Raw genomic sequence first — 144,179 nt, forward strand, 5'->3', positions numbered from 1 at the left:
AAGAGTGGCAAGTGCTCTTAAACACTGAGCCAACTCTCCAGTCCAAGCCTGTTTCTTTCTTAGTCAGGGGGAGGGGGGTGAAAGGGCAGAAAGAGTTGCTTTTTTAATTTTAACTTTTGAGAATCCTGTTATGTGAGTACTGTATTTGCATCGTTTCCACTAGTCTCTCTCCATTCCAGTTCCTCCTGTGCCCCCCTAATTCCCTCTCAAATTATTCACGTCTTCAATCATTATTGTTATATATGTATATATAATGTATACATGCATGCTATATATGTATATGCATATATAATGTACAATATACATTATATGGATATATACATAATATGCACATACATGTTATATATGTACAATACATATACAATGTACACCTACATGTTATATATGTATATATAACATACAAATACATGTTATTCTAAGTACATGTGCATGTTATATATGTATATAACACAATCTACATGTTATTACATGTATACCTGCATATTATATATGTATATATACATATAATGTACACATACATATTATGTGTATATACATGTATAATGAACACATACATACATATACATACACACATACATACATACATACATATAAACACAACCTCCTGAGTCCATTTACTGTTACTAATTTGGATATGTGTTTAGGGCTGATCATATTTGATTAAATAACCTACCAGGATTTCGTCATGCTATATGACAGATTCTCAATTCCCACTCTCCCAGTAGTCACTAATTGCTTATAGCTCTTCAACTAGGAGTAGGGTTTCCCCACCGTGTTGGGATGTACATCGGTGTTGTCATTGTATTGGTCTCACTTAGCTGACTATATTGTTGAGATTTCATGAATGCAGCATTTCTGCTGTGTCTAGAGGACACGGTCTGGGAACAGGTGTCCTGGTCCACTGAATCTTATCATTGTTCTGCCTGTCTTCTGTCATGTTCTCTTGGGTACAGGGCTAGTACTGAAGATGTATTGACCAGACGTTCGAACACCTCACTGTTGGCTGTTCTCAGCATTCTGACTGAGGCCTTCAATTTTGTTTCCTTTCACACTTACTATTTCCTGGCTTTTGGTTGGTTGGTTTGTTTGCTTGCTTGAACTGTCTGTAGCCCAAGCTAGCCTCCAGCCATCTATGTAGCAAGGAATGAATGTGAATTCACTGATGGTCCAACCTCAACCTTGAGTGCTGGGGTAAAGGCATGCACCACCATGTCCTGTTTTAAGCTTTGTCGGGAACCACACCCAGGGTTTTAGACATGCTGGACAAGCACTCTGTCAGCTCAGCTACATGCTCACTCTTTCTGACACTGTGTTATTGACATGTTCAGTGCCTCTCTCTTCCCTGGAATAAACACCCTTTCTTGGAAAGAGCTTGTTAAGAAAGTCAATTATGGTGAAAATTTCATAGTGTAGATGTGCTAAACTTCCTACCTTAAATGTTTGAAAATGACCGAGGTTAAGAACATTGGAATGTGAAGCCCATAGAACCCAAATATATGAAAAGGTTGTAAAACAAACAAACAAACTAACTAACAAAAAACAAAGGGGGTGGAGGAAGAGGGGAGGGAAGAATATATACACATGAATGCATTTTTTTTTGACAAGAGGGATTATAAATTCTCAAATGAAGAGTAACTTCAAAACAGATAAGAAGATATTTCCAAACTTTCTACAAATATTTGAAGAGGTATTCGTAGATAGTTCCATATCTGAAGGACCTTCTCTTCAGCTGCTGTGAGGGTCAAAAGCTTTTCCAGCATTGTTCTGAACAACAGCCAAGTTTCAACAAGATCAGCTGTTCTGCAAGGAGTCCTCAGTCAACCGTGCTCAGAGCTGATCAGTCTGAAAAGACAGCGACACCTGCTGGCAGCTTTCAAGTATTGCATAAGATTCATTTCCTTGCTGAAAATGTCAGAACTGCCTCATCACCCCACTCAAAAGCATATGCTTAGAATCACAAACCACCTTCCCTTTTAGGACTGGACGCAGACAGGCATGGCACGGAAACACACACACACACACACACACACACACACACACACACACACAAACCTCTCTACAAAACCTTTCGTCTACTTCTCCTTGCTTTTTATTTCAAATTAACGCCCTCTGCTTTCATTAATGTATATATGTATATGCCCATACATGTGTACTCTAAAGTATAACTTGTTTAATCTATGTAATATTACTTGAATGCATGTTTTCAAACATGACCGTTTGGTTTTAGATAGCCAAATCAGTGTGCTCCTCCCTGGGGAAGACGATTTCCCCCACTCTCAGCGTTCCTTAGTCGCCTGTATTTTGTAGTTTTCTATACAGGGTTGACTCCATGTGGTCTCTTCCCTTCTACCTCAGCGTGTCTGCTGTTGTTGGTCTTGGTTGGCTCATGTTTAGGCAGTCATGCTGGTGAGACTTTATGGTTGAAGCTTTTGATTTTACTAGAAGACAGTTTTTTTTTTTTTTAATAGTAAATGTCTTGAGAGAAGACAGAATCCTTTTCTACCTTTTTCCTTTATGTTTTTGAAGGTTGTTCTCTAAATAAACCATTAGTTCTAAAATGTCCATCATTTGATTCAGCTATATCTTGAAGCCTGTTTGGTTATTTTTTGTGTGTGTGTGTCAGGTGAGATGGTGTGAGAGTGAGATTCTATTTTTAAGACTGTAGAAGTTAGGACTGGTTCTTCTTCACATCCCCATGCTCCCAGAAAAAAAACTCAGACTCAAAATGTATTTACAAACACCTTGGTCATTTAGCTAGGCTCTTCTCTATCTAGACCATAACTTAAAGAACCCATTTATTTTAGTCTATATTCTGCCATGTAGGATACCATGGGGCCATCCTGTCATATGTTCCTGGGCGAATCTCCCTCACTAGGACCTATTCCAGAATTCTTTCTGCCTCCCAGATGTCCCACCTTCTATTCTATCATGTTTTTTTAATTGCAGGTGACACATCCATATAATATACAAGACAATTCTCCTTACAAAAAAGTAGTTTAAGGTGGATGAGATAGGAAAGAAAAAGGGTGGCTTAAAACAGGGAATTAAGCTCTGTCCAATACAAATCCAAGTAGATGGGCCCAGGTGATGGGGAGCTTTGGGGAGCAAAAGATGAAGTTCAAATACTATGTGTTCCAGAACCTCATGAAAGAGGAGAGCACTGAAGTTTCAAGCAGATTTTGGGACAAAACGGTGATAAAGGGGTGCAAAGGTCCTGACATGTGGGGGTGACTCCTGAAGCTGCCCTATGGTATTTACTCCTTTCCCATCAGCCTTCACTGACACATAGCCACCAATAGTTCTAGAGCAGAAAGAAGGTCAAATAGATTTCACAGGACTGGTTTACAGTTTGTGCCATGGAGTACCCATCGGACCTCTGTGATGCACCCTTCCTGCCACACATTGATGGTGTATTTGCCCCTCCTCAAGACTCAGTTTCTTTCTGCAGTCTTCAAAGTCCAAGATGCCTAAAAACATATCCCCTCGCCAGAAAAATAAAATCTATTAATAGTAATGTAGAAATGAAAATAACGTTACCTGCCCAACACTGTTAATGGTGAAGGTGGAGGGCTAGGATTACAACTCAGAGTGAAACAAGACAGAAAGGGCACGGCATTGCAATGGCTTGAGTAGGAGTGGCTCTGTGTGCTCATGTGCTGCAATGCTTTTCACCAGGGAGTGGCACTATTTTGAAGATTAGAAGGGTTAGAAGGCATCGTCAGAGGAAGTGTCACTAGAGGTAGGCTTTGAGGTTTCAAAAACCAATGACGACAACCACCACCACTCCCCCTCCCCTCCCCCACCCACCTACCCCTGTCTCAAGATCAGGATGGAGCTCTTAGCTACTATTCCAGAGCCACGCGTGCTGCCATGATGATAATGGGCAAACCTCTGAAACTGTAAACAAACTCCCAATTAAATCCTTTCTAATAGTTGTTTTGGTCATGTTGTCTCTTCACAGCAATAGAAAGTGATTAAGAAAACATCAGTGGTCAATCCTCTGCTAGGGTGCAGGAGGGAAGGAATGTTCTACAGCGCACCAGGATTTAAGCTTGACAGTTAATAGGATATTTCAAAACAGATGGCAGGAAAGAATTTAAATGTTCCTAAGAGCAGAAAAATGATTTTCAAAGTGTTAGACATGTCTGTTACCTTCGTTTGATCACAGCATATATACATACATGTATTGACATATATGCCAAGTACATACAGTTGGTACATGTCAGTTAAAACAAAGTCACCCTACTCTGGCAACGGAGTTCTTTGGTTAGTTCCATGGAGCAGCTATGCTCTGGGAAGGACTTGTTCACTGTTCCTGGAGAGTTCTTCATTATAATCCTGGCTACTGTCAGCTCTCAGATTTCAAAATTCACTGTAGTTTGTATGATCACACATGACAGTTTCCCAACACAGTTCCTATTTATTTATTTACTTATTTATTTTGCTAATTCAAGACAATTGTTAAAAGCTTTTCCCTCTTAAATATATTTTGTAATTGGGTAATAAAGTTTGAGAGTCACATTCAATATCCAAGGGACTGAATCTTGACAACGGTCACATGAGCTTGTAGGAGGACTCCAAGTCTCAGATGAGAATGTAGCCCCCAGATTTCAACCTAGAAACACCACCACAAAAGTGGGGATCCTGCTGGCACCACCACACCTGGATCCATGGGAGTGTTAATAAATTTGTGCCAGGTTACTAACATTGTAATCATTTGTTACACAGCAACAGACAACAGACACTGAGCCAGTGCATAGTCCATTCAGTATTATGTGCTTTGATGGTCCTAAGTTACGAGTAAAGGGATGGCACACTCCTAACAGCCAGGTTCATCCTTTGGGGACACGTCTACATCAGTAATTGGCTGGTATATGGCAATCCTTAATCCTTTGTGATTTCACACATTAAACTGAGCTTAGATGTTTCTTTGAACATTCCAGAGGTGCAAGTGGTCTAGAGATGACTTTCTATCTGCACTGGGACTAACAGGTGTTATGCATAACAGACTGTATTGTACCCAAGCGCTCACAGACACAGCTTTTAGCCCATGCCATGCTTTCTTGTCTACCAGACCCCACTTCTGGTACTAAGTTCTTCACAGAATGAAAGGCAGAAGTCATCTAAAAATAAACCAGCCCTATATAGCAATGGTTTAAGCAAGAAGTGTTTATTTCACCATAAAGTTCAATTAGCTGAAGACTTGTAAGATTCTCCAGGTAAAAGATTCAGGTGTCAGAGAAATGTCAATGTTGTGTTACAGGGTTTTGTCTGTATTAGGGAAAGTAGCCATCTGCTACTAAGTTGCAAATGTTTTCTTCTGTGGCTAATTTATCGTTTGACTTTATTAAGCCATAGAAGAAACTTTGATTTTTATGAAACCAAAATACATTTTTTTAATTATACGGATTCTGAACTTTACCTAATAAAACTACTTTAAGTGATTTGAAACAAACGCTAATTTTAAATCCTTGACACCACCTTAACTTGGTATATAGTATAAAGTATGAGTCCAATTAAACTTCTTCCCTCTGACTATGCTATTGCTGCAACACTTCGTCTGAGAGGCCACCAGGACTGGCACTAAGTTTTACTATATGCCAATGGCATTGATGAAAGATCATGTTTTCCCTACCTAAAATGCTAATTCAATATGCTACTTTGATAGATTACCTAACAAAGAACACTAGTTATATTCCAGAAACAATGTCGTAGTAACCTTGGGTTAGTAGTTTATTAAAAGCAGTTTGCTTTTAGCCTACTGGGAGATTTCACCATTTTTTTGTTGTTGTTGGATTTTTTTCTTTTGGTGTTGTTACACTTAAGTTTATACTTTAACATAATAATTCCTGTAACTACATGGTATGTACTCATTGATAAGTGGCTATTAGCCCAAATGCTTGAATTACCCTAGATGCCTAGAACAAATGAAACTCAAGACAGATGATCAAAATGTGAATGCAGATCGCTCCTGAGAGACACAGCCAGAATACAGCAAATACAGAGGCGTATGCCAGCAGGAAACCACTGAACTGAGAACAGGACCCCTGTTGAAGGAATCAGAGAAAGAACTGGAAGAGCTTGAAGGAGCTCGAGACCCCATATGTACAGCAATGCCAACCAACCAGAGCTTCCAGAGACTAAGCCACTACCCAAAGACTATACATGGACTGAACCTGGACTCTGACCTCGTAGGTTGCAATGAATATCCTAGTAAGAGCACCAGTGGAAGGGGAAGCCCTGGGTCCTGCTAAGACTGAACCCCTAGTGAACTAGACTGTTGGGGAGAGGGCAGCAATGGGGGGAGGGTTGGGAGGGGAACACCCATAAAGAAGGGGAGGGGGGAGGGGGATGTTTGCCCGGAAACCGGGAAAGGGAATAATACTCGAAATGTATATAAGAAATACTCAAGTAATAATAATGAAAAAAAAATAAAATAATTCCTGTAACAGAAAATTTCATCTAATATGAAAAGCTTCTTTGAAAAGCTATTAGTAACTTAAAAAGAAACTGGGTGTATGCATCCCTGGCTGGACTGGAAGTCGGTATGTACTGGTCAGGCTGCCATCTCAGATCCACCTGCCTAGGCTTCCCCAGTGCGAGGATTAAACATGTGCACTATGTCTCATTATTTTCCCTTCCGACACAAGGTCTTATGTAGTCCATCTAGGCTGTCTTCATACTTGCTATGTAGTTAAGGCTGGTCTAAAACTCCTGATCATCCTGCCACCACTCCCCAGGTGCTCTGATCAGACCAATGTCACCATAACCAGTTCAGTATCAGTGAACTTTCCATTGAGTTCACTCTATGGCATATTCATAACTAGTCTGGAATAGTTTTTATACATATTTCCATCCATGTGGTTTCAAAGACGCATCATGTTCTGCAGTTTTGAGTGAAAAATAAAAGGTGTAAGATGTACCAAACTTAGTATGCCGTAACGAGCAGTTGGCCAATACTCCAGTTTGTTTCTCTGTCTCAGGTAGCCCACACCAGCCCAACTCTCTTGTAGCTAAGAGGGCTGGAATTTCTCTCCCTCCTGCCTCAACTGCCCCAGTCCTGTGATTATGGGCATGTGCCACACACTCAGCTTTCTGAAGAGAATGTATTTTTTTCCAATACATTTCATTTTTCTTATATAAAGTGAGAGGAAAGTGAGTGCACATAGGCAGGAATGTCTTTTCCCCTTGTGATATAATAACCACTTATATGTTGTAGTATATTTGTAAAAAACATGTCTTCCACTAGAGCTAATTATTACCTAAGAGGACTGGGGCTGCTGGGTAGTTGGGGAAACAGGAGTCAAGTCCTCATACTCAGGTAGAAGGCCCAGATGTTAGAACTGGGCGTTCTCTTGTGTGTTCACATTCAGCAAGAGGATAGCAGGTTAGCCCAAGTTAAGTCAAAGAGGAAGGTTTTGATGGCTCATGCTATCTGGTCATAAAGACTTTTAGGGGTATTCATACGAATTTGTTTAGTTTAAGAACTGGATGTTTCAGTTAATTTCCCAAGAATTCATCATTTTAAGACATCAACTGTTTGAGCATTATTCTTCTATTCACTGAAGTGCTCTAACTGCCCATGGTCTCAGTCTAGTGAGTGGACATGCACCACAGGATAAGGTTTCAAAGTGTGTTTTCAAATTCAGTGTGTGTGTGTGTGTGTGTGTGTGTGTGTGTGTGTGTGTGTGTGTGTGTGTGGGGGTTTCTTAGTTACACTTCAAAACAAAGTTGAGGATAAAACAACTAGCTTGTTTTTTGTTAGCTCTTACCCAAACTAAGGCTCAAAGTATCTTAATGTCTTATAGGACATGTTCTAGTTCTTGCGGACACTTACTCTTGGTTGATTTAATTAATTTCACATGGTGCTAGAACTGAACTATGAAATGGGTGCTTTTTATTCATAAGATTTCTATACTAGAAGCCTGCTACCTGTACTTTGATGCTTCAGAGATTGCAGACTATTCCCTACCAGTTACACACACAGACACACACACAGACACAGACACAGACACAGACACAGACACACACACACACACACACACACACACACACACACACGTACGAAGCCTGAAACCACGAGCTGACCAGAGGCTGATATTTCCTATCACTTTCCACTAAGACAGGGTATCTCACCGAATCTGCACTTTGTTCACTCCGCTAATCTGACTAGCTTGGCCAACTGCGGTCCTGTTTCTGCTTCCCAAGCACTAGGACTGCAGGAGGTTGCCATAACTGCCCAGATTTTTATGCGGCTCCTCACATTTCTGCAGCAAGCACATTGTGCAGTCATCTCTCCAGCCCTACTTTAGAGAGGTCCCTGCCTCAACATAGAGCTCCCTGATACAGTGGCTGCCCAGAAAGCCCCACGGATCCTTGTTTCCTCAACAGGGCCAGGCTCACCTTTACTACTATTGTAAGCATGTGCCCATTTCTCTTTGATTGATTAGGATCTCAACCAGGTCCTCAATTCTTTTTTTTTGAGGGAGCCACTTCCCTCACTTGAGCCCATAATCACTATCTGCACATCTTTCTAAAATGAGTTCCAAGGTGATTAATTGAATCAGGTAGAACCACCATCCCAGCAGTGTGCCTTATTAATAGCAGCATTTTAAAATATGCTTTAGTGTGCAGAGGCCATAAAACACTGCTGTGACTCAGTGACCTTAAGACTATGTCATGTGTGCCTAACTCTGTAATAGCCATACATACTGACTAATCTTGAATAATTTGACACTTCTTTCTCCATCTTCATCCTCTGACATTAATTTCCTTAAGTCTAACTGGCCATTTTATTTGGTAAATTTTCATTCTTTAAAAGGTAGCACTCACTCCTGGCTGGTACTACATGTTTCTACGCAATGCTTAAAACACTAAATTTTGAGATACCCATCCATCTTGAAAGACTCTGTCCTGAAAAAGACACTATTTCAAAATGCCAGTCATAAGCAGGTATATTCCTTTTAGTCCAGCACTTGGGAGGCAAAGGCAGGCAGATCGAAGCCAGCCTGGTCTACAAAGTGAGTTCCAGGACAGCCAGAGCCACAGAGAAAGCTTGTCTCAAACAAAACTCCCTTCTATTTCAAGCTCCCAAACAGGTTGGTCCGAGAGTAGTGGTGTTTACAACTAATTGATCAAGCCCCCACATATATAGACTCAAGATTACAAAATATACTGTGATTCTGTAACCCATCTTAGAGATGTGAGAGAACATCCTTAAAATACGTATTTTCACTGGAGTATTTGCACATGAACATAAGACAAAACCACCGGGTATTCTTTGCTAAATGTCCTGATAACATCCAGTGGTTGGCAAGAGCACAAAAAACAAAACAAAACAACAAAAAAGTCAGCATGTAAAACCTTTTGAAAGTGTCTTTCATTACTTCAAAACTTGCACTGTGGGGGTAGGGGATTTAGCTCAGTGGTAGAGCGCTTGCCTAGAAAGAGAAAGGCCCTGGGTTCGGACCCAAACCTGAAAAAAAAGAAAAAGGAAAAAAAAAAAAAAAAAAAACAAAAACTTGCACTGTGGTTATTAACAACTATTTTAAACACAAAAATAATTATTTAGATCCTGTACAGCTTATCTTTAGGTGTTCTTGATTAATTTTACTGGACAATTCCAAACATAATAAACCAGAACTTTTTAAAGCTCTTGTTTCTATTTCCGGAATCTAAAACACAAGTCTCATAAATATATGCTATCCCGTGTGGACGTGTGAAGATGTAGCAGAAATACCTCTGTAAATCAGAAAGCATCTGTACAATCTGTGAATAGTGCCTGTTCCGCACCCCTGACAGAAGTCCTGTTTTCCATACCCACAAGCTACTCCTCCACCCTCAGGTTCATGGCTGACTGTGTCCCCGGCTGTACTCCCTCAACTGTTACTCACTGCTTTAATCTCTATGCCTTCTGCACCTCCGTTTTAAGCATACTATACTAACCACAACTTACTGAGAGTTAACCCCTTCCAGTCCAGTTCTTAACCGTCCTAATGCGGTGACTCTTTACACGGTTCATGCAGCGGTGACTCCAACCATAAAGTCATTTTTGCTGCTACTTTTATTATGAAGAATTGCAGTGTAAATAGTTTTGGAGAAAAGTTTGCCAAAGGGGTCAGGATCACAGGTTGAGAACCACTGTGGTAGTCCTTCACACCAAACACCATTTTCCATACACTGACTCTCGGGTCATTTCCTTGTTTACCTAGTTTAAATTCCAGACCATCAGTGCAACCTTGCTCCTCTGGTGAAGTGAGTCATGCAACCTTGGCAAAGCAGGCCCCGGGTTAAACTCTGCTCATGTGCTCTACACCTCCACCACGTGCTCCTTCCCACTGATCACTACTACCCCAGGAATGTCATCTTGTCGGCTCCCTGCCAGGCTCTTTCCCATTCTTCTAATGCATGGTGTTTCTTCACCTCCTGGTTCCTTTCTCTAACTGCCAACCACTTCCTATGAAATCTAAAACCAAATTCTTCTAGCCATTCTCCTGCTCCCAAACACCCACTTGCCTGTTCCTTTCAATGTATGCCCAATTCCTCAAGCTCAAAGTACCTTCATCTCCTCTCAGACCCTGAGCCACCAACCAGGCAGCACACACCAGCTGATATGAGGTCCCCACACACATACAGCAGAGGACGGACGGCCTGGTCTGGCCTCAGTGAGGGAAGATGAACCTAACCCTTCAGAGACTTGAGACCTCGGGGACTGGAAAGGTCTGGTGGGTTGGAGACGGGGGGTGGAGGGTGGGGGCGAATGAAGGGTTGAGGAACTGTCGGTCTGTTGGTGGGTGGGCTGGGATAACGACTGGACTGTAAAAAGATTAAATAGTAATAATAATAGAAAAATATCTTCATCTCATGTTTCACAACCAAGCTCTCAGCAGATCTCACTAAACTTAGCTCCTACTATATACCTGCCTCTAAAGCTACCACTCATGTCCAAGCCAGCATTTTCTTCCACCTAGACTACTGCAGTAGCCTCCCAAGTTCACTCTTATTCTCCGGGCTCCTGGATGTCATCTTACTCAGCCTGCACTAGACCAGCCACTATAGTTCCTATTAAAACTACCCCTGAGCTTTAGGTATTCCATAGTTTCATTCTTCTCTCATAGAAACAAAATATTAAGACTCTAAAATTGTACAATCACTGTTTTGGCATGACTGAATTAGTGGAATAATTTCATTTTTCACATGCCAATTTAAAAAGCTGCAGACATTTTGAAAAGTATATCTAGACTCTAGAAAATTAAGAGCTAAAATAATTGGCTGCCATGGATATAAACCCATGCTAGCTAGCCCAACGCATACGACTTAGCCAATAGGTTCTTTATCTAGTATTTACTTCAGAATCATCAAAATTAAAGTACGTGTTTTAAAAATCTAGACAGAGAATTAATGTTATCAGTTCATTTTCCTTAGAAATCTTAATGCCAAGACTTAAAAACTAAAGAGAAAATTAGCCAAAACTGTCACAATGTCATATATTTGCAATGCTTTCAAAGCCCAACAGTGATTTTAAAAAGAAATTAAACAACATGCTCTCATTGAATTTTTAAAAATCTATACAATTCAAGCTAATGAAATATTTTATTATACATAGTAAAAGTGGTGTTTAAAAAAAAATTCCAGGCCCAGATGTCTGCAGGAGTATGTGAGAAATGGATTCCACTCGAGCATAAGCAGCAAAACTACTGAATGAAACCACAAATCCACCAACTCCTTTATAGTAAATGCCGACGTTCACCGAGGCTCGAATTCCTGTGGTGTCAGGAGATATATTTAACGTATTACACACATGCTTATGATGCATAGGAAAATGGAAAACAAAAGATGCAGTTGCATACCACTGGACTCCCAAATTTTCTAATTTACAACCTGTTAAGAATGACAATATACAAAGAAAGTATTTTAAAATAGTGTATGATTCACTGATGATTTTTTTTACTCAAATAAATACCAAATTTTGCCATTTTAATGTCACAATAAAATTCAGTTTTCAATCCAAGGGGAGGGAGAATCAGCTGAGACATGTTCATGAGTTCAGGATTATATATATATTACAATCTGCCTTATAATACACTTGTGGCTTTGTGATAAAAATAACTCAGGAACATATGGAATTCAAGCTAATTTGCATAACTGTCACAAGAAAAAAGCATTAAATGCATTTCTGAAATAAGTATTCTCATTTAATTTCAGAATCTCAAAACAGCAACAGACCTTGGCCTTGTTTTAAAAAAGTTTAGTTAGACACTAAGCTAGCTAAATAACCTTACTGAGAAGGTTTAAACGTGACTGGTATAGAAAATGCTCTCCCTCTAATCTCCATCTCGCACGCCAGAAGAGGTGAAAGGAAAAGGTAGACAATTTCTTTAGCAGCATGTATGGCTAAGTCCATCAACCACCTTAACTAGAGTGTCCACTACTGACTCCACTAAAAATACCTGCGGTCACATCAGAAGTTGCCCTTTTTACAGGCCAGAGACAATTTCAGGGTTACAGTAAATAAGATACTTTTGAGATATTTAAAATCTTTAGACAGAACCCAGAGGGATCACCTCTTCACTGTAGGAAAAGGAACAGAGAGAGAGAGTGAGAGAGAGAAAGAGAGATACTTGGAAAGGAGGAACAGAGTAAGATACTGGTCTAAACTCATGTCCAACCCTCTGAACAAAGGAAATGGAACAAGGTTATTAGCTAAGCTCTGTGCTCTAACCACACTACTTAATTACAGTGATCTTAGATGCAACAGCCCACCTCACCGGGCAGCTGACAGCTCAGAATACTTTTGCAATAATTTTTGTAACGCGAAGACACTAAAACAATCTGCTCATGCAATTTTCATTTATGCATTCTGCATCTCTTTGCCAATCTTGTAGCTAAGGATCTTGTTCCAGTCGATCTTAGTACGTGTCACTGGCAACTGTCGACGTAAGGCTTTGAAGGTAGTGTCCGACATTGTCTGATAGTTCTCACTGATGGCAGTCTAAAAAAAAAAGTGGTTAGACATTTAAAGTAAATCAAGGAAACAACTGCTTACAATGCAGGATAGTTTCAGAATATTCTTTAAGCAGCCCATTTCACTGTCAAAAATGGACTTAAAAGCTGTTTCAAAATAGCTACCAAAATTAAGAATCAGCCCCCACTGAACACAGGTACTTTAGAAAACCATACCTGGTATTCATTTTCTGCAGCTTCTACAATCTTTATAAATTCTTTTGCTGTTTGCACCTCATTCTGAAATAAAAGTAAAAAAAAAAAAAAAAAAAATTAAATCTCTATATTTTTAATTATTTTTTTCTCCAGTGCTGGGACTGAACTAAGAGACTTGTACATGTTAAGAAAAGCATTTTACTACCACAAACCCACTATTTTTAAAGGCATTTTTAAAATTTAATAAATTGTACTGATTAAAAAGTGTATTAAGCAAAGAAGACGACTGTGTGCTGGAGAGACAGCTCGAAGCTTACGTGTTCTTACTGCAGCTAGCCTAGGCGTGGTGATGCATGCCTTTGATCCTAGCACTTGGGGCGCTGAGGCAAAGACAGATGGATCTCTGAGTTCGAGGTCACCTTGATCTACATAGTGAGTTCCAAGACAGCCAAAGCTACGTAAGGAGACCTGTCCTGAAAATAAATCCTAGGAATTAAGTCACAAACACCATTAATTCTAGCTCTGAGGTAGCTAAAACCTTCTTTGGGTATCCACACCCATGTATACCTTCATGCAGACGCAGGCACACACAAACACATGCACACTTTAAAAAGAAAATTATAAGATTGATTATATTCTGTGTCCAAAGAACCAGGCAAAAATATTTTTAAAAGTCCACAGAACAAGCTTAGTCTCAGCATTTATTTTATTAAGTGAGATTTTTAATAATATACAGAGAAAAATCCAATTATAATATGTTATATATAGATTCCCAGTTCATCAGACCTTTGCCAATATAATATTAAACATTTACTGCATAATACTTAGCATGATGACTTTTAAAACCCAAACAATTAGGAAGAGCACATTTTAAACATGATGTAAATTTACTGTAAACATTTTTAAAACAAATGGTCAAACTTGTTTTGCTAACAGTGATATAAAGTGGGACACTGAAGAAAATGAGGATGGCCACTCCCTCAGTTGTCCATCCATTCTTACCTCCCCAAGGTATGCCCCAGGTCAGTCTCTTTCCCTAGAGAGCCCTCTTCCACTTCACTCGGTGGAGTACACTACCCTGTCTGTCATCAGAATTCTTTCAAATGAGCTCATAAGGACTGGGGAGCTGATGGGAGCCCAAGAAAAAAATCCAGATAATCAGGGATCAATAGATATATATGTTTTAAAATAAAATATTACTGTAAAATTCTCTAAGCATGTTCAATCACTATGACTAATTTAACACTAGCCTGAGTTTTTGCACAAACCCCTTACAATCAAGTTTTTCCATAATAGCAAATTCCCCAATGATGTGTCTTTGTTATAGTATTAATATAACAAGTAATAATTGAAAATGGTGCTTAACTTCAGGGACGTAACAGCACTTAGAAGTACAGATAAGTTGCTGTGACTAGCAAATTTGGGAGAATATCGTGTGACATTAAAAGTAGAAATTACTTAATAATGAAAATAATGAAAGTGTTTTTTTAAAAAAGGAGGTAACCATGCCCACAACCCCAGTGTAGGGGAGGCTAAGACAGGAGTTAGAGGATCACAAGAACCCATGACAAAAAGGTGTCATTTTCCTCCTTTGGTGGTAGCAAATATTTTTTAAAGCCAATGCCTCTGTAAAACTAGTATTTACAATATACTAGTACTTTTGTATACAAGTACAAATGTCTATAGGGAAATGTCACTGCTAATTACACTGTTAGTATATTTGGAGTAAAAAAAAATCGACAAGAAAATAAATGCAAATACAATTTAAAGAATATTGAAAGAAATTTAAGGAAGAAATAAAATTCAAATACAAAATTATCTGAATTTGAAGAACTTTAAAATATATAGTATTGTTTAAAAGTTAGGTACAAAGTCATGGACTTATCTTCATGACCTTGTTGTTTTAGGCATTGGTTTCTATCTATTTCAATAATAAAAAGCACACATTGAAGAAATAAATGAATACAGTGGCTTTGTTCTGCAACTGACTCCATGAGAAAGTTAGAAAGACATCACACAGAAAGGTGAAAACAGAGCCAGATATAATGGCACCTGCCTTTAATCCCAGCACTTGGGAGACAAAGGCAGATAGGTCTCTGTGAGTTCAAGGTCAACCTGGTCTACAAAGCGAGTTCCAGGACAGCCAGGGAGGTTATACAGAGAAACTCTGTCTCGAAAAACAAAAAGAAAATTAAAAAAAAAAAGAAAAAAAGAAGTGATTCATAAATTACATGATCCCAGACACACATCTAGAATATAGTAAAAGAACAAATAAGCAGTTAAGAATTTGGCAATAGGGCCGGGAGAGATGGCTCTGCTTGGCTACCCAGAGGATGTGGGTTCTAGTCCCAGCACACATACAGTAGCTCAACAACCATTTGTAGCTCCAGTTCCAGGGGATCCAAGGCCCCCTTCTGGCCTCTATGGGCACAATGTACACATGTTGTACATACCAGCAAAACAAAAACAAAAATAAAAGTAACTAAATTTACAAAAAAAAAAAAAAAAGAAAGAAAAAAGAAAAAGGCAATGAATTTGAACATACATTAACCCCCTAAACCCTAAAAAGAAAACGGCCAATAAGAACACTACAAGGATCAACCTATGTATCAGAGAGATGGAAAAACAGACGTGATACGACACGACTAGGGTCAATTGGGAAGAGGGAACTCAACTGAGAACTGCGTCTATCGCGTCAGCCCCTGAACATGTCTCTGGGGCATTTTCTTGAGTATCTAGACTAATGTGGGAGGGACCTGTCCATTGTGTGCAGTACCCTGGGCACGTGTTTCTGAGCTAAATAAAAAAAAAAAAAAAAAAAAGCTGGGGAAGCCATGGAAGCAAGTAAGGAGGAGGCACTCCATGGTCTCTGCTTCAGTTCCAATTATGGCTTTAAATTCCTGCCTTGGATTCTCTAAATGATGGTGTGGTGGTTTTAATAAGAATGGCCCTCACAGGCTCATATTTGAGTACTTGGTCCCTAATTGGAGGTTGTTTGGAGAAGATTAGGAGGTATGTTCTTGCTGGAAGAAGTGTATCAGTGGGAGTGGGTCTGAGGTCTCCCTATTGGTGCATGAATGTGTCCTCTCAGCTGCTGTTCCAGGGCCATCCCTACCATGCCTGCTGCCTTCTGTCATGAGGGATGGAATCCTATCCCTCTGCAACTGTAAACCCCAAGTAAACTCTTCCATCAGTTGCCTAGGTCATGGTGTTTTATCACGGCCACAGAAAAGTAACTAAGATGGAAAGACTGTAACATATGAGACAAAATAAACTCTTTCCTCTCCAGGTTGCTTTTTGGTCTGGTGTTTTATCACTGGAGCAGACAAACTACAGACAAAGGGCAGCAAACAAACGCCAGCTTTTAGTAAGGATATAGATAATATAGAGCCTTCATTTCCTCTATTAAAACTCTAAAATAGTAGACACTTTGGGAAACAAGATGACAGTAATTCAAAATACTAAACATACCACATAAATCATTCCTATATATAACAACAATTCTTATGTACAACAACAAAAAATTAAAAGGTCTACACAAAAATAGTACATGAATGTTCAAAACAATCTAGAGAACGAAATAGCTATGGTAACTGTTAGGTGGATGAAGGTATATAACCACAAAATGGAATATTACTGGGCAAAAAAAGGAACTAAAACCATTAGCAGAAGACAGTGATCAAAACTATTAAATAGAAAAGCTAGTACCAACAAACTAGTAAATGGTTAGTCATCTGAAATGTCTAGACTAGACAAATCCATCATGTCAGAAAAGAGTGGTAACGCCTGCTGCAAAACCACAGTACTCTCAAGGTTTACAGTTTAGAAGAATGAATTGAATGTGAATTACCACTTTTTATTTTGACACTTTTTATGCTTTACTGAATATGTTTTAATTTAAATTTCTAATATTATCTCCTTTCCTGGTTTCTCCTCCAGAAACACCCTATCTCCCCCTGCTTCTATGAGGGTGCCCCCCCCCCCAACAAATCCCACCCATCTCACCACCCTGTCATTCCCCTATGCTGGGGCATCGAACCTTCACAAGACCAAGGGCCTCGCCTCCCATTGATGCCCAACAAGACCATCTTTTGCTACATATGCAGCTGGAGCCATAGGTCCTTCCATGTATACTCTTGGTATGGTAGTTTAGTCCCTGGGAGCTCTGGGGGGGATCTGGTTGGTTAATACTGCTGTTCTTATTCAGTTACAAACCACTTCAGCTCCTTCAGTCTTTTATCTAACTCCTCCATTGGAGACGCCATGCTCAGTTCAATGGGTGGCTGAGAGCCAACTCTGTATTTGTCAGGCTCTGGCACAGCCTCTCAGGAAACAGCTATATAAGGCTCCTGTCAGCATGCACTTCTTGACATCCACATAATTGTCTGGGTTTGGTGATTTTATTTGGGATGAATCCCCAAGTGGGGAAGTCTCTGGATGGCCTTTCCTTCACTCTCTGCTCTATACTTTGTCCCCATATTTTCTTATGTGAGTATTTTAACCCTTCCAAGAGGACTGAAGCAACCACACTTTGTCTTCCTTCTTCTTGAGCTTCATGTGGTTTGTGAATTGTATCTAGGGTATTCTGGGTTTTGGGGCTAGTATCCACTTATCATGAGTGCATACCATGTGTGTTCTTTTGTGATTGGGTTACCTACTTCAGGATGATACTTTCTAGTTCCATCCATTTGCCTAAGAATTTCATGAAGTCGTTGTTTTTGATAGCTGAGTAGTACACCACTGTGTAAATTTACCACATTTTCTATATCCATTCCTTTGTTGAAGGACATCTGGGTTTTTCAGATTCTGGCTATTTTAAGGCTGCTATGAACACAGTGGATCATGTGTCCTTGTTATATGTTGGAGCATCTTTTGGGTATATGCCCAGAAGTGGTATATCTGGGTCCTCAGGTAGTGCTATGTCCAATTTTCTGAGGAACGTCAAGAATGATTTCCAGAGTGGTTGTATCAGCTTGCAATCCCACCAGCAAGAGAGTTCCACTTTCTCCACATCCTCGCCTGCATCTGCTGTTACCTGAGTTTTTGATCTTAGCCATTCTGACTGGTGTGATATGGAATCTCAGGGTTGTTTTGATTTGCATTTCCCTGATGACTAAGGATGTTGAACATTTCCTTAGGTACTTCTTGGCCATTCAATATTCCTCAACTGAGAATTCTTTGTTTAGATCTGTACCACATTTTTTAATAGGGTTATTTGATTGTCTGGAGTCTAATTTCTTGAGTTCTTTGTATATATTGGATATTAGCCCTCTATCAGATGTAGGATTGGTAAAGATCTTTTCCCAATCTGTTGGTTGCTGTTTTGTCCTAATGCCAGTGTCCTTTGCCTTAGAGAAGCTTTGCAATTTTATGAGGTCCCATTTGTTGTTTCTTGATCTTAGAACATAAGCCATTGGTGTTCTACTCAGGAAATTTTCACCTGTGCCCATGGCTCTTCCCCACATTCTTTCTATTAGTTTGAGTGTATCTGGTTTGATGTGGAGGTCCCTGATCCACTTGGACTTTGTACAAGGCAAAAAGAATGAACTGATTTGCATTCTTCTACATGCTGACCTCCAGCACCATTTGTTGAAAATGCTGTCTTTTTTCCACTGGATGGTTTCAGATCCTTTGTCAAAGTTTAGGTATAGGCCTATGTTTAGGTATGGGCCTTGAATTCCTGATCTTTCCAAGATTTTTACCATGAAGGGGTGTTGAATTTTGTCAAATGCTTTCTCAGCATCTAATGAGATGAGATAATCATGTGTGAGTTTGTTTTTTTTGAGTTTGTTTATATAGTGGATTATGTTGATGAATTTCCATATATTGAACCATCCCTGCATCCCTAGGATGAAGCCTACTTGATCATGATGGATGACTGGTTTGGTGTGTTCCTGGATTCACACACCAGTTTGGGAGAATTTTATTGATTATTTTTGCATCAATATTCCTAAGGGAAATGGTCTGAAGTTCTCTTTCTTTGTTGGGTCTTTGCATGGTTTAGGTATAAGCATAATTGTGGCTTCATAGAACGAATTTGGTAGTGTTCCTTCTGTTTCTATTTTGTGGAATAGTTTGAAGAGTACTTGTATTAGATCTTCTACATTAAACACATCTGGTCCTGAATTTTTTTGTTTGGGAGACTTAATGTCTGCTTCTACTTCTTTAGGGGTTATGGGACTGTTTAGATGGTTTATCTGATCCTGACTTAACCTTGGTACCTGGTATTTGTCTAGAAAATTGTCCATTTCACGCAGATTTTCCAGTTTTGTTGAGTATAGGCTTTTGTAGTAGTATCTGATGATTTTTTGAATTTCTTCGGTTTCTGTTGTTATGTCTCCTTTTTCATTTTTGATTGTGTTAATTTGGATACTGTCTCTGTGCCCTCTGGTTAGTCTAGCTAAGGGTTTATCTATCTTGTTGATTTTTTTCAAAGAACTAGCTCCTGGTTTTTTTGATTCTTTGTATAGTCCTTTTTGTTTCTACTTGGTCGATTTCAGCCCTGATTTTGACTATTTCCTGCTGTCTACTCTACTTAGGTGAATTTTCTTCTTCTTTTAGAGCTTTTATGTGTGTTGTCAAGCTGCTAGTGTATGCTCTCTCTAGTTTCTTTTTGGAGGCACTCAGAGCTATGAGTTTTCCTCTTAGCACTGCTTTCATTGTGGTCCATAAGTTTGGATATGTTGTGCCTTCATTTTCATTAAATTCTAAAGTTTTTCATTTCTTTATTCCTTCCTTGACCAACTTATTTTTGAGTAGAGTGTTACTCAGCTTCCATGTGTAAGTGGGCTTCCTAATGTTTTTGTTGTTATTGAAGAAGTCTTAGTTCATAATGATCTGATAGGATTCATGGGATTATTTCCATCTTTATCTGTTGAAGCCTGTTTTGTGACCGATTAGGTGGTCAATTTTGGAGAAGGTACCATGATGTGCTGAGAAGAAGGTATATTCTTGTTTTAGGATGAAATGTTCTATAAATATGTGATGGGAGGAATTTCTTTTCTGTTCCAATCTATTTGGAGTTCTGGAATTATGGGCATCATTTTCTTTAGGTTAGGGAAGTTTTCTTCTGTAATTTTGTTGAAGATATTTACTGGCGCTTTAAGGTGGGAATCTTCTCTCTCTTCTATACCTATTATTCTTAGGTTTGATCTTCTCATTGTGTCCTGAGTTTCCTGGATGTTTTGTGTTAGGAGCTTTTTGCATTTTCTTTGAAGGTTGTGTCAAATGTTTTCTATGGTATCTTCTGCCTCTGAGATTCTCTCTTCATTTCTTGTATTCTGTTGGTGATGCTTGCATCTATGACTCTTGATCTCTTTCCTAGGTTTTCTATCTCCAGGGTGGTCTTCCCTTTGGGATTTCTTTATTCTTTTTATTTACAGTTTTAGATTCTAGATAGTTTTGCTCAATTCCTTCACCTGTTTGGTTGTGTTTTCCTAGAATTCTTTAAGGGACTTTTGTGTTTTCTCTTTAAGGGCGTCTTCCTATTTACCTGTGTTGTCCTGTATTTCTTACAGGGAGTTTATTTATATCCTTCTTAAATTTATCTGACATCATCATGATATGTGACTTTAAATCTGAATCTTGCTTTTCTGGTGTTTTGTGGAATCCAGGACTTACTGTGGTGGGAGAACTGGGTTCTGATGATGTCAAATGACCTTGGTTTCTGTTGCTTAGGTTGTTATATTTGCCTCTCGCTATCTGATTATCTCTAGTGTTAGCTGATCTTGCTGTCTATGCCAGTGGCTTCACCCTTCTATAAGTCTGTGTCAGCACTCCTAGGAGACCAGCTCTCTCCTGGCAGGATTCAGGTACAGAGAACTGTGGCACTGGGTCAACTCAGGAAGCTGATGGAAACTAGAAGGATCCTGTCCCAGACTGCTCCTCAGTTCCTGTGTTCTGAGGAATCTAGACAGGTCCCTCTGAGAAGAAGTGGTGATTTCACCTGTGCTCTCATGTGTGTCTGCTCTCTCTCAGTAGGATCTGGGTAGAGAGCCATGGCATAGGGTCACCTCAGGGAGCAGACAGAAACTGAAGAGTGAACTACCAATTAAAGCTGCCCAAATGCACAGAATTGCAATTTCTTACCTACTTGAAAACTCTTCAATCAGAAGGAAAAATGTCACTAAAAGTCAATTGTAAAGTTCCTGTTTTACAAAAATATTATTACTTTATGTTCATTGAGGAACTAATTACTTACAGATACTGTGAGAGAATCTTGTATATCTTTATGACTCACTAGCTGAACATTACCATCTTCATAATAATGAACCTGTTAGAGAAAGAAAATAAAACAAGGACATTCCAGGAATGTTTCCAGGGTACCATCTCTTACACCAACAAACATTACTAATTTCATCTTGAGCTCAGACTTTTCTGGTAAGCTCTAGGCCTTCTAGACCTTTGGGACTTTAGCAGCCTAAGTCTAGAGTTCCTATAGATGCCTGCACTGTATCTTCAGACACAGCAATTGTCGCTGTTAGATATTTTACCTCATAGTCGTTCTACTGATGTCCAAACCTGAGTTGTCCAAAACTGATCTAATATTCTCCTCCCAACATTGCTTCTTTGTACATTTCCACTATTTCCCCAAAACTTAGAAATGAATTTACTGAACAAATATTAAGTGACTCATTACTATAAATATTACACTGATATATATATATATGTATATATATGTATCTATATATAATATTATAGATACAAACTTTTAAAAAGACGTGAAGGACTGTGATATTTATAGCTGCACTGCATAGATAGCAGGAAGAATGAAATAGTTGCAGAAATAAATACATAGGTATTCTTGGGCCTTGCATGTCATGCAAATATTTCTGGTTTGGACCACAAAATGATGTTAAACTTGAAAGTGACAAATTCAGATTTAAAATTTTAAATTATCTATGGTAAAGGCAATGTGAAAAATATACTATGGAACACAGTGGTGGCTTGGATAGAACAGTCTTAATAGTACAATATATTTGAACGCCTAGACCCTAGTTGGTGAAACTTTTTGGGAAAGATTAAGAGGTGTGGCCTTGTTGGAAGAACTGTGTCACTAGGGAGATCCTTTGAAGTTTTAATAGCCTTCAGCATTCCTAGTTAGCGCCTGTGCTAATGAATTAGGATGTAAGCTTGTATATACTAGCCTCATGACTGCCTGCTTGCTGCTATGTTTGTCCACGATGGCCAACCCTTGGAAACTATAAGCCCAGATAAACATTTTCATCTATAATCTGCCTTCCTTGGTCATGAGCTCTTTACACAGCAACAGAAAAGCGAGGGAATAAACTAGTTTGACAAATTCAAGTTGCAAAAGTGCTAGGCCCCTAAGGTAGAACCAGGACAAAGTGGTCTAAGCAGGGGCACCATTTTAGAAAGTGATGTAACTGTGCAGATCAATGCTACTGAGGCCAGACTAAAGGGGAAGACATTAACAACACACGGCTATCATTCACTGAATCCTCTGGGTCTTGCTGTAACTATTCTACTCATGAAGTAATTCTCAAATAATCTAAAATATTTTCAACAGTTTTACAAATAATAGATAAAGAAATAAGCAGGAGATCAAACTTCCTGAAATCACACAAACAATAACTGGCTAGAATTCAAACCCATGAAACCTGATTTCAAACTCCATGCTCTCAACTTCTAGTCTTGCGTTCCTAAATGAGCAGGTAATAGAATATAAAAGTAGAAAGTATACCAAAGCCAGATGACATAGCTTCAGCACTGGTTCACTTTTAATCCTTTAGAGCTTTTAGCACACAATAATTTTTACAATGGGTGATTCTGTAATGAGTGAACCCAAAGATTAGCCAGTACTCTCCTTCGACTAATGTAGTATATTAGGATTCAAACAAGCACTTACTTAAATCAAATGTTCTCTGTAAATATTGGAATTTACATTAAAAAGAACCAAAGAGTTCAATTCTAGTGCATTTCATTCATATAAGGAGTTATTTAAAAGCCACATGTAATATAGCTAAGATGTGTATATAATTGTTTCACTCAGATCAGAGAACAGCACATTCAACTCAAATGCTTAGTTGAACAAACTGTATGAAGAAGAGACCAAATGGCAGCATCTAATTTTAGCTCTGTTTTAGAAACTAAACTGTCAGCTATTCTCGTGGACTTTTAAAGACTAGGGAATGAAGTGTCAGGTTATTAAAAGACTTAAAAAGAGCACTAATTGTTTTTCCCATTGCCCTAAAAGAAAATCTAGAAAGGTCATGATGTACTATGAAAGTATAAGCTGCTTAATTATGTGTTAGTCCAGAACCATCTAGAGATCAGTAAATAGCATCTTCTTCATACCTGAATTTTCAAAATGCCAACCACCTGGGTGGTGGAAGGAGTGACTGTAAACTTCCACTCTGACCTCCAACGACCATTCCTTAAAAATAAAAACAGCAGCTGTAAATAAGGGTAGGGAAAATAATTTGAATCAATATTGTTTCAGGTTTAAATTTAATGCTGCAGTGTAAAAGAGGACAGAAGAAAGATGTTGGGCACAGATTTTATAACCACTGAAATATTTAAGAGATTCAAAGTTTAGTTGTAAGACACATTAAAATTTTACCCAAGTAAAACATACATAATGAATATAATTCTTAGAACACAAGCCAAAACTAAGTAATATAAGAATTGTCTTAATAATTACTTATGTATGTATTTATATTTGTGTGTATGTGTGTGTATCCGCATGCCATCTCATGCATGTGGAGGTCAGAGGACAACCTGTAAGAGTTGCTTTTCTATTATGTGGGTTCCAAAAAACCCATGCAGAGCATCAGACTAAGCAAGCAGGTGGCTTTACCTGCTGAATCATCATCTCACTGGCCCTAAAGCACTTTCCCATCACATACACCTGAGACAGGGTCTGGCTATCCGGGAACTATGTGACTAGGTTAGCCTCAAACTCACAGAAATTCCCCTGCCTCTGACCCTCAAGTTGTTGGCTTAACGGTGTATGCCGTACATCTGGAGGCTCTAGCTACTTCTTTTTGTATGGTTGAGTAGGGAGGGCAAACATGTATTCAAGGGATAAGAGGTCAACTTCAGGCGTTGAACCTAGGAGGCATCCACCCTGTTTTTTGAGACACTGTGTCTCACTGACTCAGAGTTCACCAAGTATTCTGAGGGTCCACCACCAGTATCCACATCCCCAGCTCTGAGAGTGCACCAAGGCCCTCTGGTGGAAAACAAACTTTTGTATAATGACAAAATCCTCATACCTATAGTCAACACGCATCACTTGAAAACTATTAAGGAAATACAAGATAATTTGATGAATAACATGTCTTTGAATTCACAGAAGCTTGGCTGGAAAAGTAATCTAAATCTCATCTTTTTTCTTTTACATTTCCAAAAAAAAAAAAGTATTCTTTTACCTAGGCATTACACCAAGAAAATACTGAGTCCTAAATACATGCATTACTCTGAGAATACACACACACACACACACACACACACACACACATACATACATATATATACACATATACACATATGCATTGCCATTGACTATAAAGAAAAAATAAATTCCAACTCACATAATGGTACCTCAAGTTGAGAGGTTCAAAACGTTCTTCAAAACGGCATTACTATACTGAGAAAATACACCCTTCGCTCAATAGAGTAAATGATCAATATGTTCTAGTGTTCATGGATATTCTATATCTCTCTCATATTAATTCTGTAATTGCAAATATGTTTCTTCAACTAATATTTAATAAGCTCCTAACAGTGCCAGACATGAAGAACTAGAAGTGATGGTTTAAAGTGAAGTGTAAGAAATGCTTGAGACTAGCCTTCTCTTCTGTTTTTATTTTATCCTGTTTGTCTTTGAGCTGTGGGAGGCTGCAATCTTGCAATCCTTCTACTTGGCCTCCTGAGTGCTGGGATTATAGTTGTCCACTACCAAGCCCAGCCTAAAACTTATTTGTTTTTACAAAATGAAAAACATTTTGAGCTCCAAATATATAGCATCCACAGTGGTGGCTTACAAAAGGAGTATGTAAAGTGAAGTGAGAATAGAAAACTCAAGAGATTTAATTCATTTAATATGCAGTAAAACTCCAGGGAGTTTTATTTTTGAAAGCTAGTAATAAGTCTCCCCAAAGATTTGTAAGTAAAACTTAGTAAAATTTTCTCTTTAATAGGTCAAGCTCAACTGTTGATTTATTATTATTTCCTGGCACAAATACATAAATAATTTCCAAAGATTTCTTGGTTTAGGATTACACAGATAAGATAAGGAAACTAACCTGTGAGGTCACTATCTTTAAGAAGCTGCAGTCTGTCATTTAGGCCTATGTTTAGATATGGATGATGGATCTGCATTCCGCCAAATATTTTTGGTTAGCCTTTTGTATAACCTGGCATTGATTTCTGACATGACAAAGTAGTGAACAGCCTTGGTTAGAGCCTAAACTGGTCTAACTGGGGTTACTGACACTAGTAACTTTACTCTCAAGAGTACCGCAAACAACTTAATGAGTCAAAACATTAAATCTAAACATTTTCATCATTTTTACTGATATCCATCATGTGTGAAAGTTGGTGGCCCAAACTTTCAGTTTAAACTAATAAACATCTTAGAGAACCTCCGAATTTTATGATATACAAATTCAGAATAAAGTTCAGCAATGTTCTAAACACCTGATATATCACCATGGGGAAGGCAGATTTTTGTACAAATAACTATTATATATGCAGTTACAAAGCATGACTGCAATTCTACCTTCTCACACTGTCCAAAAGAACAATATCTAGAAAAAAATCCACTAACCTAAAGTTCCCAAATTTAAAGAAGACTCCTGGTTCTTAGTTGTCTTTTTTTTAAACTGCTTCTGTCCCCCTCTCTTGAGTAAGACACGAGAACACCCCGTTTTCAGCATGAGCAGATGGGGTGCTGCCTGGTCTGTCTGCAAGCACACTCGCGCTTAAGCTGCTGCCAGTTTCCTTCCCAATCACTCTGCTCTCCTACGCTCTCTGGTGAGTGTCAAAGGGTTTACTGCACTCTAATGACTCAGAGCATCATTATGAAGCAAGTATCTTTCAAATTCTCAAAGGACAGCAGTTTTATTTATCAAGTTTATATTGCTCTTAGTCACAAAGTCACACAGAAGGTACAGTCTTAAGTTATATGGACTATAAACATTGTTAAAATTAAGTGAACAAAAACTTTAACTTACCAAAAGTTTTTTGCTTGAAACTGATGGCTTTCGATGCATGCAATAATGGTTTGCTGCCCATCTACTTTTTTGCCATACACCTTATTGGCAAAGAAAACAAGAACAACAGTGAGTTTAGTTAAGGCCAAACAATGTCCCCCTTTAAGTATCTATAAGATACCACAGAAAGTGGGCATAACTATGATGTATGGTAATTTTAGGTTGGACAGGTAAACAGAACCAAGGCCACATGGCTTCACAAATCTCTCAGACACCTGGATTCTACCCTAACTAAGCCTCTGAAAGATTCCAAGCAGAGACTTTTTCAGATCTCATGGGCATTTCGAAAGCTCACTATGGCTCTGGAGAAGACCAAACTCAGATGCTGAAGAGCCTGTTTGGTTACAATCTTAGGAAAATTAAAAAACAAACCCATTTAGTTATACTATTATATTTCATTCTGAAAAAAAAAAGTTAAATCAATGAACAAATAACATTAAAACAACAGGAAATTAAGGTATAAACTGAAATGATTCTCTTAAGATTTCTATAACTAAATAAAAGTTAATTTAAGCTGAACATGGGACGATGACTAAAGAGAGCACCATCATATCCTTTAATCCAGTGTCTATCTGAATTTAACTTAACATATAATTAGTTTACCGTTTGGGGCTATCATAATAAATTTTTTTTAGAAAGATAAACATTCTTGAAAGAAAAAAGTTAGAAGCTATAAGCTGTTAGTTCTATATATTTCTATTATTTCAAGGAATTCTATAAACTGGCACATCTGTATAAGAAACAACAGGGAAGAACAGCCCACTGACGACTCACAGTGCAGACCCCATTGGGATAATGCTCTTTTACATAAGCTCGCAGTGCAGTTTCTACTGAAGTTCTCCAGGATTCAATGGCATTTTCTGCTTCATAGGGCCTTGGATCAGTTGCTTCTTTTCTTAAATGATCAAATTTGAAACAGATTCTGTTTTTTGGATCCAAAAATTTTCCATTTCCCAAGTCTCCATGTTCTGTTATCAAGACCTTCAATTTTCAAATAAATTTAGGAAAAAATATTAACATGAACACACAGTAATAAATATTTGCTTTAAGACCCTTCCTGAAACTGTACAATTACACTGAAACAATTGCTTACATTATACTGTGAAAATATATTTGAAAAGAGTAGGCACAGGGTTGGGGATTTAGCTCAGTGGTAGAGCGCTTGCCTGGCAAGCACAAGGCCCTGGGTTTGGTCCTCAGCTCTGGGGGTGGGGGGGGAAGAGAAGGCACAAGGATACTGAGGGTATTCTCTCTTAGTATACATTAGCATATCTTTCCAAACAATTTTTGGATACTGAGTGGGGAAAGTGTTGGAGATGACCTCCATTTATCTATCTACCTACCCACTCAAAGAGGCAGTTTAATATTTCTGATGGTAGCCAAGAATCCTTAAGAACCGAGGCCTTATCAATCTGATGGTTTAATCCTTAAAACTGGAGGCCTTATCAATCTGATAGTTTAATCAGTGAGGCAGCCTTTTAGTCATGACCTGTGTGGCGCTCAGTCTTTCTGTTCCCCAAATGTGCTCATTTCTTAAAAACTAATCACTACTACTAACTTCCAAAAATTTAAAACATAACTTATGTATTTATATACATTTAATATATGAATAAGGCTTTTATTTTGTATCTTACTTAAAAACAAAAACCCTTTTCTCCTGTAGCTGTCCTAGCTAGTAAATGCTGACCTATAAGACTTTCCCATCCTTCTGATATAAATCATGCTGACAACATAGCAATTAACTTTGTAAAAATGTTTTGGTAATAAAATGCCACATTAGATAAATATGCACACCTATCTATTTATCCTCACACATACATGGTTTGTGGGTCATTGTTTTCAAAAATGATAAAATTATACAAATATACACATCTTTATGAATTCTGCTGGGTTGGCCCAGAGCTTTGGCCCAACATGTAATCATGTAAGGCACCAAGATGGACAACAATGTGTGACCCCACCTCATTGGGGAAATGGAAGTTGAACGTTCTCTACTACTTGGAAGTCCACTAACCTCTTATCTTAACAGACCTTGACTATAGCCTTCTGCTATCCTAACAGCCAGAGGACCCCTGACCACGACCCCAGGCAAACTATATGCAGCTCTTTCTCCTTAATGCTCTCTTGCCACTCTGCCCAACTAAAAGCACCCTATAAGACCCCAAGCTCCTTTGTGGCAGTGCTACATCTCCTTCACTTGAGGACAAACCAGCAGTTTGTACCCTGAAGAAAGCTTTGCCTTTTGGCTAAAGCAGGCTCTGCTCTCTTCTTAATTGACACATACTTGACATTTTCTATATATAAACATCTATGGAAACCCTCTACTAGCTATCTCTCACTATTTTCTTTACTAGTTGCATAATATCCCGGGATGTTAATAGTATAATTTAATCCACAAATCTATTACTGGTATGTCATCTCTTTATTTACAAGTGTTTATAAGTGTTTTCTGGAGGAGAAAGCACCATTAAAAATGGTGAAGTTTTGTTGTAAATCCTTATCATTGTTTTTATTTACAACAGATAACTTTAAAAATTTACTTTAGACATAGCCAATGGTATCAGAGGACAGCTTCTCAGAGTCAGGTTACTTGTTCTACTGTGGGTTCCAGGGATCAAAATCAGGTCACGGGTTTGCACGGCAAGCGCCTTTACTGAGGAGCCAGCCCACTGGCTCTTCTTACCATCTTCAGCTTTTAAACATACGCTCATGTGTAAAGTTAGTGTACACCACTCTCTCAGGAAGTTTTTTGGTTTTAAGTATTAACTAAGTTTTTAAGCTAATTTGTTAAAATAACTTTAGCAGTCATTAAACATTTTTAAAAGATGTTTTCATTAATGCAGCAAATTTTCTTCTAAGGATTTAGCTAAAGAAAACCATTGTCAGTGTTACCAGGAATACAAAGACATTTGATATAATACTGTTTGCAATGGTAACCTATTCAATCTCTGGAGAAATGGAACAATAACAAGTGTGCAATTATGTGTATGTATGAGTACCCCTGCCTGTTCATGTGAATGCGGCGGCCCATGGAGGCCAAAAGAGGTCATTAGAACCAGTACACCTGCTTAGGACTAAAACTGACTTTCTGATAATACTACTTCCAAAAATAAAAATGACCATTTTAATTATTTTGCCATTAAATGCCTTCAATTAAAATGAGTAATGTTACACCATCTCACAATTCTTCCAGGATAAGTTTTTATAAACAAAACAAAGAGCAGTGTGATTTGGTGTTTTATGAAACATACCTGATCTTCATAGCCTTCAATTTTTACTGGTGTAAACTGGTCCAGGTTATACTGTGCAAATGCACTAAAAAAGAAAAAGGCCAATTACTTAAAACTGTAGTAATGCTTTAAATGATCACCTGCCAGTTAATCTATACTGTATATGTTGTAGTTGATAAAACTGCAATTAATTTACCTATCTTTTATTAACTATAGTTAGAATACAGATATGGCTGTTTAAAAACCAAGTAGTGATATGCAGCTTTTAACTTGGCAAAATAAAACATAACCAGTAAATATATGGCCTCTTATAGAAGAACCTGAAAGCAGTGATTATAAGTATATAATGTATATATACAATTATTCAAGAAATTAGTAAACAACCAGGTACTGGGATACTCAAGCAGTTCCTATTGCCAAAGGTCTTTTAGTTGAATACATGAGAATACCTAAAGAGAGCATCAAGTAGTAGCAAAAAAATAGAAAATAAGATCTAAGAATTACTAACACATTTTCGAGGAATTATACTATTCAGGCAAAAGAAAAAAAGAAAACTCTAGAATAATTTCATGAATGTGATGCTAAGAAATTAAGTAGGCTTGGTCTTCTAGAAAGTGGGAGATGGTTCAGGAAGATGGCCTAATGGGTAAATGTTTACTGCACATGCATGAAGACCTACATTCAGGTCTCTAGGAACTTAGTAAAAGACAGAGCATTTCTGTAATCCCAATGCTAAGGACAGAAATGGGCTAACCCAGGGGTTAAGCGGGCAGCAAGTCTAACAAAAGAGTGAGCTTCAAAACATAAGCTCAAACATAAGCTAGAGAGCAAGAGAGACAAAGAACCCATGCCAATCTCAGGCTTCCTCACATGCACATATTTAAATACATACATCAACACACATTCAGAAGAGAGAGGATTGGGAGGGGAGCAGGATAATGGGGTAAAAAGAATGTTTTAATTAGAAGGACCATAGAAGTGGTCCAAAGTCACAGGAAAAACCAAGGAGTTGCTCATCGGTATTTACTGAGTTGCACTAGATTTTTAAAATTGTTTATTTATTATCATTGTGCTTGTGTGTGATGATGAGGAGAGGTTTGTTAGGCTGTATGTGTGGGGGTCAGAGGACAACTTCATGGAGCTGGTCTCTCCTTCCACCTGTACGCAGGTTCAGGAGACTGAACTCTCAAGTCATTAGGCGTGCATTGCTGGCGAGCAAGCACCACTACCTACTAAGCCATCTCACCAAACCCCGAATGGTCTTGAAGACAGAACAACTATTTAGAGAGGCTAAGCAGTTATAGAAATGCCTCTAAAGATTAATATGGCAGTAGTATATACAATGAATATGCTGATGATTAAAAACCAAAAGTGGCAAGACTATCATCATAAAAGCCCACAGCAGAAACTCAGCTAATAGTGACGAGACAGACTCAGGACCTCTCTAGTCTAATAAGTGATGAATAATATATCTACGAGGTAATTATGTAATATGTGTGTAGCAAAGACCCAAGGTATGACAAATACACAGAACCAAATTGTGTTCTATTAAATTGATACCATTCTATGATATCTAGAAAATGGTTTCCACTTAACAGGATAGAGTTTTACACTTTAAGACTATAACTATTACAAGAATAATAATAATAAGTATAAAGACACCAATGTAAAATCAAATCACCACCTCTCGAAATTCCCAGCATAGCATTTTCAAAATGGATGTTTATGGACAGAGACACAGACAGGAAGGCAGAATAGAAATTACTTGCAACACATCAAGTAATTTTCCTAAGAATAACCTCAATGTGGTTATTCTGTCAGAAATTTGTATTTGCATTGCCCACAAAAAAGTCACGTTCCACATCTGGTGTGGCTACTGTGAGAGGCTGTGGAAGTCTGAGGAAGTGAGGTCTGCTGGTGAAAGGAGGTCACTGGGGCATGGCTTTCAAAGTTATACTCATCTCTGGCCTCTGGTCTTGCTTCCTGATTCTCACAACTTGGGCCACTTGCTCTTGCCGCCGTTATTTTCTCACCATTCTTATTAGAACTCTCCAAAACCATGAGCTAAACTAAATCTTTTCCCCCTTAAGTTGCTTATATTGGGTATTTTATCACAGCAATGCAAAAGTAACTAATACACTCACCCTTAAATTATTTACTTCAAAGGTTTTATTCATAAATTGAAATGAATAGTATTCATTTTTTCTAGTAAAAGCTGCAATTAAAAAATGTAAATACTTAAAAATAGCAATCTAGGTGGACCCAAGCCATTATTGCTCATAGCATCAACCCTCATTTATCTTTAAACAGTGCAAAACATACTCAATAATGGAGCAACCAGAATACGGTGAGTTTTGCTCCAATCCTATCATTTACCTTATAAAACCAAGTTTGCATTAAATGGCTTCCAAAGTCCCTTCTAAGAGAAGTATTTAAGAATCAGCCAGAGGGGTTGGTTAGCGAGATGGTTCAGTGTTTATGAGCACACACTGCACTTGCAATGGATCCAAGTTCAGGTTAAAACACCCATGTTGGATAGCTTACGACCACCATTTCCAGAAGATTCAATACCCTCTCCTGCCTTCTGTAAATACCAGCACTCACAAGCACATACCCAAATGCAAACAAACACACATACACAATAAAAGAAAATAAACCTCATTTTTGTTTCAAAATAGAAATTAAAGTGTTCTGTCTTTGGATTCTGAAGACCTTTCATATGTCTCTGGTATTCTATTTTGTATCATGTGGCTTAATACTGGACATGTCTGAATCAGATGAAAAAAAAAATTCTAAGAGGGTTACTGATTTCCTAACTGATTTCTTTTCGCTGCTGACTAAGAGAGGATTTGGAGATATTTTAGTGTTCTAGATTCTATACTACAGGCTCTTAAGTGAGTCTGACTTGACTTTGAATCATACTGAAGTTTTGGCTTTTAGTAAAGATTCATCAATTCAATCCATTCTAAAGAACAATGACAGTCCTTTTTCCAGGGAAAGAGAGATGTTAGAAAAGATGCAGCCACAGTCTAAGGGTGAAACAAAGGAGGAAAGGTACACATCTAGGAAAGAGGTAGAAATTCATCACAGAAACTCAGTATGAAAAGCAACTGAAGAGGACCCATATTAATGGTTATCCATTTATTCTGGAGAACTGGTAATGGGGACTCCGTTTTTTGCAATGCCTCCTAAACATAGGCTATCCAAGCTGTGGACAGCTTTATTACAGCGAGTGACAATCATTTATTTTGAGGGAAAATTCAAGTTGAGATGTGAAAACATGTGTGATGTGTGATATGTGTGTGTGTGTGTGTGTATACACACACACATACATACTTCTGTATGTGAGTGATATGCAGAGGTCAGATTACAACTGGAGGTGCCAGTCTTTGCTCTTTATCTGATTCAGGTAGGGTTTTTGACCAGAGCTGAGTAAAGCACACTACCTGGCCTGAAAGCTTCTGGGACTTACCGTCTCCACCTCCTATTTTTCACTAGAGGAGCACTAGGATTACAGCTGTGTGTTGCAGCATCTGGCTGCAATTTGGGTTCAGGATCTGAACTCTGATCCTCACGCTCATGTGGTACATGCTTTATTCACTGAGCCAGTACACGAGTTGGAACATTTTAAACAATTCAAAGCAAAGGAGAAGAAAAATTGATCTCAATTTTTTTTGTTCAAAAGAATTTGAAAAGACACCAAACCAGATTAATTCTAAGGCCAATCACTGGTTTAAAGTATCTCTCTGCATTTCAGATGCCTTGACATGAGTTCCAATGGTATGAAATGAACATTTAGTTTTGAGAAACTATACAAAGAATATGAGTGATGTAAGACAGTAAGTATGTAAGACAGTGGCAACTGTAAAAGAGCATTTCATCTCACACTTGTCCCTAACTACCCCTGTGATTTCTCATATATATAGTTACACAAACTTTAAGTGTATTTCAGAAACTCTTATGTCAAGGATTAGTGTTTCACTATCACCTTTACACATCTTTTCTCTCCCAGTAACTTTAGCTATGAAAACATAGAATACTCACTGTGCTGCTCCTTCCCTGAGAAGATTATCATTATTAAGCAATAATCGAACATCTGCAAAACAATATTATTTTATATATTATTATTTTTCTGTTTAAATACTGTAAGGAACATAGTTTGTTTTAGTTAGAAATTAATACCTTCCATACAAGCATGATCAAATTTTCTAGTGACCAAACTGTCCATAAATATGCATCACGAAGACTGTAGTTAAGAGCACTGACTGCTCTTCTAGAGGTCCTGAGTTCAATTCCAGCAACCACATGGTGGCTCACTGTTGTGGATTTAGTTTATTGTTTGTATAATGTTATTTGGGAATTTTGTAAGACTCCACGTATGAGAAATTGAAGGTCCCTGCCCCCGGCTGGATCTGGTTGGTAAATAAAGTTGCCGGTGGCCAATGGCTGGGTAGGGAGACAGAGGCAGGACTTCAGGATTCATAGGCAAGGAGGAACTGAAGAAGAAGCAGAATTGCCATTGCTGGGAAGAGAAGATGCAGGCTTGAGATCTGTTAAGACTGAGTATCAATCATGTAAGAGCCAGGGAAGAGTGACCCAAGGTCACCATTGGGTCTATGGTAGCAAAACCGGAATAAAGATCTTAATAAGTAATAACTCAGATTCAGAAGTATTGAAGGGGAGGCATTAACAACATGGAAGTTTGGGAGTAGCCCAACCATTGCACTGTTTAAGCCACATTAAATGTAAGGCTCTGTGTGTGTGTGCACGTGTGCGAGCATGCCTTTCATTAGAGAATCCAGAACAGCAACAGCTCGCAACCATCTGTGATGGGATTCGATGGCATTTTCTGTCTGGTGTGTCTGAACACAGCCACAGTGTACTCGTAAAAAAATACCGGCCACAGTATTTTTAAAAAAGGTTTTGGTCAGGTAACAAAAGAGGGAACTAAGGTGAAAAAAAGGTCAGTTTAAACAGCTGCTGCAGGCAGATATAAGTTCTCTAAAGAACTAAGGATAATCTGCACCATAAAAATGGTCTGATATAACTTCCAGAAAACACTTAGGACTATGCTTCTAGTTTAATAATACATTCATTGATTTCAAATGAATTTGCTCCATAGAAAACATAATTAAACAGGTAACAGTTTGTGACAAAGGGGCAGGAACATTTTCTGTCCTACATTCTTGCAAGGAACAGATAAATATTACCACTTTTACTAACTTTTGGTACTTTTCATTTACTTAAAAATAAATAAAACAAGATGGTTCTTAAGAGAAAGGATTAATACATCAAGTCTTAGTGCTATGAATTAAACACATCATGGGAGCTCAAGAGGGCTCAGATGTAAAGGTACTTGGCCGGGATAGCCTGACAATTTGAGTTGGATCCTCAGAATTCATGGTGGAAGGTGAAAACCAACTCATGCAAAGTTATCCTTTGACCTTTACACAAACATCATGGCACACATGTCCACAAAAATAAATAAATAAATGAATGGTTTTAAAGGTAGTTTAAAGACTTACCATTAAAAACCTCATTAAATTCTCCAGGAGGGGCATGAATGATGAATTTTGCTGCTATACGTACCTAAGACAGAAATGAAGACATAAATATCACACTACACATTCTGCTAAAATGACAAAAACCCAGTCAATATTTCGTTAATTTCAAAGTTCTACAGAAAATGATTTTAAAGTATTTAACATTTCTACACTCAAACACGTTGGCTATTACTGTTTTAATCATTTTAATATACTTACACTATACAGACTAAATGAAAATAAAACTTAAGATTAAGATTAACTTATTAATACAATCAAGAATTTAAAACTGTCTACACGTAAACACTTTCTCACAAGTTTACTTCTTTTTTAAACTAAAGAAATTCATAAAGGCTATATATGAGAAAAGATGCAATTAAATAGTTATATGATGGTAGCTGATTGACTCAAAACCGGGTACAGTGCATGCAAACATTCCAAAATACACAAGATCCTGAGCTTCTGGTCCCAAATACTTTATCCAAATACAAAACTTTACCAGCAAACCCATTTAAAACTACCAAAAGTACTCTGAAGACTTAACAGAGAAAAAAAAAAAAAACCAACAAAAACAGCTGAGCAAACTATGTGAATGGATACTTCATACTTCACCAAATACTGCAAGCACAAGACATATACATATGCAAAAATGTACGCTCAGTATTCTTCATCAGAATATTGACAGAGAAATCAGGAAATACCACTCAGTGCAAAACAGAAAGGCTAAGATAAGAAAATTGTTGGTCCAAGCTCATGACAAGTGCAGCACCCTACAATACTTGTACGAGTGTGAAGCTGTACAATGTTCAACCAACGTGGAAAACATTTAGCACTTCTTATAAGTTAGGCAAATGCCTTAAAATACAATAACATCATTCCAAACATACACACACACACACACACACACACACACACACACACACACACACACACACACACCCTTTACTTCCACACCAAAACTTATTCAAAACTGGAAATAATTTACAACCCAAACTTCCACAAACAGGCCACTGGAAAAATAAACTGTGATTCAGCTATATAATGTAATTACTTAGCAATAAAAAGGAACTACTGATACATGAAACAACCTGAATTAATTGTAAAGTACTGTACTGGAAAGAAAAGAGAAACTCAAAAAGTTAGTGATATTCTTTAAGACTTTTTGCATACAACATTTCAACCATAGTACATATGATTTTTAACTAATATTAGGGTTGAACATCCAATAAACCCATTTTTAGTTAAGACATTGCTAAATCAAAAGTATTTCATTTATTTTATCTATGAAGCTCCAACACTTGCCACACGCAATACATGCACTAGTGTCCAGTGTTCAGCTTAATGTCTCCATGGTTAATTGGAAGGTAGGATCACAGTCTCAAAAGCCTAGCACACCGTATATTCCTAGCCCAGGATAAGAACTAAATTCAAAATCTGAAAAAGGGTTTTCACTAACTAAAAGGGTGTGACTACCTTTGCACCATCATAAAGGTAAATACTGTGAATGGTCCTGTCTCAAGGGAGGAGACTTGGTAACAAAGGAGAGGAGTTCTGGAATGGGTAGGAAAGGGAATGACTAGAGAAAAACAAGGAAAAGAAAGAAAATAAGGGAGTGTGAGGGTGATGCAACTATAGCATGTCCAGATTTGGTAGTGAGTTCATTACTTTATACATGTTAAAAGTCTGTACATTTATTGTATGCCCATTTTGAAAAGAAAACTAGGTTTCTTCAAAAATGTTTAAGAATACTATTAAAAGGCATATTATATAAGAAGGATGTGTCGGTGAAATTTCCTTCTAAATAGTTATACCCATCAATCAATTCTGCTATCAGTTTTGGTCAGAAAAGCTTCATTTTTATATTCTGGTTTTGCCGTTGGTGTTTTTTACTTCAGAGATTCATAAATATCCAAAAGTGCTGAGAGTTACTGTTGAATGCACATCTAAAAGGAACATCTGCATCATTCCCTCCGAGGCTCAAAGAACACTGAGGAAGGGAAGATGTAAGAACCAGGAGTGGAATGCTGTGGACCACTGTCCTCTAGCACTTTGTCACTATACTTTTGTATGGTTGTGGACCACTGTCCTCTAGCACATCACTATACTTTTGAAGTCCCAAGTAGCTGTGTTACCTGCCAAGAACTACATAAAACTGGGTCCACAAACATTCCATCATAGAGAGAGACGTTAAGGAGGCCTCAGCATTTGGGCATCTGAGGGATAGAAATTACTTGATTACGGGTAAAGTTGCTTATCTTTGTGGGACCCAATTCACTGAAGTAATAGGGACAACATGTATCCCAAGGAGGGTGGATGAGGAGGTAATGACCACTTTCAAAAGGAAGATAGGAGAAGGGAAGGAGAATGCAAGCAGAGAGAGAGAGAGAGAGAGAGAGAGAGAGAGAGAGAGAGAGAGAGAGAGAGAGAGAGAGAGAGAATGAATGAATATGAGAATACTAACTAGTCTGAGTTACAGGACCAAAGAATTGGTGCTGACTCTTACCTTTTCTGCTTGTCTGAGACCTAGCTGAGGGTCCTCCTACTGAAGCACCCCCTTTTCAAGCAGCATTGCCTAAATCCTTCTCTACTCTATCTCTGTGCCTTGTTCATTCCTCTTTGCCTTACATGCAGAATTGTTTTAAGACCTGTTTTTACTATGAAATCTGTTTTGGGCTCAGCCTCTAGGATCATACTCGGTTCAGTAAATAGTCCATAAATACTGTCTACTTAGATGGATTATATTTCAAAACAATTAATAGAACCTAACATTTATTGAACACTTGAAATTTATAATGGATGCTGGTTCCTAAGTCTTCAATTTAGCAACACCTAAGGAATGCCAGTAACTGTTTGCTGGGGTTTTCTAAGGAAGCACAGCCAAAAGGACACAGAGATACATTGGAATTGGCTCTTAAGGCTATGGAGGCTTAAAAGTCCCACATTCTTACTAATTGGGAATACAGGGAACCAGATCTTTGGGGAAGAGGACAGCATGGAGAAGGGTAGTGGGGACAGGGAATGAATGACAACAGAGTATAACCACACAGATGTATAAAGAACTCCTTGGTAGAATCCATTATTTGAATACTGTGGTGGTCTGAAGCATGTCTCCCATAGGATCATGTACTTGAATACTTGATCCCTATTTGGTGGCACAGGTTAGGGGGTTATAGAACCTTTAGGAGGTGAGACCTTGAGGGAGGGAAGTACATCACTGCGGACAGGCTTTGAGAACTTATAACCTCACCCTGCTTCCTGTAATGACCTGTCAGGATGGTCTCTAAGCCTCTGAAATCATAAGCCAAAAGAAACTCTTCCTTATTCTTTTGGTCATAGTGTTTATCACAGCAACATAAAGTAATAAATGTATATGTTAACCTAAAAATTAAAAGGGGTGGGGGGAGGAAACCGTATACTTTTAAGGCAAAGGCAATGGATCTAACTATTAGGTTCACTTGCTAAGCCTACAGTTCCATCTATTATGATTATGTAAACTGTCTTAACTGCCTCCTCCCAGGTAAAGAGCTGTTAGAAAGCATTAAAACAAAAGTCATAGTCATGACCATGCTAACAATGGAAAACTGCATGTTCAAAAAATAAACTTTTATTGTATAAGCTTAAGACTCGAAGTAGTTTTTAACATTCTTGTATGACACATGCTGCATACAGACCTGTCAAAACTAAAATACTACTATATATATAAGTATATATATATGATACAAATTAGTGCTTACGTTCAAAATGTTTAGCTGTTTCTAAAGAAAAGGTACACACCTCAGAATTTGTCAGTTTTAATTTTAGTGTAAAAGCAAATGTGATTTATATTTTTTGTTCTATGGATGGATTATTATTGCACTATGTGACCAAAAGTCAGCAAGAGCTTTCTCTTATATCCAAACTGAATGGCAGAACTAAAACAGTGCCACTTAGGACTTTGTGAAATTTCAGAAGAACTTTACTTTGTATTTCTGAAGTAACAAAAATGTGTCTGTTACAATGACAAAAAGTGCCATCTTGCTAAGATACTGAGGTAGTCACAGATATGCAAGCAAAACACTTGTACAAATAAAATTAAAAAAAAAAAACATTTACTGTAGCAGTAAAAGGGTAAAGGCCTTTGCCCAATTGCTTTCCAATTCTATTTGAGGTTAACTCCACAGAAGAGCACTAGCACTAGATGACTAGCACTGTAAATCCAGTCAAAACCCCATGGCTAAGAAGGTATGAAGTCCTAGTGGAAACTTACACTATTGTACAGCTAAAGTGACATAACCCCAAATGCCTTTTAAATATATGTTTATACTCAAAGCCAGACAAACACTACTCTCAGACTTAATCAAAGAAGTCTCACTTTGCAGTAAATGGAAACAAATGTAGAGTCTCATGCCTGCACAAGATACTGAGAATAAAGGAGGGCTGTGGAAGTGGGGAGGAAGCAATCTAAGAGCTGCAAGATAGGAAAAGGGCTTAAAATGCTGTCTTCTAAACACAAGAAAGCCCTGGCAATTATCAACTCAAGCAGCTTCAGATGGAGAGGTGGCTCGTGGGTCCCTACCACCTACTACTTACCAAACTGCTGGAAACTTAACAGATTCTGAAAGAGGGAAGCATACTACTCAATTGTGTACTCACCGGTGAGCATACCAGGCTATAATACAAAGTTCTAAACCCAAGGTTATGCAGATGGCTCTAGTTAAACTCTGTGGGACACGGGACAACAAAGAAGTCTCGAAAATAGGAAATGGTATCTGTAAAGAGGAAGAGGAATTGGCAGCAACAGGAGGGAAATAAAAACAAACTGGGGTGGGGATAACAAGAACACTATGCATGTATGGAACTGCACACAACACAATTGATATAAGCAACAATAACAAAAACTGCTAAGTTTCCACACCCTTTTCTAAAATCCTCAATAATCTATTTCTGGGGTTGGGGATTTAGCTCAGTGGTAGAGCACTTGCCTAGCGAGCACAAGGCCCTGGGTTCGGTCCCCAGCTCCGGAAAAAAAAAAAAAAAATCTATTTCCGATTTAGCTGTGAATCAAAGAAAACAAGACGAAGATTTTGTCTGTGCACCTCCTTATCTGGCTACTTTTGAATGGTGCCTGGCAAACAGCAAACCCTTTGATATTTGTTGACTAATACCACACAAATAAAAGTTACCAATGCCCCATACTTGACATTTAGTAGTTACTTTGTATTGGAAAAAAAATCTAGAAGTACTACTAATGAACTATCATTTAGTTAGAATGGCCAGATATTGTGGTATATGAAATGCTCCTCCCCTCTCCCCAGCTCACATACTAGGACCCAGTTGCTCTCTGAGGGCTATGGAGAAGTGACTGGATTCTCTTTAATCGGTGGATTAATCCCCTGATGGATACAGGGTTTAATGGCATTACTGGGAAGTAGGGGTGGGAGCCTAGCTGGAAGATCTCTTAGAAGAGTGTACATGAGGATTCTACTTTGCCCTGGTCCCTTCTGCATTTCCTTTTCTGTGCTTCCTGTCTACAATGAGGGAAATGAGCGCCTCTGCCACATGACAGCTTCCTAGCAGCTTCACCCATGCTGAAGTAGAACTACTTGGTGCTACAGCTGTAAGCAACACCAACTATAATAACCAATGAACTAACAGATATACCAACCTACATTTGAGTGCAATCGATTCGTTGGTCTGTTATCTGAGTCTAATCTGCATTGCACAGACATTTGATTATGTTCTTCCCAAGAAAAGTCATGAAACAATATATGTTAGTATACTAGCCTTAGTATAATAGTATTGTATTAGTATTTTTTTAAACATTTATTTACTCTGTGCATGTGTGTGTGGTGTGTATGCACACACCATGAAGCATATATGGGGTCAAAGAGTTAAGCGTTCATCCCTCCCACTATTCATTCATTCACCTGTGAGAGAGTTCATTCCTTCCACTGTAGACTCTGGAAGTAGAGCACTGGCTATGAGTTGGCAACAAGTGCCTTTACCTGCTGAGCCGTCTCACCAGCCCCAGGACCAGAATTCTTAAAAACAACACTATATTACAAACATCTTCCCACTCTATGATAGATTGTGTCCTACAGAGCTACAAAAATCATTTACATCTTCTGGCATTTGTAGTGCATTCATTTTTCCATACATCAACACTCCTCACTTTACCAGTGACTGTTTAAACATCAAGTGACAGAACACAAAAAAGTTAGGATCCCATTCAACTTCATGGTATCCATGTGCAGTTGGCTTTTTATCAACATCAACACAAACTCTAGAAAAGCATTTTTTTAAACTCCCATAAACCTAAGTTTAATTTATTAAATTTATTTTTGGTGCTGGCAATTGAACTCAAGGCCTTATTATGACAAGCAAGTATTTTGTTAAAAATTTCCCAGTCTATAAACTTCAATTTTTAAAAAGTGAAGCTTGAGATATTTTTCAACTTTTATAAAAACCAAGCCATTAGATAATGATTTTGTTATTCTGCTATTTCTGGACCTGTGATTTTTACACTGAAATGCTAAGTTCTATTCTTTATGAAAAATGACTCTCAAATGTCCTGAAATAGTTATAAAAATTTCTCATTGAATGAAGTCTAAGAAATTCTATTTATATTTTAGCTGATATGAAATTCTTGCTTACAGTAGATATTGGTTCAACAGAATTCATCCACAAGATTAAATTAGGAATGAGCATTTTCCAAAAGAGCTTACTAGTCAAGCCTACTTTTTGTTAAGGCGCTATTAACTATACATTAAGGTGAAATCTAGCAGTTCAAAATTATTTGCATAACAAGATTTCTTAAGTCAGTTATATTATAGGAGGGGAAAATATTTAGACTCAAGTCTAAAAACCAATGGCAAAATTTAGGAAAAAAAAATTAAGATAGCTAGATTTCCATAGAAAAATCTGACATTATATGCTTTTACTCTTCATGACACAGATTTTCTTTCAACTCTGTGAACTATAGGCTATTCATTTATTTACCCACTGAACCATTTTACTAGTTGCATGCAGGGTACTGGCAGGTGCTATGGATGACATCACTTCTGTACTTATAGAACAGGGAAGAAAAGTAAACCAGAGAGTATTAAAAAAAAAAATTGTACTTAGTACCAATGATGATTTATTAAGTTCAAGAGAGATTAAATGAGCCAATAATCTGAACTAAAGTGGGTGCTGGGAATTGAACACAAGTCCTCTGAAAAGCCAATTACTACTCATATTTACAAATATATTCACAAAGTTCAGCAGAACCTAAGGCCAAGAGATAAACCTACTCAAGATGTTAGAAAAGGACCAGAGCATGATTAAACAGCATATATGAAAAGTGTCACAATTTTCCAAGTAGAAAGGAATACAAAGCCACTAGTTTGGGATGGCTCCAATCTCCCTGAGTGTGGGGGTTGGAGAGGTGCATCATCATGCCAAGCATTAGGCACTGGTATTTTTTGAGACTATAGAAAAGAATAGTTTGAATATAAGTAGCCAGAGGGATTAATCTACAAACGTCCCCCCAACACACACGGACACACACACACACAACTTGCCCATAGCGAATGCAACAGAAAGGAAAAAACAGATCTGACACAATTTCTAGGTCTCTTACCTTTAATTTTTATTTCTTTCTTAAATGCTACTATTGACCTAACTGTACTATTTGATTGGTGAAATTCTGTTACAACCTGATAATATTGTCAACCCAGAGATTATGAACTCAATACTAACATAATTATTTTTTACAAACAAGAAACAAATTATTTGTGTAAGACATTTTTGATCATGATCATGAAGATGACAAAATTTTGCTCTAAGGTACAGGTCAAGCAGAAAAGAATTTAACAAAGCAAACTTGAAATATAGGACCTACGCGACTACAGCAATGAGAACAGGGATGTATAGAAATGGAGGGGGCCAGAGATAAAGCTTAGTCGGAAGGAGGCTTGACAAAGTCCAGGCTTCATCCCCAGCCTTAAACTCAGCAAGACAGAGTGCATGGTACAAGTAGGAGGACCAAAAGTTCAAGGTCATCCTCACACTCGATAGACTGTTCCAGGCTCACTAATGCTGCACTACCAAGAGCAGCCACCATAGAAGTGTGCACACTGGGGAAGATGGGAGGTCCAGGGAGAAAACTCTCTCTCAACTATTACTGTCCTCCTTCAGCAGAGTTTGAGAATGGTTCTCTTTGAGCTCTATATAACAATTTCATACAGTGTCAAATTCACGAAAAGGCTTTATTATACAATTCAAATGACCTAAGAAAGAATAAGAAAGAAAAACATAAAACTCTTTCTGGCTTGGAGTTTCTATAACTATGTAAAATTTACAGAGTCACACTATGACAAATTAATGCCTTTAAGGAACTTCATAGTTTCTTCAGCTAAATTTACTTCCTTATTAACACTGTGGCCAAAAGAAATTAAGCCATAAAAATCACAGTACATTCAGCCTAGTGTCCTAGATACTTTCCCCCTTCTGTTTGTTTGTTTGTTTGTTTGGTTTTTTTTTGTTTGTTTGTTTGTTTTTGAGAGAGAGTTTCCCTGTGTAGCTCTGACTGCCTCGTAACTCAGAAAATCAAGCTAAACTTGGTCCGACTGAAACTTTTTCCTCCTGATCAGCCTTCAGGGTAGTGGGATTACAGGTATGCCTATAACGCCCAGTCAATCTCTTTCTGTTGTTGCTTTCTATAGGCTGGCCTCAGACCTAGAGATCCTCCAGCCCCAGTTTCCTCAGTACTTAGATTACAAATCTGCTCTGCCACACCCAACTACGAATTTCTAAAATGTCTCATCTCACAGACCAGTAAGAAACTATAAAGCAGTAGCACACAATGTTCACATTACATAAAAATAAACTTCTGTTAAAAGTGATGAAAACAGAAGTTTACCAGTTAACATTTTCACTAAGTATAAAACATAAATTTAGAACCTACAAAGAACCACTGCTTCCTTTTTAAAAATAAACAAATTGAAAACCAAGATATAAAACCAGGATAGTTCTACAATCAACTTCACGGGAACATAATGTCATTAAGTATGCAAGCAAACCTGAATTCTGACAAACTTAGGTTTAAAGTTCACCTCTACCATTTCCCTCCTATATAAGGCTTTTAAAATCTTAATTTACTTACAGGTAAAGGTACTTCAAACTTAAAAAAGAAAACGCAACCTATTTTTCTTATGTGATAAGCACATACAAACTACAGTATTATACATCATAGTACCTCCCCTTCTTCAGACCTAAAATCTAAACAAAAACTCAAGTGTAAAAAGTATTTAAAACTTACTCCTGAAAATCACAAGCAAGGAAATAACAATAGAGAAGCATGATTTAAGAACTGGTCTTAAATATTACAATTAAATCCATTTCTGATCCATATGGAACACCCTCCTTCTAAAACAGTACAAGTCTACTGGGTAATAAAAGTGACAAGAATATTGTTTTCAATTTACTGGGTTATTTAAATTTCACTAGAAAGTTAAGCCACTGATTTCTTCAATTTAGAAAATACTGTTATAAAATCTGAATGTGAATCCCACCCTAAGAATTCTCTTCTCACTATCTTCCAAGTCAATTGAGCGCCTAAAAATTACATGAAAGAAAACAAAACATGAAAAAAAATCCCTCCAAGAACTTTCAAACATTATTTTTCTTGTAGTGTGCACTGGTATATTTTCAATTAACAGCTTAACACTATTCAATGTTACTGTACAGCAACTTTTATGGACTTAGAGTCTAACTCTGTGAATTAAAGTATGTTTGCCCCCATTTTGTTAGGTTATCTACCCTTAGTGGTTCTCTAACACCCAACTAAAACTGAGTATGTTTCCCACACCGGTGTACTTCATCTGGAACTTAAAAACTAAGCTAAGGTCAGACATTTCCAAAGTGCACCACACTCATGTCAGTCAAGTCTTAAGTTTCAAAAAACGTCTCGGTCTTTTCCAGAAAATATTCAAAATGTATAGAGTTCCCCTCACACTACTCGCCCCTAGGTATGAGGTCGCCCTCAGTCGCCAAAGAAAATGGGCAAGAGTCTCAGTTCAATCATCAGATTTCGTATCACAAATGTGAGAACTTGAGTCGTGCATTTGGTCCCAGTGCTGTCACAGCATTTAACACACAGTAAAAGGAGTTGCACCCGCTCGCCCTCTTCGGAGTTGGTCCTATCAGGAAGATGGGATGTCACCAAATCTGCCCCAAGGGGGGGAAGCGGCCAAGTTGGACAGAAAACAACTATTGGGGGGAGGTGTCTTTGTGAACAATACTGCCTTCCGGGGAACATGGGAGCAGCAATTCAAAAAAAGAAGAAAAAGGTAATGACAATATTAATAAAAGAAATGGATGGCAGGGGGTTGGGGGGAAAGGGGGCGGGATGTAGAAACTGCGACCTCCAGAGGGAAGGAAACACCCTGGAGAACCAGGAAGCACTTCGCGTTGGGGAGGAGAAACTGCAGGAAAAAGTGAGGGTCGGCTAAGCCGTTTCCCCCGCCCGCCCGCCTCACGGCGAAAGCCCCAGGCCAGGCGGCGCCGCTCCGCTGTCGGCCGCTCCCCAGCCCGGACCCCTAGGGCCCGGTCCCGCCGCCCCCGCTCCCGCCCGCGGCCGCCCGGCTCCGCTTCCTATTTTCGGAGCACACACCCTACAAGGAGCGGAGGGGCCCGGCCTCGGGGAGCCGAGGCAGCACCCCGCTCGAGAGGCGCAGGCGTGCGGCCCACCACCAGAGCCCGCCCGGGGTCAGACTCCAGCCCTCGCGCCTCAGCTCTCGGTCCCGCCCGCCCTGCTCCTCACCGCCGCGGCGCCTACCTTCTCCTCATCGGACAACTGCTCCTCCAGATCCGCCATCTTCCTTCTGGCGACAAACCGTGGCGCTGGTGGCAGCAGCGGCCACCTGACTTCCCCCTTTCCGTGCGGTCTTCCGCGCCGCGCGCCCCCGCCAAGGGAGGGGCCCGCCGCCCAGGCCGCCGCGCACGCGCCCCGGAGCTCCGCCTCCCGGATCCAAGCCACTGCGCACACGCCCGGGAGCTCCGCCTTCCTCAAGCCGCCGCGCACGCGCCCCAGAGCTCCGCCTCCCTCCTCTGATCGCAGGCCTGAGCGCCACTGTGCGCGTGCGCAGCGCCTCCAAAGTCGGATTGCTATGGTATCTTCTGTCATCCTGCTCTGGTGCCTTCTCTACCCAATGATGACCATATGGACCAGGTTGGCGATGAGTACATTCTGAGCCCATGACTTTGTTCCCACCAAGTCCTGAACGCTGCCAACAAAAAATGTGAAAAGCTGTACCAATTTAAAACATTTTTAAGTATTAGGAAAAACACTGTTTTAATTAAAATAGGCACACACAATCCAGTCCATAATTGAAAGATTACTTTTGATATATTCATTTATTCATCCAAAACTATTTATTGGTCTTTTATGATAGGAAGGCCCTGGTGCTAGTTCTTAGGAATAAGAAAAGGAGGGAAAAAAACCCAGACAAACCTAAATCCCAGAGAAACTGCTCTTAAGCTCACCTCTATTAATTAGACATTGAGTTAGGGAAGGCATTGTACTCTTGGAAGGAAATAAAATGTTAAGTTAGCCTTGGATGTGTACCCTCATGAACTGGCTATCCAGAATACTTACAGGTCATTCACTAGAAATTTCAATTTCATGGAACCAATTTTTAGGTAAATATCCTATGAAGGATTTGAAACATTCTAAAAACATTATTTATTGTTTTCAAATTTTACTGGCTGTCTCTTATTTTTATTTGCTAAATCTGGCAGCTCTACTACTGAAGCTTCAAGTATTAAAGAAAAAAAAAGTTAAGGATGAAGTCAAAGCTGACACAAGAAGCAGCCAGAAACATTGTTAAAATTGAGTTGCTAGTTCAGTAAACCTGAGTGAACCAGAGAATCTATATTTCTTACAGGCTCCCTAGCACGAGGAGTGCTATTCATCTGAAAACTACCCTTTGTTTGTGGAGGACTTAGAATTTAGCTAGGAGGTAAGACTTTAATAATTAGAAAGTGAGAAGCCATTGAAGGCATTCGGACAGTGTCACGACATGAACGGAACATGCTTGGCAGTGTCAGTCTGACAGCTGTGTGTAAATAACAGGTAAGAGTGCCCTTAAGAGTTCAAATAGCTATTTGGGTCCAAGAACACTATCATTAAGTGACTTACTAAAGTGTTTCGTTTGCAGAACAGAAGAGGAAGCTGACACGCGAGGGAGCCGAAAGTGTCCAGTTGAAGATAAACCCATGGAGACAGTATGCAAGTTAATAAAGTACAGTGTCTGGCCAAAGCTGTCAGGAGCGACAAATCAATATCAATTTCCTCTTTTATAGTTTCTAAACCCTCGCTTTATTTATTGCTCCCAGCAATTGTGCGTGCTTAAGTATTACTGTACCTCCAAACCAAAGTTCAGTAATTTAACCAACGCTGCATGCTCCCACATGACTGAATCCTAGGCATTTTTTCAACATCCCATATTCTTTCCACTACCAGAACTTTCTCCACAGAATAAAACTTAATGGAGGTACCCTCTCTGGCATGCCAGCAATCCAGTTCACAGCACCTGCTTCATCAACAATATCTCTGGAACTCAGGGTTTTCCCTCCAATGTTGTTCCTGTTGACTTAGCATTTTATATTCTGTGCGGTGGGTACTCAGTAAATGTTGCATAGTAACTTACGGGCGGCACTGCTCTTTACAAGCCTCGCCAAAAATCTCATACGGTTTTGCAATAATCTGAGTCAGAGTATGTTTCTAGCTGTGTCTTTGGTCATATTCTACATATGGTTCCCATAGTAATTCAAAGAGCAGTTAATTACCTATAATGTTGAATAGTCCCTATTGTAATCTCTTAATACTACCTTCTTGATACAGCTAAAGAGAATTGCCGAATTTAAGTGACATGTATTTGGAAGGGATTTCAGTAGGTATGAATAAGAACTGATTGTTACACGACTGCATGAAGAAACGTGCTGGTACCCTTGCCTCTGGTGCTTCATAATCAAGAGGTAAGCAAAAGTTTCCTTACACAGTTCTACCCACATGAGAACTTCCACCCCCTTTCTCTCTAAGATAAGTCTTATTTACTCCTTGAGAATATTAGAGAATATATTTTGATCTTATCGAATCCCTTCCCCCTCCCCAACTTCACCCACATCCTCTCATGATCTTTCTATTTAATTTTCAAACTCAATACTCTTTTGCTTTCTGGTGGTTGGGCCTGTCTTTTTAAGATTGCTTTAAAAAAAAAAGATTCTTTTAAAATGTGTGTTGGTGGTTTGCCTGCATTTATGTCTGTGTGAGGGTGCCAGATCCCCTGGAACTGGGGTTATAGACAGTTGTGTGTGACCACGTGGGTACTGGGAATTAGCAGCCAGTGTTCTTAACCACTGAACCATCTCTTCAGAACTGCCTTCTTTTCCTTCAATCTCCTGTAGATATGCTCAAAGTCTGTAGCTATATTTTAAATTTACCATGAAGGTTGGTGGGATGGCTCAGCAGATAAAGGTGTTTGCCAACAAGCCCGATAATCTGAGTTCGATCACGGATCTCCAGAACCCACACAGTAACATGAGTGAACCAACTTCTCTAAGTTGCCTTCCAACATACACACATACTGTGGCATGCACCTCCCACAAACTAACTGTGGACAGAGGTTACCTGATTTCATAGACACAAAATCTTGGGATCCATTACTGTGGAGCGGTTTCCTTGGAGATTAAAATTCTTTGTCCCAAGTCTAGTTGAGTTAACTAGTGGGTTGAATGGAGTTATTTACAGGAGTATGGTGGCTCCATTGGGAGGGTAGCCATACCAGCCTGGGCTCATAAGAGTAGCCCTCTGAGAGGTGTCTGTGTGATCTGCAGACACTGAGTCTCCTTTCTCCACTGATGGATAACTGCTCAGATAATGTGTAAAGCGCAAGAACAAGACTTGTGACTTTTGTTTAGTTCTCGAGCCTTGTAAATTTCATTACTTCCTGACGCTTCCTATGACTCCTCCTGGAAAGGAGTGTTTTGATTCTGAGAATATAGCTACAAAAACCCTCATTGAATCTTGCAATGTCTTTTTTTGTCCTCCCAGACTCCTATGTAAAGTTTTCCATTGATTTTTTTGTCATATACCCTAGTGCAAAGACATTCATATTTTATACTTATTAACATCTAGGTTCTGCTTTTTTTTTTTAAGCTCCAGTTAGCCTTGGGAAACTTACTCTGACTGTTCCCATTTATTTTCATTTGCAGTTGGAGATATTACTGGTACCTCTCTTACAGGGCTGTTCTATGGACTTAGTGAGATCCCAGGCAGTGTGCTTAGCATTCGGGCCAGCATTAATATAAGTCTTAATGATGTTAGTTATTGTCATCACAGTACCATCTGCTCTTCAAGACCATGGCCTATGTCTTTATTAGCTTCTGGCATATCTAGTGTGTGGAGCATAAGCATTTGAAGAGAAATGTTGTTGGAATGCATATCCAGTGATTCATTTCACATACCTGAATGGGAATTTTAAAATTGTGCTAGTAGTCAGGTGGTGGTTTCAAGTGTCCTAAAACGAAGTTTGGGGATTCCAGAACATGGCAGCAAACAATTCTCTTAGAGAGTCCCAAGTTATTCAATTTCCACTTAACTAACTCTGTAATTGATTTTTTAACTCTTTAATTTCCCTGTCACTGTAAATTTAAGTCTTCAGTGTTGTTATATGTTCCAAATGAATCACAGATGATGGGTAAGCCCTAATGTGATCCGTTAGGGCAAATCAAGAAAGTATTAAATTTTATATTATCACCTATTACTAACGTACAATAGTTTAGGCATACAAACAAAACAAAACATAGTTTACTTCTTCCCTATCCCTTTCTCTCTCCTTTCCCCAGAAATAACCACTAACTTGAGTCGCATGCTTGTTATTTCTACACATTCTTCTTTCTTTCCATTCAGTTTTTCTGTCTGATAACCATATAATGGAGTCTTAAAATACATTTATACAATGAATTATTATCATTTTGATAGTTTTATAAATACCATGGGTAGAGAACATTAGACCAATCACTGATAAAAGCATAAAACAAACAAGATAAAACAAAAACAACATTAAAACCACCCACCTTTACCTCCATGACAATGGAACTTTTGAAGCATGAGGGAAATCTTACTGGATTCTTTTTTTATTTTTTCAACCTGGAGGGACAAAGCAACCTAGTACACCGATATGAAAAGATAGGTCAAATATCTTTAAATGTGTATTGGTAAAGCACCATTAATGACAATGATTTTTTTCTTGGCTGTCTGTGAGGAGGGCATGGGGAAGGGGAATGTATATGAATGTGCTCAACTGGGCAAGTGCATATGGGAGCCAGAGGTTGATGGGATGTCCCCAGTTGCTTCTCTGCCTTAGTTTAGTTGGGGACTGTCACTGAACCTGGAGCTGACCAACAAGCTGTGCAGATCCACTGTCTCCAGAATCTAGCACTAGGATTACAGTCGTGGTGCTATACCTAGTTTGTGTGTGTGTGTGTTTGTTTGTTTGTATGATTATTTTTTCTTTTAACATGATTTAGGGATCCAAATCCAGTTCTTCGTGCTTGTACAACAACCATTTAACCCCCTGAGCCATCTCTCCAGCCTGGGATTGGAAACTTAAAACTTTTGCTTGACTTATTAGTAGCAACATAGCAAAAAACAAGATTGTCTCTCCCCAAAACCACTGCTATCACCCAGAGGACCAGTTCAAGGAATTGCAGTAGTGTCTGCCGAGACCCCTTCCTCTTGATTCTTTCCGAGTACCACAGTGACTCAAGTCAACTGAAAAATGTTTCCATGGCTGACATTCTCTTTACAAGTGACCTTAATCACTACTGCAGATAATCTCTCACAGGAGCCTTCCACTGTAGATCTGATGCTTTGCTAGAATGTAGGGCTATGTGCTCGGGTCACTTCCTGTGCTGCTTGTAACACGTTTTGATCCACGGTGGGTAGATGCTGAGCTATTCACACATACTGTTGGGGGCTAGAGGGTAGAGTATCGCGTCTCGTAATAGTTTCTTTTGTGAGTTGCTTTTGATGACAACAACTATGAAGGACACTCTAAATGCTCTCAGTAGATAACCTCAGAACACTTTTTATGATTTTCTTACTTCAGGCTTTCCTCCTTTACCTCACAGTATCTGTGATTTTTGGAAAGATTGAACTTGTGCTAGTGGACTGCTAAGCACAGGACTGGAATTTGGCTCCATGGATCCTCTGGGTTAGTTCCTCACCAATAACTGTCAGAACACACACACACACACACACACACACACACACACACACACACACACACCACCCTCAAAATCAAACAAAAACCAGTTACCTTGCTTCAGAACAGTACAACTCAGAAATAAAATTCACACCATTGTAATACTAGGCAAAAGATGTGAACTCGCAAATTCATCTGTTTAAATGTATTTCTTAGTCTGCAACATTACATAGCTCATGACTAAATGCAAACTTTATTTTTGTAATTCTTTTTTATTTTGAGCTTTGAAGTTATAGGTTTCCTCATGGTATTTTTATATCTTCTTAGTTTGGGTTGGTTCTCACTCCATTTTAAATATTATTCTTTTTTTAAGATTTTTTTTATTAATTTTTATTTGTATGAGCACACTGTAGCTGTCTTCAGACACACCAGAAGAGGGCATCAGATTTCATTACAGATGGTTGTGAGCCACCATATGGTTGCTGGGAATTGAACTCAGGACCTCTGGAAGAGCAATCAGTGCTCTTAACCACTGAGCCACCTCTCCAGCTCTAAATATTATTCTTAATCAGACAAACAAAATATAAAGATATGCTCATGTGATAATTTCCATGACATTTTGTTCCGACGACTTTTAGGTGAGCTGACTTATTTTAGGAAACGGTTGATTTATTAAGTCAGCATACAAAGTAATGGGTTTGACTATGGCATTTCATACATGTATATCACTTTGTTCTTATTTATCTCTCTCCCATTGTCTTACCCTATCCATCCTTTAAAAATATCCCTACCTTTTAAGAAATGTGTTGTTCTTTGACAACTTCATGTATGTCTATATTTCAACTGCTCCCCCATTATCCTTTCTTATCCCCCTTCTGACTCCAACCAAGCCTCTTCTCAACAAGTGACCTCCTGCTTCCATTTTGTTGTTTGTTGTTGTTTAACAACTGTTACCTGCATAAGCAGCAGTGAGGGGTTATTCACCAGATCATAGTCAACTTGTCTTTTTGGTTGTGAGCCTTAGCCTTTAAAGGCTGAGCCACCTCTCCTCCACTTAGCCAGAGAGAGCATGAACAACTTAACAACTGATCTACATTTTGGAGGCAGAAGCAGGGTGGAGTCCCATTGCTTTAGTAACCATTAATCTCCAGTAACTCCATAGGGAGGGTGGAACCTCATGAGCCTCTCCCAATTCTATGATAGAGTGTTGATGGTTCCAAGCTGGTGAATGTTTTGTGCACATAACAGCAGCCTTAGCTTTCACATGCCTGTCACTTGCATATTTTCTTTTGGAATATGTCTTTGAATACCTTTTCATCTGGCTTGCATTCTTACTGGTTGAATTTAAGGTCTACTTTTCAAACTCTAGTCCTAGCAACTTTTTGTTTCCTAGTGTGATTCTATGAGGTGATTCTCCTGATTAAACCAGCCACTGCAAGGCATGCTTTAGTCAAATTTCTCCTGTCTCTGCTCATCTCTTCCTTGGCACTAGAGAAAACTCTTAGGTTTTACTTTCACTTCTCTCACAAGAAGACAATGAGAGTGAAAGAAAAAGGGAAAGGGACTTGCATATTCATGAAATTTAAGACATGTATCAGGGTGGGGGAAACAAAAAGACATGTATCACTTACGGTATTCCAATCTCCCATGTACACAAAATGCTAAATGTATTTTGTGTTCATTGTAGTGAAGAAAAAAAACCCTGAAAGTTATGAAGTGCATGGGATTGGCCACAATAAATGTCTCAAAGTAAGGCAAGAGCTCCAGAGAACTGAATTATCTTGTAGTTGTGGGTATAATGGAAGCTGTTCTGGAAAGTAAAACAGTGGTTAACCCAGAGTAACTCAGGAGAATTCACTGTAGCTCAGATTTGTATGCTAAGCAAGCAGTGAGCTCTAGCAGATCTGAGAGGAGAACAAAAGACTGATGTTCAAGTCTCAGAGGCGGCTACATTTCATAAAAAATGATCCCTCATTTGCCTGTGCTTATTTTCCCATGGAAAGTCCTAGTGTCAGCTAAACAGGGAGTTTTGGGGAAACTGTGTCTTTAGAATCGACATGCATATTTTTATTGCCAATTCAGAATTGTTTTCACCGTTATCAGGAGCCGACTGGGAGATGGGAAAGGCCTTCCAAGGGAGCGAGGCTTTCTTTGGCTGGGTTGGAGAGGAGTAGTGCAGGCGGAAAGTGAGCAGAAAAGGGAAGTGTCCTGTTTCCCTCCCTGCTCTGGAGCTCACAGAAAAGGGAAGCTGGAAGTTCCCAGGCTGAGCAAGTGAAACTACACGCAAGACTTAGGGTTCCAGCACGGCCTTGCACTAGTTTAGATAGAATTTTGAGCATCAAGAAATCTTTAACCCTAGTTCATGCAAATCCTAGGGACCTGCAAATTCATCCCCAAATAGGGAAAGGTGTGTTGAAAGCTATATCCAAGATGAAGCAGAATGAAGATGGTGAGACATTCAGAACATGGTAACTAAAATGAGAGTTCGCTTGAGCATCTGAGAGAGATTATTTATATCCTCAGTCATGTTTTGGCATAGTTTTTAAAAGAGTTTTCTCTGGAGATGGTTGTAGCTCAGTGGAAGGGGGTGCGCTTGGCACTCATGAAGTGAACTGAGTTCAACTTCAGAAGTAAATAGGGAATAAGACACAGCTCTGGAAAGGCTACGGAAATAAAGCATTTCTGGAGACTAGCATTACTAGTTAAGTAGTAGAATCAACTAGACTTGAGGCCTGACAAATAATTGAATCAGCTGATTGATTGATGTGGCCTGGGGCATGAGGATGTAAAGAAATGTAAAGGAAAGAAATATGTTCTGACTTATAACTGAAGAGCATTAAATTGGCTATGCTATGTTCCCTCATAGTTTCCTGTTTAAGTGGAAAGGTGAAGTTGTAGAATAGTGGTCCTATAGGCATTAGTGGCTCAGCATTCATAAGCTGAGGCAAAGGAGTTGTGTTGAGTTTGAGGCTGGCCTCGACTACATAGGAAGCACCAGGGCTTCATAGTAAGATCCTGTCTTAAAACAACAACAGAGCGTTACATTCTGGAGAAATGAGTACAGTTCAGTTTACATACCAAAACATGCAATAATGTCATATGTGACTGTCTGCAGCAATATACAGTGCTCTTTTATGTCCCATTTTGCTTGACTTTGTGAATGGAAGTTACTGGGAAGAACCCCATCTTACATTGAACCTTCTGTTTAATTTCAATGATGTTGGGGAAGTTGTAATGTTAAAAATCCAGAAGCTATCTCCAGCTATCAGTAGACCCTTTAGTAGCCATTTCTTGCTCTCTCTGTGTCTAACTCATCTTTGTGACCATTAGGTAAATCCTTCTAAACATATAAATAGAAAATTAGCTTCCACCAATCAAAGGGCTAATAGTGTAGTTCACAACACCAGAGGCCTATATCTGAGATCCTCTTAATTTGAGGAACCTGCCCACCTAATGTTTCCACTGATGTGTTTTAAAAGTCCATTGGTCTGTGTCTTAGTTAGGGTTTTACTGTTGTGAACAGACACTATGACCTAGGCTCTTATAAGGACTTATAAGGTCTTATAAGGACTCTTAGAAGGACAACATTTAATTGGGGCTGGCTTACAGGTTCAGAAGTTCAGTCCATTTTCATCAAGGTGGGAGCATGGCAGGCATGGTACATGAGGAGCTGAGAATTCTACATCTTCATCTGGAGGCTTCTAGGAAAATATTGACTTCTAGGCAGCTAGGACATTGGTATTAAATCCCATACCCACAGTGACACACCTACAGCCAACAAGCCTACACTTCCTAATAGTGCCACTCCTTGGACCAAGCATATACAAACCATCACATTCCACTTCCTGGACCCATAGACTTGTTTAAACACATGAGTCTGTGGGGCCATACCTACACATAGCATAATAAAAAGTATGTTTTGTCCAACTTCCAAAACCCCCATAGTCTATAGCAGTTTCAACAATGTTAAAAGTCCAAAGTTGAAGGTCTCATCCGAGATTCATCCAATCACTTAACTGTATTCCCCAAGGCAAGACAGGAAACCAGATGGACAAACTCCAAACTCTGCATCTCCATGTCTGATGTCAAAGCGATCTTCAGATTTCCAACTCCCTTTTCATCTTTGTTGACTACAATAAACTTTTTTCTCAGGGGCTCATTCTGTTCCCTGTTAGCAGCTTTCCTCAGCCGACAGCCCACAACTCTGGCATCTCGAACATCTTGGGGTCTCCAAGACAACTTCAGTGTTACAGCTTCTTGTTTCAATGTATGGGATCCACACATGATCTTCTGGGCTCCTCTAAAGGGCTGACATTGCTTCTCCAGCTCTGTCCTCTATAACACTCTAAGCTCAGGTTGATCTACTCCACTACCACAGTTGTTCTTGGTGATCATCCCACAGTACTGGCATCTCCAGTACTCTGGAGTCTTCTGCTGCAACTAGACTTCACCAATCACCTCTCATAGGCTCGATTCATAGTGCCTAGCCTCAAATCCCTTGCATGGCCCCTTCAGTCCTGGGTCATCAACTGCAACTGAGACTGCACTTTCACCAATGGCCTTCCATGGCTTCTCACAGAGCCAAGCCTCAGCTGCTCTTCGTGACCCCTTCAGGCCTTCAAAACCGCACCAGCTGGGTGACTCTTACACATTTCTAGTACAGCTGCAGCAGGAGGTACAACCTTGACTATCTCTGTAATACAGCTTCTTTGTGCTCTCAGAAAACACTTCCCAGAAGATATCACCTTAGTGATGCTGGAATCTTCTTAATCACCACTAATTTCTTAGCTCCAGTTAACCAGCATCAATTGTCCCAGTAGTCTCATTCTCCTCTTGACTATAAAGCCAGCAACACATGGCTGAAGCTGCAAAAGTTCTGCTGTATGCTGGAGCTGGAACACGCCCCCTTGATCTATTACATCATCATGAGCTTTCTGTTTTCTAAATCCTGCACACTGTATAATTTGGCTGTCCCGGGACTTGCTTTGTAGATTGACCTTGATCTCAGAGATCTGCATGGCTCTGCTTCTTAGCATTAAAAGCATGTTCTACCGTGCTTGCACCTAAATTTAGCTGGGTGGGATCCTGCCCCAAGGTCACCACTTCCTTAATTCAATTTAATATCTTTGAACACAGGATTCAGTTTCATTTCACTTCCTGGTTCCCCATTAATACTCAAACCATATATTTTATATTTTTCCTTTCTAAGCTTGCTATGCTTACTCAAAATGCCCTTCATGAGACTTAACCAGAGAACAAAGTAGGATCTGTTTTGAACAAGACCCTACTTTGATAGGCATTTCTGAGACTTCCTCTGTCAATGCAATTAATCTGAGTCTCTTCACCTTAGCCTTAGGCAAATTCTTCAGTCAAGGGCAAAAAGCAGCTAAGTTCATTGCCAAAATACTATAAAAATTGTCTCTAGGCCACATACTGAAGTCTTCTCTGCTGAAACCAGGTCTGCACAGTTCAAATCACAGCAACAACATTTTCTATATTCCTACTAGGATGGCTCATTAATCCCCACTTAAAACATTCCATGGCCTTCCAGACCTAAAGTCCCCGAATCCACATTCTTCCAAACAGATGATCAGGCCTATCACAGCAATACCTCACTCCTGGTACTAATTTCTATCTTAGTAGGGTTTTACTGCTGTGAACAGACACTATGGCCAAACCAACTCTTACAAGGACAACATTTAATTGAGGCTGGCTTACAGGTTCAGAGGTTCAGTCCATTTTCATCAAGGCAGGAATATGGCATTATCTAGGCAGGCATGGACCTGGAGGAGCTAAGAGTTCTATATCTTTATCTGGAGGCTGCTAGGAAAATACTTACTTCCAAGCAGCTAGGACATGGGTATTAAATCCCACACCCACAGTGACACACCTACAGCCAACAAGGCTACACTTCCTAATAGTGCCACTCTCTGGGACCCCCTGAATCTGTGTTTCCAGGCTATGGTCACTCTATGTGACTCCAGGACAAATTAACTTTTACCTTCTTTGAAGTAGAAATTGTACTTTTCGCATCAGCACCATCTGGCAAGCATGGTTTGGACAAGTTTCTTCCTTCCTCCAAATACATTTTGCCATTTAGCTTTCTGTAATAAGGACCAGTAGCTGATAGAGGCCTGCAGCTTCTAAATGGGACTCAGAATTACATATGTGGGTAGGGTCTTGTTCAAAACAGAATCCTTTGGTGCCTGGTGGGGAGCAGGCACCTGACATCTGAAGCTCTCCATAGTATTCCTATGTGTGGCTTTAGCATCGTTATCATCGTCAGTAAACCTCTAATGATCCAGCAAATCATTGGCAGCAGGAGATAGTATCACTACTCTAGGAATAAAGGAGCCATTGATCATTAAATAAGATATGATCTCAGAGTCTCTTCTTGCAGTTCACTAGTAACCCTGAGACATGAAAGACGCTTACATGTACTGAAGAGAATATATTTCCTCTAACAGCAAAACTCTTTTCTTTTTTTTTTTTCACTAAGTGTTTAACAGAATCATTTGTGATAGGAAAATGCTTTTCTTAAATTTCCCTAAAAGGATTGTTTTCTAAAAATGGTAGCATGAGAAGCATTAACCTAGAAAAAATAAGATATATCCATTTAGGTACTGTTAAAATATACTCACATTGACTCATATAGATTCTGTTAAATGTAATGACTAGGCAAGATGCATCTTCACTAAGAAGGTCCTAGAAAAGGCCTCTAGTCTTCCTTGCAGGTAAAGGTAGATTAGCCCTATGGCTGGTCCTGAACCCCCTCTCCATCCTAGCTGTTCCCCTCTATCTCAAATGTCTGTGGTGTCTCTTAAATTTATAGCACTAGGATGAGTGACTATATTTCTAGCTGGTTCTACACATTTCTGTGTGGATCGCTTAGGCTTCATTTTAGAAAAGAAAATGCAATTCCTGTTTCCTTGCAGATTCTGGGTTTTGCTTGCTTGTTTGCTTATTTTTGTTTTGTTTTGTGTTTTTCTTGACTTTCCCTGCTACAGTCCTGATGTTTTTGTTTTTTAATCAGAGATTCAAATGCTGTTGACAAACAGTTTTTCCTTCCTTTGTTTTGAGACATAGTCTTACTTTATAGCTCAGGCTACCCTGAATTCACCATGTAGCCCAGGTTCCTGCAATCCTCTTGCTTCAGCCACCCAAGGGCACTGATTACCACAACACCTGGATCTGTGTCTACTGTCAATGTCCACAGTGTTCCCCTTCTTAGGTGAAAATGATCTCTGGTCCTCAGTGGAATTTCTCCTTCATGGAGTCTCCCTTCCCCCATCTTAACTTTCTTTTCTGTCAGGTTGTTAAGAATCTATAGTTTTGGGCTGGGGATTTAGCTCAGTGGGAGAGCGCTTACCTAGGAAGCGCAAGGCCCTGGGTTCGGTCCCCAGCTCCGAAAAAAAGAAAAAAGAAAAAAAAAAAAAAGAATCTATAGTTTTGTCAGGCAGTGATGGCACATCCCTTTAATTCCAGTATTCAGGAGGAAGATCAGGTGTATCTATGAGATCAAGGCCAGCCTGGTTGACAGAGGAAGTTCTAAGACAGCCAGAGGCAGAGCTACAGAAAGAAACCCTGTCTTGACTCCCTTTGCCCCTCAAAAAAAATGAATAGTTTTCCTATGATGTATTGAACTAAGAGAGGAAAATGTTTCCTAGGCTCTACTACTAACCAATATCATTCTCTAAACAAACTTCTCCTTACCTTTCCCCATACTGCACTCTGTGATCATGTTAGAGCTAACATGCTTTGTGACATTGTTAAGTGTTCTACCATTTCTTTCCCATGTCTTCTAGGTCTCTGATGAAGCCTACTTAGCCAGTTATTCTCTCTGTCTCTCTGTCTGTCTGTCTGTCTATCTGTCTGTCTCTCTCTCTCTGTGTGCATGTGTTTGTGTATGTGTGTAATGTGTGTGAATGTGTGTATGCATGTTGAATGTCTGAAGTTGAAGATGGGCATCTTATTTGATTGCTTTCTACCTTATTAATCAAAGCAGGGTCTCTCAGGTGAGCTCAGAGCTTACATGAGCTTACATAAGAGTTCCTATGTCTCTTACTCGACGTGACTGGAATTAAAAACAGGCCACCGTGCCCATTAGCATTTATGTGGCTTTGGGGATCCAAGCTTTGATCCTCATATTTGTACATCATGCACTTTAAACAGTTAACTGTCTCTTCAGGCCAGAGTCATCCTTTTACATTCCCCATGCAACTGGAGCACAGATTGAATAACAAAAGACTAAAACATCTCAAGTCCCGAAGAAAGACTAATTATGCATCTCTCATCCAAATCACTAAAAAAAGATATCTATAGCCATAAATAAGCTTCTCTTCAAACATTTACTACTCAAAGCATTCAGTGTGTTCTCTTGTCTCTGCCTTCTCTCAGCAGTAAAATGTGGAATTCATATATCCTGTGTGTAAATGGCCTTTATTGTTGTATAATATTTTTTAATACAATAAATATAATCATCCTATTGAGGGACATGTATATTGTTTCTACTAGTAGATATATGCATTGCTAACACCTTCACTCAGTCTGCGGATTGTTTTTTTTTTTTATTTTGAAGGCAGTATCATTTTATAATTAGAACATATTAATTTTAATTAAGACCAAGTTGCCCATCGCTCTTCTCGTTTATCTTCTCTCCACCCACTGTTTGAACGTTTTAGTGACACTTGATTTGAAGGTTTTCCCAACAACATTCTCTTTCTCAGATTTTCTTTGTTTCTTCATTGTTGCAAGCATTTTCATCTTCTCTTCTCAAGTATTTGGGAAGCTACCCAACAAAAAATATTTTCTGAGGGTGCTTATTTTTGCTTCTTCCTGTTTCTAGGAGGAGATTCAGTTCTAGTCTCTAGAAAGACCAGTGTCTTTCTAGTTTGGGATGCTATAACATAGACTAGATTGTTTATAAACAACAGGATTCTATCCTTTATCAGTCTAGATGCTAAAACATTCTAGATCAAGATGCAGACAGGTTCAAGTATCTGGCAAAGTTTTCCTAGCTATTATCTTTACCTGGTGCAAGGGGCAATCTAGCTTTCTGTTTTCTTTTGTTTTTTAATAAAGGCCCTGGCAACGAGGGCTCTACCTTCATTACTTTGTCTCAGTCTAAATCCACTCTATATCTAAACAGCATTACCACAGGTGTTAGGATTTCAGCATATGACCAGAGAATATACGCTACAAAACACCTTTAGAATGCCACCTCTTCTTTGTATCCCTCTTTTGTCTTTTCTTCCACACTTCAATTCCTTTGAAGTGATTAGTATGCTGCCCCCTATACTATGGAAACCAACAATTGTCCTACACTCTTTTTATTCCCAACCTTCAGTAGCTATGAGGAAGAAGACAGGGCCCATCTGTGGCATCTTATTTTATGTTGTTACTCTATTTATTTAGCTAATTAAATTACAGGTTTGACAATGTACATGCTCAGATTCCTAGATTCAGGCCACAGAAGGTCCATAAAGCCATTATTCAGTATGAAGAACAAAAATGACAAAAGTTGAGTTGACTACTCACGGTAGTACAAGTGGCCCAACTTGTCTGAGCAGAGGATCAATGGATACGGGGTTTGGAGGAAGCATGGAGTTCAGGGATTCTTGGAGTTACCGAAGCTCAAGAATCTTGATATCATCTATGAAAGTGTGGTTACATATGTATAGATATTGACTGATTGTCACCGTAGCATGTGTATTAGCGTGAGTATATGACTGCCTAGCTTCCTTAGGAGACTGATATTGGGCCTGGACAGATGGTTTAGCAGTTAAGAGCATTTGCTGCTCTTGCAGAGGACCTGGGATTGGGTCCAGCATCCACATGGCAGCTAACACCCAGCTGTAACTCCAGTCCCAGAGGATCCAATGTTCTCCTCTGGCCTTCCTGGGCATTGCACACATATGATTCACATAAATACATGCAGGCAAAATACCCATACACATAAAATTAAGAAAAAAAACCTTTCTTTTAAAAATGAGGATGCTACTGATTGGTCAATTTATAAAGATGATCATGGATGTGTCCTATTGATGACATAATTGGACTCCATGCTGATTCTGAGTGTCATTTACAGTTATGACGTAGGACAATTTGGTCCGTACTAGAAGGTGTGGGAGTTTTTATTTGGGGTGTTGTATGACCTGAGCAGATGTGAACAAATGTCTGTCTATTTCAGAGTGGGGTATTTATAAGAGACCAAAGAAATGATTCCACCAGAGTGAGCTATTTACTTACAGGACCGTGGGTGACTCAGACGCAACTGTACCACTGAAAAGCTTAAGGCAACATGGATAATGACTCATGAAAGGTACATCCTGGAACTCCCTGCATGACTTGCCACATGTATGAACCACAACTGGCTGGAGATTCTCTTTTCTCTAGCTGTTATTACTATTTGTATAACCTTGGAAGGAGCCTCGAGAGTCTTGTTGAGAAACCCGTGGGTTTTATTTACTTCCTGGGCCTTGTAAAGGTTTTATTTGCTTCCTGAGCCTTGAGGAGTCTTCTTCCATTAAGGAATGGTTCCACCTAGTTACTTACCAGGGCTCACCAGTAATAAGGCTGACAATACCCTTTCACTACTGACAGGTTCTTTGGTAGGATTAGAGGAGAAATAAGTAATATTATAGCAGGAAGGAAGCTAATGTATTCAGTCTAGTGGATTTTAATGTTTAATAAACAACTTCAGCACTGCTTTAAGAAAATGTAATCTAATAGTTAGTGCCACTTCCTTTTTATCTAGGGGCGAGAGATACAGGTGCTTGGGCTGATGACAACACCTGGAAGTTCTTTATTGTCCTAGATGTTGCCTGATTCCGGCTCCACAGTACATACCATCTCACTTTACCGTTGGTTGCCTCTTTGAAGTCCTGTACATGGGCTTCATCACAGTACAGCCTCTTGCCATGAGCCTAGGGAGGGTAGAAGGCTGTGACCACTGATTCTGCCACACTGTTCCTTCAACCTTTGTACCATGGTAACCAGTGAAACAGAACACAGGCAGGAGTACAGCCCTTCCCAAGTCCACTGCGAAGAACACCATGGAGAGAAGCACCATGGAGAGTAAGGCTTTCCAGAGGGTTCTCTACAATTCCATCCTTGGCTCCTTTCTCCATCCCCAGAGCTCAGCATCTCTATCTCTGTTGTCCTCTTAAGGACCAGTCACCCATAGGCACTGCTCTAGCCCTGAGAGCTTTCTGCTTTAATCTGTGCCCCTGGATTTTTTTTTATATCTGGATCATTTTGCTCACTTCTGCACTTGACACATTTTAATGAGCAATCATGTACGTGGAGGTTGTGTTTAAAAAACAAACACAAAACAAAAAAACCAAAACCAGATTCTGACTCAGCTGGTGTAAAGTGAAACTTGAAATCCTGCCTTTCCACCCAGAGTGCAATTGAGACCTGTCTTGTGGGTCTGCTACCACAGTCTGAAGAGAAAGGCTTTGTAACATTATTAACCAAGGAATTCACCAGGAAAAATTGGAAAGTCTGCTGACATGATTAACTTGATTATTCAATATGGGATTTTGGCGACAGAGTCTGGGATGGACCTGGAGTCTGCACATCTGGTCCCAATCGTGACCTTTCTATACCGTTTGTTTCAGCCATTTGAGCTATATTGTGTTATTAAGATGTTACTGTGGACTCCTTCCTCCTCAGATAATTATTTAACAATGTATAGTAGTTCAGTTGGTAGAGTACTGGCCTAGTATATTCGAAGTCCTGTGTGTGTGTGTGTGTGTGTGTGTATACATATATATGTATATGTATATATATATATAAGACATATGAAAAGATTTAATTTAAAAATATTATATATATAAAATTTGAGATAGGGATGCATGAAGCTATCATTATAAAATATATTATTACATTTAGTGTTCTTATTTTTGATGAAAAAAGCTGATATATTTTCATGGGCTCCTGAAGATGTCATGAACTCTGGGCACCTTGCCTCATAGAGAAATTATCATGGTTAGCTGCATTGGGCCTGCCTGTTGGACACAAAACACACCTCTTCAGTTTCAAAGTACTTCTCTGAAATGGTGCTATTTAAATTCCTGAGGGATAAAATATTTCCCTAACCCCCTGGACTATTACAGAGCATCTCTCTTTCTGTGACACTGCATTAATATTCAGCACAGGAATTAATTCAATTTGCTCATTCTCCTTCCTGCTGCCCTCCAAATTGTGCTTGCTTGGATTTCCCGTGAATAAAAGAAAGAGGTATAATATTTGAAAGGCTGTGCCCTTCATTACAAAAAGAGGAGCTGTGAGACTCTCTGCTTGGAAGAAATTGATTGCACTTCGGGTCCGTGGCCTGTGGTTATGCTTCTTCTGGATCAACAGGTATGATATTTTAATAACTGCAACAATAGCCAAATGGATGCTAGTGGAGCAGCTCTGAAGAAAGTGGGCCCTGGGATACCGTGCACAAGGCGTTCTCTCCATGCCTCCCAGGAGGCCTCAGACATCTTTGAGGAAGGCCAGTGTTCTATGTAACTCAATTTGTGTACCAACAATTGAATTCTTACCCCTACCGCACGTTATCAATAGTAATTAGTGGGCCAGGGAATGTGGTCCTATTTTCTGTATACGTATAAGCTATTTATTGAGACAAAGTCTCCTATGGTCTTGGCTGGCCTCAGACTCAGTAGCTGAAGAATGGCTTTCAACTCTTGGTCCTTCTACCTGTACCATCCCTTCTGTTTTAGAAATGAGAGTGTTTGGTGTGTTTCCAGTACATCTGCATAGTAACTTAGAAACTCTCCTAACTTCTGAGCAGAATGGTGACTCACGTCGTCATTATCAATGATTTTTGATCCCAGAACCGCACCTTGATTTCCTGAAGATAAAAAAAGGACCAGAAGGGAATTGTCAAGGGCAACAATGACCCATGAAGAAACACTAGCACATAGGTTTCTAAGGCAGCTGGAGTCCCTTGAGGTCAAGGTGCTCGCCTCAGTGAGTTCTCTATTTCATTGTGCTACAGAGATAGGTGCCGTCCTTTCTGGCCTAAGGCAGTGTTTCGGCAGTTTGTTCAGAATCACTGGCTGCTCATTGTGGACTCAGGTCATAGGCCTACTGAGTCTTGGATGATCTACCTTGGAACCAGTTTTTTATGGCATAGCTCAAAAACCTACCATCCCAATATTCACATCATCTACTGCAGAGAGGACATTCCTTCTTTCCTTTAGGTTACACTTAGGTCTTGATGTCTTTTCAAGCAACTCAGAGGTCTTCCACTTCGTTGTCTAGTGACACCACTCACCTCATGATTGGAATCCACAAGAGCATCATGTCATGACCCTAACTGAACTCTATTTTGTGCTATTGGAGTCCGTCAAGAAGTGGAGCTGTCATGAAGATTCAGAGCAAAGCTCCTGGGGACTGCTATGGATTCAGAGCCAACGCCTAGCAAGGGCTGCCTCTCTCCTAAATATCCTCTCCTTGGGTGGATATCCTATGTGCATCTCAGCACGGAGCCCACCCACCCAACTTGGCCAATAAATGGAACTACGCTTTTGTGCAGACAGTTTCTGCTACTACTGACCTTGATGTCTGTGGGAGGAACTTGGGTGCTCAGACAAAAATTGTCTGACTCCTTTAGATACAATATTAATCTAATGTACAAAAATTGAGCAAGAAATTTAATTCACCCATGCAATCATGTCATTTGTAGTAAAATAAAAAATCATTATAGTACCTGTGTTACTTGACTACAATACAGCAGGAATAAGACCATGCATAAAAAGCCTTTTAATAGTGTCTGATGTACAGTGAAGCATTGATAAAACAGTAACTTTTATTATTATGAGATGGTTGGCAGAAGGAGTGCATACAAAGTGATCCCCCCAGTATGTTTTGAGGACATTGTAAGATTAGAATTCTTGAGATGCCTTTCGATGCCTTAACAGGCCCCTTTCTATTTGTATCATCGAAAACATAAAAAATAAAACAAAAATAAAAACCAAACCAAAACACCCCCTCCAAAAACTCCACCCCTCAGATCTTCCAGACTGAAGATAAAAGACTAAATATGGCACCTACAGTTCATTGGGTACAAAGAAATGACCCAACTAACAACAGTGATTTCCTGGGAGCTTCATAATAACTCACCCTTGATACACCCGGTGCTGAGTCCACTGTATCTGTGAATACTAGCCTGACTCACACTGCCAAATCAGGTCTGCTTTACTGCTTTCCACGTCACCAGCAGAAAACATGCATGACACTCTGAACAGACACACCTCATCCTGGGCTTTGTTTATTCCTCACTCGTGAGCCCTACTTTCCTCCTGCTTGTCTGAGAGTCTATTCTTCTAAATAATGCATTTTGTAGCTTGTACTCTCTGCCTTACAAATTTTCTCAAAATTTAAACCAATGTTTATGAAAAAATAGCAGATGTAAACTAGTCCTTCAATAGGCTTGCCCCATCCCTTTAGTAGTGAAGAACTTTTTTTTGGAGTTGGGAAGTCGCTTAGCCGGTAATGCATTCACTGGACAGGCAAGATGACCTTAATTAGAGCCCTAGAAACCTTATAAAAAATCTGCATGTGGTGTTGCTCACTTGTAATCTCAGCTCTGGAAAGGGAAAGAGAAGTGAATCCCTGACAATCATTGGTCAGTCACCCTGCCCTATTCTGGGAGTTCCAGGCTATTTTTAAAAACAAAAATGGCTGGCCATGATAGCTCACTCCTTTGATCTTAGCACTCAAGAGATAGAGGTAGGTGGATCTCTGTGAGTCCAAGACCATGTGAGTCTACGAAGCCAGTTGCAAGCCAGCCAGAGCTACACAATAAGACACTGTCTCTCAAACAAAACAGAACAAACACCAAACTGTGCCCAGTGTCAAGTCAGGTGCCTTGTGTCTAATGACTGATCAATGTGGGTATAAAGACTCATCCCAGTGAACAAGTCAGGAAAGCTCAAAGGGACGATGCAACCTCAGAACTTCCTTTACGGCTGGCTGAGACCTCCATTTGGATGATACCAAAGCACAACAGCTTCCTCTCCTCAATTCTGCTTCCTCAAATTTCTTCTCCGAGTTGCTGATTCTAAACGCTCCTAAATAAATCTCTCAAACAGTAGTCGCCATCTCACAATTAGCCTTGTGGTGATCCCAAACTGTGACCTGTGTAAAGAGTCTGCTTTTTAAAAGAATAGTAAACTTATCTTTTACATCTGCTTAAAGACAGAATGCATTTTCCTGACTACTTTCTAAGATCGATTTTTGCTAGCACAAACAACGGGTTTCACTGGGACTCTTTCCCAGCTTGCTGAGTATACTTCAGATGTTTTCACTTCCTGTTTGTTGTCCTCTCTCTCCCACACACTTCTTTTCCAGTTTACTTCCTGCCTTCATGACACACACACACACACACACACACACACACACACACACACACACACAGATCTCGATTCAATACGTGAGAGAAAACATGTCATTTATCTTTTTGAATGTGACTTACTTTTTAAAAAAAAAATGTAACGATTTCAAGTTCCATACACTGATGTCATACTTCCATTCTGTTTTTTTTTTTTTTTTTTTAAAGGGAGGAAATCCCATTGCATCTATACATTACATTTTCTTTCTTTCTTTGTCTCCTTTTCTCTTTATTTCTTTGTTTTTTTCCTTTTCTTTTATTATTTGGGAGGAGGGCTTTCAAGACAGGATTTCTCTGTGTAGACCTGGCAGTCCTGTTTCACTCTGTAGACCAGGCTAGCTGTAGATGAACTCAGGCATCTTCCTGCCTTTGATTCTAAATGCTGGGAATAAAGGCAGGCACATCACCACCACCACCACCACCACCACCACCACCACCACCACCACCACCACCACCACCACCACCACCAGGCTTGTATCACAGTTTTTCAACAATTCATCTATTAATGGACAACATATTGGTTGGTTTCTGACCTTGGTTATTATGACTAGTGATTCAATAGATATGGGTAGGTGAACATCTCTGTGATAGGCTCACTTTGGATATTTACCAAGAAGTGGTCATCTGACATTTTTATTTGTGTTTTTTTTTTGTTTTGTTGTTTTGTTTTTTGTTTTGAGGAAACTCTCACTTTCATTGTGGATTAATACTTTACATTCCTATTAGGAATGTGTAAGAGTTCATCTTTCCCTACATCCTTGATGGCATCGATGGTTTATTTCGATGACAGCCATTGCGATTAGGGTGCATTGGAATGTTGGTGCAGTTTTACTTTGTTATTTTCTTGATAATTAAAGAGGTTGAATCCTCCTTCAAATGCTATTGGTCATTTGTGCTCCTTCTTTTGAGAACTATCTGCTTAATCCATTAGCTCACTTATTAATGGCATGATTTGATATTATTTGTGTTATAGTTTTGAAGTCTATTATACATTCTAGAGATTAATCTGTTGTCACAAATTTAGTTGGTAAAGGCCTCCCTTTCTTTAGCCTGCCTTTTCACACTGCCAATTATTTCCTTGATGTAATAAAATGTGCCTCTGTGTGTGTGTGTGTGTGTGTGTGTGTGTGTGTGTGTGTGCATGCTTTAGTTAGGGTTATTGTTGCTGTGATAGAATACCATGACCAAAAGCAGCCTGAGGAAGAAAGGGTTTACTTTATCTGATGCATCTAGATAACGTCCATATAGAGGAAAGTCAGGGTAGGATTTCAAAATAGGACTTAGAGGCAGGAAGTGAATCAGAAGCCATGGAGATACATTGCTTACTGGCTTGCTCCTTTATAGCTTGCTTGGCCTGCTTTCTTATACAGCCCAGTTTCCCCTAACATGTATGGTACTGATAACAGTGAGTTGTACCCTCTCACATCAAGCATTAATCAAACAAAACCCCACAACTTGTTATAGTCTGATCAATGGGGGCATTTTCTTAATATTCACTTGTCCCAGGTATATCTAGGTTTGTGTCAATTCAACAAAAGCAAATCAGCACACTGTGACCGTACATGCCAATGTGGAGGCCAGACATTAGTAGCAAGTTTCTCCCTAGGACCTAAGGCCTGCTTGGCTATGAACATTTTCAATACAATATGAGTCATGAATACTGTGGGGAGGGACTCAAATCTCAGTACGGAGCAGTTGGTTACACCTCTAACAGTCTTGCCACTACTACAGTCATCGGCCCATCTTCCCTCATAGGTTGTTATTGTAGTTTGCATCATTCCTGCTGTTTAATATATTGGTTCCTTTCTTCCCCTAGAAGGCAGCATAGCACCTTACTGTGAAAAAACTGGTGAGAAGCTTCTGGCTAGTTCTAGCTTGATTCTTTATATCTTGCAACAAAAGTGTGTAGAGTCTTCAATAACAAGACAGTATAGCAAGCTAGTTCTATGAGGAATGAGACATCTGTGAGGAATGGCAAAAACCTATATTTTTTTTAGGGGACGAGGGACTTGGGGCTTTCCTGACCAACAATTAATAGGAAAGTATCACTGGAAGACTTATTATTGATTAAATCACCTTGATTGTTATAGCTCTATTGAAGTTGTATACGGTCTCTTGTTTAATTGTGGCAGGGCCATACTTGTCTAAGAATTCATTCATTTCTTCTAGATTTTCCAGTTTGGAGGAGATGCAAGTTTTCAAATTCCATGTTGCACTTCTAGATTCTACAAGAATTTGTTATAAAATCCTAATCTCTAATTTTAAGTTGGGTTTTGCAGTGGTGTGAATATGCTTGGCCCAGGGAATGTCACTATTGGTGGGTGTGGCCTTGTTGGAGTAGGCGTGGCCTTGTTGGAGGAAGTGTGTCGATGTGGGGGTGGGCTTTGAGACCCTCCTCCTAGCTGTTTAGAAGCCAGTTTTCTCTGTGGGTCTGCTTTTCACCTCTCTGCTAGGGTGTCAGGATGCTGCTTGAGGAGGTGAAATACAGAGGGCACCTTGCTGTCATGGGGTTCCAGTCGGTGTTTCTCTGAAATGAGGCTGTGGTTCTCAAACTCCCGGGTACCCAGACACTGCTGGGAATCACCAAGAGTTGAGAGTGGGCCCCAGGGCCTGAGATGAGCTGGGATTGCAGTGGGGGAATCCATTTTAACTCAGGGGTGAGTGTCAGGGTTGTGGAGGGGCCTTTTGTGGGAGACTTAGGAAAGGTTCTGTATGAAAAAGGCTTCCCTCCACAGCGGTCCTTGAAGGAAGGAGATAGTCTTTGCTTGACCAAACTGTAAGTCATGATGGAAAATAGATGCATACAACTTGCTCAGGGTGAATCAGAGATTAAATACCCTTTGCAGGAAGGAATGTCTTGGAAGGGAACTTTATTGACTAAACCTTCCGGGCCCATCTAGATAACTCATGAGCATGGAGAAATCTGGGCCCTATGCTATGTGACCAGTCCTCTTAGTGGGGTCTCATGGTCACGTGTCCCAGGACAGGCATCTGGTTTGAAGCTACTAAACTTATTCTTGGTTAAGAGTTTGGGGTTCTGAACTTTTGCTACTGCCAGTTCTTCTCTCTGGTGGCACAGTCCACTGCCCCCATATTCTCCTGTCTGCTTTCGGATCAAGATGTAGAACCTTCAGCTCCTCCAACACCACGTCTGCCTGGATGCTGCCATGCTTCCGGTCATGAGGACAATGGGTTGAACCTGTGAACCCGTGAGCCAACCCCGATTAAATATTATCCTTTATAAGAGTTGCCTTGGTCATGGTGTCTCCTCACAGCAATGAAACACTAAGACAGATTTCAATCTTTCATTAGTTTGAGTATGGTTTCATTGATTTTGTTAATCTTTTCAAAGAATCAGTTCCTTGACCAGTTCTGTGTATTGGCCTTTTGGTTCCCAGTATACAAGTTTCTGCCCTGATTTTTATTAACCCTTATTGTCTACTGCTTTTGGGTTTGGCTTGTTCCTGTTTTTCTAAAAACTCAAGGTGCATCATTATATTTGCAATATATATTTGAGATAACTGAAAGGGTTTTATTTATTTTTATTATAAGCTTTTATAGCCATAAACTTTCTCTTCAGAGCTACTTTACATGGATCTCAAAGCTTTTGTTAAGTTTTATCTTCGTTTTAATTTTATTCTAAGAATTAAAAAAATTTCCTCTTAATTTATTTTTTTTATTTTTCTTGTGTTGTATATTCATACATGTATGTGACAATGCACATGGGTGTGTGTGCATGCCGGACATTGACATTAGGAAACTTTTTCAATCACTGTTTCCCTTATTCATTGAGGTGGGGTCTCTAGATTGAACCTAAAACTTTCTATGAATCAGCAGCATAGATAAGAAGCTTACTCCCAGGCTCTCCCATTTGATCAATGGATGCCTATCTCTACCTTTTGGTCAATGGATGCCTATCTCTACCTTTTGGTCAATGGAATTACAGGCAGATGACCATAACAACCGTGAATTTATGTGAATTCGGGATCTACATACACCAGTGTTCAGGTTTTCACAGTAATCACTTTATTCATTGAGATATCTCTGCAGCCTTCTCATTGACCGTAGGTCCTTCAAAGTGTGTTTGTGGAGCTCCTGCAGTTTTTTCCCTATTGATTTCTAGTTTTATCCTACTATGATCTAATAATATACAATAGATCATTTTTAGCACTTTGCCATTTATTACGGCTTGATTTTGGCCTGTAATAGAGGAATATATGTTGCACATCTGTAGGATAAATATTGCATATGAATAACAAGTATATATTTTTATGTTTATGGTATGTAGAGCTGGCCTTGGATGTGGCGATTGCCAGTGAGCCACACCTAGAGGGTGAGCTTCTTGTCCATTATGCAGTGATGTTGGAAAGGGAGTGATCCCCTCCCCTCTCCTTTTGCCCTCACCACCTGCTGTGGGTGGGAGTGCTGACCACCACCCCCCGCCCCCACCACAAGGTCATGAGAGCAGGTCCTGACCCTTACTTGCTATAGCACTTGGGAGAACAGGCTCTGTACCTCACCAGGGCAGCACAGTAGAGTTGGCAGGGACATGGTGAGCTGGACCCACAACTTGTCTGCCCTTTGGCAGAGGGTAAAGAAGAGATGTCCTCCTCCACCATTGCCCCTTGCCACCTTCAGCAGGTGGGAGAGATGATCCTGGGGTTATGAGAACAGGGGAACTGGCTCAGCCCCTCATCTGCTGCAGCACTCAGAAGAGCTGGCCCTTCACCTTGCCTGGGCAGCACAGTAGAGCTGGCCCTAGATGTAAGGGTCGCTGGTAAGCCTGCAGGAGGACATGAATGCAGAACAGGTCTGCTGTGCAGTGGGTACAGACAAGGGAAATATGCCCTCCACTCTTCCCTTGTCCCTGGCCAACTTTGGCAGGCAGGAGAGCTGGCCCTGCTGTCTCATGAGAGTGGGAGAACTGGCCATGTTCCTTACCAGCTGCAACACTTGGGAGAGAGTGGGCCCGGCACCTCACCTGGGGGTTGGGATAATGTTATTGTGCACTGTGTAAAGATTGTGTGTATAACATTCAAATGCTAATTATATGCCCAGCATAGAGTTGAATACAGACTGGACTTTGGAGTTGCTATTCATATGGCTACAGCATATTTTGGAAATGTTCCCTCTGTCACTTTCTGATTGGTTTTAATAAAACTCTGATGGCCGATAGCTAAGCAGGAGAGGAGAGGCAGGACTTTCAGGGGAGAGATAGAACTCTGATAAAGACGTCAGGTGAGGAAGATTTCACCAGCCAGATGTGAAGGAAGAAGTAGGCAGGGACTAAGAAGGAAAGCTGTACACAGAACTTAAAATACAACAAATGGGTAAATAAGTTACAAGCCAGTTGGGAACAAGACTAGCTATAAGGCCTAGGCATTTAAAATAATTATAAGTCTCTGTGTTGTTATTCAGGAGCTGGTGGTCCCAAAGAAAGTCCTGTAACACCCGGGCAGGAAGATAGACCCGGCTCTGGTTGTGGGAGTTGTTGGCGAGCCATCCCCAAGGGTGTGAGAGCAGGAGAGCCATCAGGCTGACAGCTCAGATATCTCACAGGCCCATATCCAAGGATTTGGACTGGCCCACCACAACATCTGCCTCCAGGATGAACTGCTGGAGTACATGATGGGGTCAGTCCTACAGATACAAAACTATAGGATTCCTATGACACAGGGCAGCAATGGGATATCTGAGGAGTCACAGTAAGGTTCCAGTATTGAGAGCAGCAGAAGCCAGAGGTCTTGAACCAAACCAACGAGTTATTGTAAGGAAAATTTTCTAACAAAGAGGTGTGAACAAAAGGGTATATTGTGGGGGCACACTGTGACACACTGCAGCTTCAACAAAGAGGTTTTTTTTTTCCTGTTGTGGGAAGTGACAAGGGTAGAAGGCAGGTATGAAAGGATAGAGAGATGAGTGGGATCGGGATGCATGATGTGAAATTCACAAAGAACCAATACAAAGCTGAAAATAAAAAAGACGAAAGAGAAGTATTGAAAGTGCCTGGTATCATTGTGTCAGGGTCTACCTACCCTTTCATACTCCTTAGAACTTGGTTTAAGAAATTGGAACGCATAGCATTCGGTGCATATGTAATTATAATTGAATTTCTTCTTTGCAGGTTCTCCCTTTATTAACATGGAGTGATTTCTTTATCTTTTCTGACTAATTGTTTTCAGCTACCATAATAACTATGCTGACTTGTTTTGTGATTCCATTGATTTAACAGATTGCCTTCCATCCATTGACTCTCAATCTGTGGGTGTCTTACCCAGCGAAGTGTGCTTCTTAGGAACAATGGATGGTTGTGTTTGATTTTCAGTCCAGTTGGCTGCTCTGTGCTACAGGGAGTCAAACCCATCTATGTTTAAAATGATTGCTGACAAATCTTTACTAATTCCTGTATTGTTGCTTGTTCCTCTGGTTAGCTGGATTATCGTTTGTTGTTTTCTTTCTCTTTTCTCTCGTTAAGAGTTTGTTGGTTTATTGTGTTGGACATGATGGATTCTTTCTCAGCTCCCTTAGCTGACCTATTCCTCTCATAAAATGTATTCTTTCCTGAAGTAGGAACTTCTGGTTGCTTTGGAAAGTTAGTCATGTCAAAGGATGCTTTGCTGGGACAAACAGATAAAAGGATGTCGTACTAAGGCAAACATGTGAGAGGATGCTTTCCTGAAACAGACACAGGTGAAAGGATGTTTTGTTATAGTCAACACGTGAAAGGACCCAGGATGAAGGAGTATAAATATGACGCCACAGACAGTGGGAGACAAGCACTAAGCATTGGTTTGGTTTGCTCTGCCTTGCTATTCTTTGCTAATGACGTGCATGTATTGGTTCGCCTTACATACGTTGTTGAGCTCAACTTGTGGTAACACTGCCACTGAAAGAAACTTGCCCAAGAGCTGCTTGTGAGGCTCCTGCAGCAGCCTGCTACTTCCGTAGCCCTGACTCAGGCTGGTTGGTGAGCCTTGTGGTTTCTTCAAGATTGAATTACAGCTGCTAGTTTGTACCTGGTGTCTGCCTCCCGAGAGGCCTGGACGGTAGCTGCTGGTTCCTGTGTGGTATCTGCCTGTCTGAAGTACGGGTCTGCAGGTTCTGAGTCCTACTTGGTGTTTGTTATGGGACTGAGCTGCTGAAAAGAAGATCAAGCTCACCCCCAAACAATTATTGCTAACACTCTACTATCCCCTATCCTAATAACTTTTTTCTTCCACTACCTTGGTTGGATGGTGGGCTAGAGGAGAGGTCGAACTCTTATTAAATTTATCCCAACACTTTCTTATGCTGTGTTAACTGATGCAACCATTAACCTAGGGCAAAAGGCTGATAGACTCTAGAATTATTCTCAGTCGCTAAGATGTCTACTTGGATACTGAGAGTGGAGCTTCTTTCCCATGTGTATTTCACTGTCTGGACCATTTTCCTGTCTCTGACCTATCAGTGTCCAGTCCTCCCACTCTCCACAACTATTTGTCAGGGCTAGCTCTCATCCCGGGACTGTGGAGATTGAATTGCAGAACTGGATTGGGCTATTTTATTAATGTGCCAGACCCCACTGAAGTGGTTGGTTCCATGAATGGGGGATCTGGAAGTTTGACTATTGGCACAAACTGATGGCCGAATGGAATAAATTTGTACTCGGTCAGACAACTCAGATGGGAGAGAAGCTGTATGTCAGATCTGCAAGATGTGAGGTAAGATATAGAAGATTTAGGCAAAGACCCCAAACTGAGGCTGCAGATCGGATGTCTCCGCTGAGTCTTTTTCATCCAAACAACATGCTTTTTATGAATCCTAATAGCATCTAAATAGCCTTGAAAAGCAGTCATATGCATATATGTGTGTTTGAATTAGATATCATAGATCCAATCTATGTACAATGCTTTGGAAGTGCTTTTCAAACATTTATGTTGAAATACTTTGAATGAAGAAGGGTGTTGCAGTAAATAATAGAAAAGGTCGTGGGTCACCAGACATCATGCCACACTATCTCCTGCTACTCTCTGTCTCTGTCTACCTCCATGGCTAGCCCCACATTGGCACCAGCTACTTTCTAGACCCTGCAGCAGCCACTCTCTTGTGACTCTCTACTGTGAACTCGGTTCATAATCCCAGCATCCATGGTTATTGTCACAATTCACAATATCCCAGTAAAATCAAAACTCTAAAAGATTATAGTTTATCAGGCAAATGTATATCAGTAAATTCTCACCCACAAAATATCCACCCAATAAATTCAGAACCAACTAGTATTAATATAAACTGCTCCCCTAGATAAGACATTGTCCTATAATTATCCATCCCTTATATGATTTTCATAACTACCTGTGGCTATTTAAAGCCACACGAGAGTGGGTCATTCTCCTCCTCCATCTTCATTTCTCCTTACCTTCTCCTCTCTCCCCTCTCCAAAGCTCTGTGCCCATCTTACTTCTTCACTGCCCAATCACAGGCCTTGCCTTATCTTGGCCTGCCCTCACCTGCATATAGACAACAATCCACAAAAGGGTGTAAACAGGGCCTGCAAATGCATTATTTTAAACTCTATGGTATATGTTAAACCTTGTAACCAACCTTCCTTACAGCTGATACACTGCTCTCCCACTGTAACCAGCGAGGTAGTAAGTTGTCATGTGGTGGTGTACTACTATTGACTCTAAAGTTACGTGTGTATGGACATGAATATATAGATATGTATACACTGGGGGAGGGCTTAATTTAATTCAGGGCCTTCTGCGAGATCTACACTAAAAATCATATGGAGGTTAAAAATTATACATAAAGTGTAACTATGTAACAGGCTTACATTTATTTTCCAATGGCCTTTCAGAGCGTAGCCTGAGTTTTGCTCAAATAGATCTTACTAACACTGGGAATTTTCAGTTGGGTTTCATGTCCTATATTTGTGTGTGTGTGTGTGTGTGTGTGTGTGTGTGTGTGTGTGTGTGTGTGTGTGTGTGAGCATGCATGTGCATATGTGCATGTTTCAGTATTTTCTTACTTTCTGGCATCATAAGGAGCTCCAATCTCATCTTGCTTAGTGAGTATTTTCAGTACTCACCAAAAGAACATCAAACATCTTCCCTTTTGGCATCTGTTCAGCTGATGTTTATTTTCAAGGACTATCATTTATTTCTTGCTTCAGTTCTAAAAGCATGAATTAAAAACTTATGACAGGGCTGGAGAGATGGCTCAGTGGTTTGGAGCACTGGCTGCTCTTTCAGAGGTCCTGAGTTCAATTCCCAGCAACTACGTGGTGGCTCACAACCATCTGTAATGGGATCTGATATCCTCTTCTGGTGTGTCTGAAGACAGCTACAATGTACTCATATACATAAAACAAATAAATCTTAAAAAAAAAAACCTATGACAATGTACAGTAATGAAATGCCAACAAGAATGGATTTTTTTTTTGGAAGATATAAAAGTGAATGAACACAGTAGAACCTATACTCATAACATCCGAGTTGAGCAGAGCCCCGATGCCAACAGACTCCTGCAAGCCCAGGCTGACATCAGTAGGGATGGAACATACATAAAATGGTGACATGTTGGAGCTGCCTCCTGATGACCAGACATCTCTGAGGCCTTTTCTTTGGTTGAAACACTGTCTCACTGTGTAGCTCTGGCTGGCTAGGGACTTGCTGTGTTGGCCAGGCTGGCCTCAGACTCCATAGAGAGGTGCCTGCCTCTGCCTCTCCAGTACTTGGATCAAAGGTATACATCATTATGTCCTGTTCCTCGAAGGTCTTAATGGAGGCAGTATAGAAACCAGAAAGTGGAGAAATTAATTGCTAGAGTGGCCACAAATATGAGACTAGATAAGTCATAGGCCTGAATCATAAAACCTACTTTTATTACGCTAAAGGAGCACAGCAGTAAAATGACTAATGGCGTGTTGCTATATTCACAGGTCAGTATATTGCTCAACCTAAGAGAAGCTTCTTGAAGTAGATGGGAACCGGCACAGGGACTCACAATGGGGAAATATACAAAGAATGAGTGACTCAGTAGCACTCAGTCCTAAATGGGATGTCTTTTACCAACCCTTCCAGCAAGGCTTGGGCATCTATTCTCACAAGGAGGCAGAAATATTTGAGAGCCAGAGGTGGTGAATACCTTCAAGGAAACAGTGACTTCCAGACACCACAGGAATGACACACGTGTGAGTTTAAAGATTCTGTGATAGCACACACAGGACCTGTACAAGTTCTAACCAGGCAAAAATCTCAGCACTGAGGAAAGACAAAGTCCAATTCTTAACCTTGAAGCTCTTTGTATTTGATACTGGCTGGGAAAGGGATAATCAGTGTTGTCCAATGGACTGTCAATGTGTGTATCAATCACATCCCAGAGTAGGTCTTATATCCAGGACCAGTTGACCGACACAAAACAGACTCCATGTTTTTGTTTGTTTTGGTTTTGGTGGATTCTTTCTTTCTTTCTTCTTTTTATTTTCTCCTTTTTTTTTTTGGTCTTTTTATTTGTTTTGATTTTCATTTAGTGGTGAGGGAGGTATGGCATGGAAAATAAAGAGTCCTGAATAAATGAGTCTATGTATGAAAAAAATACCAAAAAAAGCTGACTAGCAAAAATATTATATTTAAATAAAGATCAGTCAAATGTGAGATAGATTCTGTACTTGTTATCGAGTACAGCCATTACTGAAACTTGCACTGCATTGAGGGTCTTATGGAGCTCCCCCTTGGTTCTGCCATCTTGAGGGAGTTCTTGGTTTTTTTTTTTTTTTTTCATACTATCATTTAAAATACAAGCAGGGAATGGCCTTTCTTACTCAGGTCTCCTTTTAGACAGGAATGGAGCTCACACCAAGATAAGAACTCTCCGTTGCAGTCACGGGCAGTGACTCACTGCTCATCATTTTCCTCTGGAAGCCAAGGGCAGCACACTGCAGTTTTATAGCAGGAGGCTTATCCGGAGAGTCTTGGTTTTGAATCCTGGCTCTAACGGAGTCAGGGATGGCTCTGGGTTCTTCCTATAAAAATTTCATCACCAACTCTTTATATAAATTCTCCTTGATCAAAAGTGGAGTGCAGACTTCCTTCATTCCTGTGCTTCTCTTTTCAAGCTTCATTTGGTGGCTCCAACTTCCAACTTCTTTTTGTTTTGAGCTTCTCAGTGCTTTTCAAAACCTGAAAAGTCAATTCAGGCAACAGAATATGGAGGACTGTGTTGTTCTGTGTGGGAAAGTCTTCCCCAGTGCTCTTTAGCGAGAAGATATTTCTCCTTTCTTTTTAACCTTGATTTTATTATAGAATTTCAAGGATAAATTTCAGCACAGTCCATTACTTATAATAAATGATAAACATCAATGATAAGCTGCATTATACACTAAGTTCTGTGTATGTCCTGCCTCCCTTCCTTCTCCCTTCCTTCCTTCCCTCCTCTCTCCCGTCTTTCCTCTCCCCCCCCCCTCTTCCTTCCTTCCTTTCTTTCTTTCTTCTTGTGAACCAGGTGTTGTGTTGAACTTACAGGAATATGGGTGAGAGGTTACATTCCGGAGTGCTAACTTACAGCTGCCTTCCTAGCAGGTTTCTTTTCTTTTCTTTTCTTTTTTTTTTTTCCAGAGATGGGGACTGAACCCAGGGCCTTGTACTTGCTAGGCAAGCGCTCTACCACTGAGCTAAATCCCCAACCCCTTACTAGCAGGTTTAAGAGAGTTTGATATTCCCAGAACTCACAGGAAGAACTTATTGCTTTTGCCTTCCCTTGGTATTTGCTCCATTTTTTCTGTATTTCCAAGCACAATTAAACAAACTGACTTGTGCATTTGGATCAGGAATTTCAAATTAACCTGTAGTGATCATTACTGGTAGGGTGCTGCTTTAGAATAAAAACAAATGGTGATTCAGTGTTAAGAGCCTTTGCTCCTTGCTGCTTGCTCTTCCAGAGGAGCCAAGGCAGATTTGGATTCCCAGAACCCATATTAGATGGTTCCACAGCTCCAGGCTGTCTGACACCCTCTTCTGACACACACTCTCTCTATCTCTGTCTGTCCCCACCCCTCTCTCTCCCTGTCTTTTTCTCTCTCATGTATGTGTGTTTGTCATAAGGTCTCACATTGTAGCTAAGCTTAATGTAGAACCCACTATGTGGCCCAGGATGCCCTCAAACTTGTGGCAATCTTGTCTCAGGTTTCCTAGTGCTGAAGTATAGATATGAACCACTGTGCCCGCTCAACTTTCATTAAAGTAGTATGTTTTTGTTAAGTACCTAAATACATTTGCTTTAGAGTATTTCTTTACCTGTCCATCAACAAATATTAGTAATGTAATGATGAGGCAGACTTGGGTTATTCTCTGTCAATTCTAGCCAGATTAGAGTTTTCGAAGACAAATTTTATTAGGAAGTAGTTTTTTTCTTTTTTATTTATTAGATATATTTCTTCACTTATGTTTCAAATGTTATTTCCTTATTTCCTGTCCATAAGCCACCATCCCCTCCCTTTCCCCTCCCCCATACGGGTATTCCCCCCATATGCAGACTTATTTATAATAGCCGGGAAGTAGTTTTATTTGACCAGTTTACTGTCTCACTGGTTTCAAGGAATGAATGAGGCCAGAGAAATCTCTATGGGGAGGGAGACAGAGGGGAGGGGGAAGAGAAAGAGCTAAAGAGCTCGTGCATGTAGGGAGAGAGATAATGCAGAGAGGAGGGGAGAGAAGAGAGAAGGACGGGGAGGCCGGAATATCTGGATTATATAGGAAAGAGCTTCTGGGAGAGGAGGAAGCCCAGCCTCTCTGCTGGAAAGCTCAGGGTAGGGATTGAGGGATGCAGGAGAACCTGGAGGCCAGGTCCACTTTGGTATGATAAATATGTACCCAAGTTGTTTGTCCTGAATCCCAGCATGGGGATAAGAAAGTAAAATGTAGCTTCTGCCATGAGGAATGCAGTGTGAAAAGTGAAACAACAAGCACATGTATTACTGATAGCACAGAAGAGATGATGGACAAAGTAGAAAGAGGTGGATTTCCATCAGAAGAGGTTAGAAGGAGGTGGATTTCCATCAGAAGAGGTTAGAAGGAGGTGGATTTCCATCAGAAGAGGTTAGAAGGAGGTGTGTTTCCATCAGAAGAGACCCCTGAGTTAGTTAAAGGAGGAGTATGACTTTTTAACATACTGGGCTGGAGACTGATGGAAAGCTACTTCTGTAAAATGAACATCTTGTACCACAGAAAAGAGGTCAGAACAGGAAGCCATTGGAAAGTGATTCTAGAATGGGTAGAACATGGGGTGGGGGAATGAAGGGGAGTTGTGGGTGCCACTCACTGAGGTGGGGTCTTTTCCCATTTGACTGAGGACTACATTCAGAAGGCAGAAACACTGAAAGGTGTTCATTGAAGTTGTGTGTAGTAGAAAGATTGACTATTGCACTGAGAAATGTGGGAAGTGGAAAGAGGAGATCATGCAGGAGACTTTTTTTTTTTTTTTCCGGGGCTGGGGATCGAACCCAGGACCTTGCGCTTCCTAGGCAAGCGCTCTACCACTGAGCCAAATCCCCAACCCCAAGGAGACTGTTAATATGCTGGGGGGAGGAGGGAGGTGTGGGATGAAAGATGAAAGCCTGAACTGAGGTAGAATCCATGGAGAGGAAAAAGGGAGCGAGAGATGGGAGATCTTTAGAAGGGAGAGTTATCATAATTGAGTCTTGTGAAATACTAAGATTTAAAGCTTGAGTGGAAGTGGCTCAAGACAAAAAGGCAGTAGGAGAGAGTAGAAAGAGCTGGCCAAGTAGCAAAAATATCAGAACAAACGGAGGGGAGCATTGAACAGCATGTCTGCCTCAGCTTTAGGCAGAGGAACAGTCTTTGTGAGGGTTTTATTGCTGTGAAGAGATACCATGACCACTCATAAAGGAAAACACTTACTCGGGGCTGGCTTACAGGTTCAGAGGTTTAGGAAGCATGACCACATGTAGGCAGATATGGAGCTGGAGAAGGAGCTGAGGATTCTATATCTTGATCCGAAGGCAGAAGGAAGTGGATTGGCACACTTAGTCCAACATGGCCGCATCCTGGTAGTGCCACTCCTTATGGGCCTACTGGGGCCAGTTTTATTCAAACCATCACAAACAGCAGCGACTATTCTCTCCTTGGCAAACATTATGGAGTCTCTACTGGAGTCCAGTCTCTGTCTAGATGCTAAGGATACAGAGATGAACAAGAAGAATCAGTTCTTGATCTCTTTACATATGTTCTATTAGAGGGCAAATGTACTAAAAAAAAAAAATACACAGAGAGGATCACTCCAAATAACTATGATTAGCAAGCAAAGTAAACCAAGGTCATATGACAGAACGTGACTGAGCACGCTCCCATAGGCTGGCTGATCATAAAAACCTTCCAGAAGGGAACAGCCAGCTTAGGGCAGAGAATTGCACTGAAAAGAAAACAAGATAAAACAGAACAAAAATGTAGGACAACAATTAGACAGTGATCCTAGGGAGCTGACAGGAGATGTGGGATGGGCAGTGTACTAGAGGGGCTGAGCAAAATGAGAAGTGTGGGAAGGAAGCTGAGGGCCAATCATAAACTTTAATGGACTAGAAGACATTCTAAGGGCAACAGGAATCCATCCAAAGATTTTAAGCATGCAAGATGGTTTGAATGAGAATGGCCCTCTTAGGCTCTGACATTTGCATACTTGGTCCTGGTTAGTGGTACTGTTTGAGAGTCTTTTTTTTTTTTTTTTTTATTATTAACTTGAGTATTTCTTATTTACATTTCGAAAGTGTTATTCCTTTCCCGGTTTCCAGGCCAACATCCCCCTAATCCCTCCCCCTTCCCTTCTTTATGGGTGTTCCCCTTCCCATCCTCCCCCCATTGCCGCCCTCCCCCCAACAATCACGTTCACTGGGGGTTCAGTCTTAGCAGGACCAAGGGCATCCCCTTCCACTGGTGATCTTACTAGAATATTCATTGCTACCTATGAGATCAAAGTCCAGGGTCAGTCCATGTATAGTCTTTGGGTAGTGGCTTAGTCCCTGGAAGCTCTGGTTGCTTGGCATTGTTGGTCATATGGGGTCTCAAGTCCCTTCAGCTCTTTCAGTCCTTTCTCTGATTCCTTCAACGGGGATCCCGTTCTCAGTTCAGTGCTTTGCTGCTGGCATTTGCCTCTGTATTTGCTGTATTCTGGCTGTGTCTCTCAGGAGCGATCTACATCTGGCTCCTGTCGGCCTGTACTTCTTTGCTTCATCCATCTTGTCTAATTGGATGGCTGTGTATGTATGGGCCACATGTGGGGCAGGCTCTGAATGGGTGTTCCTTCTGTGTCTGTTTTAATCTTTGCCTCTCTCTTCCCTGCCAAGGGTATTCTTGTTCCCCTTTTAACAGAAGGAGTGAAGCATTCACATTTTGATCATCTGTCTTGAGTTTCATTTGTTCTAGGCATCTAGGGTAATTCAAGCATTTGGGCTAATAGCCACTTATCAATGAGTGCATACCATGTGTGTTCTTCTGTGATTGGGTTACCTACCTCAGGATGATATTTTCCATTTCAAACCATTTGCCTACGAATTTCATAAAGTCATTGTTTTTGATAGCTGAGTAATATTCCATTGTGTAGATGTACCACATTTTCTGTAACCATTCCTCTGTTGAAGAGCATCTGGGTTCTTTCCAGCTTCTGGCTATTATAAATAAGGCTTCTATGAACATAGTGGAGCACGTGTCTTTTTTATATGTTGGGGCATCTTTTGGGTATATTCCCAAGAGAGGTATAGGTGGATCCTCAGGCAGTTCAATGTCCAATTTTCTGAGGAACCTCCAGACTGATTTCCAGAATGGTTGTACCAGTCTGCAATCCCACCAACAATGGAGGAGTGTTCCTCTTTCTCCGCATCCTCGCCAGCATCTGCTGTCACCTGAGTTTTTGATCTTAGCCATTCTCACTGGTGTGAGGTGAAATCTCAGGTTTGTTTTGATTTGCATTTCCCTTATGACTAAAGATGTTGAACATTTCTTTAGGTGTTTCTCTGCCATTCGGCATTCCTCAGCTGTGAATTGTTTGTTTAGCTCTGAACCCCATTTTTTAATAGGGTTATTTGTCTCCCTGCGGTCTAACTTCTTGAGATCTTTGTATATTTTGGATATAAGGCCTCTATCTGTTGTAGGATTGGTAAAGATCTTTTCCCAATCTATTGGTTGCCGTTTTGTCCTAACCACAGTGTCCTTTGCCTTACAGAAGCTTTGTAATTTTATGAGATCCCATTTGTCGATTCTTGATCTTAGAGCATAAGCCATTGGTGTTTTGTTCAGGAAATTTTTTCCAGTGCCCATGTGTTCCAGATGCTTCCCTAGTTTTTCTTCTATTAGTTTGAGTGTATCTGGTTTGATATGGAGGTCCTTTATCCACTTGGACTTAAGCTTTGTACAGGGTGATAAGCATGGATCGATCTGCATTCTTCTACATGTTGACCTCCAGTTGAACCAGCACCATTTGCTGAAAATGCTATCTTTTTTCCATTGGATGGTTTTGGCTCCTTTGTCAAAAATCAAGTGCCCATAGGTGTGTGGGTTCATTTCTGGGTCTTCAGTTCTGTTCCATTGGTCTATCTGTCTGTCTCTGTACCAATATCATGCAGTTTTTATCACTATTGCTCTGTAATACTGCTTGAGTTCAGGGATAGTGATTCCCCTGAAGTCCTTTTTTTTATTGTTGAGGATAGTTTTAGCTATCCTGGGTTTTTTGTTATTCCAGATGAATTTGCAAATTGTTCTGTCTAACTCTTTGAAGAATTGGATTGGTATTTTGATGGGGATTGCATTGAATCTGTAGATTGCTTTTTAATTAGCAGGTGTGACATTTCTAGAGGAAGCACGTCATTTGGAGTAGGCTCTGAGAGTTTGAAGATTCTCTCTATTTCTAGTTTGCTCACTCTGCTTCCTGTTTGTGGTTCAGGTTGTGAGTCCTCACAATATTACCTGAGGACCCAGCTATACAACTCCTGGGCATATACTCAAAAGATGCTGCAACATATAACAAGGACACATACTCCAGTATGTTTATAGCAGCCTTATTTATAATAGCCAGAAGCTGAAAAGAACCCAGACATTCCTCAACAGAGGAATGGATACCGAAAATGTGATACATTTACACAATGGAATATTATTCAGCTATTAAAAACAACTTCATGAAATTTGTAGGCAAATGGATGGAACTAGAAAATAATCATCCTGAGTGAGGTAACCCAGTCACAAAAGAACACACATGGTATGTATTCACTGATAAGTGGATATTAGGCAAAAAAGCTCGGAATACCCATGATACAACTCACAGACCATATAAAGCTCGAAGAAGGAAGATCAAAGTGTGGTTGTTTCAGTCTTTCCTAGAAGGGGGAATGATACAGGAGGTAGAAGGTCAGAGGGACTTGGGAGAAAGAGAGGAGGGGAGGGGAAAAGTGGGGGCACAATTAGGTGTGGGAGGCTGTGCAGGAGATGTTCAGAGGATCAGGAAATTGAACAGAGCTGTGGCAATGGGTGATGGGGACCTAGAGGTAGCTAACAGAAAGTCCTAGATAGCAGGAAAGCAAGAGGCTCCCAGGACCCAAAGGGGATGACATTAGTTTAAATGTCCAACAAAGGGGAGGGAGAACCTGTAGAGACTATATCCTGGTTGAAGGATGGGGCCACCCACTCATCTTCAAAGTTTTAACCCAGAATTGCTTCTGTCTAAAGGAAATACGAGGACAAAGTGTAGAGCAGAGACTGAAGGAAAAGCCATCCAGAGACTGCCCCACCTTGGGATACATCCCATATGCAGACACCAAACCCAGACACTATTGTGGATACTAAGAAGTGCATACTGATAGGAGCCTGATATAGCTGTCTTCAGAAAGGCTCTGCCAGAGTCTGGCAAATACAGATGTGAATGCTCACAGCCATCCACTGGACTGAGCACGAGGACACGAATGTAGGTGCTAGGGAAAGGACTGAAGGAGCTGAAGGGGTTGGTAACACCATAGAAAGAACAACAATATCAACCAATCAGACCCTCCAAAGCTCCTAGGGACTAAACCACCTACCAAAGAGTACACAGGGAGGGATCCATGGCTCTAGCTGCATATGTAGCAGAGGATGGCCTTGTCAGACATCAATGGGAGGAGAAGCCCTTGGTCCTGTGAAGGCTTGATGCCCCAGTGTAGGGGAGGGTCAGGGCAGTGAGGTGGGCGTGGGTGGGTAGGAGGGGGCACACCCTTATAGAAGCAGGAAGGGTGGCATAGGGGGTTTGAGGAAGGAAAACCAGGAAAGGGGATAACATTTGAAACATAAATAAAAAAAAATCCAAAGGAAAAAAAAGTGAGTCCTCAGCTTCAGCTCCAGTAATCATGTTGTCCCTGCCATTATAGACCTCTGGAACCGTAAGTCCTAAATAAACTCTCCATAAGTTTCATTGATCATGGTATCTCATCCCAGCAATAACAATGTAGCTGATTTAGCATGACGAAGACACAGCCTGATTTTTTTTTTCTTTTTTTTTTCGGAGCTGGGGACCGAACCGAGGGCCTTGCGCTTGCTAGGTAAGTGCTCTACCACTAAGATAAATCCCCAACCCCCTTATTTTTTTTTTAAATGCTCACTACAGTGGCTGTGAACGAACAGGGTTGTGCTGGAATTTTGTAAATTATTTCAGCATTACTCAGGTGGGAAACAATGCTACCTTGGTCATGGAATTTGCAGCGGTGGTGAAGCAGACTGGTTTATATATTTTAGAGGTAGATTTAGTAGTGTGCACCTATGGGTAGATCATTGTGCCACAGTTGAACAAAGATAATATTTTCTAAGATAATAGACTTGTGGGTAGGATAGGGTTAAGAGTTTCATTTTTCTTTGTTGAGATAGTTAGCATAAGAAAATATCAAGTAGATAGTTGAGTATATGAATTTGGAATTCAAAGGAAGACATATTTGAATGGTTTCATCATTAGGGAGTGGCACTGTTTAAGAAGGATTAAAAGGAGTAGGAGGTGTGACCTTGTTGGAGTAGATGCGGGTTGTTGGAGGAAGTGTGTCACCAGGGGTAGGCTTTGAGGTTTCAAGAGTCTTTTGGCCTGAGGATCAGGATGTAGTTCTCAGCTACTTCTCTAACATCATGCTTGCCATACCTGCTACCATGCTCTCTTCCATCATGATAATGGACTAAAGCCCTGAAATGTAAATAAACCCTCAGTTAAATGGTTTTCTTAATGAGAGTTGCCATGGTCAAGGTGTCTCTTCATGGTCAATAGAACACTGACTAAGGCAGAAGGAAAAAAGGAAGGGTAGAAGAAACAGCCCAATGGTGGGTTTGTGGAGTGTGCCTGGAGCCTCAGTTACTTCGATGCCTGGAAGTAGAGCTGGAGGAAAAGATTTAGCATAAGGATGCTGAAGAGGATGTTCCTGGACAAGGATGGAAACGGAGGATGGCTTGTTGTCACTGAAACAAAGCTGTTCAAGGAAGGGAGAGTGAGAAACTGCATTGGATGCTGGTAAGCCGTAGTATGAAGCTGACAAATTCAACATCTCTATGTCTACTGCTGTGTGTGTGTGTGTGTGTGTGTGTGTGTGTGTGTGTGTGTGTGCACATGCACACTCATGCATGCAAATGTGTGTGCTAGAGGAAAACCTTGAGTGCCATTCTCAGGAATGTTTATCCTCTTTTACACAGGGCCTCTCTTTGGCCTGAAACCAATTAGGCTTGACTGTCTGGCCAGTCAACTCTGATATCTTCTCCTCTCTGTTTCTTAGTGTATGGTTAAATATGCTCCATTATACCCAGCATTTTGCCATGGGTTCTGAAGTTCAAGCCTTCCTTCACGCTTGCAAGGTTGACACTTTACTAACTAAACCATCTCTCTGTCTCATGGGTGACTTTGACCAGAGTACATTCTGTTGAATGGAGGGATGGGTAATGTCATTGAAGGAATTGAGGAGAAAATGATATGTAGAAATAGAAGTTTTAATTTTCAATATATTTATCATGTATGAGAGAAGGGAAATTTAATGTTGCTACTACTTAATGAACACTGTCTTATGCTAGGAGTTTTTCCAGATATTGACAATTCTCCTGACAACTCTCAAGGGAATGTATTCCCAACTTTCTTTGGGATTCTGACATTGTTCCCTCAATCTGACCTTTGAATTCTTGCAGACATTCTAAAATTAATATATCCTAAATGGTCCTCTTGGCTTCCCAACCATCTCTTTCCGTTTTCCATATATGAGTAAATGGTGAGCATGGTCTATTTTGTTGTTTGTTGCAGAAGGCTGGTGGTCACCCTCAAATCCTCTTTCTGTTCTGCCAGTTGGATCTATCGAGAAGGCATTGCCAATTCTTCCTTTATGAGGGACCCCAATTCTGTATTTATGGTCAGCATCCCACTCTTAACTACTTCACCCCAAATGGGCCTTCGCTCCTCCACCATCTCACCTACCATGGTTAGGCATTTTTTAGTTTTACTTAGAAGTAATTGTCATCACTTCTTTGGTGCATGCCTCCCCCTTTTGAATGCAAGTTCCATAAGGGCAGGGATTCTGTTTTAATTGCTATCTTTTCTCCATTGCTTAACACGCTTAACATAGTATCAAGCAAGTAAGTGCTCAACAAATGTTTTGATAACTGAAGAAAAGACTGACAAATAAATCATTTCTAGGTGGAAGTAGGGATAGAAGTCAATTGCAATCAGCAGTACTCATCAAATAAAAATACTCATCAAAAGACCAGATGCCGATGTTAACTCATACCGCAATAAACTCATGATCAACGTGGTCAGTCTTCCAAAGTCCTTGAGGCAACACATTGCAGCCTTGGCTTCCTACCAGGACTGTCTTCCTTCCTGCTCTGCACTCAGATTACACATTCATTGTCTATGCCTTCACAATAATACAAATGACAATTTTTGGTAGATTACACAATATATACAGCTATATTATTTTGATGACCTGAGAGAATTGGGTTTGAGTTTTGCTGCTGGCACATTCAAAGAGTAAGCAGTTGAATCCTATACTGAATGCTCATCTCTGTTTCTAGACCCACCTTTCCTACTGTACTTCTGTTTTGCATCAGAGTATAGTATAGTAATGTTATAACACCTAACACTTCACTTATCACTCAAAGTAGGAAATTAGTGATATAGTTTTGTTTGGGATAAGTTTCCTGATAAAGAAGGAAAGGGTTCAGAGTTTACCACTTGTACAAGTTCCTAGTTCACATGTATACTAGATAAGACAATCTTGGGTGAGTTCCTTAGTTCTCTCATCCTCAGTTATCTCATCTGCAGATTGCAGGCAATATTAGAAGTACACACTACAGATCATTGTCTGATTTCTCACTATTGATCCACAAAAGGTATCCTGTGTGGTGTTGGATACATAGTAAGAGCTCGAGACTAGCTACTAAAACTATGGCTGAGCTAGGCCTCTTTTGTTGGGTCCAACTACAGAGGCTGTTTTATCATTAAAGTGTGTTGTATACTTAGGAAAGAAAGTTAGAATGATTTTGTGTAAAATGCTCTTTTTAGGAGCTCCAGAGGCTAAGGATGTCTTCCATTTTACAAATTTCAGAGTGAAGAATTTGATGTTGTCCAATCTGAAATTCAAGGTCATTTTGGGAGAGTGAAATGAAGATCCTAGCATCAACAGGAAGAGTTGGGCATTTCAGATTTTGTCTATGTTGCAACTTTCTCTCTAGACTCTCAGACCTGAGCACATGTGTCCTTTTCATTGTGACCCATGCTCAGACTTACTGTTTGTCCAAGGAGTTTCTTTCCTCCTGACTTTTAAAATTTCTCCGTCATCAGAGTCTGCATTAATTAATTTTTATTAATAAAGAAAAATCTCTTTTGACTTATGCATAGAATTTATGATTATAGACCTAAAATAATTTAATTAATATATATCAAAAATAAAACATTGGGAATAACAAGAAGACTCGAAGCTCAATTCAAGGAACTTCTACATTGCTAAGGCTTTGGCTCTAGGCATGCACAATCCTTATGGGAGGGTTACTTGTAGAAGAATTTTAATCTAGCAATATGGCAGGTCTGGCAAGGGATCACATCCAAAGACCTAGGTTTATGTGATACAGCTGGAATGCAGACATGCCACACACCTTTAGTCCCTCTGGCTGAAACACACACACCCTTAGTACATACCTTTAAGGTAAAATTAGTCTGTAGAAGGAAGAAGTTGTGTTTGAAAGTGCAGTCTAATGGAGGTCAGACAAAGTAATGAATCAGAGATAGATTTGACAACATGACTCAGAAATAGGATACACACAACTCTCACAAGAACAGACAGGAAACAGAAGGTATTTAAGAGCAGCACAGGAAGAGTGAGTCAGTTGGGAGTCAGTGCAGTGAGAGCAGTGCAGTGGAGCTGAGTGTGTTCATGAGTTCATGCAGTTCGGTGCAGGTCAGAAGCAGGTGAAGCCAGAGAATAAGAAGGAGCCAGAAAAGTAGAGCAAATTGCCAGAGATAGTTTGAGGCCAAGCAGAGCAATTCAGTTGGAAGCAGAGAGAAGCCAGATTGAATCAGTCAGCTTGGAGAGGGATTTGAGCCAGAACAGCTGATTTGAACCAGGCAGCCAGCGTTTACCAAAGACTAGAAAGGATGAGCTTATTCAGCAATAAGACTTCAAAACAATTACATCAGGCAAATAAAGGCTAGTTTTATAGTTATTTCACTGAAATAAAAGGCCCTGGTCAAGTAGTTACCTCATCCTTCAAACTCCTATGTTTGACAAAGTTCTGTTTGCCACAATTTTCAGCTCCTTGTTAAAAAAGAAAAGTGGGATCCTCCTCAAAGCACCATCTGTGGTCACTGTCATGATTCTTGCTTGTTTCTAATCTCTACAGCTTATCTGGACACACATTCTTCTAATGGCCCACCAAGGGATTATGCAGGTAGGGGCAGAGTCTCAGTTCCAAAGGAAGGTCCTGAGATTGACACCAGTTAATTTCCATGTGTTGGCCACTGCTGCCTCTCTGTCTGATAGCACAAACATCAAAAATGAGAGGCAGTATCAGCAAAGCCATGGCATTCTTGTATTTCTCCACATCTAGAAAATCTTCCCAGATGTGCAGCAACACTGAGGTCAGGTCTGAGGGCTTGCATGCATTTGGCATGCAGAAAAGCTGATCTAGTTGGCAACTGTCCCCTCCATATTTCTCACAGTTCTGGAAATGTTTCCTAAGAGTTTTTATGACCAATTTCCTAAACTATGGAAACATTCCACTTGGAATTTGAGGAGGGTTGTAACCTGACGAGGTAGAAAGGACTAACCTCTGGGGGCAGAAAAACTGGGTTCAGATCTTGACTCATTACTGATGAATACTAGAGAATCTTCAGTGCATCCTTAGTTTGGGTTTTCTCACCCGTAAAATGGGTATGCTAACATCTATACAGGAAGATCTTTTGAGGATTAAATGAAACAGTTCAGTACCCACTGTTCAGTGAAGGCCCCATAAATGCTTGTATCTGAGTTCTTCTTAACCAAAGTACGATGAAAGAACCAAGTTTGGCATCAGAAGCTCACAGATTCATGTCTTGATCAATTAACAGATTAACATCTGTGCATTGGGAGACTTTATACAAAAGTTCTGTTTGCTGGTTTTTCTTTGAAGATAAAATGAAGGTGATGTGATAAGAACTACATTACAAAAAAGCCAGTTTGATCAGTACCGAGTAGTACCCAAACCTTTTGGAGTGCACCCTCCTTTTGTTATTGCTTGGTACTACTGCATTTTATTGCCTGCCAATAAAATGGGAGAGACTGCTCAGAGAGACTGTAGTTTTATGAATCCTTGGAGTTAAGATCTTTTTATCATTAAGGTGTGTTCTTGAAATCCATATATAATATTAGCATGGGGAAATCTCTAAGACCCTGGAAGGGTAGATGAGACAACAAACTAACATTAGAAAAGACATGTCTATTGGCCCATGTAAGGAATTTTATATTATAAAAGAAAAACAGAAGCTACATAGTCAAAAGACAAAAACTGGCTAGGAAAGTAATCTATACCAAAAATTAAGAGTTAATGTTGCTGATATGTAAGAGTATGTTCCAACTGCAAGAAAATTACAAAGAACCAAAGAGAGATTGAGTCCAGACATGATAGTTCAAGGATAGGGAATGGCATGGTTATTGTTAATTTTTGGAGGTACTAGGGAGCAAATAAAAAGGTGATTATTAAACAAGAAATTGTAATAAATCCACAAAATTCATTTCTCTGCTAATCATGGAAAATCAAATTACTACAACAGTGAGATTTCTTTTTACTTACTAAATTGGCCATAATGAAAAGGAGCAAAGACATCCCAGGTGTGCATGAGCCTGTTGGGAAAGTGAAAAGGTGTACTGGAGGAAAAGAGTGTTCTATGGCTAGTAAGTATCCATCATGTTTTAGTTGTCACTCCTACCTTGGAACTGTCTTGTAGAAGAATAAGCAGACAGGGTATTAGATAACCCTAAAAGGTACCTTGTTTACAACATTGTTTTTGTAATAATGAACACCATAGAGCAAAGGAAGCAACAGCAAGAACACAGGGGCAGTGACCCCAATGCTTCGAAAGAGGGAACTGATTAAACATATCACACAGTTTTTCAAATTTATTTATTTAATTATCTTTTGTACCTGCTTGTGTGTTTGTGCACCACGTGTCACAGTTCTTACAGAGGCCAGAGAGGATTCCTTGGGACTGGTCTTACAGATGACTGGGAGCCACCATGTGAGTACTAGGAACTGAACGGGGGAGCCCTCTGCAAGAGGAGCAAGCTCCCTTAACCACTGAGCCAACTTTCAGCCCTGGTAAAAATGATTTTAAAATATTAATTTTACAGATGATGAGTATAGGGAAACAAGACCGGTTATCTACTGGAAGAATGCTTGAGAAAATAAATGACGCCTGATTGTATATAGAGAACCATGTCATTTTTATTTTAAAACTCTGAAACCAGCATATGCGTTTGTTTTTCAACGAGAGGTAAGCAGGAATGAAGCTGAGAGGCTACGGTGGAGCAGAGGTGGCGCTCCACAGGGCTGAGAGGGTGGTTGGAATCTGCCATAACATGAGCTTTCAAATCGAAGACAGCTTGACATGATTCTACCCATGGTACGTAATGTACCCATAAGCTCTATATGCATAAAAAGCCACGTGAGAAAATACTGTCGCTTTAGAGGGGCAGACACGCCTGGGAAACCAGAGGAGACTACTCTCTGCCCACATTTCTGACTCTAGAGGAAAACACCTAGTGCCATCTGGGCCCTCTGGGCACAGGGACCCAGGAGAAGGAGGGTCAGGCACTTCTAGTTGCTGCCCTCATGGAGAGCTGAAACCCAGCCCCGAGGAGCGACTTCATGCTGGAGACCAGAGGTAAGACCGGTTGGTCTCCTCCAAGTGACCTGCCTGGTGGACTCAGGACACACAAAGGCAAAATTCCTCTGGGACTGGACACTTCCGGTTTCTAGCTGGCGCCCAAACCTCGCTATCCTGGCCCACAGCTCCCTGCTCCCAAACCCTGTGGGAGAGAGAGCTGATTGCCCAGATGTGTGGGCAATCCTGAGACTGCAGGGCAGGAGAGACTAAAACTTCTGCCCACCTTTGCCCACATTCCTGGCCCAAGAGAAAACTGTATAGGGCCTCTGGGCACAGGAAGATAGGGGCAGTCAAGCTGCAGGAGTCCTGCAGTCCATACTGCACCCAGATCTGAACGGACCTGGTCAAACAGATCCCTGCACCCAAATCCCATGGGAGGGAGAGCAAAGGGTCAGACACACCTGGGAAACCAGAGGAGACTACTCTCTGTCCACGTTTCTGACTCTAGAGGAAAACGCCTAGCACCATCTGGGCCCCCTGTGCACAGGGACCCAGGAGAAGTAGGGGCAGGCTCTTCTGGTTCCCGCCCACAGGGACAGCTGAAAGCCAGTGGACAGGAATGACTACACGCCTGAAAGCAGAACACTCTGTTCCCATAACTGGCTGAAAGAAAACAGGAAAACAGGTCTACAGCATTCCTGACACACAGGCCTATACGACGGTCAAGCCACTGTCAGAAATAGCAAAACAAGGTAACACCAGAGACAACCTGATGGTGAGAGGCAAGCGCAGGAACCCAAGCAAGAGAAACCAAGACTACATGGTCATCAGAGCCCAATTCTCCCACCAAAGCAAACACTGAATATCCAAACACACCAGAAAAGCAAGAGCTAGATTTAAAATCACATTTGATCGTGATGATGAAGGACTTTAAGAAAGACATAAAGAACTCTCTTAGAGAAATGCAGGAAAACACAAATAAACAAGTAGAAGCCCTTAGGGAGGAAACACAAAAATCCCTGAAAGAATTACAGGAAAACACAATCAAACAGGTGAAGGAATTGAAAATGGAAATAGAAACAATAAAGAAAGCACCAAGGGAGACAACCCTGGATATAGAAAACCAAAGAAGAGACAAGGAGCCGTAGATACAAGCATCACCAACAGAATACAAGAGATAGAAGAGAGAATCTCAGGAGCAGAAGATTCCATAGAAATCATTAACACAACTGTCAAAGATAATGTAAAACGGAAAAAGCTACTGACCCAAAACATACAAGAAATCCAGGACACAATGAGAAGATCAAACCTAAGGATAATAGGTATAGAAGAGAGTGAAGACTCCCAACTCAGAGGACCAGTAAATATCTTCAACAAAATCATAGAAGAAAACTTCTTTAACCTAAAGAAAGAGATGCCCACAAACATACAAGAAGCCTACAGAACTTCAAGTAGATTGGACCAGAAAAGAAAATCCTCCTGTCACATAATAGTCAAAACACCAAATGCACAAAACAAAGAAAGAATATTAAAAGCAGTAAGGGAAAAAGGTCAAGTAACATATAAAGGCAGATCTATCAGAATTACACCAGACTTCTCACCAGAGACTGTGAAAGCCAGAAGATCCTGGACAGATGTCATACAAACCCTAAGAGAACACAAATGCCAGCCCAGGTCACTGTATCCAGCAAAACTCTCAATTAACATAGATGGAGAAGCCAAGATATTTCATGACAATACCAAATTTACACAGTATCTTTGTACAAGTCCAGCCCTACAAAGGATAATAAATGGTAAAGCCCAACACAAGGAGGCAAGCTACACCCTAGAAAAAGCAAGAAACTAATTGTTTTGCAACAAAACAAAGAGAAGAAAAGCACACAAACATAATCTCACTGCCAAATATAAAGGTAACAGGAAGCAACAATCACTATTCCTTAATATCTCTCAACATCAATGATCTCAACTCCCCAAGAAAAAGACACAGGTTACGAAACTGGATACACAATAAGGACCCAGAATTTTGCTGCCTACAGGAAACACACCTCAGAGACAAAGAAGACACTACCTTAGAGTAAAAGGCTGGAAAACAACTTTCCAAGCAAATGGTCTGAAGAAGCAAGCTGGCGTAGCCATTCTAATAGCGAATAAAATCAACTTTCAACCAAAAGTCATCAAAAAAGATAAGGAAGGACACTTCATATTTATCAAAGGAAAAATCCACCAAGATGAACTCTCAATCCTAAATATCTATGCTCCAAATACAAGGGCACCTACATACGTAAAAGAAACCTTACTAAAGGTCAAAACACACATTGCATCTCACACAATAGTAGTAGGAGATTTCAACACCCCACTCTCATCAATGGACAGATCATGGAAACAGAAATTAAACAGAGACATAGACAGACTAACAGAAGTTATGAACCAAATGGATCTAAGAGATATTTATAGAACATTCTATCCTAAAACAAAAGGATATACCTTCTTCTCACCACCTCATGGTACTTTCTCCAAAATTGACCATATAATAGGGCACAGAACAGGCCTCAACCGATACAGAAAGATAGAAATAATCCCATGCATCCTATCAGACCACCATGGGCTAAAGCTGATCTTCAATAACATTAAGGAAAGAACCCCCACATATACATGGAAGTTGAACAATGCTCTACTCAATGATAACCTGGTCAAGGAAGAAATAAAGAAAGACATTAAAGACTTCTTAGAATTTAATGAAAATGAAGGTACAACATACCCAAACTTATGGGACACAATGAAAGCTGTGCTAAGAGGAAAACTCATAGCTCTGAGTGCCTGCAGAAAGAAACAGGAGAGAGCATATATCGACAGCTTGACAGCACACTTAAAAGCTTTAGAACAAAAAGAAGCAAATACACTCAGGAGGAGTAGAAGGCAGGAAATAATCAAACTCAGAGCTGAAATCAACCAAGTAGAAACAAAAAGGACTATATAAAAAAATCAAAAGAACCAAAAGCTGGTTCTTTGAGAAAATCAACAAGATAGATAAACCCTTAGCCAGACTAACCAGAAGACACAGAGAGTGTGTCCAAATTAACAAAATCAGAAGTGAAAAGGGAGGCATAACAACAGAATCAGAGGAAATTCAAAAAATTATCAGATCCTACTACAAAAGTCTATATTCAACAAAACTTGAAAATCTGCAGGAAATGGACAATTTCCTAGACAGATACCAGGTACCAAAGTTAAATCAGGAACAGATAAACCATTTAAATAACCCCATAACTCCTAAAGAAATAGAAGCAGTCATTAAAAGTCTCCCAACAAAAAGATCCCAGGTCCAGATGGGTTCAGTGCAGAATTCTGTCAGACCTTCACAGAAGACCTCATACCAATACTATCCAAACTATTCCACAAAATTGAAACACATGGAGCACTTCCTAATTTCTTCTATGAAGCCACAATTACTCTTATACCTAAAACACACAAAGACCCAACAAAGAAAGAGAAATGCAGACCAATTTCCCTTGTGAATATTGAAGCAAAAATACTCAATAAAATTCTTGCAAACCGAATCCAAGAACACATCAAAACAATCATCCATCATGATCAAGTAGGCTTCATCCCAGGTATGCAGGGATGATTTAATATACGGAAAACCATCAACATATTCCACTATGTAAATAAACTGAAAGAACAAAACCATACGATCATTTCAATAGATGCTGAGAAAGCATTTGACAAAATTCAACACCCCTTCATGATAAAAGTCCTGGAAAGAAAAGGAATTCAAGGCCCATACCTAAACATAGTAAAAGCCATATACAGCAAACAGTAGCTAACATTAAACTAAATGGAGAGAAACTTGAAGCAATTCCACTAAAATCAGGGACTAGACAAGGCTGTCCACTCTCTTCCTACTTATTCAATATAGTTCTCGAAGTCCTAGTCAGAGCAATCAGACAACAAAAGGAGATCAAAGGGATACAGATTGGAAAGGAAGAAGTCAAAATATCACTATTTGCAGATGATATGATAGTATATTTAAGTGATCCCAAAAGTTCCACCAGAGAACTACTAAACCTGATAAACACCTTCAACAAAACGGCTGGGTATAAAATTAACTCAAATAAATCAGTAGCCTTCCTCTACACAAAAGAGAAACAAGCTGAGAAAGAAATTATGGAAATGACAACCTTCATAATAGTCCCAAATAATATAAAATACCTCGGTGTGACTAACCAAGCAAGTGAAAGATCTGTATGATAAGAACTTCAAGCCTCTGAAGAAAGAAATTGAAGAAGACCTCAGAAGATGGAAAGATCTCCCATGCTCATGGATTGGCAGGATTAATATAGTAAAAATGGCCATTTTACCCAAAGCAATCTACAGATTCAATGCAATCCTCATCAAAATTCCAATCCAATTCTTCATAGAGTTAGACAGAACAATTTGCAAATTCATCTGGAATAACAACTCAGGATAGCTAAAACTATCCTCAACAATAAAAGGACTTCAGGGGGAATCACTATCCCTGAACTCAAGCAGTATTACAGAGCAATAGTGATAAAAAACTGTATGGTATTGGTACAGATAGACCAGTGGACCCAGAAATGAACCCACACACCTATGGGCACTTGATTTTTGACAAAGGAGCCAAAACCATCCAATGGAAAAAAGATCGCATTTTCAGCAAAGGGTGCTGGTCAGCATGTAGAAGAATGCAGATCGATCCATGTTTATCACCCTGTACAAAGCTTAAGTCCAAGTGGATCAAGGACTACCACATCAAACCAGATACACTCAAACTAATAGAAGAAAAAGTGGGGAAGAATCTCGAACACATGGGCACTGGAGAAAGTTTCCTGAACAAAGCACCAATGGCTTATGCTCTAAGATCAAGAATCGACAAATGGGATCTCATAAAACTACAAAGCTTCTGTAAGGCAAGGACACTGTGGTTAGGACAAAACGGCAACCAACAGATTGGGAAAAGATCTTTCAATCCTACAACTGATAAAGGGCTTATATCCAAAATACACAAAGAACTCACAAAGTTAGACTGCGGGGAGACAAATAACCCTATTAAAAATGGGGTTTAGAGTTAAACAAAGAATTTACAACTGAGGAATATCGAATGGCTGAAAAGCACCTAAAGAAATGTTCAACATCTTTAGTCATAAGGGAAATGCAAATCAAAACAACCCTGAGATTCCACCTCACACCAGTCAGAATGGCTAAGGTCAAAAACTCCAGTGACAGCAGATGCTGGTGAGGATGTAGAGAAAGAGGAACATTCTTCCATTGTTGGTGGGATTGCAGATTAGTACAACCCCTCTGGACATCAATCTAGAGGTTCCTCAGAAAATTGGACAATGGACTACCTGAGGACCTAGCTATACCTCTCTTGGGCATATACCAAAAACATGCTCCAACATATAACAAAGAAACACGCTCCACTATGTTCATAGCAGCCTTATTTATAATAGCCAGAAGCTAGAAAGAACCCAGATGCCCTTCAACAGAGGAATGGATACAGATAATGTGGTACATCTACACAATGGAATATTACTCAGCTATCAAAAACAATGACTTTATGAAATTCATAGGCAAATGGATGGAACTGGAAAATATCATCCTGAGTGAGGTAACCCAATCACAGAAAAGCACACATGGTATGCACTCATTGATAAGTGGCTATTAACCCAAATGCTCGAATAACCCTAGATGCACAGAACACATGAAACTCAGGAAGGATGACCAAAATGCGGATGCTTCACTCCTTCTTTAAAAGGGGAACAAGAGTTCCCTTAGGAGGGGATAGGGAAGCAAAGTTTAGAACAGAGACTAAAGGAACACCCATTCAGAGCCTGCCCCACATGTGGCCCATACAACTTAGCCACCAAACTAGATAAGATGGATGAAGCAAAGAAGTGCAGGCTGACAGGAACCAGATGTAGATCTCTCCTGAGAGACACAGCCAGAAAACTGCAAATACATAGGTGAATGCCAGCAGCAAACCACTGAACTGAGAACAGGACCCCCTGTTGAAGGAATCAGAGAAAGGACTGAAAGAGCTGAAGGGGCTTGAGACCCCATATGAACAACAATGCCAACCAACTAGAGCTTCCAGGGACTAAGCCACTACCCAAAGACTACACATGGACAGACCCCGGGCTCCAACTTCATAGGTAGCAAGGAATAGCCTAGTAAGAGCACCAGTGGAAGGGGAAGCCCTTGGTCCTGCCAAGGCTGGACCCCCAGTGAACGGGATTCTTGGGGGGAGGGCGGTAATGGGGGAAGCATGGGGAGGGGAACACCCACATAGAAGGGGACAGGGAGGGGTTAGGGGGATGTTGGCCTGGAAACCAGTAAAGGGAATAACATTTGTAATGTAAATAAGAAATACCCAATTTAATAAAGATGGAAAAAATAAAAAATAAAAACAGTTTCTCTCTCTCTCTCTCTCTCTCTCTCTCTCTCTCTCTCTCTCTCTCTCTCTCTCCCCTCCTCCTTCCCTATCTTCCCGTCTTTCTCTTTTTGTAGACATGCGTAACTTACTTTTGCTTTTTTTTTTTTTTATATAAAACCCTATGTTATAGCCACAGCTGGAGCCTGATGGTCATATTTTTACTTTGCAGTCGTCAGCTTACGTGTTTCCTCTCTTAAAGCCCCTTGACCTCTGAGAAACACATCGCTCAGATGCTTTTGAGGCCCCCAACGGGGCTGCTTTTTGTCCAGGGTTAGGAGTGGAACATTCGTCCATGATCTCAACAGAGCGCAACCTTCTGCTGCGATAAACAGTCCCCGTTTACAGAGAGCTCAGGTCCCACCTGCAAAGTCTTTAAAAATTCATAGGTTCACATAGCCTTTTAATTGAAAAAAATTAGTATACCTGGGCTTTACTAGAATGTTAAATGAAAACTCTCAAGGAACTTCACATATAGTCTATGTAGTTGCTTTCCCCACCGGTTATCCAGTGTTCTCGAAAATGTTTGTGTTGTCATTTGAGACAGACCTCCAACAGTCTATAGGCGATAGTTCACCTATAGGTTTCAGGGCAAGTACACACTTTGAAATCTGACACTGCCGCAGAAAGGAACCCTCAGCACTTGGTATCAAGGTGATAATCTTTGGCCTTCCTGTCTAAGATTTACAACTGTGACCTTAGACTCTATTTCTCTTGTCTCTAGTCTCTAAGTTATCAGCATGAGTGCCGGTAGTTACAAGGTCAGTGTGAATTACCTAATATAATGGTAGAACCGTGCTTCCTAAGGGCTGGGCTGTGTTAGGGACGTGAAACAAAGTGAGTTTTAATGTCTGCAGAAGGCAGAGCTCTGATAAACGACCTACCCTAGTAATGATACATTTCCCTGGCAGGAGAGTTCAACGGCAGAGTCTGGCTGAGTCCCACACTAGCCATCTTTGAGAGAGAGAGAGAGAGAGAGAGAGAGAGAGAGAGAGAGAGAGAGAGAGAGAGAGAGAGAGAGAGGACAAACTAATTTCAATAGGAGAAATCATCAGAAACTAACTACCTGGTTAAACAGATGAAAAGGGTTTACAGAGTAGCTAGTTGTACACTAGGGACATTTTTTTCTAGTATGATGACACAATGTCGGATGAGGGATGAGGCAAAACCGCAAGTAATATCCTCCCATTCTGTCCGCTCGCCACCACCTAGAAACTGAATGGGGCTATTATTTTGGCTGCAGTTTCAAAATAAATATTTTGTTTGCCTAAAATTTACATTTGTATTTGGACCACAGGCACTAAAAACTGAGTGAGACTCTGTGCGTTGGCATGGCGTGAACACTAGGTGGCACTCTAGGGCTGCCTTTTCGGCAACTCCTGTGTGTCCAAGTTCCTTCTATGCTAATTCTCCCCTTTAAAAAGAGCAAACAAGCTGTTTAAACAAAGGGTCCCTGTAGTTGCTGTTTTTATATTTATAGTCGTGTAATCAATATGTTGGAAGAGTAATTAATTTTTAACCTCCATCCACGGGGAGAGCAAATGTTAGTGGAGTTAATGGATGGAGCAGGCTTCATTATTCTAAAGGAACACTAATGATGAGGCAGGGGAGAAAGTCAAGGGTTGTAAACAATCGTGCCATCAAACACAATCATAAAGCAACTGCTCAACGGGAGCAGGGGAGCCGACCCTTTGTCTCCATTGGTGCAAGCTGTGGTTTCTGCTTAAGTCAACCCGACCTTATGAAACAGCCTTCTACCCGACCTTTCACCATAGTCTGCTTCCTTTCAACGCCATTATTATTTCACACAAGAGTTCTGGTTTCATTGCCCTTCTGCTTGAAAGCCTTTGATTACGACCGTTTCCTAACACCACAGGGTGATATCAAAGCTCACTAAGGTTTGGAACCTTTCTGTACTCCTGGAGCAACTGTACCGTCCCGGTGCCCTGACTCAGGGGTGCCACGGGATCCTCCTGCAACACTTCGTGGGATCTCCTGTTGGCAGTGTCCTGTTCCTTCAATAGAGTTAATACCTCAGGGCACCACAGCCACCAGCACAGAGTATTTTATATGGATGAATTACCATGGTAAGAATGGGCTGACGTGGCCCGAGCTGGGCGGATGAGAGCCAAAGATCGCACAGGACTCACTTTCTATTCTGATTATATCCCCTACCACCCAGCTCTGTCTTTGACTTTCCAAACCCACTTCTCCACGCCATGAGAACATACGAACAGTGAGACTAGCTGTGGGCAGAGAAGGTGTACTCAGTGTACAGGGAGGCACATTACAAAATCATGTTTCTATTCATTGCCAAGGTAGTCTCACACGCAAATTAACCTTACTTGTTTGGTAACCGTTGTCAAGCTTCTTTGACCCCACGATTCCCTTCGTGGGGAATGTCTTTCTTTTCCCCCTGACTGTCCAGCTAGGCTTGACAAAGAGAGGCATTCTTTTGTAAAGTTTTCCTTAAACTGCTTATATGATAAGGATGCCCCTTACATACAGAACTCTCAAACTTCCCAACCTCCACGCCTACTGCAGTAATTTACTCCACTCAAGATTTCTGCCCTTAGTACTCTCTCCCTCTCCTCTTTCCTCTTTTGTCCATTTCTCTTCCTCTTTGGGGGGAAAGGGCAAAGTCTGGTGGAGCCCAGATTGTCCTATAGCTGGCTAAGGAGCCAAGGATGACTTTGAACTCTGGTTCCTCCTGCTTCTACTGCCTAAGTCTTGGGAATCCGTGTGTGGGTCATCACCTCTCGTTTTGTGTGGTCTAGAAGACCAAACCTGGGGTTTCGTGCATGCTGGGCAAGTCGTCGTCTGCCACCTTCATTATCTATCCCTTGCTTTTCTTTTTTAGGAATGTGTAAGTTGTGTTCCCTGTGCCTCGTGACCAAAAGCCTGGAGCAACACCAATACTTTTGCAGATGTTACATGTACCAACTTGGCACAGTGTACAAACTTTATCAAGGGTCCAGGGCGGATGGTTCTGTCAGTGGTCAGTAACTTTTTCTTTTGGAACAATCGTCCTCATTAAAGCAGGAAGGTATTTTGATGGTGTATTACAGGAAGAACACTGTTGACACTGGTCTGCCTCACCCAGTGTGAAAGACAACCAATTGCACATCAATGCTCTCTCCTTCCTCAACCCAACCCTGGTTTTTATCCAGGCAGATCTGGGCCAAGCAGAGAGCACTGCACTTCTGACTTATCCCTAGTATCTAGATTAGACCCAAGACTGTACTCTGGTCAAATATCTTAGTGGGAGGGTTCAAGGCTCTTTAGGTTCAAGGCTCCTAAAACATGCTGACCCAGTCTTTCCTCTTTGTTCCAGCAGCTCAGGAAGCCATCTGGACTATGAGATGACCTTGAGGATAGAAAACACATGTTGGGGGTTGCCTGGGATGGAAATAAAACCCCCAATGCAGCGGGGCTGGCAAGTGGAGCTTAATGAAAGATGATTAGGCAAGGGGGACTCTGCCCTCACAAACGGATCGGAATGCAATATAGAGGGAGCGAGTTCATTATAGTCGGACGTGTTTGGTCTCCTTTCTTCTTCTTGCCCTTTCTTTACCCTTCCACCATGGGATGTTGCATCAAGCAGGACCTTGCCAGATGCTGGTCCTCTTATCTCAGACCTCTCCAGAACCATTAACTAATAAATTTTCTGTTTGATATAAATCACCCAGTCTTTCCTAGCCTGTGGAATGGATGAAGATACCACACGTGGGGAGAGTAAGGCAGGAAGATGGGAGCCTGTGTCGCTGACTCCATTTGACACCCTCTGACCTTGCGTAATCGCGTTGTTTCGGGTTTTCTGAGTGTATGTTTGGAACGGTTCCCGTTGTTTTGCTTTTAGGAACTTTCCCAATTTATAATAATGATTACATAAGCTTATGGTCTGAGCATAGGCAGGGGTGCAGACCTAATGGGAAGATGTAAATGCAGGAGCAGTAATTTTCTTACTGCATCAGACATAGTTTGCATCAGGTTGGTGGTGCAAACTTTAGAATAACTTGAATGAAATAAAAAACACCGGGGAGGAACAGGAAAGTCCCGTCATCTGTGGTGCCCTGTGACTTGATAGTGGATGGTCTTTGCTTGGCCGTTGCTTCCAGTTGCGGTAGATAAATCGAGCTGGAAAAGGTGCGATTTTATTTTTATACCTGTAAATTCTTTAGGGTGAATAGTGGCTACATCCTGCCTTTACCATTAACTCTGTTAACACAGGGGGAGTGAAGAGGGTTAAAATACGAAAACAATCTAAGCACGCAGATAATGACCTTGCATTTTTAGGTTGAAGTAGGCAAATTTTTCAGCCTCAGCCCTGTAAGCACTGAACAGTGCCCTAGAGCTTTGTCCTTGGCTTCCTTGAGCTTCCGTTCCGCAGTTCTCTGATTCGGATTACCAAATGCTGGTATCTATTGGCAGATTGGTTAAGTGTTATGGGACACGTATCTCTGGGAGACAACAGACTCTGCAAGTTCACTCTTCTGCACCTCTTTTCCTTAGAACGAGGCTTATTATGTAGACTGTCTACACCCATATTTTTTTAAATAGAATAAGTGAAAAACCAAATTTGCCCATAGGCTAATGGGGAGTGGAGGGCAGAGCAGAGTTGGAACCCTGGGCCCATATTGCTTTGAATTCTCCTGCTATCTTAGTCCTTACTGATCAGCCAGTCCCCAGAGTTCTCCGGTGTGCAAGCCAGAGGAACTTAAGCTAAGCGAAGTTAAAAACAAACCCGAAATAATTTCGCTTGTATTCCCTGTAAACAATATTTACCTGGATCTCACATATTTTACTTGAATTGTTCTAATACTTGTCCAAATTAATCACTTTGTTTTCCTATCACTTTGTATTGTTTCTATGTGGGAAGAACCATTTCCTTTTAAAAATAGTGTTATCTGTACCCTATGAACTGGTTAATTTTCTTTCCAACATTTTCTTTGGGCCATACGGATTTGACCTAACAGTTACAGCAATAACACTGTTCATCCAAAGGATAAAGACTTTTTTCTTTTGTAACTTACAAAATCACCTCCTATAGTGGGAGAATGACTGTTGTGCTTGGTAATACTTCATTTCCTTAGCAAGACTGTTTTCTTCTGTTCTCCATTGTCATCAGACAAAAAAGATGCAATTAAATCAAGGAAACCTGGCAGGGTTGCTTGTGGAAAATAAAATGAAGTTTTGATTTAAACAAAGAGCAGTGAATTGTGCTGGAAAAACACAGCCCCAACTGAAGTTCAGCGTGGCTTTCACGCGTCCCTGAGACCACATGCAGGGTGTTTATCTTTGAGAAACGATGATTGTTTGAGCCCCAACTTTGGACGTTGTACAGGACCAAAACCCTCCTTTGAGACCTGTTTGGGATTCCGTACCGCATACAGCCCTTAGCTCTCCCTGATGGCGTGTCACTCCAAGCTTTAGAGCTTTGATTCTTAGCACAGAATCTTGCAAATATGAGCTTAGCAGCCACGTAGAACCAAGTATATCTTGAGTGGGCTTCATTAGAAGTAATTTTATGAATGAGATGTGTTGTAAGGAGACTTTTGAAGAAAACACCTTACTGAGACAAGTAATTAGAATGATAAAGCCCACCTATGGTCCGAGACTCACAGAATGATTATCTCAGGCAGGGTGGTCCTTGAACCTAGGACTCTAAAGCTGGTCTGAGCATCAGACAGAGACCAAAGCAATCAGTGAGTAATAATAATCTTAGTGAATATTTAATATTTATAATAAAATTTATGAGCTGTAAGTAAGGATAAGGAAAATACAACTTAGAATGGTTACATGACACAGAAAGCCACACAGGTATGAGAAATTAGGCCTAGGACTCCTTCCTCACATTAGTTTCAGTTTTCTGAAATGATGAAGAAAACCAGCGCCTGTTTTCAAGATTTTTACCTTTATATAAAGGCAATGCCAAACTCTTAACTTTAAAATTACGTTTTTGTTGGCATAAACCAATCACACACATTTTATTGTGACACTTTAATACGTGAACATAACGTATTTCGATTGTATTCACCTTCCGTCACCCTCTCTTGTCCCCTTTTATTGGCAGGTAATTTTATGCAAGGGCCTTCTGTCTTGAATCTTTTTGGACCACAGGGCAGATTATAGATAACAAAAAGAAAAATGATTGAAACAATGAAGGTTTTTCAGTGTGGAGACTAAGGCGTAGAGACACAGCGATGGATCAGGAAAGCCACTGCACTCTTTATCGGGGATCAGTTCAAACCAAGTACGTCTGACTCCAAACCGTGCCCAGGCAGACGTCTGTTCCGGTTGTTCTGTGCAGAAAGAGAGCGAGGGGCGCTCGCTCAGAGGTTGCCGGGCACTGACAGGCTTAAGACAGGAACGTGATGGCAGACGTTTCAAGTTTCTACGTGTGGCTTCTTATGTAATAGGCAAAGTCAGATGAGGTGTGCTTGCACCGCAGGGACAGCTGGCGTCAAGGAAAGTGACGGCTACAGCCATCCCTGTAGTGTTGCTTACACACACTCAGTCCATTCCAGTCGGTGACGTCATCACCTGTGCGCTGCACTGTTGCAACAATCCCTCACAGAACTGTGAGGGGGCAGTGGATTATACCTCAGCTTACGAGTCTTTTGAAACTTTTAAGCAGTTTGAAACTTCCATGGCGAAAGAGAACATGCATTTTAGGAAAGTTTTAGCACTTTGTAAACTTTCAGAAGTGAGCTTGTTCTGTTTGGGCAAAATAGAAACAAGCAAGTCTGCTTTACGAGGACTTTAAGTATTTAAGTACTTAAGTAAGTCACATGAAGAGTACTGGTTTGCAGGGGCGCTTAACTAGAGCAGCCATTCTCAACCTGTGGGCTGCGACCCCTTCACAGATATCCTGCATATCAGATATTTACATCACGAATCATAACAGCGGCAAAATTACAGTTATATAGCAATGAAAGAATTTTATGGTTGGGGGCCACCACGACCTGAGGAACTGTATTAAAGGGTGGCGGCATTAGGAAGGTTGAGAGCTACTGCTCTAAAGGGAAGGGACAATTGCTCTTATCCTAGCTTTATGCATATGGTTCATATCCTGAGTGGGTACTTTGGGTCGGAGTTCAAAGTCACCAAGGTTTAGAGAAACCTCTGCTGTGTTGAGCTCCTGTTGATTCATAAGTAGTTGAAGGATGGGCTGGCACCTCAGATGTCATCTGGGCCCCTTCCCAGGGTGGAACATTTCTGGATTACCATACAAAGAGTTTCAGCAGGGGTCACTCTGGAGAGCTAGGCTGGAAGGAGGGAGACAATGGTCAGAGGCTATTTTCTGTCCTCTTTATAGCATTTGGCCCAGTCGTTGCTGCTGTTGTTATTGTTTTACCATGAAGATCTATTTCATAATACAAACAAACAAACAAACACAAACAGCACAAAAGACTGAGGCAAAAAATTTAGGGCTGGGTTTTGAAGCAGGCAGGTGATGTAATCAGGTGTATGATTTTGACAGCTGTTTTGGTTTTTTTGTTTTTTTGTTTTTGTTTTTTTTTTAGTTAAAAGGGTTAGGGTTAGGGTGGGCAGAATCGAGGGGTCGACCGCTGTAATAATCTTGGACTTCTGAACCAAGTACAACTAGAAGGCATATTGTAAAGCTCATACATAGTATCCACATTGTCTTCATGTCAACATGTTTAGGATAAAAACCCATCTAACTATAGACATTTCGTATGCTTACCATAGAGGGACTTATGTTTTTATTAACAGTTTATTTTAAATATTCCATAAATACTCATATCCACAGAGTAAAATGATGGGACAGATGTATAAAAGACAGCAACTTGTAAAGCATATGTATTTTCTGAATCACAGATTAATAATAATTAAAAAAACACAGTGTGACACATGCTGCTTTGACTTACTCCCCCCCCACCCCTATGAATCAACCAGTCTTGATTTTTTTACTTTCCATCATTTTAAGCATTCATTTACTAAACTAACAGCATTTCATTAAGCGAGACTAATCCCTGAGAGCATTACCTTAGCCCATTAGCTTCCAGACAGTCATCAATTCCAGGGCATTTCCTGGGATGAGATCATTATTGTTATTACTATTTATTCTGTTATTTTATTCTGTTTATATATTAAGTTCATCTTAGAGAAAATATCTGCGTTGCTAGTTCTAACAATGGGCATTTTCTTTCTGAAACATTTGGGTCAGCGATTTGATGCTTCTTCACCCAGGTGTTCCCAGAGACCCCCGTGGCTACCACAGAGGCTCTCATTCTTACGGCATAACAAATTAGAAACAGCTCTGCAGAAAGCTGGCACTGTGATATCTGGGTAGTTTTTCTTTACTGCGACTTCTGAAATTATCTCTGAGGATCATGTGACTGAAGTTGGGTTTCTTGGGGGCCGGTTTCACAAAGGTCCCTCGTTGGGCGTTTCTCCTTTACCACTGAGGAGTATGGTGGCTGTTTAGTCACGGTCGTGACGGAGAGAAGGCTCGACGCTAATGGAAGAAGCAGATGTCAAGGTAAGGACTTGGGCTGGTGGAGGGCGCATGGCTACTTCCCGGCACCCGGCATCAGAGACAGAGCTAGAGACGCAGACCAGGGGTGGGACTCTGAGATGCACGTGCCGAGCCTCAGATTTGATTCTGAACACTGAAAAAATAGGGAAAGAGAATAGAGTAAGCAAAACGAAAACTAAAACAAATTAAGATAAAATAAGAGACAGACAGCAGACAGGCATAAAACCACTGAAAAAATTAGGAGAAACCACAGAAAGGTAGATGAAATATGGTACATAAGAATTCCAGTCTGCCCAATAAAAATAGGAACTGATATTATGGCTCCGTGGACCATAACCGAGGAACACAAATGGTTTGGGGGTAAAAACAATTCTGACATGTTTGGATGCCAAAAATTTTTTTGAGTTGATCTCTTTTGGCCTGGTAAGATTTTATGCATTTTTATAGTTCCAGCCAAGTGGTCTAAGGATTACTGGATGTGTCTGCCAGCCTGGAGCTCTGTGTTAGCACGAAGAATGTTCTCGTCTCACAGTGAACAAGTAAACGAATGAAGACAAAGGACTGCTCCCCACAGAAGGGATGGAAATTAATCGTCATCTCAGTCTCGAGCTGGTGCTCCAAAACAATGTGGGATTATTATTTATTTAAAATTGAAATTTCTGTTTATTCATGATGAAACATGGCCATTTCCTTCTCATTTTACTTCTTCAGTGCCACCTGAATAGCATTTGAAACTTAGTCTAAGCTGGTCCTTTCACTGATAGCCTCTCCCTCTCTCTGTCTCTCTGTCTCTCTGTCTGTCTGTCTCTCTCTCTCTCTCTGTGTCTGTCTGTCTCTCTGTCTCTCTCTGTGTTTCTGTCTCTGTCTGTCTCTGTCTTTCTTTCTGTGTGTCACTGTCTCTGTCTTTCTTTCTGTGTGTCATTGTCTCTCTTTGTCTCTCTGTCTCTCTGTGTGTCTCTGTATCTATCTCTCTGTCTCTCTGTGTGTCTCTGTATCTGTCTCTCTGTCTCTCCCTGTCTTTCTGTCTCTGTCTCTGTCTCTGTCTCTCTCTCTCTCTCACACACACACACACACACACACACACACACACTCACACAAAGTGGTGAATGTCTCTGTAAGCATCCACATGTGCTAGTTGGAGGTTAGATGTTGGCATCAGGCCTCTTCCTTTACCCCTCTCTGCTTTGTTTTATTTCAGGCAGTCTATTCCTGAGCCCCCAGAACTCACCTATTAACTAGATTGGTTGACTATAGAGCCCCAGGATCCTCCCCAGGATCCACCCCCCAAGCTGGAATTACAAATGTGCGTTATTAAGCCTAGCCATTATATTTTTTTATTTTTTTGAGAATTTCATACTTTAATACTGTATTTGTATAACTATACCACTCCCTCCCCTCACTCCCTTTTAAATTTATGACCTCTTCTATAACTATTGTCTGACACACACGCACGCACACATGCACGCATGCATGCACACACAAACTACCCAGTCCATTTACTGCTGCTTGTATGTACAAGTGTTTAGGACTGGCCATTCAGATTAGATAAACTCTTGGGGAATCCAAGGCTTTTTTAAAACATGGGTGCTGGAGTTTTGAACTCAGGTCCTCAGGCTTATGCAGTTAGCACTTCATCCATTGATCTCTCTCTAGACCCCCTATTCCTTATTTTTTTAAACCACAGCAATAATAAAGGATGAAGAGATATTGTTTAGATATTAATTATGCATACTAGCATGTAGATCATACGAGACAGTGGAAAGGGGAATACGGGGTGGAACAGTTCAAGGGTACACGTGAGGAGTGGGATGGGGAGAAGGGGGAAAGGAGAGGAAGCAGGGGAGGTTTCAACCTAAGCTGCGTAGGAAAATGTTATAAGGGAACCTGCTACTTTGTACGGTGATCCAAAAATAAAATACATTATTATAAATAAGTAAAATGAAAAAGGTAATTCACATGAGCCTTCTGAATCCACATTTTTTAACAATAAGAAAAACACATTCATTGGAATAATTTTTAAAGCATCCAGTGAAGGAAAGAGAGAGGGCAGACATTCCTTCCATTTCAAACATTTGTTCAGTATTTGCCTTGAAGTCAACACAGCTCTAGCTGGTTGACAGGGCAGTCAGCCCGGCTAATGATGGGTTTTCATTACCATAGGTATGCTTTTGCAATTTTCCTAGATTTCTGCTCCAGGGTCACATGGTAAGTCAATAGTAGTTATAAACCTCTCAGCGTTGTGATCAATACCCTTTGGCTGATGTAATCTAGACCTTTGCCATGATTTACAACAAAGGACAGTTTGGGCAGCCTCTGTTTTATTACCTTCAATTCACCAACTGAAATATTTCACTGGCTATGACTGAAGTTCTTTCCATTTTTGTGATAGATAGGGAATTAAGATAGTCCGGAAGAAAAAGGTCAGGTTTGACGAGGGAAACCAGCAGTAGGTGTTGTTTCCTCTGAGGTACAATGCCCTCATGCCTTTCCGTGTCACAGCATTATCTCATGTGTAGCTCCTGTAGTCATCTGGATGGAGAAGAATGCCCATGAAGTATTCCTTAGCTTCTCAACACATGATGTGCACCAAAACAACCCAGGGCATAAGTTACTCTGCCGGAACCAGAATAGTCAGTAACTACTCACTTGAGCGAAATAAAAATATTAACAATCTTTAAGCTGTGGGGGCTATGACTCTTATCATTGGCCCTCAAGCAAAATTCCTAGAATTTTATATGAATTGTTATTTTCCATGTCTTTTGTGGATCCCAGGTCTGAAGATTAAGCAAGAGAAAAAGGAAACCAGCCATTGACAGAGTGGCAGAGAGTAGTGAGAGCTTCAGAGAAACATGGTGGGCTGACGTCCTTCAGGGGTCCTGCCCTGGAACGAAAGTGCCACCACCTGGACACTGTTTTGTCACGCTTCCCATTTGCACACTCGCTTTCCTGTCTGTATGCTCAAGGATGAGAAAGAATCACAGTGTGGGATGAAGGTTCGCAGGTAAACATCTGTAAGGTCCTTTCAGAGCAATCACAGGCTACCTTTATGTGGGCTTTTGTTGTCCAAGACTAAAGATCACAGTAATATTCCAGTTACTCAGCAGCAGTGGAAATCAGCTGTTTTGCACGCTCATTTTCAGTCCTGAAACACTCTTGTGAGTTAAGAAGGACCAGTCGATTTGACAGCTGAGGAACTGAGTTTAGGGAAGAAGTTCAGTTCATGGCTAAGTCAGAGCTTGGTCCTATGGTCCAAGAGCCTACCATTTTTCTATTAACTGTGATGCTCCTTGAAAGACATTTTATGGATCTATGAAAAGCCAAGGTGTATTATTCCTATTGTTCCCTAGTCAAGTACTTGCTGTCTATCTTGTCCATTAAATTCTGTAGAGTAAGGACAGGTTTACATCCTCATTACCTAACAGCACCCGACATAGAAGCTGCCTGAGAAGTATTTGTTAACCTAGGTGACAGTCAATTTCTTTGCTATCATATTACTCTTATGTTTTGAAATAAATTGGGAAGGTGTCATCATCTGAACACTTGGAATATCTTTATTTACCATGAATAGAATCTTCCTTAAAGGTCAAAGAGTAAAAATATAATTGGTGTTTGGATCGTGAGATGAAAATACATTTCCATAATTAAATAGTCACAATATCAAACAAAGCTATGCAAAATGTCTTAGTTTTCCTTCTCTCTCTCTGTCTCTCTGTCTCTCTGTCTCTCTGTCTCTCTCTCTCTCTCTCTCTCGTGTGCCCGTGCATGTTTTGCATATGTGTGTGTACTTTGGTAAGTGTGCATGTGGAGGCCTGTGGTTGAGGTAGGGTGGCATCCATTAATCGCTCTCTATCTTCTTTCAGGGTTTCTATTCCTGTGATAAAGCATCACTTCCAAAGTTAGCTTGGGGAGGAACTTACAGCTACAAGTTACAGTCCCTCATCAAAGGACTAGGGTAGGATCTCAAGCAGGGTCAGAACCTGGAGGCCGAAGAGGCAGAAGCCATGGAGGAGTGTTGCAGACTGGTTTGCTCATGGCGTAATCAGTGTGGGTTCCTTTTCCTCCTCCATCTCCTGCTCTTCCTGCTCCTCTTCTTTTTTTCCTCTCCCCTTTTCCTTTTCTTCTTCTTCTTCTTCATTTTCTTCAACTTTTTATTGATTCTTTGTGAATTCATGTTATGTACCCCGATCACACTCATATCCCAGTCCCTCCACCCTTGCGACCTTCTCCCCAAAAGAAAAGTATCTCGATCTGGAAGCTGCAACGTTTCACAGTGTGTCACACAGTAAATCCTTTCCCCAAAGAGCTTTACTTGCAAATGTTCATTGCAGTGAGTCATTGGTTTGCTCCGAGGCCTCTGGCTTCTGCTCTACTATCAATACTGGATCCTCACCAGGATTCCTCTTGGATATCCTGTTGTCGTGTGTTGTGGAGACTTTAAGCTTTAGTGCTGCATGATATAAGCTTTAGAAGCTCATAGATGGGGTAGATGTTGGAATGGGACAACTTAAAGCCCTGGATGTGGGCCTGGGTGGTAGCTCAATTGGTCAGCCTGCCAGTTCTCCTTTGTTCAAGCCACTAGGGTCACCTCTCCCTTACTGCCCAGGTGCTAGACAGGAACAGCTCACCTACGTGCCACAGCTGGTGAGGGTGGGGACAGCTCAGAGCAGTCCTCAGATATCAACATGGCCCCAGGTAACAGCCCAGAGCATAGATGTCCACAGGGCCTTTGATGGTAACATGGGCCAGCGTCATCAGCACAGATCCCTGCTGCAGTTGCGACACAAATATAGACACGGCCATTGGCAACTGCATGGGTCCAGACATCACTATGGCCTCAGGTGTCAGTGCAGGTTCCTCACATCAGGCTGTTCCTTACCAGTTCATCTCCAGTCCTGTCTCTCTTCAGAGTGCACAAACTGCTCTGCTTCTTTCTTTCCATGATATTCTTGCTCATTGTATTGGCTCCTCCACCAGTGCATGGCATGCAAGGCAGGTCTCTGTCAGTTTGTCTTCTTATACCACAGGGATCCAGGGTGGGGCACTCTTCTCAGTAGTTTGGGACCACCCATATGAATCACTAATTAGAAAAACGTACCAGTCTTTCCCACAGGCCATCCTGGTAGGGGCATCTTCTCAGTTGACATTCCCTCCTCCCAGATGAATCTAGCTTGTCTTTAGTTGAGATAAAACTAGCCAGCATACTTCCTATATAACTTTTTGAAGCAGAATTTCCATTATTAAGACCCTGCTTATTCTGGAGATCCCCTTTCAGAAGTTGGAATTAGAGGCTGGTGGCCATGATTACCTGTCATTTCTGTGGGTTCTCAGGATCTGAACTCCAGTCTTCATGCTTGTGCGACAAGCGTTTTAACCACTAAGGCATCTTCTAGCCCATATTATTATTATTATTATTATTATTATTATTTATTTATTTTTTTTTTGCTGTCTAGTTTTATGTCAACTTGACACAAGCTAGAGTCTATTTAAAGGAGCCTCAGTTGAGAAAATATCCCCACCAGTCTTGCCTGTGTGCAAGCCTAAGACTGAGGTGTATTTTCTTGATTGATGATTGATGTAGGAGGCCACTCATTGTGGGCAGTGTTACCTCTGGGTGGGTGGTCTGAGAGCTTCATGAAAGCAAGTTCATGTACGCCATGTAGAGCGGCCAGGAAGCAGCCCTCTCCACGGCCTCTGGTTCTGCTCCTGCCTTTAGGTTCCTGCTCTGATTGCCTGCCCTGACTTCCCTGGAAGATGGACAGTGATGTGTAACTGTAAGCTAAAGTCAATTCTTTCCTCCACAGATTGCTTTTGGTCGTGATGTTTTGTCACAGTAACAGAAACCCTAACTAAGATGATCTCTTTCCTCAGAAGGTTCCTAACCACATGTCCTGTGTTGGTGTTCACCAAATGTCACAGGAGATGCATAGCGAAGAACTTTTCCTGCTGGTTTAAAGTGGCTGGCGGGAAATGAAACAGCAAGCTCAGTTCAGTAACGGTAAGGGTCCAAATACTAGGGATATGAAGATGACAGGAGCCTCTCTTCCAAAGACAGAAGACTGAACTTTGTGTAAGACAGCATCTCCTGGCTGTGTACAGGAACTAACAAATTAGCCTCCCCCCACTGTATTTTATTAACAACAGCACAAACTTGGATTTTTAAAGAATCAGATATCCCCCAAAGTGCTACTCAATTCTTAGATGGTGGACTTCTCATCTTTGAACCCCTTTTTCGTTTTTGAGAATATAGAGATGAGCTGATTGTAGCTTCTCTGATAGTCAAAGGCCCCACAGGGTGGGTACATGTGTACATCAAAAGGGGGATTTTGAGGAGGCAAAAAGACATCTCTTTCCAATTGCACTTGTGTATCCAGCTTTCTTTCTGGCAACTGCACTGAAGTTCCTTTGCCTCAGCTTCTGGCCCATGGATACTCTCTTGCTGGAGAAGAACTCCAAATTAAAACGAAACTAAGGACGATAGCAGGGGAAAGGTTGTCAGAAAAATGCAGGGAATTAAAAACTCAGGACAAACCACCCTTGGCAACACAGAGACTTCCAGAGAGTCAGGCATGCAAATCTATGTCGCTACTGCCCATCCATTAAGGAATCAGCATCTGGGCCACGGAGCCAGGTGAAATCAATCCTAGGCTTCCTCTGTCATTATGTAAATGAGGTAGGTAATCAAGCATGACCAGCTACAGTCAACTCACAGTATACAAGATGTTACGTCATTTTATTTTCACTGTATGATTTACCAGAACAATTATTAACACACGGAGTACCATTCAGCTCAAGTGCAGGTAAAGGCAGTGACAAGTATCTTAGGAGAATGACTTCCTCTCACAGTCTGTCCAGACGCATTGCCCTAGGAAGGTTCATAAATAGGAAACATGATGTTCACATTACAGCTTTCTGGGGCATGTATATACAGGTATGGGTGTCTCCCACAGCTCTTTCTGTTCCTGGTGCCATTTTCTGTTCATTCTCTTGGCCTCGTAATGGCAGTCAACTCTTTCTGCAGAGCAGATCATGTTTTGCTGTCAGCCATTGACAGTGCTCTGTGAACTGGCACTACTCTTCATAGTTACGAAGCGGTAACATCTGAATTGAAATAAATCTCGACTACAGTTCCTTATGGGTTCTGATATGTTCCACCACCATCAAAGACCTGTTGATTGCCATCGTTTTCCTGCAACAACAGCCAAATTCAACTATTGGGTCTCAGCAGAGCACACCCATGTCATAGCTTGCTCTATTAACCCTTGGCTCCAAGTCCCGGTGACGTAATGAGGGTGGAGTGTACTGGCAATCAGTACACTTCCTTATCACAACTTACAGCCATTTAAAAAAAAAAATCAGGCTGCTGCCGAACCCAGTCTCACATACCTCCCATACTTCTGCGGCCTAACAAAAATTTTCATACATCATTAAAAAATAAACATTTCTATAAAAATATAATACTTTCAATGTTTACACGGACAAAACCAGCTAGAGCAACCTAAGCCACATGCACTATACAGTAGTAAGCACAAAATTCCACAGAGCAGAACACATCCAAAGCCCTGTCCAGAGTAACTATTCATCCAAGATTTTCAATTGGCCTTTTGTTGGTTTCTAAAATATGCTTTTGTTTAACCTAAAATATGCCCTAATGCAAAAAAAAAATGAGACTTCCCCAAAGTGTTGGATTCAATTGTTTTAGGTGAGAAGGCTCCTCCTGAAAAACAGTATATATTTCTTGTCCATTGACCCTTTCTTTGTTCTACACATTAGCAGTGACTGGGAATAGTGAACTCTTCATTCAGTCTTATTGGCCTTTAAAAACATACTGAGTTGCCTCTAAAAAGATTTACCACCACAAGTTACTTATTCTCAAAGTTGCCATTAAAAAACAGATAAAAATTTTTAATGTTCACATTCATTAGATCAGAACAAAATCCTCCTCAAAGAGTTGAATGTTTGTTCGCTAAGACAGACACTGTAACCCATGCTGGCCTGTAAATCATTAGGTAGCCAAGGTTGGTTTCAAACTTGTGGAAGTCTGCCTCCCTCAGCTTCCCAAATGCTGGGATTGTAGGTGTGAGCCAACACTCCTCGCTAAACAGCTGAGTTTTAAATGACAAATATTTTACTGTAACAAAGTTATTTCTTGAAAAAATCTCCCTATTGTCATCTATGTACAATACATAAATCCCTGATAATTTATAAACACACCTCATGTCATGCTATTTTGAAAATAAGTGCATTGTCTGTGGCTATTCCTCCAACCAAAGGAATGTGTATATAAATGTTTAAACGGGAATGTTTGCCTGATGGGTAGACAATATCAGAAATGGAAAATGTTCATGACCACAACACAACAAAAATATTTTTAAAATACTGGAATTCCAACAAGCAGCCTGCTGGGACCGCCACATTTAACTTGAGCGAGGCCATCTCTTCTGCGTTTTCTATGAGAAATCTTCAAAGTTCATTGTATCTGTATCCATATATATATACAAAAAAAAAACCTGATTTTTAAAACCTTCAAGCCAGAACTGAGATTTAGAACTCCACTGAGACAGGAGTGCTGTCATAGCTGCAGGCGGCCGTTGGTCCCCAGCCTGTGGGGAGCACGATTCTGTTTCCAATGCACTGTCAGATGAGAAATCCCTTAGAATCCGGGAATTTGAAACAGCAAGTCAGTGTCTCATTGTGCTGCAGTTATGGCCAAAGCAAACAAAAACAAGAAAAACAAAACAACAACAACAACAACAAGAAATGTTGGGTGACCTTCCAAAGGCCAGGCAGTGAGAACTGTTGAAGAAGGTATAGACTGGTTTAGGCCAGTACTGTTTCTTAGAAGGGGGCTGGCGGGCCTCTTATCCGTCATGTGTTCGCTTCACCGTCAATGTTGTCTTGGGATGGCAACAGAGAAGGATATGGAGCAACACATTTTACATTCACATAAGTAGCGTTCACATGGACGTAGTGCTCCCCAATGAAAGTGGAGAAGATTGAGGATATCCTGGAGACCAGTTCAGAAAATGATGGGCGCATTTCTGCTTTGGGGTGCCAGCATTTTAGCATCACTTCATACCTGTTTCAGAAAGAAATTCTGTGAGAGACACAACGGCAAGTACTTATGTACAAGTCATAAGCTTCAGACATACACAAGACCCTACCAGACAGTCTACTTACAAGGCGTCTGGACAGTACTCTGGTTGCAAGAGTCTTCTGCCTTGCAACAGGTAGATAGTGATATCAAATGTGTTCACATCAGGATAAGGAGGGGCTCCTCTCGTCATGAGCTCCCAGAGAAGCACACCGAAGGACCACTAATAAAACAAGAGAGAGGAGAAGTCAGGTGAGCAAAGTGTTAACCACACTACTATGAAGGGAAAATCAGTAGCTCTCTGCAATTAATCCTTGCTTGACATACTTAGCACAGTTTCTATTGAGGGGGAAAATTTCTCTAAAGAGAACTAGTAAGCTATACATTTCATGGCCTGTTTAAACCAGAATGAGATAAGGCTTAGATTACAAGAATTATAGTTTTCAAAAAGAATGTGTGAAGTCTACAGGATGTTTAAGATTTAATAAGTGGTTAGTGGAGTACATTTTCTGAGTTCTTTCTTAAAGGGCCAAATTACCAACATGTTCCTATCTTCCCCTTCAATAGCTTTGCCACAACTTTAGATTTTTATAGATAAAAGTGACCTCCAAGAATTAAAAAAAAAACGAATTAAAAAAATTCCTGTTTATATATGTTTGCGTGTCTGTGTGAGTATATTCGCGCCATGTGGAAAAAGATGCCCACAGAACTGACATGGGTCGTTGTGGGCTGCCCAATATGGGTGTTGTGAACAGAACGTAGGTCCTCTGTGAGAGCAATCAGTACTCTTAACTGCTGAGCCATCTCCAGTTTTAAGGATCCAAGTCCTCTCCTGGCCTCTGCAGGCACAGGCACACATGCAGGCAAAACATCAAAATACAAACATTTAAAGAGACAGGAACTGGAAGCATATCTAGGGACGGAGAGCTTGCTGTGAAAGCATAAGGACCAGAGTTCTTATTACTAGCCCTACAAAGGGAGGAGCAGGCTTAGCAGTCTGTCTGTAATCTCAGACTTTGAGAGGTAGACACAGGGGATCCCTAGGGCAAACTAGCTAAACAGAGAACTCAGGCTCAGGAGACCTTGCTTCAGTAAACACAATGGAGAGAGACTGAGGAAAACATAAGTATCAACCTCTGACCTCCACAAACACACTGTCATGTGCATATGAGCTTACATACCCACACCCACACCCACAAACACACACACGAATGCATGTACAGAGAGGCACATACGTCAAACAAACGTGAACATGCAAAAAGGGGGAGAAATGTAAACATATCTAAATGTTCATGTTAAAGTTCCAAATCAGTGTAAGTAAAAAAAAAAAAAAACAAAAAAAAACCTGTATTAAATGCATAACTAATCCAATTGTTAGGCAACAGTTTTCTATTGAAAACTAATTTTAATAAATCTGAAAATGCTAAAGTGCCAGATTAATGTGGAACAGCTGTATCAGTATTTTACTGGGAGACCAGAGAGGCATGGAGGGGCTAAGGGTTGCTAAAATCCCCTGATGTATCTGAGTTCACACTGGCATACACATTTAAAGAGTTCTTGACCCTCGGGTCTGGCTGTGTCGATTGGACTTCACAGATATGCATTCTCTTGATTTAAAGCTCCCTACTCAAAATAGCACAGGTCATGCATATCATTCCTCCCACCCCACCCCCACGGGACATGCGAAAACCTTGACAAGTCACCCTGTGCAGAGGACTCAGAACAATAGACTTTGGTAGGCAGCATTTCTAGGTCATTTCCATACAAAAGAGCCTATGGGAAGGTCAAGAGGCCGGTGTGTGTGTGTGTGTGTGTGTGTGTGTGTGTGTGTGTGTGTGTGTGTGTGTGTGTAAGAAACAGAATCTATACCAAAAGGAAGTTAGAATCAAATATAGCTCAGAATATTTAGCAAAAAGAGAAATATATGTTTCTGAATCCTGAGACAGAAGAAAACAATGGAGCTCTGGGGTCAGCTCTCTAGTTGTCAGAGTGGCTGAAGTAATCATATCAATGGCTCTTTCCTTTGCCCACCTCTCCCTTTTTCAAATGATTTATTTGTGGTGTGTGTGTGTGTGTGTGTGTGTGTGTGTGTGTGTGTTTGTGTGCGCGCGCGCGCGCGTGCGCACGCATGCACCGTGGCCAGTATGTACAGGTCAGAGAAGAATTCCCAGAATTCAGTTCTCTCCTACCACCTTGTGGGGTCACGATGGGGAACAGACAGGTCATCAGGCCTGTGTGCAAGCACCTCTACCACCAAACCACTGTGCGAGCCCTCAAGAGCTCTCCTGCCCTCTTAGAAATGGGGGTACTGTCTCACTCTGGAGTCTACTTGGCCTTGAGTAGGCAGCAACCGTCCCACCTCTGCCTCCTGAGAGCTGTGCTATGAATATGAGTCACCCTGTCTGACTCGAGAGCCGTCAAGATCACTGACTACTCTGATCGAAGTAGGGAACACAAATCCTCTCCCGGGAGTGAGCTGGGTAGTCTCGCTCGCAACTCAGTCTCCTATTAAAGTTTCCATGTAACTCTCACTCTGGAAACTTACGGTGTAAAGGCTTAAGCTCTAGAACGTGAGTTAAAATTTAAGTCCACTGAACAAGTGTCGATTGACCTTTGATCCTGTACAAGTCGGTTACTGTCCAAGTTACCAGATAGGTCCCGGGGGCTGATTAAACAGTGTTAACAGTGTTGGGCAATAAGAACAGGACTGTAAGAGAGACTGATGATAGAGAAGCAGCACAGCTGTGGTGAGAAGTCAGAAAGATTACGGGAGGAGGGAAGGGAAAACAGATCTCGAGGAACAGGCAAAAACTGACTCAGGACTTCATGGCACCTGACTTCTGGATGGAGCGGTGTAGCAGCAAGAGTATGCACACGAAGCTAGGTATGGTGGCATATATCTCTAATTATAGGCCTGGGAAACGGAGGCAGGAGGATAATGAGTTTGAGGCCAGACTGAAGTGTTAGAGACCCTGTCTTAAGCCCTTATCTTCGTCCAAAAGGAAGAGATATTTCTAGTACTGGAGAAGTCACACTTCTAGCCTGTGGAGTAGGTGATGGGGAGACATGGTCACAACAACACTGTGTGTGTGTGTGTGGGGGGGGGTTTCAAAGGTTGAAAATGGGCCAGCCTGACCTGAAAGTGGCGAGATATGGTTGCCACATGCCTGGAGGCTGTGACCACAAAAGTGCTTAAGGCAAAAGGAGACGCTAGCGGTGACATGGCTGAGTTGGTAGAGTGCTTTCCTAGCATGCACAGAGCCCTGGGTTCCTGTCCCAGTATATTTAAAACCAGGAATGGTAGAGTATGCCTATCATTCTAGCACCCAGGAGGCAGAAGCAAGAGTATCAGAAGTCCAAGAACTTCCTCACCCACACCGTAAGTCTAGGACCAGTCTGGGCTACAGGACTAAGACTCTGCCCAAAATTTAAAAAAAAATGGAGAAGTTGGTTCACAAACCCTCAGATGGAGGATTCTGAATAAGAACAGGGAAGGGAGCTTCAGTAGGAGAAACATGTAAGCCTGTGGATCCTTCCCCCAAGCCTGATACCAGAAGGCCGTCCACCACACAGTGCAGTATGTGTGGGCATCACTTCCTACCCAACTTGTTTATTTAATCCTTAGAATGCTTTAATCACGAGCATAACCTTGAAGTGTGAATAACTTTGTAGGGGTGGTAAGGACAAGGAAGCCAGAGTTGTAAGAGGCTGATCAGATCCAGGGTCTGCAGTGGAGAAGGAGTAGAATGGAGAAAAAGGACTCTCGAATATCATACACCTTAGGCAGCGGCATCAGACAGGAGATGGAGGGACACAGCTTCCAGAAAGCACTGTCCTAGACTATAACAAAAACACTCGTCTGATGGCACACCTGTATCCAGAATACACAAATGACTCGAACAACTCAAACAGAAATGGAGGTAAGGTTTGATTAGACAGCTCATCAAAAAAGATACAAGGATGAAACCGGGCACATGGTGTGCTCAACATTGAGTAGTCATTAGAAAAATGTATATTAAGAAGAAAATATAGCTTTATTAGATTGGTTTAAACTTCCCAAATCTGACAAAGCCAACTGTGGTTGAGGATGCTGGATGACAAGAACTCACAGGGATCATCGGTGGGGAGAGAAAATGATACAGCCATTCTGTAAAACATTTGGCACTTTCTCAAACATTAGAACGTGCAGGCACCTATCTAAAATGAAACGAAAACATATTCACACAAACACGTTTATTAGGCAGGTGTCTTGGCGATTGTAATTATGTGTAGGTAACTTCCTACCAATAGACTCCTTCAACTGGTCAAGGAGGAGACAGAAGGCTGTGAAGAATAAAGAAAACTTCTTGGTTAAGAAAACCAGGAGGCCCAGTGTCTAGAAAGGGGGATTTCAAGGAAGAGCTGGGTCCTGTGGATGGTGGACGATACCTTCTGGGAAAAGAGGCAGAATGGGGACATAGAAAAGCCATCTGGATTGAACAAGCAAGAACACAAACTTTGGTGAAGAGCTTGTGCTAAGTGAGAGCCACTGGACGGGGCTGTCTGGGCATGAGTAACTCCATGGGAAGTGATCCCTATCAGATTTGAATGCACCCAAGAGTAGTTGGTGTGGCCAAACTGCACCTGGGCATTGGCTAAAAAGAGAACCTAATCAAACGCAGGCAAGTTTTTGCTCGTAGGATTCGAGATGCTTTCAATTTACTACATGCTCTTGGAAGCGTTCCATGTCAACGTTCAAAAGACTATGCTGCCTTTGAAATGAAACGGCATACAAATTATTCCATGCAATTAGTGACTGTCGGCCAATGCAGCATTGTGTGTGGCTTACCCTTCAGAGCACAGTGTCTTTTAGTGAGAGGGAGAGAGGAAGTGCACTGACATCTGCAGTTTCCCTTAAGTGTTTGTCTTAGTTTTCGTGGCTCTTGGGATAGACCTTTTCTTGTTGATGTCTACAGTTATAGAATTACCTGCATATCACTATATAATCGATGATGCTGAAAAATTCAACTAGGTCATAGGTGCCACTGCATCCCGGTCTTAGCCCACTCACAACACCCTAGAAAGTTCCCTCAGGCCCATTTGTAATCTGTCCCTAGTACTACTCTTAGCAACTGGCAACCACTGATCTGTTCTGGTTATAGTTCTACCGCTTTCTAGAAATTTCTCACAAGCGGAATCATTGAACATTTCATCATTTACGTCTGCTTCCTTTCACTTGACATAATTTCGGGAGTTTTATCTGCACTGCAGCATATGTCAGTCATTCTTGTATACTGCCAAATGGTTTTGCATTAGAGGGCCCACCTCTCTCTCTGTCTCTCTCTGTCTCTGTCTCTGTCTCTCTGTCTCTCTCTCTCTGTCTCTCTCTGTCTCCGTCTCTGTCTCTCTCTCTGTCTCTCTCTCTCTCTCTCTCTCTCTCTCTCTCTCTGTGTGTGTGTGTGTGTGTGTGTGTGTGTGTGTGTGTGTGTGTGTAAGGCCAGGGATCAGGGTCTACTCTGGGTATCTACCCACCTTATTTATATTTTGGATGTATGAGTATTTTGCCTGCACATATGTGTATCATGTGCTTGGTGAACACAGATGCCAGGAGAGCGTGCTGAGCCCCCTGAAACTTGATTTGTAGAAGGGTGTTAGCTGCTACAAAATGCTGGCAGGGCAGGAAATGCAGTTACCTGGCTGAGCTCTAAGCCCCATCACCTTTACTCTTTGGAAACGGGGATTCTCACTGAGCCTGGAGCACACCAATTTGAGTAGATGAGCCGGACATCAAGCCCCAGGCATGTTTCCCTGTCTTAGTCACCCCAGGGCTGGAGCCATGGATGCCTCGCCCAGCTTTTACCCGGGTGCTAGGGACACCCTCAGTGCTCATGCCTGCACGGCCAGTACTGTACTGACTGAGGCATCTCTATAGCTCTAGGTGCATCATATTTCACTTATCCATCCTCAGGTTGATGACTATTAGGACTGTTCCTGATTTGGGACAGTTATGAATAATACTACCGCCATCATTTACATGTAAACCTTTGTGTGAGCATGCTTTTCTCTTCATTATTAGCTAAGGAGTCGCATGTGTGTTTGGTGTAATGCCCATTCAGGTCTTTTGTCTAATTTTGCTGTTGAGTAGTTAAACCTCCTCCCCTCCTGTAAACACAGAGGTGGTCAAGTCTGAATGTGAGGATCAGTAAGCTCTCACCTTAGGCACTGCCCTGCCACCTTGGTTACAGTGTCCCTCTCTAACACGCATTTTCTTATACTTCTTCACTTCTTGTTTAGATAAACTTTCACTGTCAAAATCTCAGGCATTAGGCTCTACTTTGTGAGCTCGCTCTCCCTCTCTCTCTCCCTCCCTCCCTTTCTCCTTCCTCCTTCCTTCCTTCCTTCCTTCCTTCCTTCCTTCCTTCCTTCCTTCCTTCCTTCCTTCCTTTAATGGACCTCATAGCCCTAGAAGTCTCTTTACACTGCCATGGCTTGTGATTTACTCTTGAAAACCAATGGGTTAGTCACCTGGAATAAACGCCAGTATCTCTTCTTCCTCCTCCTCACAGGATCAGAAACTAGATGTGCACTGCTTCTTTGGTTTATCCATAGAGCCCGCTCCTCTCTGACTGACAAGGGAGGGAGCTAAGTTCTTTCTACCACCCTCAGTCTGTATCTCTTGTCATCTCTGCAGCTGCCGACCTTCCCTTTGGAAGGTCATAGCCTCCCTCCGGGAACATTTCCAGGATGACCTGGGTACGGGCAGCACAGATCTGTGGTTGTATCCTTAAGGGTAAAACATCAGATGCTTTTCTACCTAGACATTTCCCTTTTCCTGACTTGTGGCCTGTGAGTAAAACAGCCTACTTGGAGTTTCACGCAGCACTCACGTTCTGAGCATGCTCTGTGAAGTCCTTAGAGGCCAAGGCCAAGGCTTCTGGAATAGTGAGAAGCAGTGGACTTGCTGTTCCCCTCACCCACATTGCTTGTTACATGTTTCTCTTCCGCTGACTTCCATGTAGTCTCTCCTGGCTCTTCAGCCTCTCTGCCTCCCCGCTCTCCTTACTGTGTAGATTCTTTGAAATGATTTCCTCTGGACTCTCATACAAATATTACTAGTTTAGATTTCTGTGCGTGCCGCTGTTAGGAGATGGGGTCTTTAAGAGATTACCGGGACCTGGGCATATAGCCCAGTGTGGTGCTTCAGACTACAGGTATTTTTGAATAGACAAGAGAATTTCTGAATATAGTTTGGTACCCACTGGACAGTTAACTCCAGTTTTACACCTGCGATTGAAGATACCCTGCAGTTAGTGGTTTGGAATCTCTTAAAGATTTATTTATTTATTGAATATAAGTACACTGTAGTTGTCTTCAGACACACCGGAAGAAGGCATCAGATCCCATTACAGATGGTTGTGAGCCACCATGTGGTTGCTGGGATTTGAACTCAGGACCTCCGGAAGAGCAGTCAGTGCTCTTAACCACTGAGCCATCTCTCCAGCCCCTTGGAATCTCTTAAAAGAACATGTTACCCTGCAACTATGGGAGAGAAAGTACAGAATGAGAGACTTAGAAAGGATGGGTATACATTACCACGTCTGACTTGGTGGTGAACTTCTGCGTCTGCAGACTCTCTAAAGCCATCCACTTCACCGGTAGTTTCGCACCCGTTTTGTTGTGGACGCTATAATACTCTTTGTCGTACATGTCTCTGGCAAGACCGAAATCAGCAACCTTGACAGTGAATTTTTCATCCAACCTACAGGAGAAAAAAAATATTACTGACTGAAGTAGAATAATTTACAGCAGTGCTGAATGTCTGTATATTTTCAAAAGTGGTGTCGGTATTAGTGATCCATAATTTCCCCTGGCCTATTGACTAATGCTAAATTACAGTGGGATTCCTGAATAAAAATGCCTGACATTTACATTACAAATTCCACTGGCTGAAGAGAGCTGTGATGAATGACATGGCATTTGCTATGGTGTGGGTTTGCAGAAAAGGTAAAGGTGGATTCTACCTAGCTTTTCTTGGTGGCAAAATAAACAGGGCACCAGACCTATACCCTGCCTGACCTATATCAGCAGTCTTCGCTTGCTACCTTACTTCCTCTATGTTTCATGGGATGAAGACCATATGGGTGCTATCTTATTATTTTTTTGCTCTAAAATGGGCCAGCCAGCACATAAAACTCCGTATCAGTGAGGTAGTGAGATAGAAGGCAAAGCACTCAAGAAAACTGTCATGTTTAAAAAAAAGCAACAACACAACATCCATGGGCAAACACTTTGCGCGAACCAAGACGGTGTATCTGTATCCCTTGTTTAACGTACTTTTATGATGTTGCCCCGAGCAAAACCTAGGTAGAGCATGAATAGCATAGGTCTTTGATTCACACATATTGCAAGCCATGAATCAGTGCTCTGCAAGGGAAAGCCGGGATTCAATTATAAACTGTTGACTGTTGTTGTTACACAGCCGGGCAGCCAGACACAAATAAAAGTTCTTTGTATATCCATTCCCGAAGACCATTTTTGGTAACGCTTCTGCAGGCTGCTTTCAAAGCTGCCGTTACAGTGCGCTGGTATTCTCGCTACCAGCTTTCCCTTTTCACTGTCAAATGCTGGAGATCAAATTCTCTCTCCCAATCACTAATTCAGTGTGAAACCACAACACTGGAGACTGTTGGTGGGAAGGACCAAGGAACTGGAGTACAGAGCAGCTGTTTGAGGTCCCCCGTGGAGCAACCTTTTAAACGCTTTGTTTGATAAAACTAAAAGCCCCACCTACACCCCAGGGGCTTACAGATTCACTCCAAATAGTCAAGGAAATACAGATTTTTTTTTTCCTGCTTCGAAGAGAGAAAACGTCCTCACTAGCACAGTAGTGAGGAAACGCTTCACTTGCACCTCAGGAATGGAGGCATTCTCATACTTACATGCAGTTTCTTGCAGCTAAATCTCTGTGGACAAACTTTTTGCTGGCAAGATATTTCATGCCTTTGGCTACTTGAAGACCGAATCCTATAAGATCTTTCACAGTTGGGTTCTGCAATCAAAGACAGTCGAAAAGGATAAACTAAGCACTCAGTGTTCTAACAGTGAGCTCAGAACGCTGCCATGTTTATATGACCTATCTTGTCTCAAATAATAACTCATGCCCCACGGAGAACCACAACTATTTGTTAAGTAGTACTGTATACAAAGTACTGGACTACATATTTTCTATAAATTTTGGTTGTTTTGTACACACTTCTGCTTGGGGGGGCGGGTTGCAGGCTCTGTTTTCCAGATGGGGAAACACGGACGCTTTGAAAGGCAGGTTTTATTATTCCATGTGTCTGATGAGACGGAATTGATCAGGAGATAATTCTTGTTGAAAAGACAGTTTGCTTCTTACAGTTTCCAAATACAAAGCGGTATGGCACACCACACACGCAGGGCTGTGTTGGAAAGTATCCGAGATAGTCAGGAGGCAGGAGAGGAAAGCAAGGGAGAGACACTTTATTGTAGTTTCCTTTCCTTTCGAAGGTGCAGGACAAAGGCAGCCTTGGCTCTTTTAAATACTCCCAGCAGGGCTGTTCTAGGGGTCTCATGCCTGGTCCTAGTGTGATTAGGATGGGTACACAGTAGGTTAGAGTATGAGAGCCAGATGTAGAGGTAGCTGAGGCATGGGTTGGTTCGCACATGAAAGATACACTCTAAAGGCAGCAATGATCTAGACGTCAAAGCATCGGGAACTTGGTGAATGTAGGCTGATCACAGAAACAAGCCAAACCACTCCTGAGGACAAGTGAAATTCACCAAAGTCTGTTGGAAGCTCACCATAACTAATGCACCAGCTTGCCCATCATCCAGCCGTCCTGGACCAACACAGAGAACAGTGCATGCTGTTCTCTACAAGTGCCACCCCCAAGACTGCACAGGCAGAGGAAAGGCTTCAGTGACTGTAAGACTGGACTCTGAAGTTACAGATCTCACTGTGGCTGACAGCCCTGAGAAGGGTCTTACTGTCCAGAACGGGCTGTCTCTCCTTCAGCAGCTACCATGGAGCTTCTGAACAGAATATTCCAGTGAGAACATAGACAGAAGGGCTGCAGATCCTGCTAGTAAACCTAGCCTATGAACAGGCTACATCTTGTAGATTAGCCATTCCCTTAGGACATACGTGTTAGGCACCAGTAACCACTCTGTAGGTTTTAAGAGGCCTGCTTCTATTCTGTAACGGACAGTAGAACATCTCTCCCATGATTTAATCCTGGGAGGACAGTGACATATTTACACTGACTGACTCATCAGAGAGATGACAAGAATTAAAGGGAGACCTTTGCAACATTAATTCGAATTATCTGCAAACATTTCCACACCCGGAGGGTGTTTTATTCTTTTGGCTGAACAGAAACTATTTCCTTAATGTCCTAGAGCTTACTTAGCGTCATGTTTACACAGTCATTTTTGATGGAGACTCCCGTGGGGACCTGCACAGCAGTAGCCAAGCCTGAGGCCATCCAGTTTAGTTCTGGGAGCTCCTCATTCCGTTCTCCTCAGCCCTGGTCTGGCCAAAGTTCACTCTACTGTTATGTCCTGGTTTAAGTGTCGTAAAGAAAACCCGCACCCAGAAGAGGCGTGGTCCTCTTCTGTAACCATGAGCTCATCCATTGGACTAGCATTTATTAAGAGCCTATGTGCTGAGCACTGGACCCACAGGAGTAAACAATATAGGCGAAGTCCCTACCCTGTAAGCTCGTGTGTATGTGAACATACATATATATGGTTTCTGTTTATTGTCTAGTACAATAATATTTGGTGTCATATAGAGTAAGACACGCATATATACTCTAAATTGAGGATGGATGAAACATATCACAATACATTGTAACCCAAATTTTCTAAAACGTTATTTCAACACATGATCAACACCAGGAATTGTTAAAGGTCTATTCCTCTTCTTCTAAGACAGCCTCTGCCTATGGATGTTACAGAGAAGAAAGCATCGTATCTCAGCTGATTGGGCATTGGGCTAGATTGACAAGGAGCTTTTTCTAAGACCCCAATGCTTGTGTTGGAGCTGGAAAGATGGTTCAGGGGGTGAATGCTTGCTGTGTAAGCATGAGAACCTGAATGCAGATCCATGGAAAAGCCAAGTGTGATAACACGTCTCTAACTCCAGAACGGGCGTTGGCACAGGCAGATCTTAGGGCCTCACTAGCTGGCCGATTTAGGCAAAATGTCGAACTCCAGTTTTGGTGAGAGACCTTGTCTTAAAAGCTAAGGCAGAGAAAGAATTGAGGACGACATCCAGTGCCAGCCTTTGGCCTGCACAAGTACTCTGATAGGTCTCTGTGCAGAATCCCAATACACCCAAGGAGCAAGAGAGCAAGCAAACAGGCTGGAAAGATGACTCCATTGTTAAGGGCATCTGCTGCTCTTGCAGAGGACGTGGGCTTGTTTCTCTGCATACACATGGTAGCTCATAACTCTATCTGATTTAGAGAATTTGCGAGTCCATAAGCTTAGTAAAGTACTTACATGAGTCTCATTTCGAATGAAATTGCGAAGATCTCCGTGCTTCATATAGGGCAGAACCACCAGAGGGGACCCTTCACTCCGCAGGCAGATTCCCAAGAGTGAGAGAACATTGGGGTGGCTGAAATCTTTCATGATGATTCCCTCAGTCAGAAACTGGGATACTTCTTCTATATCTGTGATTCCTGAAAAATTCAATGTTGAGACTTTAGCCTCATCAGGGGACAATGACTACTTCTTCAAATTTAGAGAGCAAGAGCGAAAAAACGTTCAAACCAGCAGGTGTCGCTTGTCCGGATGCTTCAACCTTAGGGTGTTCTTTCTACAACATGCCTGAGTGAACGGCGTCTGCACCAGAAAGTTTGTTTGTTTGTCTGTTTTGTCTGTTTTTCCACTTTCCTTAGCTATCTTGAGGGTCATCTGAGAATCCTACAACTAAGAACTGATTAACAACAGAGAAGTATGAGGTCTTTTTTTAAAACATTTTTATTTATTATTACTGGGAGTGTGTGTGTGTGTGCATATGTGGGGCTTGGGGTGGGGAGCAGATGATTGTGAGCCACCCATGGTGGCTGCTGTGAACAAACTCCGAGTCCTCTGGAAGAGTAGCACGTCCTCTTAACTGCTGAGCCATTTCTCTAGCCATCTTTTAAGAATGAGCTTGGTAAGACATGGGGGTCTTCAGAAATGGAAATCTAAGTACTCAGGAGAATTATTCCTTTCACGCTTGGGGTTGAGGAAGATGGACAGTCGTGAAAATCATGACTAGATCAAAAGTCTGTGATCGAATGACTGGAAACCACTGAAGGGGAACCCAGCAAAGCTGTTGGGCCACTGTCTCTCTCTCTGGGACAGCGTCCCTTCTTCCTGGGTGTAAATAGGACCTCTTCTAGAAAGAGGGTCTTAGGAGTGGCCACCAGAGAATGGAAAGTCTTGGGGCCATGCAGCTCAAAGAACACGGAGGAAGAGGATGATGCTCAGAGAAATATTTCAAGGGATTATGCCTGGCTTTTGGGAAGAGGGGTTCTAGTTTCTATGATCTGCCTTGATGGGGAGAAGTTCTAATTTTTAAGACCTACTTCTATTTTCAGAAATAAAGGAGACCTGGGGTCAGAGAGGCAGGGGATTGTCAGAGGAGGCTTGTCAGATGTCTTTTAGTTCAAAGAACTAAGCAAACCAGAGCCCCATAGTGTAGGATATTGTTTCCTGAGCCTCGATGGTGTTATCCTGTGCAGTGGCATCAAGTCACCACTGACAACCTCACTTGTAAAACGGAGTTCAGGAAACAACTGGTCCATGCAGAAGCAGTCGCCTTATACAGACTCAAACCAACTAAGTGGGTTACATGTGTTTGTGTGCATGAGGTGTATTCACATGTGGGTATACGTGAGAGTGTGTGTGTGTGTGTGTGTGTGTGTGTGTGTGTGTACAAGGACCAAGAATGACATTCATTGTCTCTTTGCACCATTCCTTTGAGACAGGTTCTCTCACTGAGTTTGGATCAAGGCTGCTGGCCAGCAAGCTCCAGCAATCCTGTTTCCAAGCCCCACAGGTCTGGGGCTACAAACACTTGTGGACATGCTGGGTGTTTTTTATGTGAGTGCAGGGATCTGGGCAGTGGTCTTTATGCTTATTGCTGTCACTCACTGAGCCACCTCTCCAGACCCAGAATAGTTAGTTGTTCGTGTAGTTCTTCCTAATTACTTCTAGAAAGACACACTGAGGGCATGATAGCACAGCAATGAGGAGTTGACAGCATTAACGTAAGTTTCACGAGGATCTCTTTGGTGTTCCTAAGGATGCTGGCAGCCTTTTAGAAATATAATGCTGTCTATGGAAAGATGAGGGAGTGACTGACAACAGTAACCTCATGACAAGGACCGAAAAATGTCTCAGGGTTAAGACTGTTCTGAGTAAAAATGGCACCACTGCCAATTGGCATCAGGCCAATTTATTGATTGGTATAGTTAATCTACCACACGTTGCTACTGGACTCCATGCAGACTGTGCCTTGAATTATTTTGTAGTCAGGTATCCAACAAAATGAACCGTATAGAGCAATGTCATCATGGAGATTAGGTTGATGTTTGAAAGAGCTGAAGTAGCTCTGGTGTCAGAGTGCCTTGGAGGGAAACCTACCGTGTATAATTTAAAGTGTATTAGTTCTAATACAAATCTATATTATAATAGTTGGCAACCACTTTTTTCAGGTGGCTTCAAATTATAAAGTAGAAAATTACAAAGTAGGAAAGCAAATATGTGACAAAGACGGAACCGGGAATCCCTTCACGTGTAGAGTACGCTGGCTGGTTCAGGGTGTCAAATTTGTCCACAATCATGCCCCTGCATCAGGAAAGACTAAGTTTATGTTTATAAGCATACCTTGCTGTTTAAAGAGACTGCACTTGATCTTAAGATTTTTCTATGTAACAGCTAAATTTTTAAGGAATATTGCATTAAAAGGGGGCACGTGGTGTTTCCTTAGGACATTTATTTCCGTGGCATACCTCATTCTCTAAATGTGGGTAAATGAGGGATTACCATATTTAATGATTTGTCATTTTTCTGCCAGCACTTTCTTCCCCTGCTTGTATTATTCCAGTTATTACCTTTTCTTCTAAAATGGAAGTGCTGGTTCAAAAGAACAATTATAGTAGTGTCTCTGGGCAAAATGAGCCATTACTATGGTATGTGCCAATGCTTCCAATAGTTTCCATAAATGTCACTTGCAAAACAAATATTATAAGTCTAACATGGCTAAAAATGGTACTCGGTTCATGGAAGAGACTCACCGCTCCTTCTCCCTTACTTATTAGTTCTCCATGGGGTAATTTCAGAGGGGCTATCTCAGTAAGTGTTTAGACTAAACACATTCTCAGGATTAATTCCACAATTTCAGTAGCAGATGATTTTTTTTCCCCACAAGGAAAAGTGCAAACCGACACTTCATTACTTGCAAACCACCAATGTACTTTCCACTACTAAATGCAACTTACTATTCAAGGATTTCACAGCACAGTGAATTTTCTTTCCGTCACTGTCCAACAAAGTCCCATGATAGACACAGCCAAAATGCCCTATTGGAAAAGAGAACTGGCTAGAGTTAGGTGACACTGGCTTAGGCAGCAACTCTTTATCAAGCCTCTTTTTTTCCCCTGTGAGATAAAAGGTTACATTGCTTATGACACTTTGATTAATGATGCCACACTGTACGGTGCAAGTGTTAGATTTAAATACAGATGCAATGCATTTCTCTCCATGCTATAAGCAATGTGATTATTTAATATGTGGTGAAAATTGTAGGTACTATGGCTTCTTTTAAAGATTAATTTATTAAAACATCAAGTCACTGGGGGTGTCCCTGGGCATGATGATAGATAGCTTCTTCATGAAAGAGAGTTATTATTTTTAAGGATAAAATACTACTTAAGAAAACATGTAGATAATTTTATCCCATTGAATAAGTATAAAATGAGCCCTCTATAGTCTAGTAACTGATAATAAATAAGGTATTGTGGAGTAAGGATTTCCCCTGTTAGTCACTGGTTAATATGTAAGCCACGTTGGCAGGAGTCAAAGACAGTCTGCCCAGATGAGGCAGATTCGCTATGACTCACTTCATGCATTTCCCTCTGACTTTACCCACTCACTTCCCTAACGGTGGCCTTTCACCAGTGGCAGTAATTTCTCTCAGAGGTGCCAAATGCCCGAGAGCTGTGTAAGTCATTCAATTAATTCATGGAGTCCGGCTGTCCTGAGGGCTTAGTGTATGAGGGATGGGGCTACCCTCTGCGACACAAAGACGAACACAATGAAACCCAGGCTCTTGAGTGCTCACAATTTTCCATGGGTAACACATATAAACAAACAGTAGTTAATATTGATACAGCTTCTTAAGGACTGTGACTTTGGAGAAATAATCACCATCATGTTAACACCTTTCATGATTAAAAAAAAAAGTCCTGATTTTGCAACAGGTAGAGTGAGTATTGTCTTATAGGCAATTCCACGAGGCTCTTCCCAGGAACCTAGCAACAGCTTACGTCATCACCTTCCCCCAGGTATAAGGCTGGTGTATAAGAGGATTGCTCGCACCCCAGCTCTCTCTCTCTCTCTCCATCTTCTATTCACTCTTTCTCTCTGTTTCTGTCTCTGCCTGTCTCTCTGTCTCTCTCTCTTCCCTTTCTTTCTCTGTCCCCACTTGTTCCTGGTGGGCCTTCACCCAATATTAAAACTTCCTTTTACACTAGGTCTGTCACTTGGCATGGTTGTTCGGGGTGACACCTAGGGCACAGGCACAGGGAGGCAATGACAGCACTGTTTTACAAAACACGGCAGTGAGACTATAATTAGTGAGAGTATACATCCCCACTTGTGCCCTTTTCGGGAAGAAGCAACTTACAAACTCAGCTCTGGATGGTCAGAGGGAGCAGTGTTCATGCATCACCGCTCCGTCAGCTTCTCTTGCATCACGCTGGCAGATGCCTCTGGTAGAGCATTTAGCATAAGAGTGACCAGACGCCATTCCGTACTAAGTTAAAAAGGATTTTACAGTGGACTTTATCTCATGGCTTCTGGCTGGCTTCTCTTCCTGACAAATACTTCCTCCAATAGTGTTAAGGTTTGCGGTTATCGATGCTCCGGCTGGCTTATTGCAAATAGTCATTCTTTGTGTGAAGAAACCGGAGTGCATTGTGGCGATGATATATGTCGCCTCAGATCAGGGGAAGGCTATAAATCCCACGTATCCTGATGCTGTCCAGCAGGGGACAAGCCGTTATATACTACACTTTGCTACTGCTCTCAGAATAAAGGAAGATTGAAGGGATAAAGGAGTGAAAAAATTGGCATAGTTTTTTTTCCCAAGAAACTGTAGTTAGTGTGAGAAATATGAGGGAGAAATGGGGTTCTCTCCTGTGTTGGAGAAGACCCGGTTTCCACGCACAGGGCAGTCTCCGTGGATATGCCTTTTCAGGTCTGTATTTCTGTGGGACAGAACTCAAACACCTCATTATCAGGCTCTGTCAGGGGCCCTCAGCATTGTCTAAGTTCCTAATCTGCAAAACAGGAGATAAAAGGCTTACTGGAAAACTGTACTTAACAGAGAACTGAGTGGAAACACTTACCTCTTCCTATGACTTCATTGAAATGCACAATCAGGCTACTGGGTCCAATCACTACGTGCTGCACCGCTTGGACCAGCTCTGGATTTAGAGCGCTGAGGTCAATGTGAACAGTGTTTTGTAGTAATGGGCTGGATATATCAGAGTCTCCACTCGTCAGGATCGGGGACAGATCTGTCAGAGGATACTGCACTTGTCTGCAGGCTCCATTCTGAGAGGAGTTGGGAAACTGGTCTGCAAGATAAAGCAAATGGATGCAGCGGTGAAATCTTACTCACTGTGGTGTGCCTCTGGGTGGCAAAGGGGATTAATAGTGGATTTAACATTAACGCTATGCTAGTTACTGCATTCACTGAGGTTGGGAACACCCTTTGCAAAGAACGGTTGGAGAAAAATGGTAGTGAATCAGGAAAAGGCACACATACATACGTGTTTTAAGTGAGTAGTGTTAACAATAAACTCCTGTTTGTCCCATTGGTTTCCTTGGGTTTTTAATTTCTCTTCTTATTAATAACAAAAGGCAATGGCTGAAGTTCACTTTAAGACCTAGTCTTCCTCTAAGAATTGGAAGCAGAATAGACCTGCGATGCTTCTAGGTGAAAGCGCTAATTTTCACTAAGGGTGAGGGCCACACTCAGGAATACGCGGGCAGCAATATTGACTTAGGTAAGTTATTAAAAAGAAAAAGGAGGACATGAGATGGGGTGGGGAGGACAGAGTCAGGGAGAAGACTAAGGGTGAAATTGAGGAGGATACATTGTATGGAATTCCCAAAGGATGAACAAGAGTATTATGTTACCAAGTTAAAGAATAGAGGTCAGGAGCAGTGAGCATGGTTTAGCAATTGCCCAGTCCTGCAAATATCCAATTCAGACATTAAAAAAGTAAAAAAAGATGCCTTATGAGAGGACAACATATTAACGGAAACGATTAGTATTGTGGCAACTCCTGGACAAGGGATTATGTATAGAAAAATACATACAACCAATACAAGTTGAATATCCCTTTCAAAAATACTTGGGACCAGAGATCGTTCAGACTTTGAATTTTCTCAGAGTTTGAAATACTGTCATGGACTTTACTGGTTGATCATTCATCCCTGATCACACAATCTGAAATTTAAAATTGAAAATATAAAACTTTGAAGCCTGATACTTAGGTATCGTAGTTCTTAAAGGCTGGGGCTATGGCTCAGTGGGCAACAGCACTTAAGCATGAGGACTTGAGTTCAAACACCCTCCCACCCCCGCTAGCATATAAACAAACCAAAAAAGCATTGCAGAGCCAAGACAGTTGGATGCCAAGAGCTTCCAGCGAGCCTAGCACAAAAGGAGAGCATTAGGTTCAGTGACAGAGCCTGTCATAAGGCAACAAGGCCCAGACTGACAGCAAAGACTCCTGACATCTTGCTCTGGGCTTCATATGTAGGTACAAAGACATTGGGCTTCATATGTAGGTACAAAGACCATGCACAGACAGGCACACACCCACATGCTCTCTCTCTCACACACACACGTCACCGAGCTTTCAACTATTTTCTATTTCAACATTTTGGGTTATGGTTGTCAACTTGTACTTATATATCGTTAGAAGTAAATGAAACTACATTCTCAGGATTGAGAGTCTCCCACATTGTGGTGGTGGTGGTGGGGGTCACAGAGTGTTATGGCTGCTTAGAGGAGGCGGTTTGGATCTGTGCTAGGACTCCCTACCACTGTTCACTTCCCGCTGGAACACCACCCACGACAAAGATGGAGCATTAGAATCACAGCAACTGACTAGCAGTGTGTGTATGTGTGTATGCTCAGAGGAGAGTTCTGGGGGGTTGGCACTCTCCTTCTACCTTTACATGGGTTCCAGGCATCAAATTTAGCAGGCTTGTCAGCAATTACATCACTCCCCGAGCCCTCTAGCTTTCTCATTTAAAAAATTATTATAAATTATTATTATTATTATTATTATTATTATTATTATTAGGGTGTGTATCTCTCTGTCTCTCTGTCTCTGGCTCTGTCTCTCTGTGTGTGTGTGTGTGTGTGTGTGTGTGTGTGTGTGTTCGTGCAGTGTGAGGATTCCTCACTTGCCTAATGTGTCATCATGGCTAGGAAAACCAGTTTCTCCCTCCTGGCTTGCTTTCCAACTGCTCCTTGCTTCTTTTGCAGGGCAAAGAAGGCCATCCTGAGAGAACAATGAGAGAGTGCACATCCCAAACCTAACCAATAGCAACTGCAGAACTCTCTATAGCTGGGAGGAGTGTGTGTGTGTGTGTGTGTGTGTGTGTGTGTGTGTGTGTGTGTGTGTGTGTGTGTTTAGTGGAGACCCAGAATTCTCTATGACATTTCTGTGGGGTTATATCTGGGTGATCTAAACTGGCTTCGCTGTGTATTGGGCTACACAGAGGCTCAGGAGGAGCTCCCTTCAGGAGACCTTTGTTTTGCATCTTACAAAACTTTTTTCTCAGCCCCTGAGAATCTGCAGCCCTGAACTCTAGGTGCAAAGGAGAGCGAGGGTGAGGAAACAAGGTTAGAAAACCCTCATTTGACAGCTTGCTATTAAAGGCGGGGGGGAGGGAGCAGGTCTTCCTTTGCCCTTTCCCTACCCACCACTTGTGGGGGCCTCTTCGAAGTTCTAGAGTCTTCCTGGGAGGCTGCATTTGTTTGTTTGGAGCTACTGACTATTATGACTATAAAGGCCCTTCCAAAACTTTTCTGGAGATAGTTTTGAGATTCATTGTCTGGCCGAGTAAGTCTTATTAACCAAGAGAGCTACTGTGGAAAACACGAACCATGCCTAAGTGGAGTTAGAAATAGTCACGACATCATCAGCTTCCTTAAGGACTGGTTTTCTTGTTGGACTGCAAGCAAACAGTATTACTGTTGTTGCCATTGGGGACCACTTACCTAATCCACCTTTCACACCTCTCTCTCTCTCTCTCTCTCTCTCTCTCTCTCTCTCTCTCTCTCTCTCACACACACACACACACACACACACACACACACACACACACACACACACATACGATCAAGCAAGCGCTATGGTGTGTGTGCTTGTATGTGTTTATATTGTGTTTGTGCCAGAGGCCAATGCTTGGCGTCTTCCTCAGTCAGTCTCTATTTCTCTAGCTGAATTTGGAGCCTCTTGGCCAATGGACTCTGAGGCTGTGTGCCCTACACGCCCGGAACATGTGACTTTTATGTACGTTCTGCTGATACAAGCTCAGGTCCTCTTTCTTGGGCTGTAAGCATGTTATAGACCATCATCTCCCGAGCCCAGGAAAGCTCTGTGGAAAGCAGTTAGTTGCCAGCCTCAATAACTCCAGGTTAGAGCTATTAAACATGAGTACAGACTACTAATTTTATTTAAGGTTTAAAAGCATGCACCAAGCTTGATTTGTTCACATTCTTAAAGGGTTGGGTTTCTTTCTAACAGTGAGTGGAGTCATGTGGGGCATTCGATAACCTCTGGGAGGACCAACCTAAGTCTCAGGAAGGGCAACGAGCGGTGAGAAACTCGGAACGCTAAGTGTCTCGCTGCTTGGATGAGCAGCTTCTAACTTCTCAGTGTCCGAAACTGTCTGTGACTCACTTTATTTATCCGATGGTAGATATTTCAACAGGGAAGTGCTTGCACTTGACTCATGTCCTGTAACTTCTAAAGATAATGGCCCCGGTACAATACAGACATTTTGCTTTGTGCAAGACATGTTTAACTAAAACAATGTGAAATGCCCTGGCCAGCCTGACCATTTGTCGGCCTGGTGTTTTGCAAAGCAGACGATGTTGATGAACAGCAGAAGTGGAGGTTTTTCTTGGATAAGTCTCAAAATATATTCAAGTCACAGACGGCGGTAGGTAAAAGATAGGCTCATTGAGAATGTTTTAAACAAGATTACTAATGGCATAATTCAAAAGTTCCCCTCCCCCAAGATAGCATTTTAAAAATTATATTTAAATAAAAATATTTTATAACTGGAGTCTAGCTGAAGGGTTAAGGAGAGCTTCTCAGTGTCTTAGCATTGCTGATATTAAGTCACCTTGCTCAAATAATTCTAAAGTGAACCTTTCTGTGTGTGAGCAGAGAGCCTGCAGATGCTACAATTCCAATATGATACCTGCATGAGTTGGATTGTAAAGTGAAGGCCATGCAATTCTGCGTCAAGTTAAATGTTCCTTTGGCAGAGGTCAACACTTTCTTTTCCCTACTCGTATAAAAATATAAGGAAGGAGAAAAAAAAAGCAAAAAGCAAGAACAATGCCACAGCTCACAGAGGTCTATGTATAGATATTTCTCAGGATAGTAAACTGAATTATACCTTCTGGAAAAGTAGCTCTGTAGTCTACAGACTCATTTGAGACCATCTCTGTAGTTGGGCTTACACTTCGGGCACTTACAAGCCTATCCAAATGAGGAGTGTGTACTCTTGCGTCATAGCGAACTAATTCACTGCCCAGATCTTAAAACAGAGAGAAAGAGAGAGCTTGTTAAGACTTTGCTGTCACAGGCCCCAGGAGACTTTGACCCAGTGCCCAGAACTCACAGCCTTTTATGAATGCTTCTTAAACAACCCAATACATCTCCACGACAGTGCTGAACGTAAACACAACATCACTATGGTAGCTTCTTAGACAATAAACAAAATATGCACCTTTATGCTTTCTCTTTCTCAGCCACAGGAAGAGCCCGGATAATAATAAAACTACTACTGATATTGAGACCGCACCAATGATCAATCCTGCAAAATTCTGATCCGGTTGAACGATCACTTTTCCAAGGACAGTTGAAGAGACTGCTTGCTTCCACTAGAAATAAATAAGGAGGAAAGTCAGATTTTGGCCAAGGTTGATATAAAATATTCTATCTATGTGAGGATCAGTTTCTCTGGGCCCCAATTAGCACCTGATGGCTATTCTAGAAGGTACATTACGGCCTTCACACTAATCGAGAGTTTCCTCAATTCTTTCTTGGTGTGCAGATAATTAGGAAATACTGATTACCTAAAGCGTGACTTGGATAAACAAAAAATTTTTTTGATCTTGAGAAACTAAAGTATATACGAAGGGAAATGGATAATTCAAGTATTATGATACCATAGAAGTATGAATAAATAAAACTTATGTCCCATTTGAGAGGGTAGAATGCACAGCAGAAAATACTTCTCATAAGAGGAGAGACCATATTATTATAGGATAATGAAGCTCCATAGTCTCTTTATTTCCACTTTGACACACAGAAGAAATCTTGTGGCTTTCCCCAGCTCTGGCGCTTTGCGATTTTTAAAATTGATGGTCATTCTGAAATTTGAACCCTAGTTTCTACATCCGGTCTCAGATTTTGTAACTCTTTTGTATATTTCCATTTCTTAACATTTCCAGAAGACTTCAGGAATCCTTCAAAGCTACCGGTTTCTTGGGTAAGCATGGTATGCATGAAATAAGATATCGTTCAGCCATAAACTAGAATGAACCACAAAAAAGTATTTTCCAAGTCAAATGAGAGAGAGGCCAGAAGAAAACTATTGTATGATTTGACTGAGATGAAATACATAGGTCAGCAAATTCACAGAGGAAAAAAAGTAGATTAGAGGTAACAAGAGCTGCTGGGGAGGAGGGTGGGGAATTATTGCTTAGCTGGTTACGAAGCATCTGCTTGGGAAGGCTTCTGAGTTACAGAGCAGTGACGGTTATACACAGTATGAATATAATGCCTGCCCTTGAGTTGCCCATTTAATGTTATTAAGAAAGCAAACTTTATGATATATGTGTGTCACCCTGATTTAAAGAAATTACAATTTCAACATCCCAAGCCTACTGAACTGTATATTTCGAGTGGTAAATTGTATGGTACGTAAGTCTATACCAAAAATAAACGGTTGGAAAAGTAAAGAAACATTCTTGTTCTGGGTTATCTGGTTTAGCTGTGGACACGAAAGAAGGTAATGTACAACAGCCGAGTTTCCACCTTACTCTGCCAAGCGGATACGTCTCCTTTTATCTGTAGAGTTTCTATGCATTGTGATCACTGACGTGGGAAGGCCTCTTAGTGTGGTAAAAAGCGGGAGGAGGCACACTCTTGCACGCGCGCTGCTCCTTCTGAGAATGGCAGCAGGTTTTGGCAAGAGCGTGGCATGATGGGGAAGCGGTGCTGGTAAAACGCCTTTTGAGAATTACACTTTTGACCCAGGGGAAAGAGACGGTGTGATTAAAAACCTCCACATTTCTCAAATCACAGCTAGGAACCGAGGCTGAGCTGATGAGCTAGAGCCAGAGCAGAGATGAGCTTTAATGATTTATTTTAAGCCTCCTGGCGACATAATTGCAACGGCATCCTTATTTACATCATGAAAGGCTTGCGGGAACCCCACCTCTATATTTAGCTCGCCGCTGTTCTGCTTCAGCAGGTCACTGGGGACCGTACACAACAAAGCATCAGAATGCCAGTGGAGATTCTCGCAGCTCTTATTCCCGACTTTTAACACTTCACCTTTAACTGCTTCAGGGTCAATATCGTCTCCCTGGAAGGGAAAAAGAGAAATCAGAAATGAGAGGCCATCAACACTTCACAGGTCGGTAGGAGCGCTGGCAGGTCTAGAAGGAAGCCAAGTATACAGCCAGTACACATGGTGTTTTCCAAGAGATCTGACCCTTTCTGGTGCTCAGCTTCCTGGGAGATAGGCTGGCTGAGAGGGGGTGTGAGCATTTCAGGACACTGTCTAGGCAGGAAGGGTAAGGGGAGATTTTCCATCAGGTTCGATTTTAGAGAAAGGGAAGGGGACTACTGTTTGCCCCTTTATTTTGAAAACTGTCATGCACAATCATCTTAGTACTGACTTCATATAGAGTACGAGTACGGATGGACGGACGACGACAAAAAGGGAACGGCTTCTCGTTTAGCGGCTAAGCCTGCTGAATCCCTTAACACTACCTTCCGCAGTGACTGACTTTCGGGCTCGCATTGAACACTGGAAAATACCAAAGCCCAGGTCTCATCTTCAGAGACCCAAGGAACTGCCTGGTCGACACATTCCTTTAGCTGTTTGAGCTGGGCAGTTTCTCTTTATTCTTCTTAGTGGAACAATGCACATAAATAAATTCATTTCGACGAAATTCCCAGAAGATGCTGAATGACTTTCCATAGGATTTGAGAGCACAGTTGCATTATTTAGAATAATTACGTCGAATCTTGAGGTTTATTACACACTACCCAACTTGACATAGTTAACTTAAATCAACATCAGGAATGTTAAATGTTAAAAAAACAAAAAACAACAACAAAAAAACCCCCCAAAAACCAAAATCAACATTTTGTTCCAGAAACTAGGCATTAGTCTTGGGAAAGAAGTGCAAAATGTGAATATATTTGTTTTTCATATCAAGACTTATTGGGTAGTTATTTATTAAATACGTTGTTACTTGGAGGAGAGAACAATCAAAACCTATTACTATTTTTCTTATGGACAAGGAACAGGTCCTAACATTAGACAGCCCAGCAACTTTGTTTTACAAACTCTTCTTGATTGTGTCCACAAACTGCTTTTCCTTGCAGTGTCTCATAGATTTCAGGATGGGTAGGCCTGAGAGCATTCTAGAAGTGGGAACACCTGAGAGAGGGCACCTCTTTATATTTCTAAGGCTCTCCTGAAGAAACGAACACAGGCAAACCCTGTCCTTATTGTACTTCCAGAGCCGGTAGGAGCAAGCCATTGATCTAGGTCACCCACACAGGGTAATTCAACGGAGAAGCACATAAATCTCACGGGTCACTTTGGGACTTGAAATGACAACTTGTTGGTTAGGTCTAGAAAGGGCGCGGGAGCTCACTCACATATTGGAGGGAATTCAGCAAATGAGAGGGAAAAGGTATTAAAGGACCAGAAGGCTTGATTTATGAGAGACGCCCTAACATGGGCCTCGAGTGCTTAGATAATAGCTGAGGGTGGGGGAAGGGAGGACAATAATGCATGCCCTTCTCCAGGACTCATGGGTTCAGCCTCATGGTATCCTTGGAGACTCAGAGGAATTAACAACTAAAAGACTGAATTCATTTTTTTTTTATTCATAACCATCAAGGAGCACATGATGAGCACTGACTTATAGAATGTATGTTCCCAACAGCTCTGAGATGAAATGCCTTTAAAAGCTGAAATCAGATAGAAAAGCATACGAAGGCTAGACGGATCCCGGCAGCCCTAGCATCTGAGAGGAGGAACTGGTACCAAAGCGGGAAGAACAAAAATGGATGCAGTTCAAGCTTCGAATTCAAAGTTAATGTAGCTTTCTTGAGCCTTGGAAACGATTTTAATGATTAATTATAAACTATTTATTAAGTAGAAGCACACATTTACAAAGCTAGCTCAGTTCTGTAGGCACTGAAGTAACAATATACAGGATTCTAAATGAAATGGCATAAGCGAGAGAGAGCGTCAATCCTTTTTCTTTTGATTTTCTTTTTTTATTGGATATTTTATTTGTTTACGTTTCAGATGTTATCCCCTTTCCTGGTTTCCCTTCCTCAAACTCCCATCCCATCCCTCTCTCCCTGCTTCTATGAAGGTGTTCCCCCACCCACCAACCTACCCACTCCCACCTCACTGCCCTGTCATTCCTCTACACTGGAGCATGGAGCCTCCACAGAACCAATGGCCTCTCCTCCCACTGATGTCAGACAAGCCAGTCTTCTGCTACATATGCGGCTAGAGCCATGGGTCCCTCCACATGTACTCTTTGGTTGGTGGTTTAGTCCCTGGGAGCTCTGGGGGGGGGGGGCTGGTTGGTCGACAGTGTTGTTCTTCCTATGAGGAGAGCTTCTTTAGACACAAAGAGCAACTCAGAATTACAATGATGTCATTTTCTCCTGTAAAGACTTGGTATTTTGTGATTGTTGATTTACAGGAGGAGGACTAAGCTTCAAGAAGGGACTAAGTCACAAAACTTAGCAAATTCTATCTGATGCAAAATCTACTTCTCACCCAATGAATGGCAACTAGGAGGAAACAAAGACTTGTCAAATTTTAGATGTTTGAAGTAAGTTTAGAGTGGGGCTAGAAAGATGACTCAGCAGTTAAGACTGCTTACTACCCTTCCAGAGACCCTAAGTTCAATTCCCATCATTCTCCTGGCTTACAACATTGTAGCTCCAGGGGATCTACCCTCTTTTGGACTCCACAGGTACCTGGACTTACACCTGTAAGTGTTTAGAGCTATTTCCCTTAAATAAGTGTGCACGACCTATGTCATGTGATAAAAATTTCTCTACTATGAAGTATTTTTATATTCATTAAATGAAAGTGAATAGTTAGAAACACTGTAACTCAGGAAAGTTGCATGTAAGCTTTAGTACCACTGTTTGCTCCCCAGCGGACCCCAAGACAGTTAAGCTAATCTTTCTAAACCTGTTTATTTACTCATTAATAGGGAACAACAACTACTGGCCTCCTAACCTCAAAGGTCCACATAAGATTTTAATCGAAATTCCTTTATAAGCGTGAGTGCTATTGCTCATGGGACCCCACTGTGTACTCCCAAAGAGAAGCTTACTCTACAACACCTTTCACAGGCTCTCCCGCAGGCTCTCCCGGTGGACTTGGACTACTTCTAACATCTATAGGATTAAGAATGACTGGAATTTGGTGCTATTGGGGCTGGTCCCTCTGCATAGTCACCAGGTCAACTAGGTGCTGAGGCAGATTCCACAATTGGAGCTGAGAACTATCATGGTCCTCTTTAAATCAGGGATTCTTACAGGTACATCTGGTTCAGAAATGTGAACTCCTCCTGGCAGTCAACAACAAATTTCATAGTGTAATTTCTCCCATAGATGTAGCTTCCTTTGCTTTCTGACATTGTTTCACTCTATAGCCCATACTGGCCTAGAACCCCTTATTTTCCTATCCCAGCTAGCCATAATGGGGTTGCAAGCAGGCGCTATGGCCCCTAACTATCAGTCTCCACCTACTTCCCCGCAGGCTCCTCCCCCTTCTCCTCTTCTTTGTTATGTGCACGTGTGTGTTCTTTGGTGCACAAGCAGAGTCCACAAGGGCCACTGGGATCCTCTGGAGTTGAATTACAGTGATTGTGAGGCTTTGGCATGGGTGCTGGGAACCAATCCCTAACTGAGCTCTTCTGCAAGAGCAGTGTACAGTCTTAACCACTGGCCCGCCTTTCCAGCTCCCACTTTTTTGTTTAACATTTTTTGGTAGTATTATTGGTTAGGGCTAGGGTCTTGAGCATGCCGACAACCAAGCCACACTCAAGCACACAGCACTTTCATTAATGGAAGGCAAATTCCCTTTGCACTCATGTTTGAATGGCAGTGGAATAAGAACGAGAAATCCTTTTAACAAAAACACACTACTGGGTGTCCGAGAGAGGCAGAGGGATCAAAGCGATCAATTTTAGAAATTGATAAAGGATTAAATTTCTGCCACAGTTAGTAAGATCATATATTCCACTCATATTTCCTCCTAGACTTACATAAAATGGTATATAGGAAAAGGGTGAATTAGGACACTAAAACAATTGCTCTAAATTGTCCTGTCCCCACTGGAGCACAGCTTTGTGACACATAAGTGCTATAGGTTTGTTAGAGAGAATAAGTGAACTTTATATAGTGAAGAAAGGGAACTGTTTTGTGCCCATCTCTAGGGAACTTGGGCCATGTTGGAAATACCATTAGAATGATGTCAAGTCATGTTTTTCTTGGTCCAACAACTTTGTAAGACATTGAATAATGCCTGCTTAATTTATATAGAGAGGAGTTTCTCTTCTGTCCAACACTAGCTTTGAAAGGGGAGACAAAGAGTGTTCTTTCTAATCTGTCCATCGTAAACACAGGAACAGGAAAACAGTATTTTGGGGTGGCACAAAACTACTTGCACACCAACCTTTGTTTTCATCAAGAAAAACCAAATGGAATCTTCCAAACAGCAAACTGTTATTGTTGCAAGCAAAAGGTCACACTAGATTAGTTTTATTGGGGCAAAAAAGGAGAGAAGTGATAAAAAACCCTTTCTCTTTTTCCTAAAACCAATTAAAGAAGCAGATGAAAGAACTTTGGTGTGGCGAACATGCTGTTCAGTGAAGCAGGCTTCCATTTAATTTCATGCTGGGTTTACTTAATTATTGTACGAAATGCGAAGGCGAGGTTAGTGATAGTGAGTGTGAGTGTGGGCATGGGTTCCTTCAGAGATAAAAAAAAAATCACCCTGAAAAAGTGGAACTATTTCAGTGGCAGTGTCACTCGGATGGAGGTGACCCATGGTACAACATCCCACCTGAGCAGGGGCTACTCCACTGTTTGTGTGAGCTCAGGTAGTCATTCAGAAGTTCTTTCTGGAGAAAAGATTCTCAATGTCTCAAACAACAGTTTGTGAGGGTCGGATATTTT

The 144,179-nt window shown here is 41.0% G+C and overlaps 2 protein-coding genes and 1 long non-coding RNA gene across 4 annotated transcripts in view; 1 reads left to right on the top strand and 2 right to left on the bottom strand.

The window, feature by feature from the left end:
- Positions 1 to 11,468: 11,468 nt before the first annotated feature.
- Positions 11,469 to 46,072, bottom strand: Capza2 (capping actin protein of muscle Z-line subunit alpha 2). Its single transcript, XM_032906919.1, has 10 exons — positions 45,968 to 46,072; positions 35,152 to 35,215; positions 33,671 to 33,722; positions 29,648 to 29,711; positions 27,171 to 27,377; positions 26,358 to 26,437; positions 23,476 to 23,554; positions 21,359 to 21,430; positions 13,180 to 13,242; positions 11,469 to 12,991 (listed from the first exon to the last, which is right to left on the bottom strand). Exons 1-10 carry the CDS (start codon positions 46,004 to 46,006, stop codon positions 12,851 to 12,853), a joined length of 861 nt encoding a protein of 286 aa, XP_032762810.1. The 5' UTR covers positions 46,007 to 46,072; the 3' UTR covers positions 11,469 to 12,850.
- Positions 46,073 to 61,519: 15,447 nt separating this feature from the next.
- LOC116902942 lies at positions 61,520 to 64,842 on the top strand. 2 transcript variants are annotated; one of them, XR_004388245.1, is made up of 3 exons: positions 61,520 to 61,719; positions 63,636 to 63,764; positions 64,613 to 64,842. It is a non-coding gene; the product is annotated as an uncharacterized LOC116902942 (long non-coding RNA). The 2 variants fall into 2 exon arrangements; XR_004388244.1 differs by lacking the exon at positions 64,613 to 64,842 and adding an exon at positions 64,244 to 64,372.
- Positions 64,843 to 113,781: 48,939 nt separating this feature from the next.
- Met (MET proto-oncogene, receptor tyrosine kinase) overlaps positions 113,782 to 144,179 on the bottom strand; it is a 79,593-nt gene continuing 49,195 nt past the window's right edge. The window contains exons 11-20 of the mRNA XM_032906920.1: positions 139,159 to 139,308; positions 137,443 to 137,596; positions 137,110 to 137,250; positions 132,801 to 133,031; positions 130,671 to 130,751; positions 127,678 to 127,859; positions 125,088 to 125,197; positions 123,742 to 123,907; positions 116,256 to 116,392; positions 113,782 to 116,154 (exon numbers count right to left, since the gene is read on the bottom strand). Of these exons, the coding sequence (XP_032762811.1) occupies positions 115,944 to 116,154; positions 116,256 to 116,392; positions 123,742 to 123,907; positions 125,088 to 125,197; positions 127,678 to 127,859; positions 130,671 to 130,751; positions 132,801 to 133,031; positions 137,110 to 137,250; positions 137,443 to 137,596; positions 139,159 to 139,308 (1,563 nt within the window). The 3' untranslated portion in view covers positions 113,782 to 115,943. The remainder of the gene's footprint in view (positions 116,155 to 116,255; positions 116,393 to 123,741; positions 123,908 to 125,087; positions 125,198 to 127,677; positions 127,860 to 130,670; positions 130,752 to 132,800; positions 133,032 to 137,109; positions 137,251 to 137,442; positions 137,597 to 139,158; positions 139,309 to 144,179) is intronic.

The sequence above is a fragment of the Rattus rattus genome, chromosome 6, assembly GCF_011064425.1.
Source record: "Rattus rattus isolate New Zealand chromosome 6, Rrattus_CSIRO_v1, whole genome shotgun sequence".
NCBI lineage: Eukaryota > Metazoa > Chordata > Mammalia > Rodentia > Muridae > Rattus > Rattus rattus.

What these genes read in the sequence shown, in the direction of transcription:
- Capza2 (XM_032906919.1), bottom strand. Translation starts at nt 46,006, where the DNA reads ATGGCGGATCTGGAGGAGCAGTTGTCCGATGAGGAGAAG. An exon ending in AGTTGTCCGATGAGGAGAAG is followed by an intron (nt 35,216 to 45,967) that starts GTAGGCGCCGCG and finishes TTTCTGTCTTAG; the next exon opens with GTACGTATAGCAGCAAAATT. An exon ending in CTGCAGAAAATGAATACCAG is followed by an intron (nt 12,992 to 13,179) that starts GTATGGTTTTCT and finishes TTTTTTTTTTAG; the next exon opens with ACTGCCATCAGTGAGAACTA.